We start from the raw sequence: 144179 nt of genomic DNA on the forward strand, positions 1-144179 counted from the left end.
AAGAAAAGACCCAATATCTTAGATATGCTTTTGCATCTTACTACAGTGGAGAGCAGAAAACTAAATAGATCAAAAGGATTTAAATGGGGGAGTTTAGACAAAATATAAATGTTTGAATGAGTCTAGATTTTGTTTACCAGTAAAATTACAAAACTCTAATCCCAACGCTTCAGTGTTCACTCTAATGCCATTAAGCTATCATTACAATACTTGCAAAATATTTTGACGCACATATAACACAAGTCTTAAGCTTTACTGATTAATGAACATCTATCATTAGGAATCCAACTTAGCTCTATTGTCCAAGGGCAGTATAGTTACAGTATCTGGTCGATTGGTTGCAAAATAGGACTACTAGATGTTGTTGCATGGGTCATAACTTTGCCATATGAAATTCAAATGACGTGGGCCCATCATTGGTCTGTATCAAATGTGATGGTTACAATTAACATCGTTAAAATATGATTCTAAAAATATATAAGTTGGATTACATAAACTAGTTTGGCTGTTTGGCCCTTAATTCACTTCATTAATTTATAATATGAGAGGCAAAGAAACATGGGAAAATGAATTTTCCCAAAAAACAAACATGAGAAAATGAATTTTTCCACTATTTTCCCTTGTACAACCAAACGGTGGAAAGTAAAATTTTCACACTTTCTCATCTCATCCCATCACATCCCACCCAAACGTTCCCTTAAACCAAACAGAACTTTATGTCACTTGGTTTTATTTATTTTTTGACTTTATACTATCTTGTTTTGCTCTTTTATATGGAAGTGTTCTATGTAATGTTGGTTCTTGTTGAATGTTGTTGGTTGATAATCAATTTTGAAGAACATTCTTTTATATACCTAATAGTGAACCATGGACTAAAGTATAAATATTGAGTATCATATCAATCAAGTTGGATACGAATATGGATACAAATATGCTTTGGAAGCCATGAATATAGATGAAAAATATGGAAAAGCTTGTTTACAATAGGAAAAATAGCCATAAATAATGCATATATATATATATATATATATATATATATATATACTTGAAAAAAATATATTCAATTATTATAGAAAAATGCATAAATATAAAAAATACATGAATTAAGAGTCCAATACACAAAACATATGGACCTATTATATCTATCCTAATTATTATAGCAATTATTTTCTATTTACATTTTAACATTGACAAAAAGGTTAACCAAATATTAAATTATCATTTAATGATTTATAAAATATATAATTTTTACTCAAAATATATCAAATCTGTTAACTTTTAGAAGATATATATTATATGCAAATTCATAATTTTTAATTACTAAAACAATTATTTCATTATTAAATTTTGAACTTCTATAAATTTTTTGAAACTAAAAATCATTTTTTCATATAAATGTAAATTAGTGGATTTGATAGATTCAATTTAATATTATATTCTTGAATATTTTGTAAACAAATTTTTTATTTTTTTTTGTAAATGATAAATTTAATGTTATTTAATATAGATTAAAATATTAACTAATAATTATAATATATATATGTATATATATCATGCATAAATTTATATATTTTAGGTACTAAGATAATTATTCCATTATTAATATTTTATTTGTATAAATTTCTTGGGAGTAAAATCATCATTTGATGTAAATTTGGATTTGATAGTTTATTTATTTCATTTAGTTATAAAATGTTAATGTTAAATATTATTTGTAATTTTTAGTTGGAATTGTTAATAACAAATATGTGAATATGTATTTTTTTAAATGAACAAAAAAGTTAATAAAACTTATTTATTTCATTAAATAAGACGAAAGGTGAGATGGCTTAGTGGCTTAAAGCAGTGTTAAGAGTTTCAACATTATCATTAATTGATCCGGGTTCAAGTCACACTTTAAGTGTTAATAAACTTTCTTTTAGTAGAAAGCATTAATTAACCTTTCAAATTATGTGAGATGGATCGAGACGAGTTTAACGGGTTTGGGACATGATGGTTTGGGAAATTGAGAGGAAAAGTTAAACGGGTTTGGGATTAGGGGTATATAGGTGGGTTCGAGAATGGGTAGGGTAATTTGCATGGGTACCCCACCCGTTGTCATTCCTAGGCAAAACTAATCTCAAATCTATCGAGGAGGCTGAATTATTTGTTATCTTAGTGTTAATCCAACAAGCTTTACAATTATCAAAACCTCTCATTTTAATCTATTTGGATTCCCAACAAGTCATCATGGTTTTGTAGAATCAATCTTCTCTCCATTAGTCATCCCTTGGGCTTTTGTTAATGACCAAACAAAAGATAGTTTCTTGCCGGTCTGTTGATTTTTGTTTTGTAAATAGACAATCTATGTATTTGGTATGGCTTTCTTTTATTTGATAAATGGTGCCATGTCATTGCCAAATCAGCATTTGTCATCATGTTGATTCATACACATCGTTATTGATAAAGTTTGGTTTTGATTTACATGTGCGCCAACTGTTGAGGGAAGATTTATTTTAACGCTTCCCTCAACGATTAAACGTTTATTTACTGTTCTGTTGATGTGGAGCCTAATGATTCCTAGTGGCATCTAATTGTCAATAAATCTCATAAAAATTATTTATCAACTACTTTTTCTCAATTTTAAAAACAAATCAAATACAAACGTTTATTTAATAACTATATGGAAATAACCAATATAATATTCATGCACACATAATATCCTTGCGCATAGCACTGTTGAGAAAGCTAAATTACATTGACCTTTATTTCGTTTGACACTTAGGCTCGGTTTGTTTAGTGAGAAAGGGATGAGAAAAGAGAATATTCTCGAATGATTCTCCCTTTCTTGTGTTTGTTTGTTGGTAAATAGTGTTATGGTATGAGAAACAAGAGGGATGCGGGATCCCAAAATTAAGTGAGCGGGGTCGCACAGTGTGACCCTGGTGAGAAAAGAAAATGCTAAGAAAATTACTCGGGCTTTGTCAGAGCAAGAAGTCGATCATCTCCTCTCTCTCTCTCTCCACCACTAACCATCTTCTTCCTGTTATCAACACCTCCACCACCGCCACCGATCATCACCACATCCTCCTCCTTTATCCCAACCATAACCTCCTCTTTGTTCGCTCATTCGCCTACAAATCAAACTTCAGAGTTCAGATGGTGTAGTCATCACCTCAATTCCATGGACGACCTTCCTCCGGCTATTGTTCTCGAAATTCTGAATCGACTGAATGATTTCGTCGATTTAGCTCATTGCAGACTTGCTTCCAAGACCTTGAACGTCGTATCTTGTGATGTTCGATCTTTGGAAATCTCTACACATTCGATCGATATCTGAAATCAAAGGTACCCGCAATTGAAAGCTCGATTACTCCCTTCAAAACGATAGTTAAGAATCTTGTCTTGAATTTGAGAAATATTGAATTTGTTACCATTGGCGTTGAAAAACCATTTCGGGGGATACCCAACGCCGACGCCGACGATGAATTCGACGATCTCTACCTCACGACGGTTAATTTTGTGTCTCAATGGTTACCGACTATCTTAGGACAGTTGAAATCCCTAGCAATTTCGGATTTCTAGATCCAATCTTGCTGGCGATGATTCGAAATTCTGTCTCTGATTTCTTCATATTGTGAGTTAACCGAATTTCATTTCATCCCCCCCCCTTTTTTTTGTTCCTGACTCTTTTTTGTCCCTATGGACTATATCTTTGCGCGATCAACAATCTCATGGAATTTATATTCTCTTTGTAAACTCACATTCTGATTCTAGACTACTTGAATAACCAATTTAAAGTTTTGGATTCCAAATGATCCAAATTATGATCACAATTAACAAAAATAGAGAATCAGGAATTTGTTAAGAAACAAAGAGGTGAAGAATTCTTGTTAAGAAACGATTTCAGCAAGCTCCGGACTAATTTTTGTTTTCTTCGTAGGCCACTCCCTTCTCAAATTGGAGGTCAAGAACGCTTGGCTGTCGGTGGAGGGCTTGAAATCAATGTTGGTGCTCACAAGTTTAACACTAGAATTTATAAGACTGGATGATGAAGACCTAGACAAGGTGAATGAGTGGTTCCCCTCACTGCAAGTTCTTAATTTGATCGGCATTGGAGGGCTTAAATACCCTAGAGTTCAAATGCTGCAGCTCAAAAAAATTTTCTTGCAAAATAAACACCAGAAAGTGGATTTTCTCACAAAAATTTTCTCGGCAAATAAACACATTATAAATTTTTTTTCTCATTCCAACATTTCTCATCTCATCCTTTCTCAGTCCAATTTTCTTAGCAATCAAACAGACCTTCATAAAATTTCTTCTACCTAACAGATTTCTTGGTGGAGCCATTGCAATAGATCCAAGGCATGATTTTATGTTTTAACCCTGCGCTACGACGCTACGACAATATCCTAGCAAAAAGTGGCCTCGATACAATCATGGCGTGTTTGGTACCACACTTCCGCCTGGCATCTCATCTCATAGCGCTCAAACTCCGAAAGCGAAAAAGGGAATAATTAGAACTCGAGATGATTTGCTTGGAGAAAAATATGCTTAGACCCTACAAACTACAACTACAAGGCAATTAAAACTTAGAATAATTTCTCAGGAAAAAAAACTTAGAAGTTGGAACAGACCTGATAATGGAGGCTGTATAGACTCGGCCCTGAAGCCATTAATCCACATTCCACACACTTTGCTTCAGAAAGAGCTTGTAGTATGGTACAGGAGTTTCATTTATGGGAGAGATTCTAAGTTCGGGGTTTCTCAGCTATCATGTCTCATCAGGTACTCTCCTTTCCGTGCTTTAGATTTTAGACGTATGGGTTATTCGTTCTCTAGGAGTAAAGGGCTTTAATAGACCGAAGTGGTGTGTTTTCTGAAATCGTTTCTTTTATATTTGAGATCGTTGTTTCTAAGGGATCCCATTGTTTCCTCAGTAAGTTTCAATCTTCGAAAGATCGTGACAAAGGGTATTTCTTTTTCAAAGTTCTTGTTCCCTGATTTGGATTTCTGCTGTTTTTTAGTGGGATGCGAATCTCAGGTTTAGATTTATTTATTTATTTTTAATGCAGTCAGTTAGCTTTACAGAGAATACCGAAGAATTCGTTCTTAATTTGTTTGTCGGATGGGAATCGCAGGTTTAGATTTTCTGTTTATGAAATCTCAACTTGGAGCCACTAGTAAAATTAAAGCAGAAATCATCGACAGAAAACCAAGCATCTGCAACCCACAGACAAGAAAAAACGCCATCTAAGTAAACAGAAGAAGAAATTAAGAACACCAGTTACAGAATATGGAATTTTGCATCCTTGTTTGGTTTCCAATATAATGCAACAATAGCTTCCTCAGAAACGTACGAAAAATTTCTTGAATGTGTCTATTATTGTTAACTACTTAACTGTCTCTAGGAAACAACTGCCTGTTGGCGTATCTACTCTGTCCGTTGTGAAATTCTGAGGCCTTGGTAGCTTTTGATGTGATTTTACTGGGCTGGGAGGATCTCCAATCCTGTTTTGTTACAATCTGTTACTCAATCGAGCCTGTGTATCCCAATTTGTTCTTTTTTTTGATGAATGAATGGTATTTTATTAAATAGAGATAGAAATAGTACAAGCATGAAGCACCCTAAGAGGAGGCACGAGGTGTTACCTCCCCTTAAAGGTGGTTCCAAACCCAAATCTTTTCAGATTGCAGTTACAAATTAGCCAAAAACATATTATCCCTTGAAGCCCCTTGTTTAGCTAAAGAATCTGCCAAAGCATTTGCCGATCTACTAACCCATTGGAAGCTAACTAACATGGTGCTCGTAAGCGATTTGACTTTTTTGATGATGTCCCTATATCCCCAAACAACAGTTTCTGGGTCCGACATCCATCACACTATCACCTTAGAGTCTCCTTCAACTATCAAATTAGTCACTCCAAGTTGGTTGGAAATCTGTAGTCCTTGTACCACAGCTAATATCTTAGCCCTTGTAGAGTCTCCATAACCCATTGGATCTGAGAATAAGGACAGAATGTTGCTACCTTTATTCCTCAAGATCCCTCCTATACCTGACGGTCCTGGATTGCCTTGACTGCTCCATCATAGTTCAACTTCACAACTCCTTCTGGAGGGGGTAACCAAACTGCTTGTGTTCTATTTTTCTTGGATGATGTGGAGGCCACTGCTGCCCAACTCCTTCGAAGGTTATCGCTAGAGTAATTCGCAAAGAGATCAGTAGTTTTTAGCCAAAGGATTGCCCTTGTCAGTATACAATCCTTTATTTCAACAATGCTTCTCTCCTTCTCTTGGAAAATTCTGGCATTTCTTTCCTCCCAAAAGGTCCATAAGAGGGCTGCCCTAATACATTTCCACATTACTTTCCCTCTCTTTGTTGGCCAACTAAAAAAGACGAATCAAAAAGCAGATTTACTTCAAGAGGCAGGTTCCACCTGTACCCAAACAACATAAAAACCTAATTCCAAATATTTACTGTAAAAGAGCAAGAAATCAGTAGGTGATAACAGTCCTCATTCTACACTTTACATAAAATGCACTAATTGGGGGACAAGCATGAACAAGGTCTCTTTTTTTGTACATTATTTTTTTTTTTTGGATCAATAACACTTCCATTAATTCATTAGTAGAAAATTTACAAGTGGAAGACAAACACACTTATCTTCCAAGAGTCACAAAGAATTTCAAGAAAGGAAAGAAGAAAATACAAAGATACAAGGACACTAACATTACAACTTAGCCCAAAACAAGGAATCCCTTTCTGCCCCTTGTTTTGCTGAACCGTCAGCTAGGGAATTAGCTGATCTCTTAATCCAACATGTCTTAATTTCCATCTCCCGCACCAGTCATTTGAATTTTCTCTTCTCATTGTTATACTTCCAAAGATCATTTCATTCTTTGGTCAGCCACCCTATCATCACCTCTGAATCCCCTTCAATTATAAGTTTCTTGATGTTCAATTCCTTAGCTTTCCGTGCTCCTTCCATAACCGCACATATCTCAGCTATAAGGGAGTCACCCACTCCAATTGGGCCTGAGAACATAGCAAAGATGACCCCATTTTCATCTCTAAAAACACCCCCGATCCCTGATTGTCCCGGGTTTCCCCTACTGCATCCATCAAAGTTTAATTTCAAGAATCCATTAGGGGGGGGGGTGGGTCCAAGTCACACTCATTACTGACTTGGTCTGCATGCAACTTGCAATTTCACCCCACTTCCTCAACATGTCATCCACAGTGTAATCTGTGAATATTTCTAGAGATTTCAGCCACTGTACTGCCCTAAACTGTATGATAGCCCTCAAATCTGCTGTCCCTCTTTGAGTTTCTGAGAATATTCTGGAGTTCATTTCTTCCCACAGTGTCCAACATATTGCAGCCCTTAGTCCTCTCCACATTGTCCTTCCCCTTTTTAATCGCCACCTGAAGGAGGGGGCGAAAATGCCCTACATGTCTGATGGGGGATTCCAGCTGCATCCAAATAAGGAGAAAGCCCAATCCCACAATGACCTCGCGAAGTGGCATGACACCATTAGGTGAAAACCAGTCTCTCCATCTGCTTTACACAGAACACACCACTGAGGTGACAAGCAAGTATTGGGTCTCTTCTTTTGGAGTAGATCACCAGTGTTGATTCTTTCCAGATAGGCTTCCCAACAAAAACTACCAACCCTAGGAGGTATAGCTCTGCACCAAACCTCACCAACAGGAAAAGGGGACAAGGTAGGACTGGTGGACTGACTTAAGACTTTGAAGAACGAAGCACAAGAGAAAATGCCATTGGGGTTAGGTGTCCAAATTCTAGAATCCGCCCTAGTGGGGTCTAAGACAACGTTATCAAGAAGTGCAAGAAGGCTCGAAATACAGTTGAAGTCTGAATCCCTCAAATCCCTTCTTAGACCCAAGTTCCACCCAATCCTAGAAGTGGAAGAGGACAGGGTGGTGAAAGACGAGATCGACTCATTTTTCAAATCAGAAAGAGCGTACAAAGACGGAAACTAATCCTTTAGAGGGGCGCTCCCCACCCAGGTTTGTTCCCAAAATTTTATGGAGTTACCGGAATTCAAGTCATACCTGATATTAGGAATGAAAACTGGAAGCAGGTCATGAATGGCTTTCCAAGGAGAGTTGCTTGTGATCCTAGTTCTGATTCCAGCGTCCCATCCGTTGTGCTCTAGCCCATGAATACTTGCCACTATTCTAGCCCATAGCTTCTCCTTCTCCATAGGAAACCTCCACAGCCACTTCCCCAAAAGACTCATATTCCTTCTCCTAATACTCCCAAGCCCCAAACCACCACACGACTTACTCCTGCACACTATTTCCCAGCTAACTCTATGATCCCTCTTCTTTTCTCCCGACTCCCACAGGAAATCTCTCATTAACTTCTTTAATCTGTTAGCAATCTTCACTGAGATTTTAAACACCGATATGAAGAAGATGGGTAAGCTAGCAAGCGTGGCCTTAATTAATGTAATTCTCCCGCCAAGAGAGAGGTAATTCTTTTTCCGGGATACCAATCTTTTTTCAAACCTTTCCATCACCGGGTTCCAGAAGCTCTCTCTCTTGGGATTATCACCTAATGGTAATCCTAAATAGTTCAGAGGCCACCTTGTGACTTCACCCCCCAACACTTCAGCACTCTCCCTGATCTCTCCCTCCTCCAAATTCACCCCCACTACACAGCTTTTCCCAAGGTTAACCTTCAAATTGGACAGTTGCTCAAACAGTTGTATCACCGACTTTAAATTCCTGATAAACCTCACATTACCACCTTCACAAAACAGAATCGTGTCATCAGCAAACTGTAAATGTGTGAGGGGGTTTTCCATCCTCCCAACCCTCCAGCCTCTAATGAGTCCCCTAGAATCTGCTCTGTGAATCAATTTCCCCAAAACCTCCGCAATTAAAATGAACAAGAAAGGAGAAAGGGGGGGTCTCCTTGTCTTATACCCCTACTGGCTGGAAAGAAATCTACCACTGTCCCGTTCACTAGCACTGAATAATGACAATTCCAGACACAACCCATGATCCACTTACACCATCTAGCCCCAAACCCTGAATTTGGTTAAAACTTTCCTCAAGAACTCTCAATCCACCAAGTCATAAGCCTTTTCCAAGTCCAGCTTACAGACCACTCCTTTCTTCTTATCCCTCTTAAAGTTCTCCACACTCTCATTAGCAGTTAAAATCTGGTTTGTAAACAACCCATGTCCCTTCTTCTTTTTTTGTACATTATCCATAGTATTAATTTTACCATAATACACTTCCCAACAAAAACCAGCAATTTTAGGTGGAATTGGCCTTGACTAGATTTCTTTAACTAGGAACAACAAAGGGGAAGGAGTAGAGCAAAGGGACTTAAAGAAGGAAGAACAAGAGAAGGAGCTACTCGAGGTCAAAGACCAAATTCTTCTATCTGGTTTAGGAGGGTCCAAACAAATAGAATCAAGTAAAAGTAAGAGCTCAGAGATAGAAACCTATTCCTCATCCCTCAACCCTCTACGGAACCCAAAATCCCAATTAAGAGACAATGGGAGAATGGGGGGAGAAAGAAACCTCGAAACAGTCTCCTTTTTATAGAGGAAAATAGAAAAAGGGAGGGATAGAGGATGCCAAGAATCGCCTTCCAAGGTGTAATGAGTGTGGCCTGTTGAGATACCCTGGCATCCCAACCATATTTAGAACAACCATGGATACTAGCCACCACCTTATGCCACAATCTATCTCTTTCCAAAGGCCACCTCCATAACCACTTGCCCAAAAGAGCTTCATTCTTATTTACTAGGTTCCCTAGCCCTAAGCCCCCTTGTTCCTTGTTTCGACTCACCACCTCCCATCTAATCAAATGATCCTTTTTCTCTGCACCTGGTTCCCACAAAAAATCCCTCATCAACTTTTCTATCTTCTTGGCTTCCCTAACAGGTATCTTGAAAACAGACAAAAAGTAGATGGGTAAGTTTGCGAGTGTGGCCCTAATCAAAGTAATTCTACCCCCCAGAGAGATATAGTTCTTTTTCCAGGTCACTAGCATTTTTTCAAACTTCTCTACCACTGGGATCCAAAACCTACTTTCCTTTGGATTTTCACCTAGGGGAAGTCCTAGATAGGTCAAGGGCCAAGCAGAAATAGGGCATTTTAAGTAGGCAGCAATAGACTCCAACTCCCTTCCCTCCACATTTAGCCCCACCACACAACTCTTCTCAAGATTTATTTTCAGGTTTGAGACATTCTCAAAGAGGGTTATTAGATTTCTCAGATTCCTTACCCTCAACAAATTTGTTCTTGATCATTTAATTTTGATTCTGTTCTTTAATTGACACAATAATTATTTTGCCTCCATAGTTTTTCCATCTTCCATCGTGGGTTTATGGTAAACCATTTCATTTTCCTATTTCCATCTTTTATCTGCACACTTGCACAGTGAATGATAGAAAGTGTTGTATTTATTTGTATTCATTTACTTGCATTTTTTTTCCAGAATCTGACCTTTTCATTTTTAGTGGTCTTTGGGATATCAATTTCTTCTTTTATTTCTATTTTTGATGTTTAGATTAATTGCTACTTAAGGGTTTCGGTTTGGTTATATATTCTCTCCTTCTTTGATCAATATTCTATTTCAAGTAATTAGAAATTCTTGAAATGTTTTGATGGCAAAAGTGGATTATTTTTTCTGTTGAGGCTATTATATTGAATTGCGGATTATTTTGCTTCCACTAAGATTTTTCTGTTGTCTATTTTGATATTGTTATGCTTGTTAATTGCACCGTTCCACATTTTGTTGAACTCTCAAGGTTTTTACTGCAACTGTCTAATGACAAAAGTGGATTTCCAACATCCAGGTTGAAGGGCAAATTTGTTAATTTCTTTGTTTATCCATTGCGAATAAATTGAAGAGGTATATCATCTTTGGCATTAGATTCATATCCTTGAGACAATGCTTAAGGCTCCAGATTATCAGGTTGCAGGCCATAAAGCTCTAGATGGACAGCTTGGCCCACTTGTAGATGGTTCAGGCCGCTTCTACAAGCCCTTCCAGAAGGATGAGCGTGGGGTCCAAGAAGTTGCCTTTTACACCACTTTTTCATCCAACACCAAAATTCTGGATCACATCCGTAGATTCTTCCCAATCTTCTATGGCACCCAACTTGTAGAAGCTTCTGATGGATCTGGTCTGTGTCCCCACATTGTCCTGCAAGATCTCATCTCAAATCGCATCCATCCATCTATTATGGACATCAAGATTGGCTCTAGAACTTGGTATCCTCAAGCATCCGAGGATTATTTCCAGAAGTGCATTAAGAAAGATAGAGAAACAGCGACCGTACCTCTGGGTTTTAGGATATCTGGCTTGCAGGCATATGAAAGTGAGGAATCAGGGTTCTGGAAGCCTAATAGAAAGCATGTTCTGGGTTTTACCATGAATGATGTTAGGTCAGCTTTGAGGAAATTCGTTTCTTCAAACCCATCTTCAGATGCTGAGCCAGATTGTTCATATGCATCAATTGTTTATGGTGGTTCTACTGGGATTCTGGCACAATTGTTGGAGCTGAAAGCATGGTTTGAAGATCAAACAGTTTTTCATTTCTACTCTTGTTCTGTTCTCATGCTGTATGAGAAACAGGCTGTGTTGGAAGGGAGATCAGATGCGGAAGTCAAGCTTGTTGATTTTTCTCATGTCTTTGATGGTGAAGGTGTCATTGATCATAATTTCTTAGGGGGTCTCTGTTCTTTAATAAAGTTTATCTCAGAGATCCTCACCAGCCCAGTCCAATTCTCAGTCAAAGGTGGATTGCAGGATTCTGAGAATAACTGTTTCTGTTCTGAAAACAGTCTCAAAGAATGACCAGAGTAATCTTAATTGGTGAGCTTTTTTCGTTCTGACTTTTGCGCTTATGTGGCTTGTTCACTCCAGGATTGGAGTTACTTTTGTAGTAGATTTAACTATACTGAGATTGACCACTAAGTGATAACTAGGGAATAAATTCAAACTTCATGGTTGCTGCTTTTATTTACTGAATACAAATAGGATCTCCTCCAGCTAAAGATCTTGATGATCCACAAAAATCATCCAAAATTAGTTCATCTTGAATCAGCCATGCAGAAATTTCTACAATAGTTGCCAAGTGGAAAAATTTATAATGGCTGCATGTGATGTTATAACCATCACACTATCTGATGTATACTATTATTGTCTACTAAATACTGCATCATTTGATACACACCTCATTCCATGTCAATTTTTAAAGTCTATTTACCAAGTGTTAGTGCTTGCTGCCTGTAGAGTATGGATATTCGAACCACACAGACCCATTTTAGTCCATCTCAAATCAGAACCAAGCTAACCTGATCCAATAATCAACTCGGGTCACCAAGCAATAATTAAGAGAAAATTATAGTGGCTGATAGCTGGCCACCTTGGATGGTGGCATGGAAGGTTCCAGAAACCTCTCCACTTAATAAATAGAAAATATAAATATTAGATATTCAGAAATTAAGAAAGAGCTTACTCACTCAACCAACTTTTCCTCCCAAGTCCCTCCTCCACTGGCATTCTCTCTGTTAGACCCTCCGTTTCCTCTCAGTCTCTCTCTTCTTCCTTATAGATACAAGTTTCTCCCTCCTCCTAGATCACCGACTTATAGGGAATTACGATGACCTGATCCCTTGCTAGAGGGTATGTAGTGCAGCCCCTCTGAGTCGGCAACTTTCCATCTTCTCCAACCCATTTTTTCTCAAACTTTTGAAGTCTACTGCCATTACCATATCCATTGGATTACATTGCCTAATTGAACAACTGTGCTTTATGATTGAAAATTTCTTCGCCCCTGTTGGGTACCCAACTTCCCTGACCCAATTGGGTTGGGGGTGAAGATTGCCTTGGTGGGGACAGGGATGGGGAGTGAATTCCCCACCCTGCCCTGACCAGATTATATATATTAAATATATACATATTTTAGAAATTTTCTTTTATTTTAAACATTATTTATATTTTAGAAAATTTCTTTTATTTTAAGTAAATCTTTTTTCCAAAAAACTTTTAATCATTTCAGGGATTTGGGTTCCTGACAAGGAACTTGTCTCTGTTGGGGATTGGGGATGGAGGGTCAATTTTATCCCTGGTGAGGATTGAGGTTGAGGGTTGGGATTTGTTTCAAAGTTGGGTTTGGGGATGGGGAGTATTGTCTCCACCCCATTGCCATTCCTACTATGCTTCCTTCATTTCCTTGAAACTTGTTCAAATTCTACATGGAATTGGTCTTATAAAACTGGAGAAATGTGCTTCCTAGACAATTGAATTTCTCCCAAGTCCTGGAATGAATAATCCTGTGCCACCTGGCCCTGCCTCCATTTCATGGAATTGACGGTATGTTTATTCTTTGTCAATTTCTAGGCTGAAGTTTCTGGTGAAGGTTATCTCAATAAGTTGATTTCTTGAATCCTGTCCATTTGTCATCCCAAAATCTGGTCTAATCCCCCAGTTTGGTGAGAACGATACCCTTTGCTTGAAGTCTTATAGATTGTTTAAACGTCATCTCCATACACTAGAGCCATAATGGAGGTAGGAAAAGAATCACATCCTTGTACTGTTGCACTATATTTGCTTGCAATTACTCTTGTTAAAATGCATCAGCCTCAGCATCAAACCACCAAAGCCATTTTGGACAGGAGAGACTTGTTTAAATTAAAACAAATACACCATCTCAAGGGTGTCCAAGTTACCCTGGAAGAATCCATTCTTCCCAAGACAACCTTTTAAATTCTACACTTGATATTCCGAACTCAGGAATGCATTAATCATCACTTTGGGGGGAGGGGATTTTTAAGGGGTCATTGCTGATCAAAAATAAAGAAATAAGGGCCCATTACTTGGTATGATGGTAAAATATCGGTCTGACCAGCATGAGAATGTATGTCCAAGTCTTAGAGTGGCCACTTGGTGCTAAAAATGCTGGAGATTAGGTCCATATCCAGTTCACCTCTCCCAAGGCCCCGGAGAGCTAGGACAAACATTGGGTAATGACCTTTTTCTATGAGGGATAATTTTTAATAGTGAGTGTTCAAAACAGTGTTAAAACTCAGATCAAACACAAAATCAGAATGCTTTCCGGGTCATGGGTCAAATGGTTTGACCACGATTTGCAAAAAAGTACAAATAATAGATTTTGTAATTTATAATTCAAATGTAGTGACAGATGGATGATGAAGGTGTTATTTTTAACATAAATGACCAGGATTCAAGTCTCAGTAATGTAATTATACAATATATATACTTATATCTATATATGTATGTATTTGCAGGAAGCTTTGGGGTGCAGGATCAAATCTTGGGCCTTCGGCTAGGAGGCAATCCTAAGGCTTCAGGGTTTTGGGACACTGTTGTGGAGACTTGGGACTTGGAAAAGCAATTATATCTCAAAAGGCGGAAGACTTACCCTTATTAGGTCTACACTTTCAAATCTCCCCACCTACTACCTCTCCCTCTTCAGAATCGCGGCCAAGGTAAGAAACCTTTTGGAAAAATTGCAACGGAATTTTTTGTGGGATGGGGGGAGGTGAGAAGAGAGATCACTTGGTGAGCTGGGAAATAGTTTGTAATCCAAAGGAGATAGGAGGTCTTGGGATGGGGCATTTAGATGAAAGGAATCTTGCTCTCCTTGGGAAGAAAAAGCTTCCTCTCCTATCCCAGCTCTAAGAGGTCTTTATCTCTAACCATATTCCAGACAAGCTAATCTGGTCCCTAACCCCAAATGGCACCTTTACCACCAAGTCTTTCTTTCACAAGCTTGTTTCTACCTCCAGCTCCACTACTCCTCCTTTTCGGGCAAATAGGATTTGGCTGTCTTCAGTCCCTCCTAGAGTTTCCTTCGTTTGGGAAGCAGTTTGGGGAAAGCTGAATACTCTTGACATCTTCCAGAGAAAAATAATGGGAGGGTTTGCTTATCTCCTCATGTTTGTACTATGTGTCTAAATGATGGGGAGTCCATTGGCCACCTGTTCATCAACTGCCATGTGGCTAGAAGCTGGTGGCAATTCTTCTTTGACTTGATTTATGAGAGCAGTTACAGCTGGGATCCTCCATATTCTGTTGGTGACTTCATTAATCAGTGGAAGTGCTGTAATTTGGTAAGAGGGGCAGATATTTTAGAGAGCTATTGCTCATGCAGTTTTGTGGGGAATTTGTGAAGAAAGAAATAAAAGAATTTTTGATAATAAAGCCTCCCTTTGGGTGTTCTTAAAAACCATGTGTTGACCTTGCTTACCTCTTAGATGAGTACGAACAAGGTTTTTGCTGGAGTGAATTTTGGTGACCTGCATGGGTGCTGGTTGGATTACTTGCAAACTTTCCTGCTGAGCCCTTTTCTTATAATCTCCCTCCAAGACAGGCGAGTGCTTTCATCCTCCAATTTGATGGAAGCTTCAGGAGAGATCTTAATTCCCATTCAGCTGCAGGCAGTGGTGGTTTAATTTGTAACTCAAATGGGGACTTGTACTGGGTTTTTAGTTGACCCAGTACAGCTGAGTATGCTTCAGGAACTGAAATTTGTGCTCTCTTGCATGGCTTAATAATTGCTAAAGATCTTCAGTTCAGCTCTCTTACTGTGGAAGGTGACTCTAGAAATTCCATTAAATGGGCTACAGATCAGGGTTCTGGAGCTTGGAGACTGTCCATTTTCTTACACAAAATTTAGGAAATCTCCTCTTCCTTGTTTTGCAGTTTCAGATGGATCTCAAGAAATCTCAATCATTTGGCTGATGGGTTTGTGAAGGGACTTTTTGTATAGTGCAAATATTATGCCTTACTGATATAGCCTCTTTCTTTTTGTCTGTTGAGGTCTGTACATCCTCTCATGTACACCCTTCCTCTTTTTGTTTATTGCAACTTCCTCAAAAAAAAAAAAAAAAGTAAAAGTGAAGCATCAGAAAATGGTAGAAAAGAACTTTACCCCCATAGGTGCTGAGGTACACATCCCTTTTAATTACCCTGTTCTTAGATGGAGTGACCTTTTTAAAAAAAGGTCAACTCTCAAATCCCTGTAATACAGTGAGAATCTTCGTGTTTACTTTTCTCTTCCGGTAATCCAATATATGACACTTCTCGCCTAAAGACAAGGATTTAGAGAGCTTCAATGCAAATGTTATGCTTTTGGCGTACCAAAAGGGGGAAAACAAAGTGTTTTTTTTTTTCAAGTTTTAAACTGTAAATGAGAGGTAATGCTTAATAATACCTGTTGTTCTTGGGCCACTTCCAAACTTTGTTCAGATGATTAGATTCCAACAAAAAAAATCTAAAAACTGTATTTGTTTTCACTTCTTTCTCCATAAGTTATATTATGCATCTTCAAGGGTATAATTTCTAAATGAGTTGTATAAAAAGCCAAGTGTGGGTAATAGTTTGTATCTTAACATGGAGGACAGGGTCCTGACTATTTGTAAAGTTCTGTCACTAAGATGAGAATGCCCTTGGGCCCTTTCCACAACTAGGGTTGCAGTCTGTTCTTTGATACTATCCAGCCTGACTTTATAGGTCAAGGTTTAGATCTAAATAGGCTAGATGGCATCTGCAATGGCTTCTTGTTGTTAGAGTATGCAGAGCACCAGGACTGTTTCAACTTATTGGTTGTGCTTCTGGTGTGACTTTTGATCAGTTATTTCATCAAACAACCAATAGTGTGTACCTATTTATTTCATAAAAAGTCATACCAAATTGCTTAGGTGCCCTTGCTCTATGTTGATGTGTTAAACCATCTCTATCCTGCTTGTGATTTCAGAAGAGCACCTCGGTAACTCCATAAAATTTTGGGAACAAACGTGGGTGGGGAGCGCCCCTCTAAAGGATCAGTTTCCGTATTTGTATGCTCTTTCTGATTTGAAAAATGAGCCGATCTCGTCTTTCACCACCCCGTCCTCTTCCACTTCTGGGATTGGGTGGAACTTGGGTATAAGAAGGGATTTGAGGGACTTAGACTTCAATTGTATTTCGAGCCTTCTTGCACTTCTTGATAACGTTGTCTTAGACCCCACTAGGGCGGATACTAGAATTTGGACACCTACCCCTAATGGCATTTTCTCTTGTGCTTCGTTCTTCAAAGTCTCAAGTCAGTCCACCAGTCCTACCTTGTCCCCTTTCCCTGTTGGTGAGGTTTGGTGCAGAGCTATACCTCCTAGGGTTGGTAGTTTTTGTTGGGAAGCCTATCTGGAAAGAATCAACACTGGCGATCTACTCCAAAAGAAGAGACCCAATACTTGCTTGTCACCTCAGTGGTGTGTACTGTGTAAAGCAGATGGGGAGATTGGTTTTCACCTAATGGTGTCTTGCCACTTCGCGAGGTCATTGTGGGATTGGGATTTCTCTTTATTTGGATGTAGCTGGAATCCCCCATCAGACATGCAGGGCCTTTTCTCACCTTCCTTTTTTCAAGTGGCGGTTAAAAAGGGGAAGGACAGTGTGGAGAGGACTAAGGGCTGCAGTATGTTGGACACTGTGGGAAGAAAGAAACTCCATGATATTCTCAGAAACTCAGAGAGGAACAACAGATCTGAGGGCTATCATACATTTTAGGGCGGTACAGTGGCTGAAATCTTTGGAAATACTCACAAATTACACTGTGGATGACATGTTGAGGAAGTGGGGTGAAATTACAAATTGCACGCAGACCAAGTCAGTAATGAGTGTGGCTTGGACCCCCCACCTAGTGGATTCTTGAAATTAAACTTTGATGGATGCAGTAGGGGAAACCCGGGACAATTGGGGATCGGGGGTGCTTTTAGAGATGAAAATGGGGTCATCTCTGCTATGTTCTCAGGCCCAATTGGAGTGGGTGACTCCCTTAGAGCTGAGATATGTGCAGTTATGGAAGGAGCCCGGAAAGCTAAGGATTTGAACATCAAGAAACTTATAATTGAAGGGGATTCAGAGGTGGTGATAGGGTGGCTGACTAAAGATCAAAATGATTTATGGAAGTATAATAATGAGAAGAGGAAATTCAAATGGCTGGTGCGGGAGATGGAAGTTAAGACATATTGGATTAAAAGATCTGCTAATTCCCTAGCTGACGGTTTAGCAAAACAAGGGGCGGAAAGGGATTCTTTGTTTTGGGCTAAGCTGTAACGTTAGTGTCTTTGTATCTTTGTTTTTTCTTTTTTTCATTCTTGAAGTTCTTTGTGACTCTTGGAAGATAAGTGTGTTTGTCTTCCACTTGTAAATTTTCTACTGATGAATTAATCAAAGTGTTATTGATAAAAAAAAAAAATTTCAGAAGAGCACCTTGTTTTCAAAAGGTAAGTTAATCTAGTGTAAATTCATTTAGTGTTCTGTTATACTGTTGGTTGATTCCTTATTTCGGTTTTGGAAGTAAAAGACTTGATGGGAAAACTCTCCCATTATTCCTACCAAGAAATGAGAACAACCATACAAATTAAGAGTTAGAACAAATCATCATCAAAACCTTATCCCAACTTTATGGGGTCTACATGAATCCTGTTTCATCATTCCATTCAGTTTAGTGCCATATCCATTGTTAAATTATGGGCACTTAAATCATTTCTTACTACTTCAACCTATGCCCTTTTGGTCTGCACCTAGCCCTTAGCCCCTTCCACTTGCAATAGATAACTTCTTCTCATGAGCGCTGTAGATGGTCTTCTATGCACGTGACTGAACCATTTTACTCTACTTTCTCTTATTTTATCACGTATTGAACTACTCCTAAGTTCAGTTAGACAAATAATAATAATGATGAAGTTTGTGTTTCTGAGTAGATCAGTTAGCCTTTCTGGGACTGATCTCAGTTTGTATGTGAAGTTTGTGTTTCAATAAATATTACATTACCTATTCAAAAAAAAAAAAATCAATGAATAAATGAACAAATAAAACATGTTTCTAGATTAGTCCTAGTAGTCGATCAAGACTACAATCTGTCTTGGTTTAAAAGGAAACAAATAGTAATTTGAAGAGGAGAAGAAGAGAAGAAGAGAAGTACACGAAGAGAAATTCGGAAAAAGGAGAGGGAGGGTCATCGCCTCTACCGACCCACTTATGATTTATATAAATGCTTGACTAATTGTAAAAGGGCTGAATTGCCCTTATTGCTTACATGGAAAAAAGAATAAAAGAAAACTAATAAAAAACTGAAATAACTACCAACTAATACACTGCCGTAACCAATTGAAATAATTGTGCCATACGGACACAGTGGGGTCCACACCAGTGTTCTCTACACTCCCCCTCAAGTTGGGAATAGATATTTGTCATTCCCAACTTGCATAGGTCTAACTTCTTCCTTGGAACAACTTTGGTGAGAAGATCTGCGAGTTGCATGCTAGAGGTAATATACGGAAGACACACTTCTTGAGATGAAACCCTTTCTCTAACAAAATGTCGGTCTACTTCAATATGCTTAGTTCTGTCATGCTGTACTGGATTATGGGCTATATTAATAGCAGCTTGATTATCACAGTACAACATTAAGGGCTTCTCATAAGCAACACCCAACTCCTCAAATAGTGATTTCAACCATAGGATTTCAGCCACACCATTTGCCATGGACCTATATTTAGCTTTAGCACTGGAACGAGAAGCAAAATTTTGTTTCTTACTCCTCCAAGAGACAAGGTTGCCTTCTACAAAAGCACAATATCTAGAGGTAGACCTTCTATCATCAACACTGCCAGCTCAATCAGCATTTGTGTAAACCTCTATTTTCATGTGATCATTATTTTTGAATAGTATACCTCTACTTGGGCACCTCTTCAAATATGCTAATATCTTCTAAACTGCAAGTAGGTGAGTGGTTCTAGGAGAGTGCATATATTGACTGACAACACTGACTGCATAACTGATGTCCTGTCGTGTGAGATAAAGATAGAGGAGTTTTCCAACCAAACATTGGAACATAGCTTTATTTTCAAGAGGCTCTCCACCCTCTGCATTGATCTTGTGATTCTGTTCAATAGGCGTTTTTGCAAGTTTAACACCTAACTTTCCAGTTTCTTCCAACAGGTCAAGAACATACTTTCTTTGAGAAACAAAAATTCCATGTTTAAACCTAGCTACCTCAATACCCAAGAAGTATCATAGCTTTTCCAGATCTTTTACCTCAAACTCTTGATGAAGGAGTTGTTTAAGAGACTCAATCTCACTGTTATAATTCCCTGTTACTACAATATCATCCACATATACAACAAGCAAGGTCAAGGAAGAATCCACTCTCTTAATGAACAATGTATGGTCTGATTGGGCCTGCACATAACCGAATTTTCCAAGGGCTTGTCTAAATCTATCAAACCAAGCTCTGGGATTGTTTCAGTCCATACAAGGCTTTATTCAACCAACAAACCTTCTTTCTTGTTTTTACATCATAAAATCCAGGAGGCAACTACATGTAGACTTCTTCCTGCAAGTCTCCATTGAGGAAGGCATTTTTAACATCCATCTGAAACAAGGGCCAAGAATAACTAGCTGCAAGGGATACTAAAACTCTAATAGTGGTCTTATTTGCTACTGGAGCAAAAGTCTCCAAGTAGGCTATACCATAAGTCTAAGTAAATTCCTTTGCAACTAATCGGGCCTTATACCTTTCAATGGAACCATCAACATTATGTTTCACATTAAACACCCATCTACATCCAACTGGTTTCTTCCCTTTAGGCTGGCCAATTAGCTCCCAAGTATTATTTTCAAAAGAGCATCCATTTCAACATTCATTGCATCTTTCCGCTCAGGGACTGACAACGCTTCCTGCACTGTTTTGGGGATAGGAATATCAACAATGGATGCAAGAAAGGACCTGTAAGAAGGGGACAAGTGATCATAGGACAAGAACTGGGAAAAGTAGTGAGCTATGGATGTTGTGCAACACTGTTTGCCTTTATGGAGTGCAATGGGGAGGTCAAGGTCATCCAATGGAGGTAAGGGCTCAACAGTGGAAGGTATTTCAGTGGAATCTGGATCTGATAAAGGGACTGTGGTATCTGGATCTAGATCCACAGAAGGAATTGAGGCTGACCTGGACTGCTGATGACCGAAATCAACCTACCTCCACCGCCTGTGATAGACTCTCAAATCCTGGCACCTCTAACAACCCTCCCCATTACATCCCTCATCACTCAATGGAACAGGTAAAGGAACTTCTAATGAGTTAACCCCACACTCACTATTCTCCCCTGAGGAGAAACCCTAGGATAATAGGGTACATCCTCAAAGAAAGTAACATCCATAAAGACAAATCTCCTCCTAGAAGTGGGTTCATAGCAACAATATCCTTTTTGGGTTTGTGCATAATCGAGAAAAATACATTTGGAGGCCTTAAGATCAAATTTGGAATGATGAGGACCAAGAATCTGAACAAAGCAAGTACAACCAAAGGTTTTAAGGGTAACAGTAAACAACTCCTTATCAGGATGAGGTTTCATATCAATGACTCGTGAAGGAACTCGGTTGATGAGATACACTACTGTAAGAATAGCATCTCTCTAGAAACGAATAGGCACATTGGAGTTAAACATGATGCTTCTAGTCACCTCCAATATGTGCCTATTCTTTCTCTCAGCAACCCCATTCTGCTGTGGTGTATGGGGACAAGTACTCTGGTGGATAATCCCATGATCAAGCAAATAAGAGGCTAATGGGTTGGCAAAGTATTCCTTCGCATTATCGGATCTGAAGATTTTTATTTTGACCCCGAATTGGGTTAAAATCATCTGATGAAAGATCTGGGTCAAAGCAGGAACCTCATCTCGAGAATGCATAAGGTAAACCCAAGAGAAACGAGTATAGTCATCAACAAACAATAAGAAATATCTGTATCCCCCCATAACAGTGATATGATAAGGTCCCCAAACATCGGTATGCACAATATCAAAAGGATTACTACTTCTTTTATTACTCAATGAATAAGATGTTCTACAATGCTTTGCAAGTTCACAACTCTCACATCTCAAACTAGACATTTGAATAGACTCAAATAAATTAGGAAACAAACTCTTCAAAGACCGAAAAGATAAATGACCCAACCGATTATGCCAAAACATAACCTGATTAACAGACTGAGAAACAAAAGACATCCTATCTTCACTATCTTCCCAATGAGAACTCTCTCTAAGCAAATAGATCCCATTTGTTTCACAACCAGTCCCAATCACCTTCCTTGTCTCCAAGTCCTGAAAAACACATCAGTAAGGAAAAAAGGTTATTGAACAATTCTGGTGTTTTGTAGTACTATTGACTAAAAGCAAGTTAGTACTAAGTTTAGGAACATGCAAAACAGAAGATAAGGAAATGGTATTAGACAACTTGATGTCTCCCTTGCCAGAAATGGGAACAAGGGAACCATCAGCAATGGACACTTTATCTTTTCTAGAAGATAAGTGATAGGTAGTAAACAGTGATAGCAAGCTAGTCATATGGTTTGATGCACTTGAGTCTATTACCCAACAATGTTCAATGTTACCTGGAGCTGAAGCATGATAAGCTGGGGCCCAAGTACCTGAATGAGCAAAAGCTGATGGCGGCTAAGATGATTGAGCTGAATTGCCAATTTCCTTTTCCAACTGAGTCAGGGCAGCCCGAACAACAGCTAGGGTGTCTAGAGGTGTGCCTTTTGTGCCCGATGAGGTTGCACAATCAGTATTCATAGCCATATTAGCTTTACCCATTTTGTTCTTGAGTTTTGTTGGAATTAGATGAGGATGCAGCTTCCAACAGGTTTCTTTAGTATGCTTAGGTTTCTTGAAATGTTCACATTACCAGATCCCGCTTGTCTTCCTTCTTTATATCCCTCTCCGTATCACCCCCAGACTTAGGTTTAACTGTTGCCAAGGCTGATTGGAAGGGCTGATGCTGCATCATAACCTTTCTCTTAGTCTCTTCACTATGCACTAAGGAGTAGGCTTGTAATAGGATCACACTGTCTCTTGTTAGTAGTTGTTGTCTCACAATATCATATTCAGGATTCAGACCAGCTAGGAAGTCAAAAACCCTTTTAGTTTCAATCTGCTTTCTATGAGTCTGTGCATCCTTCTGACTTTCCCACTCAAGTGTTTTTAGGTGGTCAATTTCATGCTACAAAGATTTCAAGATTGAGAAGTAAACCGAGACTGGTTTCTCTCCTTGCTTAAGGTTGTTAACCTCACAGTTCAGCTCATAGGCCCTAGCAACAATAAGGGGTTGGGAGTAGTTCAGTTTTCCTCTACCCCCAGTGGCCATTATGGCCGATTGAGCCCATTCTAAGTAGTTTGATCCATCAAACTTAACAGTTGTAATCTGAAAGGTATTCTCAGACATGTTACCTGAACTGCCCAAAAACACCTTCTTCTTGATTCTTGAACTCCATTCTTGATCAAGAATTAATAAAAAAACTTCTTTAACTACTGTAATAAGAGAAACACACCCAAACAACTTATAACAGCTGGCCTAGGTCTTCCAGAGAACAAAAAACAAAGTTCTGAATGAAACAAATTCAAATTCTGATATGAAACCAATAGTTCTGAATTTTAGAGCTTTCTCTCAAAACCCTAAAAACACAGGTGAAAAAGTTAAAGATTTTCCAGCCGCACCTCTCAGAATAAACCAAGATGATCTTTTCTAAAGTCGACCCCAGAAAAAAGGCTTACTTTATGAAAAATTTCTGGCCGCCACCTTCTAATTGATGCAAAACCCTAATCTTGAGGGTCGAAAGCTGCTTCTGATTCTTCCTGATCACTGGAACTCTCACAGGCTTCTACAATCTCCTTAGTAGCAGCTGCTTACTGCCAGTAACCTCTAAGAATCAGCCGATCCACCTTCTCTGTTGAAAAACTTCCAAACCTAGGAAGTTCTCATGTAGTTGGCTTAATTAGACTAGCATTAGAGCTCCTAGGTCGGCTCTGATACCATGTAGTCGTTCAAGACTACAATCTTTCTTGGTTTAAAAAGAAACAAATAGTAATTTGAAGAGGGGAAGAAGAGAAGAAGAGAAGAAGAGGAGTACACGAAGAGAAATTCAGAAAAGGAGAGAGAGGGTCATCGCATCTGCCGACCCACTCATATGGTTTATATAAATGCTTAACTAACTGTAAAAGGGCTGAATTGCCCTTATTGCTTACATGGCAAAAAGAATAAAAGAAAACTAATAATAAAAACTGAAATAACTACCAACTAATACACTGTCATCACTAACTGAAATAATTGTGCTATATGAACACAGTGGGGACCACATCAGTGTCCTCTACAGTCCCAACGTCCTCCCTCTCATTCTTTCAATTCTTGCATGTATAATCACTGCATCTGCCCCCGTCCCCCCCAAAAAAATAAATAAAATAAAAAAGATAAGAAGAAAGAAAGAAAATGAACACTATAATCTACATGCATGCATAATCTTTCCTCCTTGGTAACAAGGACATCATAAAGTGGGAGAGCTCCAAATTCAAGTAGCCCTCTCCTAGACTTCAGAGAGATGTGAGAAGCTCGAAGTAGTGAGATTCAGATTGAATCCAAACAGGCAGGGAAACTTGATGAGAGAGTGTAGGTTCTAAATGCAAGTTTGGCTGGAAGGTTTGTTGGATTGGATTTGGAGGAGAAAGTGGCATCTTGGGAAGCATTTGAATGGGGTAAAGAAAGAGTTTTGGGCATAAGAAGGCTGAAAGGGGGCCTGTTTTTGTTCATGTTTCATGGTAAAAAGGAGGCAGAGTGGGTTCTGGGGTTCGAAGGTAAGATGAGTAGGGGATGCAACTTATGGTTATGCTGGTGTTTCCAGCAAGGTTCAAAATATCGATATGCCCGATACACCGGTAGGGGGGGCAAATCGATACCCTTTTTTTTACTTTTTTTACTTTTTTCAAAACAGGTTCAGGGGGGCTGGTTTAGAGCTCCACCCCCTGAACCGGTCAGACCCCCGATACACCCACTGTAGAGGCATATCGGAGAGGTCCTGGAACGATACATATCGGCCAATACGGGCTGATACGTGTCGATACTTTGAACCTTGGTTTCCAGTGGCTGGTCTTATTAAAGAAGGTCGAAAGAGAGCAATATGGATTGGTTCTAGGAATCCCTTGCATGCGTGATGCCTTGTCTCTTTTAAAGCGATTGGGGATTCCTTCAGTAAGTTCCTAAAAGTAGATAATAGGAATAGGAACTGGGAGAAAATTGATTTTGCAAGAATTTTGTGGAGATTGATGAGATTTCTGCCATTCCAAATGTCTTAGTTCTTTCATTTGCAAGAGAAAAATATGATTTAAGGATCTTTGTGGAAGGAGAGGATAACACTTTTTTTAGAGTGGATGTTGAAAGGAGAGGAGGGATGGAAGGGAAATTCGAGAGGGGGTTGGAGTTTCAGGGCTGTTGCTCTCATGAACAAGGGAAGACAAAGGGTTGTTTGGAGGAGGAAGATGATGATGGGGGGGGGGGGGAGACCAAGGGGAAGAAGATGATGGTATTAACTTGGAAACTTGTGTCCTAGAGGGTAGGCAGTTGAGGCTACCAAAGGGTTGCAGCCAGTTAAAGATGTGTTTAGCAGTGGGAGTGGGGACGATGGTCCAATTCCGAGGCTTAGGAGTGTTAAAAGTGGCATTGGGTTTAATAAGATAAAGGCTTTCAAAGGTAGGGTTTTCAAGATTGAGTCGTTTAAAAGGAGAGGAAGAAAAGATACTCTCTATTCTTGAAAAGGTAAGGAAGAGGCATGGGTTTGGGTGGTTGCCAAATATGATAGCTTTGGAAAGAAGAGCATGTGTCTGTAGGATGAGACAATTTGAGCTGGTTCTGAAGAGCATTGGTGCTCTGATATTTGTGAGGTTAAGTTTGATTCAAGAGAGAAGGAAAGGAGTTATGCTTGGGGGTATGACGGGAGGAAATTGTAAGGGGGGGGGGGGGAGGAAGTGCAAAGGAAGATTAGGAGGGGAGGACTTTGAAGGGGGTGAAAACAAGAATTTAGAAGAAAACTGCCTAGTAGAGCCTGCGGTTTAAAAAGGAGAGAGTGGATTGCCAGAAGTTTGTGATGATTATTTAAAATTGGAAGTTTCAGTTGGAAGGCTTGGAGTTGAGGTAGGTGGAAGAAGGAATTTTGTGAGCAAGGAAGGGGACAATGATTCTTTAGAGAGGTTAAAGAAAGTCAGAGGTTCAGGTAAGTTCCATAGTTTTCATGTTTCTAAAGTTTTTTTCAAGATTAAAAGGTGGATTGATTGGTGCTGGCCTTGCAAATAAACTTAATAAAGTATATAAGAAGAGAGGAACAAAGGTCAATGGTTTGAAGAAGGCTGTTGAGGGCCAGTGAGTTGAGTTCCAAGTTTCAAAGGGAGAGGAGACATAGTGGTTGTCTTTTGTTGAGGAAGAATTGGAGACAGGGTCTGGGACAGTGGAAAGGATGCATGAAGGTCGTAGAGATTTTGACAAGAATCTAAATGTGGCTCAGTTAGTGTGGAGGAGAAGGGGGGGAAGTGGAGATGAGAGTTTGGCTGAAAGAGATGTTAGGGTTGGCAAGAGCTTAGGTTTGTTTTATTGGGGAGGAGAGGGGTTTGCTAGAAGGGCTTTCGAAGCATTTGAAAGGAGCAAGAGGGAAGAGAGTTTGAGGAAGACCATAGTAGGGGGAGGTGGAGAGGAGTGGGATGAGGAAGGAGACGGGCAAGATGAAGTGTTTGAAGGAGATGACTACGTTGCTTTTGGCTAGGGAGGTTTCTCTTGTTTTATCTGTGTTTAGTGTCTTTGAAGTGTTGTTGTTTGGTTGCTGGTGTGGGTGCTATCTTATCTTCTTGTCTGTTGTTTGTAATCAGTTCCTTTTTTCCTTTTTAATATATATTTTTCTCTTTACTCTCAAAAAAATTATCAGCATAGAGGGCAAGCCTATAATATCTAGTGCAATGGATTGAGTCAGGTCCGGTTAGGGTAGACCTGCTCCCAATCAGAAATAAATATATTTTTTTTGATAAGTAAAAGAAAAATTCATTAAAAAAAGAAAAACTAAATACATCCTGGAGAGGTGTTAAGGCAACACCAAAAAGCAAAATTAGAACAATAACAATTGAAAATTCAATTCCCTATTTCACAAAATCTTACTCCTAGATCTTTTCTTTTAAGCTAATAGAGAATTCTAGTTTGCAAACAGGTTTGCCAACGTAGCTCCTAGATGTCTAGATTCCAATCATTTTCTTCAAAGATTATTCTAATCCTTACTAACACCCTTTGTCTACAAACTTACAGGCCCCTAACATTCCAAGAAGTTCATCCTCAATTCTGTCTGCCCCTCCTACTATCCTCCTGCCACTTCCACCAACCGCTTTACTCTTTTGCAACACATTCATCTTCCTTTTCTTCTCCTTCCTCCCATACCTCTCATCCCTCCCCAGTTGTTTGCTTCTTGTTTTTTTCTTCTCTTCTACTTCTTTCAAGTTGCTTTATTGCTTTCTTAATCACCCTTTCCCTCCAAAAAGAACAGGCCAAGCGACTTCCCCACTTCCACCTGTCTCTCCACCTGCTTCTCAATCTCTACTCTCTTCTCCCCTCTACTTCCTTCTTTTGGAATTTCCCCCTCCTCGGAACCTGCCTCCACCTTACTCCCCTCTTTTAAACCCACTTCCAAAATTTCCGGCTCTCTTACTTCCTCCATCCCACTCACTCTCCTTTTCTCCTTGACTGCTACCTCTGTTTTTTTTTTTTTTTTTTTTTTTTTTTTTTCTATTGTACACTTTGCTCTGTTGCTCATCACTATCTTCTAAATCTTGACTATTTCTCTTTCTTTTCTTTCCCATTTCTCCCTATTCCTCCACCCCTATTCCCTTCTCTCTTGTGTTGCCATCTTCTTCTGGAATTTTAGATTCACAGAAAGGGACTGAAATTACCTCAGTATTCAAGCAGGCAACAATTTCTAAGACCCTTGAATCAGCCACAACAGACCTATTTCCTATCGTCGTTGATAGCTCCAACTTACCAGTGTTCACTCCCTCTCTCCTGGCTCTGTGCTATTCCCAGAAAAGTATTTTGGCTCGGGGTTGAAAGTTGGGATTGACCTCATGCGATTTCACCTCCTCAACATTCGCATCCTCTTGTCTGTTGGTCACTTGAATGATCCTTCTTCTAACTTTGTAGAGCATCACCATCCTCTATTGTGATAGTCTTCTTCCCTGTGTCATAGCTTGCTGGCAGCCACACCCAATCGTCCAATGAGCTCTCTACAACCAAATCAAAGATTTCTTCCTCTGCTTCCTTTAGATTCGAACAAGGCTAAGATTACCAAATTTACCCCTCATTACTTGCAACTGTTTGTGCCGGTTGGGCTTCTTAAAATGTTTACCGATGTTTTTCAAATGGCAGGCCCCACCACTAATTTCTCTCGATTGATCTCCACCTGACCCCTTTAATTCCTTCTGCTCCACGTGGACCACGTCTACCCTTCCACCTGGATTTGAGTTGGTTATGTAATCACTACTTGAATTCTCCATCGCCACCTCATTCGTTCCTCCTTCCCCTTCTTCCTCATCCCACCTCTTCAACTCCCCTCACCCCTCCCCTGATTTGCTGCTTGAGATCTCTGTTCCCAAACCCATCCCTCCTCCCTCTTCCTTCTTTTCCTTCTCTGCCTTCTATTTTTCCATTAAAAATCCCTTCCTTTCACTGCAAAATGTCCAATCCTCCCCATTATCAACCATAGTTGATACCTCTCACCTGCAAATGTTAAAGTCATACTGTGAGGGATAGCATTTGTATCCTCTACCTTGACTAATAAACGCACCATGTCCAACTTCTCCTAGGATTGATTTCTATCGTCGCATTTCAAAAATCTGCCACACCTATTTCCTATTCTTTCAAAAGTTAAAGTGCTCCATGCATGTAGCGGTATTCCAGCGACCCCAATCCATACTGCCCTTCTTCTACCTCCAACCACTACACCTGCTGCTGGATTCCACCAGTCAAGTTGCATGTCCAAGCTTTTCTTCCGTGTTATCGCACTCCATCACCCACTCTGCCACTTGCCTGCCATGAAACATAAAGAGTAACATCATTCCATTCAGCTTTCTCACTCCCACGACATTCTCTTTCCCCCATTCTAAGACTTCGCAGGCTTTAATTTTCTCGATTTCCAACTCTTCTCCAACTATCCTTCCTACCAGGCTAGCATATAACACTTTCATCCTTTCCTGTAGCTTGCCGACCCTCCTCACGCCGACCTCCACCTCCACCTGTATCTTCCTTCATATAAAATTATAGCCATCTTTAGTTGCTTGTTTCCCAATCTGAAATAAATATGTGGATGGGTCTGACCTAATAAAACCCTATTATAGTTATCATTTCTACTTTTAACCTGTAAAGCAATAAACCTTGACACATTTGAACATGGTAACATGAAAATGTTGTTATGAGTATACCATGAGAAATACAGGTACTATCTCTATAATATGCTAATACATACTTGGTTTGGTACAACCAAAATCAATCCCAACCCAATTATAATCAGGAAATAATATCAAGACCCAAAACTGATTAAATTATGATCATGACAGTAGTGCAGAACCAGATCCTATCTAGTAAGTTTGGATTTGCTAGTCACAAACAATGCTAGGCAATCATAGTATTTGTCACCTATACTTAACACATGGGAGCTTTCAAAAAAATAATATGCAAAGTGCATTTTCTCATGTTCTGAGGACAGGTGACACAACACAATACTGTAATTTGCTCAGAGTTGTTACTAGCAGACCCACATTCCTATATAATAGGGTCAATTCGGTTCAGTTCTATCAGGTCCACCTAACCCATTGACAGCCCTAGTCCAATCCAAATAGGCATCCTGGATTATTTAGTCATCAGATGGTCCAGGACAGGTGTATCTTTTCATATGTTTGATCTGAAAATACCAAAAAATAGAAAAGAGGTCTCTTTATATCGGAGTAGATGGCCTAGAGTGGTCAGTCAGATGTCTCAGAGGACTTCAAAATCTGAAATCATAGTTTAAGTGTAACATCACACTGTATGTTCTATGATACAAGGCATCCCATTTTTGAAGGAATGAGGCTTAGTTTCACTGGTGGATGCAGGGGAAAAAGGAACCTGTAGCTCCTTAAGCTCAAATCAGCTCCCTGGTGTTGCAAGTGCAAGTGCAACCTGGAGCAGCTCTTCAAGTCTGAGGGCAGTGGTAAATATTGTGTCTTCAGTAACTAAGGGTCTGTATGGTACCGATGGTGTTTCAAGTATAAATGTGATATGTCCCAGAAATTTGACACGCAATTCACAGACTCACAGCAGAATCCAAACCACTAGTACTTCAACAGGGAACTGATATTCATTCAGAAGAAAAGAGGATCACTTACAGTAGGTTGGTTCTTCGAGAGACCACCGGCTCTCCCAAGCACTCTTAGAATTCTGTACTCAGCAAAAGCCTGCCTTCTCCATCCCCCAAAGCCCCTTCTTATACACATCTTACAGCCTAACTGCCTTCCATAATAAATGCCCAGCTGGCCGAAATATAAATGCCCCACTCTTCTTATTCCCAACTAACAAGCTATAAATGCTAAATGCCCTATACTCTTCCTATTCTCAACTGACAAGCTATAAATGCTACAAAAACTCTCCTTATTCCCTCCAGCCATAAATTCCCCCATCAACCTTGTCCTCAAGGTTGAAATGAGGGAATTGGTCGCGAAGTAAGTCAAAAGGCTCCCATGAATCTTCAAAATCAGGCAGGTCCTGCCAATGGATAAGCACTTCCGAACCAGTAACTCTAGGCATAGTGGATGGACGCACCCCTCGAACGGCCGCAGGTTCCACCAGCATTTCCATATCAGCTGACAGAGTGGAAGGAATCATGGGAGAAGAGATATGATTGCCAATTGCCTTCTTGAGTTGCGAGACATGAAAAACATGGTGAATCCTTGCCTCTGGAGGAAGTTGAAGTTTATAAGCGACAACACCAATTCTTTCCACAATAGCAAATGGTCCATAAAATCGAGGGGCAAGCTTTTCATTGGCTTGGCGAGCTAGAGACTACTGGCGATAAGGTCGCACTCGTACATACACCGAATCCCCAGCCTCAAAATTAACATCACGGCGGTTCACATCAGCCGAGTCTTTCATCTTTTGTTGTGCCCGCTGTAGATGAGCACACAGCTCCCTGAGTATAGCATCTCGCTAAAGGAGAACAACTTCAACATCAGCATTAGCCGTAGAGCCAAGCTCATAGCGGATTAATGGAGGAGGATCACGCCCATAAACCACCTTGAAAGGTGTCATGCCAGCAGCAGTGTGAAAAGAGGTATTATAGCTGTATTCTGCCCACGATATCCAAGAAGACCAGCGGGAAGGGGAATCAGCCGCAAAGCACCTCAAATAAGTCTCCAAACAGCGATTAGTCACCTTCGACTATCCATCTGTCTGAGGATGGTAAGCTGAGCTACGACACAATTCTGAACCCTGCAGGGTAAAAAGCTCGTGTCAGAAGAAGCTCATAAAGACCTTATCACGATTAGATACAATCGAGTGGGGAATGCCATGTAAACAAACTATCTTGTGCAGGAAGGCCTGAGTAACCATGAGAGCTGAGAAGGGATGACTGAGAGGGATAAAATGGGCATACTTGGAGAAACGATCGACCACCACCATAATTGTATCAAACCTCTTTGATTTAGGAAGAGCCTCAATAAAGTCCATAGCAATATCTTCCCAGATCTGTTCAGGTACGGACAAAGGTTGTAAAAGGCCAACAGGGGACATGGCTTCATATTTTCTACGTTGACACACATCGTAGGCCTGCACAAACTCTTGGACAGAACGCCTTATCCCTCGCCAGTAAAATTCAGCTGCTAAGCGCCCATATGTCCGGCGGATACCCGCGTGTCCTTCCACAACTCCCGAATGAAACTCCTTAAGTAAGAGGGGGATAAATGGGGAAGAAGCTGCCAGAACCAATTTACCATGATAACGTAGGTGTTCTCCAACTAAAGAATAGGCGGGATAGGCAGTCGGATCCTGCTGTATAGTATGCTTGATGTTGGCCAGAAAAGGATCATCATCAACTTGCTCCTTAAGGTCATCACAATCAAGAAAAATAGGTATTGTAAGTGAGTTTAAGTGCATTTCGGCAGGAACTCAGGATAGGGCGTTAGCCACGGTATTATTGGCACTCGGTTTGTACTAAATCTCGAAGTCATAATTCATAAGCTTAAGATGCCACTTATGATGCTCACCTTCGACAATCCGCTGCTCCAACAGATACTTGAGACTCCGCTGGTCGGTCCGAACAATAAAGCGTCTTCCAAGAAGATAGGGGCGCCATTTTTTAATAGCAAAGACAATGGCCATTAATTCCCTCTCGTAGACAGATTTTGACTGTGCCGACGGGCTAAGCTTGTGGCTATAAAAAGCTATAGGCCGATTATTCTGCATTAATACCGCCCCGAGACCTACCCCGGATGCATCTTTCTCGATCAAGAAGGGCTGGGAAAAATCTGGAAGGGCCAACACTGGTACGGTCATCATAGCCTGTTTCAACTCCTGAAATGCATTCTTAGCCTCCGCATTCCATGAGAAAGCATCCTTTTTAAGCTGTTGCGTCAATGGCCATGCTATTTTACTATAGTTACGCACAAAATGGCGATAATAGCCTGTAAATCCCAAAAAATCGCGAAGAGCTTCAAGTGAAGATGGTTGAGGCCAGGCGACCATGGCCTGGATTTTAGAAGGGTCGGCAGAAACACCAACCATGCTAATAATATGACCCAGGTACTCAATGCTAGGCTGAGCAAAGATACATTTCTTTGAGTTGGCAAAGAGACGGTGGGCGCGCAACACAGAGAAGACTTGTCGGAGGTGATCAAAATGGGCAGCTTCGGAAGCACTGTAAACCAGAATATCATCAAAAAATACTAGCACGAAGTGACGGAGGAAATCATGGAATACAGTATTCATTAATGACTGGAAGGTCGAGGGTGCATTGGTGAGACCGAAGGGCATGAAAAGGAATTCGTAATGGCCCTCGTGGGTGCGAAATGTAGTCTTGGGAATGTCCTCACTGCGGACCCGAATCTGGTGGTAGCCCGATTTAAGATCAATTTTGCCGAAAATAGAAGCACCATGGAGCTCATCGAGAAGTTCTTCGATGACCGGAATGGGGAATGTATCCGGAACTGTAGCACGGTTAAGGGCTCTGTAATCCACACAAAAATGCCAACTTCCGTCTTTCTTTTTGACTAAAAGGACCGGGCTCGAGTAGGGGCTTGTACTTGGTTGAATAATACCCGCAGCCAACATCTCAGAGACAAGACGTTCAATCTCACCTTTTTGGAATTGAGGATATTTGTAAGGACGAACAGAGATAGGAGAAGTGCCTTCCTATAAGACAATAGCATGTTCCGTAACCCGTGCAGGGGGTAAGCCCGTAGGCATGTAAAAAATATCTTTGAACTCATCTAGTAAGGTGGAGATTGGCGGGGATGTAGGCAAGACAGAGTTCAGCGGAGGATCCACTATCTGCAATTGTTTTAATTCTATCAAAACCCCTTGTTCCTCATGTTGTAAGTTGCGCATCATGGCATGCAAAGATACCTGAGAGGAACAGAGAGAAGGGTCGCCCTGCAACTTTACCCGAACACCTCCCAAATTGAGCTTCATAGACATGTTGCCCCAATTCATCATTGAGTCCCCGAGGGATGCTAACCAAGGAAAACCAAGAATGACATCCGTAGAACCCAACTTTAAGGAAAAGAAATCAGCAATGACATCCAATTCGGGTAAGTTGAGGCAAACCTGACGGCAGACTCCGGAAGTTCTCACCTCATCACCATTTCCCACTTGAACTCCAAATTTGTGTGTAGGGATGTGGGGTAATTTCAATTCTTCCACTAAAGTTGCGGAGATAAAGTTGTGGGATGCACCCGAGTCTACCAATATGACCACGTCACGTGACAAAATGCGTCCACGCAGCTTAAGGGAATTTTCCGCACACAACCCAACAAGAGACGAGACACAAAGTGCGGCTGATTCTGGAGCCGGAGCAATTTCAGTGTCCCCGGAAGTGCAGTCCCAATTAGACGCATCGGAATCAAGTTCCTCCACGTCATCTTGAATCCATAAAACCTGAAGTGATTTCTGAGCACAACGATGTCCCGGGCTGTATTTCTTGTCGCAACGGAAGCATAGACCCTTCGCTTGTTTCTGCCGCATCTCTTTGTCGGTCATCTTTTTGAAAGCAGGAGGTGGGGCCTTAATAATAGGGACTGATGCAGGAGGAGGGATTGTGGCTCTTGTAGGTCGGGTGACAGCAGAAGTAGTCACTTGCGAAACTCGTGAGTTAAAGTGGGTTCCAGAGAGGGACGTTGTGGGCCCACGAGAATATGAACTGGATTGATAGGCCCATAAGGCCTGATTCTTTTCCTCAATTTTCTGGGCTGCAACCATTTTTCTAATCAGCCCAACGGGTTCCATTTGTCGGAGTTCGGCCTGGATATCTGGGCGCAACCCATTCACAAAGGCTGCTTCAAGGACTGATTCTGGTAGGTCACGTAAGGGGGCAGAAAGCACCTCGAAATGGCGACAATATTCCTTGACAGTAGTGGATTGATGTAATGATAGAAGCTGCTCCTACAAGTTTCCCTCCTGAGTTGATCGGAAACGCTCAAGGAGGAGTTCCTTGAATTCTGCCCAGCTACGAATGGGTCGCCGCCCATCCTCCCAATAATACCACGCTAGTGCATCACCCTCTAAACAGACCACTGCCGCCCGCAGATGTTCCGCCGGAAGCAAGCCATTAATCTCAAAATAGCGCTCCGCACGAAAAAGCCAGCCGTCTGGATTTTCCCCATCAAAAATAGGCAGCTCCAACTTCCGAGGAAGTGAATCAGAAGTATGTTCCGGGACTGTCATTGAAGGGGACGTTGGGAAAGCTGCACCCTTCCCTTTGTCAGCCCCACGACTTGATGTGGATACAGGAGGAACATTGTCAGTTGTAGACAAAGGAGCTGACAAGGATTGTTGCTGCAGCAACAGATCAAAACGCTTTACCAAGTCTTGAACGCCTCCTTCCAGGGATGTGATCTTTGACAGTCCAGCTGTTATCTCATCACACAAGCCATCCACTTCAGAATGCAGAGAAGTCAAGCGTTCTTCGAAGCCCTCCACCTGCGATGCCACTTCCTTAGCTGTCACGATGGCCAAGGAAAGATGCGCTCTTATACCACTGATATGTCCCAGAAATTTGAGACGCAATTCACAGACTCACAGCAGAATCCAAACCACTAGTACTTCAACAGGGAACTGATATTCATTCAGAAGAAAAGAGGATCACTTACAGTAGGTCGGTTCTTCGAGAGACCGCCGGCTCTCCCAAGCACTCTCAGAATTCTGTACTCAGCAAAAGTTGCCTTCTCCATCCCCCAAAGCCCCTTCTTATACACATCTTACAGCCTAACTGCCTTCCATAATAAATGCCCAGCTGGCCGAAATATAAATGCCCCACTCTTCTTATTCCCAACTAACAAGCTATAAATGCTAAATGCCCTATACTCTTCCTATTCTCAACTGACAAGCTATAAATGCTACAAAAACTCTCCTTATTCCCTCCAGCCATAAAATCCCCCATGTTCAATTATTTCCTCCCCCCCCCGGCCGCCAGCTGACCTTTCCCCTTCCTGGTGTATGCAAAATTAATTGGGGGCCTATCAAAATGCTGCCACATTAGCACCACATAGGCGTTTTGAGTTAAAACAGTCAATTTTCTTTTCTTTTGTTTTTTGGTAAGGAGAACAAATTACAGACAAGCGAAACACAAGAACAAACAAAAGAAAAAACAAAGGGACAACCTAGGCACCTCTACTATCTGAGATTTACCAACAAGGTCTTCTTCCAGGGATGACGACAGCTAAACAGGGAGAGAACTCCAAACAGAGGATAGCAAGAATATGAGCTGACCAATTGAGATTCTGGCTAACACAAGCAAGCTTGAGGTTTAAACCTGATAAACTGTAGATACCATTCAAGATAGGCCACACTTCAGGGGGGCAGTTAAAAGATTTGAGATTTCTAATCTTTGCTATTGAGCAAGAGTTACAAAAAATCAGAATATTCTTCACTCCCCAAGAAACAGCTGCTTGACAACATTCTTTTGTAGCAGTCAATTTTTTGTTTGGTTGGAGATGTTGAGTTAAAGCCATAAAACACTCCACATGAAAATTCATGCTAGGGGGTGTTTCAAGAAACATCAATTTTATGTTTCCCACTTTGGGAAGCAATGCCTCAACACCTTGACTGATGTGGTGCTGATTTGGATGAAAACTACGCATTTCTGACGAAACAGGATTCAAGTACAAATAGTGGTGTCTGTGTTTCAAGCATAAACGGTGTTTCAACCCAGTTTCAACTCAAAACATGGCAGGGTGAAATACCAATGCTACCAAACACAGCCTAAATTTCTGAGGTAATGACCTTTTTTACTGAACTCCTATTTATACTTTTATCACGTATCCTTGTTTTATCATATTTTTTTCCAAGAATAAAGAATCTTTGTTTTTTCTTATAGGTAAAGCATAAACTTATAGTATCTTTTTATTTGTTATTATACATTTAAGTATAAAATTTGATTTTTGTCCTAGGAATTTAGGGTCAACAAAACCATAGAAAAGCGGTAAAGATTTATATAGAGGAATTTTATCTTGTAGGGGAGTTATTGTCTGAAAGTAATTAGTCAATGGAAGTCTTGCTATTGGTAATACTTGTGAGATTGGATATCCCAGATATATTGTGGAACAATTTGGGCACACCCCTGGTGAAATGACAAAGAAAATCTTGTTTATAATGGTAAAATTCAATATGTAAAGGTGCTTTTGTCTTTCAAAAACCAGCATTCTTGTGCAATGATATAGGGCGGGCTATACCCCATGTGCCTGTGCCTGAATCATTCTCCTTTTCTGTATTCTCCCTTCTAGATATAGGAAAACTATTGGGGGTACAATGCAAATATTAGGTTTCTTTTTGAGTAATGAATGTGTCTCATTGGGATTTACTCATCCCAATGCAAATTAATCTTAATTTATGCTTCCCATCAAAATCAAAATCAAATTTTATTTTAATCATTTAAACTCCTTTTCCAATAGAACAATAAAGTATATATAGTTAAACCTTGGAAAGAAAGGACAATCTCTTGGACCCACATCATTAAATTTCTTAAATTTCTAGATACAAACCAATTTTAGATTAGAGAATGACTAAAAGTGATGCAGGAAGGTGTACAAGCAAGCCAAGGGTCTGTAACCCAGCTGTTTATGTTGATGTTGTTTCCACTTATCCTCTCTTATCCTCTTCTTTTATTGATCCACAGGAAGAAACTTTTATTGTATGAGGAAATATAAAAAAAAAAAGAAAGAGCAGGGTTATTTATCATACTTATCATCTTGTATTTTTTGAGTGAAAATAATAATTCCTATTTATCAAATATCATGCTTCTCATCTTCATTAGCCACTTTGTTCTTTATCTCGGTATATATACAACCATACATGATACAAAGAAACCAAAAAGATATAAATTCATCCATGGTTTGTTCCTCTCACTTTACTATTCTTTTCTTCTATGATTTTACCGCATGTTGGGTGTTACTTTCCTCTTCTTGTGGCAGAGGAGAGGAAGTAACGTTACCCAAGCTGTAGTGCAGAGCACCACTCATAGAGGACTGAAACTTATTCATGGAATGCTTCATGTGTGGAAGACAAATAGAATTCTCTATATTCCTTCTGAGAAACGAACTACATAGATATAGGGCCATTCTCGGCCAATGTAACTGTCAAAAAGGAAAAAGTAAACAATAATAAAAAAATGATTGTAATGATCAACCTTAATAGAATGGTTGGCGATGATTGCCATGCCATCACTTAGAAGGTTATGCTTGGGCTGCGAGTATTGGGCTGGCATGGTGGGCCCAATAAGCTCTGGGTTTGTAACACTGTCCCCTCCTTAGAAATAGGCAAACAGCCTTGTCCTTGGGGCCCATTGGAGGAACTAGTGAGTTAGCTCATTCCACCCCTCCTGAGTCATAACATCTTTGCTCTTTTAGAGATCACATCTCCACCCCACAAGGGGCCGCCCCACAACGCCCCACAGCACATCCCTGCTGTGTATTGGGAACATCTTCCGATGATATCTCCCCTTGTGGGGCGGAGATGTGAACTCTGATCTTTAGCATTTTGGGCTGTAACATTCCCTCCCCCTTTGAAGCTGCCTTGTCCTCAAGCTAACATTTGAGATCTGCTTGCAGAGCTCCATCTAACATCCCCAAGTTACATTGGTTGGTACTGTGAACTGTCCACTCCCGGTGAATAAGAACCTTAGGATCTGAGTGGCTATTTCGATGGATTGCATTCACCTCATGTAACTCCAGATTTAGAAATGGTGGACATGTGGCCTCTTCTTTAACTTTGTTCACAGATTCTGAATGTTGATATGGTAGAGCACTATACTTAAGGAATCCATTAAAAAAATCAACTAGGAAATAATAGATAAAAGCTGCCACATCATCAAGAGAAACGTAATGTTGCTGTGAAATGGGATCCACTATTACCAATGTAGGAATCTCAGATCCTATAGTCAGGCTTCTAAGCAACTGGTAACCACCATCAGAAAAGAAAGAGCATGCCTACATTTTTTGGTGATGAACTTATTTCTTCCCCAACTTCTCTATCCTTGTGGTACTTTTCACATCAAGCCAACTATTCTCTGTGAAACTAAGTTTGTCCTCCATGATAATTTGGTCGTATTTTGGAGAGAACTCCTTCAATAGTGTTTATCCCCTTATTGTATGGTTGAGAAGGCTTGACATCAGGAGTTACAGCTTGCTCTTTGTTCTCTATTGCAGTTATAATTGCAACGTTCAGCATTTCTGTCTCCAAGTTCATACTATTAATGATCTCTTGCCTAGGTTGTTCTAATGCAACTAGGTAAGGTTGACTTGTTTCAGTCTGTGATGGCACTAAACCTGCAACCTTGATCTCAATATCATCAAACAGAAGATGGAAACTTACCTCCTTGGCAAGAGAATTTAACTTCTCTTCTTCCGAAGCAGATGTGCAAGGACTTCATTGATAGACTTAATCTGTTCATCTGCAACCGTATTACTTAAAGCTACACTTTGTTGAGTTTAATCCTCCTTGATGCCCATAACAACCATGTGGTCGTGGAGCTTGATCATCTTAGTGGCTGGAGTACATTGAATTTTTGAATGGCCAAATGGATAGGCAGTACACGTAAGTTCTTAAAAGTATTAAGGCATCTGTAACAATTATGCCTCAATTTTTAATGAGGGCCTTCAAGCTCTCAAAATCAATGGTGGAAAATTTGGAGAAGAAACAAAGAAATTTCCTTTGGGGAGGAAAGGAAAAAAAGACTATAAATTTAGTAAAATGGGACACAATTTGCAAGTCCAAATTAAATAGAGGATGGGGTCTAAAGAAATTGCATTGGATGAATGTTACAAGTGTTGGTTCGAGTGGTTAAGTGTTGGTGGGCTTAGTTTATCTTTTATGTTTAAGTTCTTTAGTCTGTTATGGGCCTAAACCTATTTTATTTTTCTTCATTATGTCTAGGTTTCCTATCACTAATCAGGGGCATTCTAGTCTATTTATGTAACTTCTTATTGTAAATATATATAATAGCTTCTAGGGCCGGTTGAGATTGTATTGTGCCCATTCTCAAACTTCTTCTCTTTTCTTCTCTTCTCTTCTTTCTCTTCTACTGCTGTACTTCAGCAAACATGGTATCAGAGCTCCATTCGGCATGAGTGATTACAACTAGTTTCTTTCTTCTTTCCTTCTTTCTTTGTTCTATTTTTCTTTTTTCTTATCTCTCTACTGTGAAGAAGCCCTAGGACTGATCGTAGACAATAGAAATGTCTGTGTCTAGGGTTTCCCTTGGCTGTAGGGCCCAAGGGGAGTTTGTCCCAGAAGTTTATGCCCTACTAGTGGTTCTGCAGCAATTAGTAGCCATTCGGCTACTACAGAGATTTGTGTAGAACAGATCTAGGTAGAAGGATTGAGTGGATAGTCCTAGTTGTTGTCTAGGAGATTGAACAGTTCGTAGGGGGTGGTCACAACCCAGGTTTGACTTCTAGAAGTGGTGTTTTTTGACTTTTGAAATTGCTCTCCTTCTTTTGTCCATCTAAATAACCCATAAATTCCCAACAAGTAACGAAAAACTTCGCTGAAACAGACCATTCTCTGAAGTTGTATTCATCTAACAACAGACTGGTGATCTGCAAACTATGCAGATTTGGGTTTTCTTGGTTTAAAGACCTCGCACCAGTCCTATTGTCCTTAGAAGTCACTTCTGCTAATATTGAAGACATATTATTCCTCTTACAATAACCACAGTTATAATCTCCGCATCATCCTCTAGCGTAAGGAAAATGCTACTGTTATGTCCTAGTTGCTTGCCTCAATGACTCCAAGAGTGGCTAGGACTGTGCAACACTTCCCTATTGCCTCTAAGATTTGGGAGGTGTCTAAAACCTATGGACAATGGAAGAACAATGCAAGAATTTATAGGCTAACCCAAGATATTGTTGCATTGAGACAAAGGGATATGTCTGTTGCAACTTTAGAAGGACTATTGGAAAGAACTTGACCGCCACCTTGTACTTGATTGGGAAAATACAAGAGATAAGGAGAGGCATGATAAACAAATTGAAGAAGGTAGAGCTTTTAAGTTCCTGGCTGGCCTAAACCCGATGTATGAGAGCATAAGATCCCAAATTTTGGGAAGGGATGAAATTCCAGATTTACATCATGTTTACTATCTTGTAAGGAATGAAGAGGTTAGAAGGAAAGAGATGCAAGTTGACACCCAAGTGCAGTTTGAGCATTCAACCTTGATTTCTTCAACCCAAAAAGGGGGCAAGCTTTTAGACAAGAGGCATCTCAAGTGCTCTCATTGTGGAGGTGACAAACATTTGAAATAGACTTGTTGGATCTTTATCCTCACTTGAAACCAACTACATTAAGGAAAGACAAGAAGCCTTACAAGAATCAAACAAGTGGGAATGTTGTCATAAGTAACAACGGTGAAAGTCCAAAGAACACACCTACAATTGCACCTCCTCCTATGGGATAGACTACTAATTCCTGCACATTAGGGTCCTTCGATTTCACTGTTAATGAGGTAGAAATCCTTAGTCGAGCCATGGCTCGTCTAAGGAACAATTCCCTTGCCTCCACCTCTCTTGCCAGATCAGGTATTGTCTCTGTTCATAGTGTGACTAGTCCTATAGTGTCTAATTCTTGGATTTTTGACTCCGGTGCTACTGACCAATGACACACATATCTTCTTTATTTTCTTCTTATCATTTGATGTCTGGCCAAGATAAAATGAGAGTTGCTGATGGTTCCCTCTCTACCATCTCTGGGAAAGAGGATGTTGACCTAAGCAAGGATCTCTCTCTTAAATCTATTCTACATGTTCCCAATCTTGCTTCAAACTGCTTATCTGTTTCTAAGCTTACCAAAAATTTAAACTGTGCTATAACATTCTTTCCTACTCATTGTGTCTTTTAGGACAAATTGACGAAGAGAGCGATTGGGAGCGGTTATGAGTTTTGAGGTCTCTATTATTTTGATGCAGACATCAGTTCAGCCTTATAGTCATCTGCTGTTAGTGGTTGGGATATTGAGGAGTCAGTAGCTAGGTTACATTTGTGGCATGCTAGACTAGGGCTGCGTTTGGCAAGTCTTTCCGCGCGGGCTTCGGGTTGTTTAGAAGCCTGGAAGCTTGAATTCTGGGCTTTTCCCGTTTGGCAATAGAAAGATATATTCGAGAAAAGCTCCAGCCCATAAAAGATTCGAAGCCCGAATTTGGGCTTTTTCAGGAAGCTTCAAATGAAGCTTTTACAGTCTTTTAGTGCCCCTTCTTTGAACGTGTAGTAAGATGCATACGCTTGGGAGAAAATGGGTTATCTTTCCACAAAAACTATTTGAATGTGTAAGTGGGACCTACCAATGGTATGTGGGGCCTACCTTGGAAAATGTATGTGGGGCCCACATAAGGTATTACGTGGGGCCCACCTTGTAAAATGTATGTGGGCCCCACATACATGTCCACACATGGACCCTATGTGCATGTCTACCAAGGGTATGCAGGGCCTACCTTGCAAAATATATGCGGGCCTCACATACGTCCACCAATGGTATGTTGGGCTCACCTTGCAAAATGTATGTGGGTCCCACATACATGTCCACACATGGACCTTACATATCCACCAATTGTATGTGGGGCCCACCTTGAAAAATGTAGATGGGCTCCACATACATGTCCACACATGGACCTACATGCATGTCCACCAATGGCATGTGGGGCCCACCTTGTAAAATGAATGTGGGCCTCACATACATGTCCACCCATGGACCCCACATGCATGGCCACCTATGGTATGTCGGGCCCACCTTGTAAAATGTATGTGGGCTCCACATACATGGAGACAAATGAACTCCACATGCATGTCTACCAATGGTATGTGTGGGCCCACCTTGTAAAATGTATGTGGGCCCCACCTACATGTCCACCAATGATGTGGGTCCCACTTTAGAAAATGCATGTGGGTCCCACGTGTTAAATGAAAGGTTTGTTGGCCCACACACAAGACATTCATATATATATATATAACACATTTTCATCACATTACTAAACGGTCTTTTAGCTTTTATGGTCTTTTGTGAGATCTACGTAAAATATTTTAACCAAACAGTCTTTGGTCATCCAAGATCTATTTGCAAAAGCTCACCGTGTCTTTTAATCATCAGATCTTGTAACGAATCTTCTGAAAACGATTTGCCAAATAGGCACTAGGTCATTTACCTTTTTCTTCAATGCAACGATTGTTTCTTGAGTTGTTCAAGTGTGTTTCGAGTCAGAGTTTGTTTTGCGAAGTGTGTCAGTTGTCAAAACAATGTATAACTCTTTATCCAATTTCTATTAATGAAATTCAAGCTCCGTTTGATTTAGTTCATTCTGATGTATGGGGCCCTTCACTTCTTATTTCTATGGATGGCTTTCGTTACTTTATCAGTTTTATTGATCACTATTCATGATGCACATGGATCTACTTGTTAAAAGCGCGTGATGAAGTACCACGGATAACCATGGTATTTTGTAAAATGATATAACCATGGTATTTTGTAAAATGATATAACCATGGTATTTTGTAAAATGATTGAAACTCAGTTTGGCAAGAAAATTAAGCAATTCCATTCAGATAATGTTGCTGAATATTTTGAAAGCTCATTGAATATGTTAATGGAGGATGTAGGTATGCTACATCAGTCATCTTGTTCTAGTACCCCTCAACAAAATGGGGTTGTTGAGCGCAAAAATAGGCATTTATTGGAGACTACTTGAGCCTTATTATTTCAGCACAATGTTCCCAAGCACTATTGGTTTCAAGCAGTCCTTACATCATCGTATCTAATAAGTTGAATGCCATATAGGGTGTTGGGTATGAGAACTCCCTTCTCTGTCTTTTGTCCTAAGCTTCCAGATTTCCTTCTTCCTCCTACAGTCTTTGGCTATGTGTGTTTCGCTCATGTCGAGGATCCTAAGAAGACTAAGTTGGATCCTAGGGCTACAAAATGGGTCTTTCTAGGGTATTCTTCCACACAAAGAGGTTATAAGTGTTATGATCCAGTTACCAAGAAAAAATGTCACTAAGGATGTGGTGTTTTTTGAGTCAATCATATTTTCAGTCCTCTAGGAATCCTCTTCAGGGGGAGACTAGTAAGATGGAAGAAGATTCTTCTTCTCCCTCCTTTGTGCATCTTTTAGCATCGGGTCTTCCATCTTTTCCTCCCGATCTTCATAGTTTTAGCTGCCCAGGTGAATCTAGTAAGACTCCCATTGGACCTGTTATTGCTTCTGACTACCCAGGTGAATCCAATGGGACTCCCACAGAACCTGTTACTACTCTTGATGTTGAGGATGTGACTGATAACACTAATAGGCAGCAAAAAGATATGGGAATTCCCTATAGAAGAAGGAAAAAAAGATCATCCAGCTTATGGCAACAACCAATCGGACTTGGATCAATCTGTCTCAATGGTTCTAGGTAATCCTATCACTCATACTTCTGATTTGGATCTTCCCATTACTCTTCATAAGCATACCTGTTCTTGTACTACCTTACACCCCATTGCTGAATACGCTTTTTATTCATGTTTATCTCCTTGTTATTGTTCATTTGTGTCTGCTCTTTCTTCTGTTCATGTCCTTGCTAGGTACTCAGAGGCAGTGTCTAACCCAAGATGAAGAGCGGCTGTGAATGAGGAAATGTAAGCCTTAATGAAGGCTAGGACTTGGGAATTAGTGGATCTACCAGAAGGGAAGAGCATTGTGGGATGTAAGTGGGTGTTAACTGTGAAGCATAAGGAGGATGGGTCCATTGAAAGATATAAGGTTGGGTTAGTGGCGAAAGGGTTTACTTAGAAGGAATGGATTGACTACAATGATACTTTTGCTCCATTTGCAAAGCTTAATACAATCCAAGTTCTATTGTCATTAGCTGCAAATTTCTCATGGGAGCTACATCAGTTGGACGTGAAGAACACTTTTCTAAATGGTGATCTACATGAGGAGGTATTCATGAATCCTCCACCTGGTTATAATCAAGGTTCAAAGTATCAGAAATGCAAAGTGTATCGGAAAGGTAATTTTAAGAGACGTATCGAGATACGCTTTGGAAACACATAGATACGGATGAAAAATCAATATACGCATGGATACATTAGAAAATCCAAAAATAATCCTTAAAAAATATGAACAACAATAAAAATGAGTTTTATGTGATTATAACTAATTTATTTAAACGTAAAAACCATTCTTTATTGATTTATATAAAGTATCAGGATATAATTAGTAACCGTTGAAAAATAATAGAAGAACCAAAATGTATTTGTGTATATATACTAATATTTATTAGTTAATATTTTTTGAAGTCATTTATTAGTTAATATTTATTATATATAGATTTAGATAATATTTATTATGTATACAAGTTAATATATACCTTAATTTTTAATAAATAAATATAATTTGTATTCATCTTATTGTTATATAAATATTAATAATCAAATTTTAGCATTTGTTGGGAAACATCCACTAAGGCAAGAAATATTACTTTAAGTATAAAAAAACATATTGTTTTAATAAGAAATTAATGTTGTCATAATGGCCAATTAATTATTGTTGTAAGCAAATGACTTCGGTTTGAAACTTGTTACCTTCTGTTTGTGATTTTTAACAAGTTATTTGATTTAAATAACATTTAATGACATTTTAAATGCCCTAATTAAAGGTAACTCAAATGAGCATTTAATTAAATAATATTAGCATTTAGTGACGTTTCAAACTTTAAGACTTAATTAAAATTGATATTAATGAAAGAGAAGAGATAAATTAAATTTAAATTTAAAAATGAGTGGGAAATTAAATTCGACTGATACATAATGCATATTGGCTTGTTTTGGGTTGTATCGGCCGATACATACATGAAACGGTCCGATACAGATCCGTATCAGTCCAATGCAGACAAAAAAAATATGAAACCATCTAATTCTACCTGTTTCATGTATCATAACTCTTCCAAAACGATATGTATCGACCCATATCAGCCGATGCGTTGCGAAATTTAAAACCTTGGTTATGATTTTGATGGGAATGTATGTAGGTTAAGGAAAGCATTATATGGACTTAAGCAATCCCCTCGAGCTTGGTTTGAAAGGCTTTGTGGGGCCATGAAGAAAGTGGGATACACTTAGAGTGGTGCAGATCATACCTTGTTTATAAGGAATTAGGATAGCGGGCTTTCAACACTTATAGTCTATGTTGATGATATGGTGATTGTAGGAGACGATTTGGAAGACATAAAAAGATTGATAGAGTTCTTGGCATATGAGTTTGAGATCAAAATTTATTCTATTTGAGATACTTCATTGGAATTGAAGTTGCAAGGTCACAAGAGGGCATTTATATATGTCAAAGGAAGTATGTCTTTGATCTTCTAGAGGAGACAGGTATGATGGGGAGTAGACCAGCAGATACTCCAATAGAACATAATCATTGTCTCCAGGAATTGGTTGGAGAGAACTACCCTGATAAAGAAATATTCCAAAAGCTGGTGAGAAATTTGATATATCTATCTCTTACTTGACCTGATATAGCTTATGCAATACATGTTGTCAGCCAGTTCATGCACTCTCCAAAGATTCCTCATATGAAAGCAGCGGAAAGGATCCTCAGGTATTTGAAGACATGTTCGGGAAAAGGAATTTTATTCGAAAAGCACAACAAGATTGAAATTGAGGCATGTACTGATGCAATTGGGCTGGACCAATTGGAGATAAGAAGTCTACTTATGGATATTACACATTTGTTGGAGGGGATTTGGCTACTTGACGAAGTAAAAAGCAAAATGTGGTTGGAAGATCTAGTGCAGAAGTTGAATATCGGGCTATGTCACATGATGTTGCAGAATTGTTGTGGCTTAGGACTCTCCTTGGTGAGCTTGCGATGAAGATTGATGGTCCTCTCAAGTTGTATTATGACAACAAGGCTGCCATCAACATTGCAAAAAATCTAGTACAACATGATAGGACTAATCATATTGAGATTGATCGACACTTTGTAAGAGAGAGAATTGTCTCGGGTGAACTTTGCATTCCTTATACACCCCCCGAGATGCAGGTTGTTGATGTTTTGACAAAAAGACTATCTTCAATGAAGTTCCTAGGCTTACTTGGCAAGCTAAACATGATTGGCATCCATCCTTAGCTTGAAGGGGAGTGTTGGTTCAAGTGGTTAAGTGTTGGTGGGCTTAGTTTATCTTTTATGTTTAAATTCGTTAATCTGTTATGGGCCTTTAGTTATTGGGCCTAAACTTGTTTTATTTTACTTCATTATGCCTAGGTGTCCCATCACTAATCAGAGGCATTATAGTCTATTTCTGTAACTTCTTATTGTAAATATATATAATAATTTCTAGGGCCGGCTGAGATTGTATTGCCACCCATTCTCAAACTTCTTCTTTTCTCTTATCTTCTCTTCATCCTCTTCTACTGCTGTATTCCAGCAAACATCAAAGCTAGGATAGAAAATTCTAACCCAACCGGATAACCTATGGGTTAAGTTAGTTAAGAATAAATACGCGAGTAATGGAAATTTTTGACAGGTTACCCCAAAGAAGAATATTTTTTGGACTTGGAGAGGAATTTTAGAAAATAGAGATATCCTAAGGAGTTGGATGGAAATTAAGGAATTCAAATCCATTAGTTTATGGAATGATGTGTGGGTAGGGAACTCCCCCTTATATGGTAATATAGACTCAAGTCAACAAAACCGAAGTTATTTAGTGAGTGACTTCATTAATGACTCAAAGACATGGAACACAGAGAAAATTCTGGAACTACTTCGTTTTTTTTTAATCAGGATGGCCTATAGGCTATTGGAAGAAGATTTTGAGCAAAATAATGTGGATGAGAGACTGATCCAATTATGGAAATTAGTTTTTCCTCAAAAGATTATTTTCTTCCTATACTTGTGCTTAAAAGGGAGGATTTGAACAAATGTGACACTAAAGAATTGGGGATTAAGAACTGATGTTGATTGCCCCTTCTACGGGCAAGAGGAAGATTCAGAACACCTGTTCCTTACTGCTAAGAATCGAGACAAATATGGGAAACTATAGGGGGATGCTTGCCTCACACCTATCCCCAATGAATCTCTAATAAATTGGTGGGATAGGATAAGAGCTAATGTAATTAATGACAAGCATGACCTTGGCCTCGAAAGAGCAAGGTATACTCTTTGGAATATATGGAAGAGGAGAAATGAGAAAATTTCAAAAACAAAAGCTTACCCCCTCATCAAATTGTTGAAAAAATCAGAACTGATTTCTGTGAATATGTCAAGATTTCCTATCCAGATAAAGTAGGAAACAAAAAAAAAAAAAAAAAAGAAAGGCTAATATTCTAGTTGGATGGACTCAACCAGTTGGAGGTGAGGTTAAAATAAATTTCGATGCCTTACGTAGGATGAATGTAAATGTACAATAGGAGTTATTTTGAGGGACGAGAATGGTAAAACCTTATGGACTCTGCAGTGATGTAGGAGAATGTTCGATAGACGAAACTGAGGGTTGGGCTACCATCGAAGCCCACAAGGTTGCATGCAGGTTTCCTCAACTTAAGTTCTTCATTGAAGGAGACTTGAGTCCTATTCTCAATGGTCTCTACGGGTGTTCATATTCTCAATGGCCTCTACAATTAAGAAAGGGTTGTAAGGCAGAAGATTGTAACTCCACATCCGAAATAAATTCTTGCTGTGAACTCTCTATGAAGTTGGTGGTTTGGCCTAAATCCACAAAAATAAATTCGAAACCACTCGGGATTTCCTACTCACTTTTTCTACCCACTCTCTACCCGCTGTGAATTGCTGCCACACATCTATATTATGAATTGAGAGATGTGTGACAGTATTTCACGAGGGGTAGAGAGGGTAGGAAAAGTGAGTAGGAAATCTGGGCTGGTTCCAAACAAATTAATGTTGCACTTTCAGTAATAAACTTAAATTTGTTTAAGGACGACAACTCTCATTTCTCTCTCAAGTAATTTTATTGACCTTTTTCTCATGATACACAACAAACTGAACTTCCAGAATTCAAATTTGAAAAATCTAGCGGATGAAGAAGATGGATCGCCACTTAGGGAGACTTTAAAAGAAGTACTTATTCCATGCTGCAACTTTCCTGAAGGAAAAGAACAAACCTCTGGTGTTTTTGAAAAGAATAAACTCTACAAAATGGATACAGAGTTTACTGAAAGGCACTATCACCGAAGCTCTCCTTGTTTACAACCTGAGATCCTGTGCAACATGGAGAATGTGAAATCGAAGTCCAAACAGGTATTTTTCCAGGGAGAATCAAGTAAAGCTCGGAGATCCCTTTCCTTTTCCTCCTCAAATGAGTCTGATCTCACGCACAATGAGCTGAGGCAGGATATTGTCAAGTTCTCAAACGTGGCAAGGCATGTCAATTTGGATGAGAGGCTGAAATCCCTGAAAGTTGATGAAAAGTGAAGCTTATGCATGTTTGTTTGCCAAATTTTTGGGAGAGCCTGAGCTGATCAAGGCCATCACCAGATAAACGACATTATCAAATGATAGGAGAACGAAATGACAATGATAACGACTATCTGGTTTGAAGAATATTGCAATGACAATGATAACACGATTTGGAAGATGTAAATGAGTTCATTAATGAAGATGATGGTGATGTCGAGGGTGTGATGGTGGATGATTGGGATCGCCAAGTTGGGCAAGAGGATGTGGAAAATCTGAACTTGGAAGACCTGGTCAATGAACAATGCAACAACCACCTCAATGAAGAGATCCAAGACAGTGAGGACAACATGGGTCCAGAGGAAACAAATGTTGTAAAATGAAAACTCTTTGCTGGAATGTTCGAGGGGCTGGAAGGCCCAAATTTTGTTGTCATGTTCTGGACCTTTTGAATCTTCACAAACCTGAAATTTGCTGCTTTCTAGAAACTAGAGTGAATCCTAGTAGAACAAATATATATATCGTTCTCATTTTAATGATCATTTTGTTGTTAATTCGATTGGCTTTTCTGGGGGTTTATGAGTTCTATAGGACAAGAACAAATGTAACATTGACATAATTTTATCTAATGAAAGAATTGTTCACACCCTCATCTCTACAAAGAAGTCACAAATAAAGAGATTTGGGTTGCTTTAAGCTCAATGGGAGATTTAAAAGCCCCAGGCCCAGATAGTCTTAATGTCCTATTTTTTAAGAAATACTGGAACATTATTGGAGAAACGATTTGTAATGTAGTGAAGGCCTTCTTTAATACTAGAAAACTAAATAATATTCTTAATGAGACCTTCATAACTTTAATCCCAAAGGTAAAAAAAACCTAGAAACAGTGAACAACTTTAAACCAATAAGCCTATGCAATGTTATTTACAAGATCATTGCTAGAATTATGGTCAATAGATTAAAGCCAATCCTTGAGTCAATTATCTCCCATTTTTAGAGTGTTTTTGTTCCAAATATGCAAATTAATGATAATATCCTTATCATCCATGAACTATTTCACACTATGAAAAAAAGAAAGGGTAGTTCGTGTGTTGTGTCCTGCAAAGTGGACATGGAGAAGACCTATGATATTAGAATGGCTGTTCATTGAGAAAGTGCTTACTAAATTTGACTTCCAAAAGAAATGGATTGATTGGACAATGACTTGTATTAAATTGGTCTCTTATAAAATTCTAATTAATGGCTCCCCCTCTAGAAAATTCAAACCCTCTAGGGGTATTAGACAGGGTGATCCTCTTTCACCCTATATCTTTGTCTTATGTGCTAAAGCTTTATCCAGAAAACTCATGGACGAAACCAATAACCCCAAGAGCCCCATTGGATTTAGAGCCTCTAAGAGAGGCCCATGCATTCCAATTTTGCAGTTTTCAAATGATTACTTGATCTCTGTAAAAGCAACCATTCTTACCTGTGTGAAAATCAAGGAGATTTTCGCTAATTTTGCTAAAGCCTCAGACCAAAGCCCTAGTTTTGCTAAATCAGCCCTAGAATTCTCAAATAACATCCCTCCAAGATTCTAGAAAATGCTGGCAAGGATGAATAGAATTCCCCTAATGAATAAAGATTACTCATATCTTGGGGTGCTAGTTTTAAATGGAAGTGTCAAAAGACCTTTTTAACAAGCTCAGAGAGAGAGAGAGAGAGAGAGAGAGAGAGAGAGAGAGAGTTAATAATAAACTCTTAGGTTGGAAAAGAAAGAGTAGAGTTACTCTTCTTAACTCTACTATTAGCTCCATGCCTCAATATATCATGAGCTCCTTTAAAATCTCAAACAATGTTATTGATGATATTGACAAAAGCCAAAATAAAAAAAATCTTTAGTCAAAAGACAATGATAAAAAGCCTATTCATTTGTTGAGTTGGGATAAGGTATGTCTCTCTAAAAGTTAGGGTGGTATGGGCCTCAAAAATCTCCATTAGGTCAATGAGGCATTCCTAACTAAGCTTGGTTGGAAAATTTTGAATGAGAAGCAAAACTTGTGGGTACAGGTGGTTTCCTACAAGTACCTTAGAAAAGATTCCCTTTGGAGAGGAATCTTGAGTTCTAGAGACCTTCTTAAGAGGGGCACCATTTGGATTGTTGGAGATGGAAAAAACATCAATTTTTGGAAGGACAATTGGCTTGATTCGAGGCCTCTCGAGGAAGAGATGAATAATAACCCCTCTGTGGATCCAAATGAGCATAGTGATTTGCAATCTAGTTTCCAATCAAATTTGGAATAAAATTAGATCAATTTTCATTCCTGCTAATAACCGAGTGAAGACAAAATGAGTTGGAGATTAAATCCTAAAGGTCTATTTACTATCAAATCTACTTATAAAGAATCTATTATTATTATGCACAGAGGGTGGGTTGGCCCTACGCCGCACCTTAGTAAAATATGGGGTCTTAAGCTGTCCCCCAAAATCAAAGCTTTTGTCTATTTATTGCTAAATTCTAGATTTCCTTGAAAAGATTTTTTAAAGAGGAGGGGTGTCCCCATTGACGATGGGTGTTGTTTCTGCAATGAATTAGAAGATACAGATCATATATTCAAAACTTGCCCACATGTTAAACATATTTGGAGAATGATGGACCCTATTTGCAAAGGGCCAAATGACAATGACTCATTGATTTTGGAATGGTGGACTGATAGGAACAAGCCTTTGGTCCCTTTGGTTCTTGAGAAATGCTGTTTCATTTTATGACATAGTTGGAAAAATAGAAATGACAATGTCTTCAATGACCATTATAGGTAGAACTTTATCTCATTATGCTAGTTTCAATAAGGGAATTAATAACTCCATGAGTGACAATGAACCAAAAACATGAAAACCTATTTTATTGACGCCTCCAAAAATGACAGAGGAGAATGTTCTCTTGGGTGCATTGCTAGAAATCATGTTGGAAATGTTCTTGAGGATAAAGCATACTTTATTGGCTTGTCTACAATCAATGTGGTCAAAGCTCACAAAATTGCCCTTAACTATAGAAATCTTCCCATATGCATTGAAGGAGACTTGCTACCGGTGATTTCGTGCTTAAAAACAAAGTCGACATCCCATGGAGATTGAAAACCATCGTTGGGTCTATTTGAAGCTGGTTGACTGCTTGGATCACGGAGTAACTTACACACCTATAGGGAAGCTAATCAAGCTGTGGATTGGTTGGTGCATCAAGCCCTCTTGTCTTCCCCCAACCCCCTCAACTTTTTTACTTCTTCCCTCCCTAAGGATTCATTGTTCATTTCTTTTAGTGATTCCTGGGGCTGAGCTACCCCCCACCTTGTGTAGTTCCTCCTGCTTATTACCAAAAAAAACAAGGAATTGTACTTATACTTGGATCAAAAGTTTTATTTAACCAAGAAAAGTGGAGTTTAGATGCAAGTACTTGACCCTCTCCAAAGATGAAATCAAATGTTAGCCCTACTAAACAACCCTCCCCATCGATATTGGAAACCAACTAGTTAGACCATTTACACTTTTAATTCAGGGGGTAATGTCCCAAAATCAAAGATGAAAGAACTCATTCATCTATGGGCCCATCTGAACAATATGTTCATATCATTGTCCAAGCATTGGTTTTCTTTTTTTTTTTTCTTCAAAAGGAAAAAAAAGAAGGGAAGGAGATTGGGTAGAACTAACTCCACCCCTATTTAAGCCTTCAATTCGGTTGTGACCCAACCTAATAATTCACATAGTAAACTTGACCCAGTCCTATTTTAACTTGTTAATTGTAAGTTGCAGAAGCAACAAAGCAAATAAAATCTGAAAATAAGCATTCGTGGTGATTAGGTTCTATTCACATCACTTTAAGGGGGCGTTCTTTTTTGAGATTTTGAGAGAGGGGAAAGTTGGTCAATGGGATTTTGGTTCCCATTGACCAATAACCCCATGTTCTTTTTTCATATTTATGTGAGGATCAGGGAAAGTTAGTTTGATACCCTTCCCCTAGGTGGGTAAATAACTTTTCCACCTAGAAGTAAAATTGCCAATACTTGAATGAGACAAAAATGTCACTTTTAATAATGGATTTTTATGGCTAAAATGATCATTGCATTATTTACTTGGGAAATAAAAGAACATGGGTAAATGCACTTATCCTTGTAAATGTTTCCCAGCAAAAATTACCTAGATAATTGCATTTACTCGGATAAATAACTTACCAAAAAACAAACAAGGCCTAACAGTAATAAGAACAAATATATAGAGAACAAAGATATTAAAAATAAAAAATCAAAACTTAAAACACTTTTCTTGATTATTGGTTTCAAAAAATCCAATAAATTAATAAACCTAACTACATTATATAAAGCTCAACCTTGGACTCCTACTTACACCCAACCAGTCATTGAAGAGAGAGAGAGAACAAAAAAAAAAAAAAACATAACAAATAAAGAATGAAGGAAGAGAGGCCACTTCTCTATTTAAGCTTCAAATATGGCACTAATCAACCGACCACAGATGACGAATATGAAAGTATTTCTGCCCATAGCTTCAGTACACAGGTAAGCCTCAGGCAACAAAGCCAAAGTTGGACTCATGGAAAAAAGTATAAGATATCTCACTATTATCCTCAACTTATGTTCCAGAAACTGAATCAGATATTTGAGCTTCAAATATGGCATTGACTGACGAATCTGATCGATCACAGGTGAGTCTTGGTTGGTCATTCTCATGGCTGCCAATGGTCTGTGGAAGTCTAGTCACCGAGGCTGTAACAAATAGCATTTCAGAAATTGAAGTAAACACTATTCCCTAATTCCCCTAATAGACTTGTTATAATGTCTAGGACATCCGTTACATGGAGAACTAGGTTTGAGAGCGATAACAAAATAGAAAATAGAAGGGAATGCTGTGGGATAGTGGGAGAGAATAAAAGGTAAGTATATACGAGGTTTATGATATCTAAGCTATTACATAGAGATTTAAGAGTAGGATCATAAATAAATAGATGAGGTGAGAGATGAATAAAACTTCTTGGCTACTCGTATCCTAAAAAGTCAACAATGCCCCTCAACATTAATAGTGTGGAATCACTCATGTTAGTCTTGAAATCAAGATTAGACCTCATTAGTTAATTGCTGATTGTGTTTTAAATAAATTATTCTTTGAAATTAATTATTTAAAAATATTCTACAGGTCTCCACTTTTGATTTTAAATAGAAAATCATGTATCGTTTAAACATACAACCTTGTCATGTCTTGATGCTTTCATTTTGATAATATTTCTGTTTAATTTATTAGCCATAATCTATTTTTTATTTTTTTTAAGTGATTCATAATCTAAACTTTGTTTAAAAAAACAAATTCATAATCTAAACTAATATCCTTAGGACAAGATTCGAATCCAAATATTAACAATCAAATTTCGATCTCAATCCGATCCGATTCAAGCCCTAAATTCTGCCACCCTTTTTAGGCAAACTAAAGTGTATTTTTGTCTATTAACACATGACAATGGGCCCGGTGCCCAAATTACTTCCTTATAAAGTCATCTAATCCAGGTTTTTAAACCGAGTCAATAATGAACCGGTCATGGGTTTAGTTCTTGGGTCAAATGATCCGATCGTTTAAATTGAATGGATGGCTCATTCTGACAAAAAATAAAAAATTTAAAAAATCGTTTAAACTGTTGAACGGTTCGAACAATTTGACCATCCTAATCAACGGTTTACTGACCAAATCAACGATTTTTGGAAAAATAACGGTTCTGGGTAAAACAGACATAACCGGCTCCGATTTTCTGGACCGACCTTCCGGTCTGGTCCGGTTTTGAAAACCATGATCTTATCATTTACCAAAAAAAAGTCATCTAATCTGATCATACAAAATTCGTGCTGGGCATCTCACGGTTCCAATTGATTCAGAGTGGCTCTTCCCACTTCCCACTCGGTAAAAGAATTTGATTCCATGAGCTGTCTTCTTCATCAAGAGAGCCACATGATCCATCCGATTGGATTAAGCAGTGGCTCCAATATACCACTTAATTCCAATCCGATGGTTGAGATGCTATCAATTTCCCCCCGTGATCATATTCTATTGAAAATTTATGGTCCGTGATGCCACCATGGAGAAGACAGCTGTAGAGGAGCGCCCGCAACTCTGTTGGTAGATCCATCACCTCAAAGAGTCAAGCCAATCCCATCTTCAGCCTGACAGCTGAGAGTTCGGATTTGTTCTTTCTTCCATCAACTACTCCTCCGATTGTTTCAGAGTCATAGTTCTTCTTCTCCATTTGCTTTCGTAGATTGTTTCTTCAGGGAGAGTAGAAACAATGGACGTGTTGCGGAAGCAAGCGAGCAAGCTCAAAGAGCAAGTCGCCAAGCAGCAGCAGGTGCCTATCCTTTCCCGGCTTTTATTTTCTCTTGTTTTCCTTCAGATGTTATCTCTGCAGAAGCACAGATAAAACGCAATTCGATAAACACATTTCGCCGCTTGGATCTTGTTCAATTATCGGCATAATCTGCTATTTTGACTCCTGTGTTGGTAGAGTTCTTATCTGAATTGGAATAAGTGAACTTAGTAGGAAACTCTGCATGGGTGCATGGGAAGTATGCAAACTTAGAATGTGGGTTTATGAATTTGTAATAATAAATCAGCGCTGATATGGGCTTAGGCTGCAGATTGTAGGCACCAAGAACTCAGTAGAATCTTTGTATCAGATCTGTTTGGGAGTCGCTATTTGATTGGTACAATATAGAAGGCTTATTTGAAGAATTGCAATCTGATGATTGCAACGATACCCAATCTAGTGCAACAGGAATCGGTAAACAATGTGGTTGGGAATTGGGAATTTTGAAGTTTGAACAATGTTCAGGCAATTTTTATCAATTTGATAAGCTAAGGGAATCCTTAATCCATCTCTATAGGTGTACTTTCTATTGGGAGTTCTCACAACATCAAGATTTATAAATATCACGAGAGATCTATCAGTTTTAGCATTTCAATTGTAGAATTTGGTAGGTAATTAATTTCTATTAAGCCTATTTCATAATAGAAGAATATGTTGGAATGAATAAATCTGTAATGATAGAATGTCGCTAATAAAGTTTAGTAGTTAGTACTTTCTGTCAAATCTGCAAATATTTCTTATTTGTACACTATCTTTTTAAAATCACCGAAAGATCGTAATTTAATGCTTTATAGTACTAGAAGCATAAGGCATCAAATCGTACCATCTGTAACCATTGAAAGGCTCAAGTCATATTTTCTTGAAAAGAAATTTGCAGATTCTTTGTGTTTAAGTGAATTCATATAACCACCACCATCTATATCAAATAAAAAGATATCACTTGGTCACAAATTTAAGGTTTAAGTTTGTATATTTAATTTGAGTAAATATATTAACTAAACAAAGAAAAGTTACTAATGGAAATCCAAAACTGGAAAAGAATTAAGTAGAAAGGAGCCAGGCTTGGAAAACATGACAATATGTATTATTAGTATCAAGCCAATATGGGCATGACATATACCTGCACTTTCCTGGGCTTTACGGTTATTTTCTGATATAAGCTTGTATTCACGTATTGATATTCTTAGTTGATGTGTGCTTACTAACCACCAAAATATTTACAAATGTGATCACAGTTTCTAGATCCCCTGATTTTTTTTTTCTTTCATTTAATCAAGTGCTGCTTAGATAGTTTTCTTTTGTCATGAAGAGTCACAATGGATGGCAATTTTTGCTGATATATCTTGGTTTTTGAGTTTCAGGCAGTAATAAAGCAATTCAGTGGGACTGGCTATGAACGTTCTGATATAATGGTTACAGATGAGGTTGAAATGCAGAGGCATCAACAACTAGAGAAACTGTATAGATCTACTCGTGCAGGCAGGGTAAAGATGGTTTATTTAATGGTTATGCCTCACTTAATTTGCAAATTTAAAAATTGTTAACTATAAAATAATTGTTTATATTCCCATTTGAAAAATGTTTATATCAAATAGAACAAGATACTGTAATAGTTCATTTTTCAAAAAAGATACTATAATAGTTAGGATATTATGACGGCGGCTTCCAGTTAAACATAATTGTTAGCTCTTGTCCTATGAGATATTTATTATATGTTATATGTTAAACATAACAAGGCCAAAAGAGATTAAAAAAGTTGCAGTGTTAACTAATGGAGATCAGACTTATAAGACCACTATGACTTCGTCTTTTTTAATTTCTTTCTTTTGTTTTTGGGTGGGTGGGTGGGACAAGTAACTGAATATGCATTTTTTTTATGAATAACTGAATATGCATTTTGATAAATAACAAAATTCTGAACAGGCCCATATGACCAAACTTTCAGCTTTCTAGATTTGCTCTACAGAAAATGCAATTGGAACCTAAAAGTCAATCCACTTGCTTTGTACAAAAACAGAGAGAGACACCCTTAAAAACTTTATACTTGAGAGAGAATGCAGTTAAAGTGATGGCAGACCTTAGACAATGGGCCTGTTACTTGAGCTTGTGGTGAATGCCTTCCACATAAATATTTTGGGCATTAACTGCTAACCTAAAATCTATTCCTGAACTCATGCTTGACCACAATCACTCTCTGCTACTAGCTGTCAGGGTGATCAGTGCACCTCCATAGCCACTTAACTAGGAAAGCTTTGTTCATTAGAAGGGCAGCCAACCCACTGATGTCTGTAGGTGCTAAACCTTTGGCCATAAACAGCACCACCAAAAATCTATTTTATCTTTTGTGGCCATTCTACGGAGAGTGTAAAGGAAGTTTGATTGGATTTCCCAAGTTAGAGTTGCTTACCTCTATTTTTTTCCTTCTAACGATAAGGGTTCATTAAAATAAAGAAATGAACATCTCTCTCTCTCTCTCCACCTGCAAAACAAACCCACTGCTATCTTCAATGATCAATCTTTTGTTTAACTAAGTAGTTTCATCCGACAGGAAATCCTTGTTATCATCTACTTGCTCCTCACCTGCCCCAACCTTGTGCTCCATGAGATCTATATCTTCATCATCTACCACTCTTGGATTCTATATGATTGGATGTGTGTTACGTGTCATATTTAGTGGGCTGTATTGGGGCCCACCAGGGTCATATTTGTTGGGTTAGGTAATTTGTCATCACATTGCTAGTTGTTATCCTTATCTTATTAGTAGTCTGTTAGTGTTAATCAATCATTGGGGATTTAGTGGGTTCCATGGCATTTAGGGGATTATGTGGTATTGTTGAAGTAGTCAAGAATGTGGGTCCTTGTTCAATTGGCCATAGTTCATATATTTAAGTTGTATTTTAGGAGTTAAATGAAAATATTGGAACTTATCTCAAATTGGATTCTTGTTAGAGTTTGGAGGTCTAGAATGCTGGGTTTCCTTGAATTAACCTAGCCTACATTCTTCTCTTTTCGAACACTAAGAGAGGAATGTACCAATTACCAAATGGTATCAGAGCTGACAATATAAATATATCCCTGTTTTGAGCACTGACTTGTTCAACTGCAAGGAAAGGTCCAGATATTGGCAATGAACCAAGAGAAGATAGGGGAGAGAATGACCCAAATGTTTGAGTCCATCTCTACTCGTCTCGATCAACTTGAAGCTTCCCAGCCACCATGCAGGTTCTATGGAGATCAACCATAGTGAGAACCATGTGATTGAACCATTAGTTCCCACCTCGCGTCCTCGCCAAGAACAACTTGATGAGTTTCTCTAGTATCTCTAGTTTCTCTCATTCAAAAGTCTCAGTCCCAGTTATGGTGGCTCTTAACTATGATGATCATGGAGAAGAAGATTAGAAGATATGCACAATGGAGAGCCTAGCTAAAGTCTCCATTGCCGTATCCACCAAAGAGACCACCGAAGCCATCTCCGATGAAGTGAAGGAGCATCTCCAGTGGTTCGAGGATCAAAAGGTGGCTTTTGGTGCTGCTGTAGAGACCATAATCAAATTGAAACAACATTTGGACAATGAGGTGACGATAGCAACGTTGAAGCCATTGAGAGTGGTGAGAATGTGACAACGGAAGGGAAGAAATCCAAACCAGGAGGAGCAATGGAAAGAAGGTTGACCTTGGATAAATGGAAGAAGCTTTCATCCATATAGTCCTTAATATGGATCTTCACTCGAAGTAGGTCCAAGATATTCCTCCATTGCAGCAACAATCAGCCACGACTCTGCTACTCTTCCTCGTCCATTAAGTTGAAGTGGATTGTTTTTGGATCTACGGACTTCACCCTCCATTCTACTTGTTATTTGCAAGATACCTCATCCACCTATTTCCCTTATTACAGAATTTCACATCTTGTTTCATACCTGCCATCTTGTTTCATGGCATCATAGAAAATTCTCCAAAAATGTTGAGGGTGAAGAGCATACAGGGAATGATACTTGACTTTGACAACAACTAGGATGATGAAAGTCAAAGCAATCGTGGAGGTTCAGATGCCAACCGTGTCAAACGGGTCGACGGTCCGACCATCTGGGTCAACGGTGGTTCGAAAATGTTGGTGAAGGATAATCTTGGTGAGTGAGAGAGGGTAGTGATAATAAAACTGGTGTTATGATTTCCTCTGGTTACCTAAATGTAAAGATGATCTCCATCAAATTAAGTGGTGAGAATTATGTGCCATGGGCCAAGTTGGTGGAAGTGTTTCTGAGAGACAAGAAGAAGGTAAAACATGTGAAGGAGGAGAAACCCTCATTTGAATCTCATGGGTATAGTGAGTGGGAATAGGAGGATTGGTTGTGGAATAGCATGGAGCCTAGAATTAGTGTGAATTTTATGTTCTTGGATGCAACCAAGGAGATTTGGGACCATGCTAAGAAACTTTATTCAGGCCAAGATAATAATACACCAGGGTATACTAACTTTTTTAGGTGTACTTTAATATGAAGTAGGGAAATCAGAGCCTAGAGGAGTATTATGCTAGTATGCGAAACCTTCATAATGAGCTTAATGTGTATCACCTATTGACTCCAAATGTTAAGATTCAGCAACACAATAGGAACAACTTGATGGGACATGGTTTTTAGTGGGATTGAAATTTGAATACAAACCTGTTAGGGCACAAATACTAGGCAAATATGCTCTGCTCTCTCTTGAGGAGGTGTTTGCCCGACTTTAAAGGATTTCTATTGAACCTTCGGAGCATTCTACCCTCTTTGACAAGTTTGTTTTTGTGGTTGTGAGAGGGGGAGGTCGTGGGAATAGAGGTGGTGGAGGTGGACATGAACTTCTAGGGAACCGAGATGGTCCTATGTTTAATTATACTGGTGGACGAGGTGGAGGTCGTGGTAGAGGACGGAGTATTGGTCCTAGGACATTTACATATTGTGGGTTAGAGGGACATACTGTCAACTTCTATTATGACTTGCATGGCCCAACCAATACTTGGGCCAATCATGTTGTGACTAGTGGTGGTGGTGTAGTTAGTGAGAACCAGTAAGCTGATCAAACACCTTCCACATCTAAAGGTGCTTCTGGGAAGCAAATGGTGAGTGTCCCGCATGATGAGTATGAGAAATTTCTTCAGACTTACTCTCAACACAACACAACTACCCTTGCTCACTTAGGTGTGGTTTGCTTGGCATCCAAACCTTCACATTGGTTTATTGATTCTGGAGCCTCTGATCATATGAATGGAACTACAAGTGCGTTTTCTTCTCTTTTCCAGTCTTCCACATCCCAAACAGTTACCCTAGCTAATGGTTTTACCTCTCTTATTTGTGGTGTCGGTGATGTTGACCTTACATCTTTATCTTTATCCTTTGTTTTATATGTACCCAAATTTCCCTCTAACCTCATGTTTGTTAGTAGATTGACTAAATCTCTTAATTGTTCTATCACATTTTACCCCTCTTCTTGTGTGTTTCAAGATCTCAAGATGGGGATGAAGATTGGTGAAGGGCATGAAGCTAGTGGATTGTATTATCATGATGGTGGTGGTTTGAAAGTAGCACTTCAATCTTCTTACTCCTTTCCAGTGGCACTGTAGACCAATGTTTTAAAACACAGAGGCGTGAAGCGAGGCATTCCACTACCTAGAGGTGTGAGGCATAATTCAGAATGCAAGAGGCGTAAGCCTCCTTAAGAGGAGGGGGGTTAGGAGGAGGAAGGGGAGGAAGATGAAGAGGAAGGAGGGATCTCATTTTTTCTTTATTTTTAATAAAAATCTTTTATATTAAGAGGAATAAAGATGCATAACATTAGTTGAAAGGGGGGATTGTTAGAGTCGAGAGCATAAGGGTAGTTTAGTCTTTTGTAATTTAATTAAAGGTGAGTTGTCTATTCTATCTGTGTTTAAGTTGTGTGTCCCATTTTTAATGAGGGTCATAATTGTCTTTTGTATTCTAATGCACAAACTATAAATAAAAGGTGGGTTGGCTAAGAGAGTGTGATCTTTTTCACTCTGGTCAAATCCTTTATTTCTCTCCTCTCTCCTTTTTCTTCTTCTTCTTCTTCTTCTTCTTCTTCTTCTCTCTTTCTTTCTTACTTCAGACCTAGGACTGAACCGATGTTAATTGAACCATTAACACAAGGCATCTACACTTGACATGAGTTAAAATGTATAGGGCTTTTTGGTGTTCTCATTGCCTAGAACAGAAAGAAATGTGTGGGCGTGAAGCAACAAATCTCTTGGACTACTTTGAATGCTTCCCAAAGGAATACAAGATAGGAACCAAAATGGCCAAGGCATGTTTGGATGTCAAGGTAAGTTTGTTATTGCTGTAGATGACAAAAATGGTGACATTGAAAGGAACCTCATCATGGCATTATCTCTTCCAAATACTCGGGCCATGGCATCTATAGTTAAGCATGAGCTGGGAATTGTATCCATAAGCATGGAAAAGATGATCTGGAGATGCTAAGGCTTCTATTGATGTTGCCAAAAAGCAGAGATGAAGACTCATTTGCCCCAATTCCAAAAGGACATGGGTTTCCCAAACTACTCCCATCAAAGTTCAATTTCTTCCATCCTTCATTCGGGTGAAACCAAAAGGTAGGAGAGGGATGTACCTGATATGGAGTAACAGTAACTCTCAGTGAAGGTTTTCACGCCCAAGGAGAATACCAAAGACTGCTCCCACTGAAGATGCATATGTATAGTTAAGCATGAGCTGGGAATTGTATCCATAAGCATGGAAAAGATGATCTGGAGATGCTAAGGCTTCTATTCCTCCCAAACTGTCCCTTTTCCCCAAAAGTCCTTGTATTCCTTTCCTCCCAAACTGTCCAAATCACAGCTGTCCTTGCACATTTCTACAATTATTTGCCTCTTCTTTTTGTGTTCCTCAGAAAAGGCAAGCTAAAGAGCCTATCCAAACTAACAGGAGGGATAACCTGCAACTAAAGAGAGCAAAACCATTCCCAAATACAGCAAACGAAGGGGCGGGAGATTAAGAGGTGGTAAGCAGTCTCACCATTCAATTAAAATGTTGGAGCTTATCTCAAATAAGTGGACTTTGGTGCAATGGTTGGGTTGCTCTTTGCGACCTGGGTGACCAGGGTTCAAATCTGGGAAACAGCCTCTCTGTACGTGCAGGGTAAGGCTGCATACATCTGTCCCTCAGACCCCACATTGGTGGGAGCCTCGTGCAGTGGGCTGTCTTTTTTTATCTCAAATAATTGGAGCATAGTTCATGTATTTAAGTTGTATTTTGGGAGTTAAATGAAAATATTGGAACTTATCTCAAATTGGACTCTTGTTAGAGTTTGGAGGTCTTGGGTTTCCTTGAATTAACCCAGACTACGTTCTTCTCTTTTCCTGCACCAAGAGAGTAATGTACCAATGTGTTTGATAAACCTTCTCTGAGAAACTGCATCATTTCCAGAACTCAAAATTTTATCCTTACATATACTATTAGCTCCATTATCACTGATTTTATGGATTTTCCTGCTAGGATAAATAGTTGTCCCACTCTTGCCATGTGCACATGTGTGGGAGAGGGGTACAGCTTGATGCAAAATCATTCTCCAGTTAACCACCAGGCAACCTATAACTGAACACACATACATTGCTGGCCTGCTGGGGATATGCATTTCATGCTTATATGACTCAAAGATGAATCTGTGCAGCCAAGAAGGTATTTCAAACATGCCAATAGGCTTGATTTTATGCAGTTTCCATGTAGATTTTGTCAAGTACTGAACTGATAAAAATAATAAATAATAATCTCCAAGCTATCGAAATGGTTGTTGGAGTTTACTCATTTGCAGTTAGTACCCCCATTAACAACTTGCAGTTAGTACAGCCAAGAAGGTATTGACTCATTGTCAAGGAGATAAGATGGATTCTACTCCTCCAGGTTCATTCAGATGCTAGCCAGACAGTGGTCAATGGAAATCCAAATGGGACTTGTCCAGGATTCTTGGTTGGGAGCGATTTGGTTCTTATTTTGCTGATGTTCTGCAAAGATAATTGGACTTTGCAGACTTGCAGTTGCTTGACTGTAAATTTTAAGCGGATGGCTCTTCATGGGTTATGCATCTATTTTTTGTTTTTTCTAATTTAATTATTTTTTGGTAGTCATGTGATGAGATATAGTTATTTTGGTTTTTATTCCCTGGCAGGATGGAGAATATTATCACACTTATTTCTTTTTTAGGGGGGTGGGTTCTATAATTAACTAACAGCAATCTATGCAATAAATATTCCTTGGAAAAGCAAGAGTTAGGAAAAAATAGTTGGTTGTGATGTCATAGAGCAAGTAGATTACATGTTCTTATCCTCATTAGTTTATAAATAGGAAGGTAGATTCTCTTGCTGATGAAAGCTCTCCTGGGCTTTGAAATTTAATTGTAAATATGTACTTTATTGATTGATGGTAAAGAATAAAATTATGTACAGGTTAAAAGTGCAGAGCACCCCAATACTCTAGATTGATCAATATAGATTCATTTATTTTTTATTAGTAAATATAGATGTGATTTCCTAGATAAAAATACTAGTAATGAGCTAATAAAGATTGAAAGTAACATTAATGAAATTTTGTTTATATTTGTTCCAAAAGAAATTTCTATGTTGCAAGTGTCCCTTGAGCCCCCAACCTTTCCTCTAAACATGAAGTTAGGTCTACATACCTTTTGTCTTGGATTTTTATCTTTGGTAGAGCTTGTTTTGTATATTATTTTGATTTAAGAATTTCAAGATCCCCCATCTCTAGCTTGATTCCAAAGTTATATCTTGCTTAAGATTTTCTGTTGTTTCAGGATTTTCAAAAAGATGTTATTCGAGCTGCTGAAACATTTACAGCAATAGGATGTAAGCAAATTGAAGCAGGTGAGGATTCTAGTATATTCTCAGATCATAGTGATATGCTTTTGTTACTAAAAGTCACTGTATACATTGGGTATTTCTTTCCTTTTTACGTAGGGGCCATTTGATAATGGCTGGAGTTTCTGACACCAGAAGATAATGTAATCTAGTTAGAGACTACACTAACACAGCTAAAGGAACTTTACAACATAAACATTTTAGATAATAGGTGCCCAACATGTAGTCCATGTAGACATTTAAGTTCTTAAAGAAAGTAGATCTGAATATTTACTTAATTTTAATGGTTTAACCATCTAACTTAGATATTGTTTTTCTAAGCTATCTATAAATGGTAAAAATGAACAGTTGAAATCATATTTCAAGTTGATCCCACTTTCTAATCCCGTCTGTCTTAATGCTGCAATTGGATCCGCTCGCATCTCTCTCACTCCCAAAGAGGTCGAGGAATTCGCCCCCAAGATTCGACAAGTCATAGATTGTGCAAACCGCAAAGTGTGACGACGGGAAAGTTAAGGAGAAGGGTGACAAGAGGCGACAGGAAGTACGAAGATGAGAATGTCGGCGACGTAGAGGGAGAAATCCACAAGTTGGAAAATGGATTAGATTCTGGTTTCAATAAGATGCGGTTCAGAGGTGATTTAGGTGGCCTGGGTAGGAAGGGAGGCAGATGGGGGGTGGAGAACGGGCACAATCCGAACAAAAGAAGGCGAGGTTTGAAAGGGTTCCTCTCCTATAAAAGTGCGGTAGGTGTAGGGATTTGGCCTGGGTTTGGGGAGACGATCATTCGAAGGGAGGGGAATCAGCAATTTCTGGAAACGAAAAAAAGGGGGGTGGAAGCCAGGACGAAGTTTTTGAAGGGCTGCTTAGTGGGGTGCTTCGAGAGGAAGGTGGGGGTGGTAGAAATAGAATCTTGGGCGGCAAGAAGTTGGGGGGAGGTGATAGGGGTGAGGATCAAAAAATTAATAGAAGACCAATACCTGTTTATCTTTCTCTCTAGGGAGGAGGTGGAATGGGTGTTGTACAATGGACCTTGGAGGCTAAGACAAATTTGACTGGCGATTGATTGGTGGGTAGATTCAGTAGGGTGCCTACCGATAGAGAAGAATAGAGAGATACCTCGACCAAAGGAGACATGGATCAAGGTGTTTGGTCTTCCGTTGCAGCTTTGGTGTCCAAAAATAATAGAGGAAATAGGGAATATATGTGGGGCTTTTTTAGGGATAGACGATTCGGTGGAGGAGTTGAGAACCTGTGAATGGGTTTGCATCAAGGTTAGAACAGATGGAGAGGTGTTGGAAAAGATTAAGATCGTGACAGGTGATTGCACGTTCTAGATCTAGATTTAGGAAGACTGGAAGAGAGAAGACCGGTGGCGGAGGAAAAGAAGAGATTAGAAGGGGAAGAGTACCTAGGGGAACTGAATCCTCTTGGAGAAGCTAGAGAAGAACTGGAGCAAGAGGTAAGCAGAATGGTAGTGCTAGAAGAGGAGGTGGAGGATAGCGGAGATAAGGGGTGGTTATCGGAGGGAAGGAAGAAAGAGGAAAGGAAGAGGGGACATTTGAGATCCGTGCCCGAGACGGGGTCAACTAGGGGGACTGGCTTGGAAAGTTAGCAATCCCTACCCCACCGTGCGATGGAACCGAGTATCAATGGTCAACAGGATAAGGAGATTCAAAATTTAAATAAGGTCTAAGGAGGAGCGGGATTTTCGAAAGAAGCCTTAAAGGAAACTATTTTGGAGTGCTTAAAAGAATTGGAGTGGATGCCAGCAAGGCAAGAACACCAAAGAGGGGGACCATTGAATTTGGCGAGCATAGTAGGAAGGACCTTTGGGGGTGGTTCGGGCAAAAGAGAACCAAGGAAAATTAGTGGGGAGACCAAATCCATCCCAGACGGTCCAAGCAATCAAATTGAAACCGAGACCTAGCTAGTTTCTCCGCAAGCCCTTCTGGGATCTCGGGAGGGTGAGCGATCTTGGCCACAGGGACTGAATTGGTTAGTCTCGACGGAGAAGATCTTCTCGGCAGATAGGGATAACTGTGCTCGATTGAAGACTGGTGTGGAATGGAGATGCTCAAGAGACCTATAAAGGCCTCTTAATAATCAAAAGACGCCTCCTAGAGTCTCCAACACCTAAATGGTGTTGGGGGAGGATGTCCAAGCAGCTGAGGCGACGACGGAGATAGGTTTAGAGGAATCAAATCCAGAAGAAATAACCCCATTGGCCATAATTGAAGTTAGAGAGGAATCTACCCCACAGTTCAATCAGTTGGCCGAAATCCCAATCTATCAGGTGCGCAACACTGTTTTGTTTCAAGGGGGTGAACAAAGAAGGGGAAAGGAGGTGGTTGTGGAGGGGAGAGGGGTGAGGAAGTGAGGGAAGGAAGAAGGTCGATTCTACATTAGCCTGGGTGACCTCAAAGCTGTTGGGGCTGGGGAAATTTTTGGGGGTGTCTATAGAGGGGTGGGAGGAGGAAACAATTAGCTATTTAGAGGGGATAGAGAAGAGGTTGTCAGTGGAAAAGGAAAAATTGAAAGCCAGAAAAGGGGGAAGCTCTTTCAAGAAAAACGGGGAATTGCTAAGCCTTGCCTGGGGTTTGAACGAGAAGGCGGGAAAAGGGGAGGGGCAGGTGAGGGGAGGGGGAAAGAAGAGGTAGAGGAAAGTGATAGGCAGGGACATAAGGGGGGGCGTGTTTCTTTCTGTGTTTTCTTAATGGAGTTAAAAATATTGTCTTGGAATGTGAGGGATTTGGGGTCAGGGAGAAGACGGATGGTGGTGTGTGATTGCCTGAAAAGATGGAGGTTGGAGGTGGTTTTCTTGCAAGAATCCAAATTGGAAGTGGTGCAAGCTGAAACAATCAGAAGTATTTGGGGAGAAGGGGAAATTAGATGGATCTACAAACCAGCTAGAGGAAGTGTAGGAGGGCTAATTACCATGTGGGACAGATCGAGATGTAAGCTGATCAACTCCTATGTTGTGGATTTCTCCATTTCAGTGGAATTAGAATGGGAGGGGGGAGTAAGGGGTTTGTTTACCAATGTCTATGGCCCAACTTTAAATGAAGAGAAGGAAAGACTTTGGGGGGATTTATCGGATTTTTGGAAGACAGAAATGGGGGTAGAAACGGAGCTAGAGACAGAAGGCGTTTTGCAAACTTTGTAAATCAATTTGAACTGATAGATCTCCCACTAAATGGGGCTCAATTGACATGGACAAACAACCAAGAGGAGCCTACCCTAGTAAAACTAGATAGATTTCTGGTGTCCCCGAGATGGGAAGACCTATTCCAAAACCTGAATCAGCAATCTTTGCTAAGGCGTTTTGCAAACTTTGTAAATCAATTTGAACTGATAGATCTCCCACTAAATGGGGCTCAATTTACATGGGCAAACAACCAAGAGGAGCCTACCCTAGTAAAACTGGATAGATTTCTGGTGTCCCCGGGATGGGAAGACCTATTCCAAAACCTGAATCAGCAAGCTTTGCCAATGCCAATTTTAGACCATTCCCCTCTTCAATTGGTATGCGGTGGGCAAATCCGAAGGAAGTCTAGCTTTAAGTTGGAACTCACATGGTTTGAGGAAGAAGACTTTGTGCCTTTTTTAAAAAACACTTGGTTGGAATTTCGGGTGGTGGGTACAAGCTCCTACATTTTAGCAAAAAAATTGGGTGCAATTAAGGAGGCTTTGAAATCTTGGAAGGCAAACATTTGGAATAAATCTGAAAATGAAAAGAGGTGTCTGGAGGAAATTAAAGAGAGAGATTCAGCAGAAGAAAGAGGTCCCATCTCAGAGGAAGAAAAGAAGAGAAGACTGTCAGCAAAATTCTTCCTAGACAAATCTGCTTATAAGGATGAACTGAAATGGAGACAAAGAGCCAAGGTAATGCTCAAGGCTGTTGATAGAAATTTTAGCTTTTTTCATAAAATGGTAAAGGCTAGAAATAGGATAAACAGAATTTAAAAGCTGGGACTGGAGGGGGAGGTAGGGGAATCTTGGCAAGATAAGAAAAGAATGGTTATAAGTTTCTTTACGAAGCTCTTCAAGGAAGATTGGAAAAAAAGACCTATTCCGGAGGGAGTTAATTTCAAAAGAATCTCGAAGGACCAACAGAGTGGTTTGGAAGCTCCTTTCTCGGAAGAGGAAGTTTGGCAGGTGATAAAGAACTTAGATTCAGAAAAGTCCCCGGGGCCGGATGGGCTCACCATTTTATTTTATAAAAGTTGTTGCGATGTGGTGAAAACAGATGTTATGCAGGTTTTCCAGGACTTTCATAGAAATGCTTCTTTGGAAAGAAGCTTAAATGCTACTTTCATATCTTTGATCCCAAAAATTGGAGGAGCCACAAATTTGAAGGATTTCAGACCTATTAGCCTCCTAAACAGCTTCTATAAGATTCTGGCCAAGGTGTTGGCAGAGAGGTTGAAAAAGGTGCTGCCGAGTGTGATCTCCCAAAACCAGTTTGTGTTTGTCCCAGGTCGCCAATTGATGGACAGTGTTTTAGTAGCCAACGAATTAATTGATTCAAGGTTAAGGGAGGGAAATCCGGGTCTTCTTTGCAAACTTGACCTTGAAAAGGCTTATGATAATGTCAACTGGAGATGTTTGGACTGTGTATTGAATAAGATAAATTTTGGGCAGACTTGGAGAAACTGGATTAAAGTTTGTGTCACCTCTCCAATGTTTTCAGCTGGTTTCTTCAAAAACTCAAAGGGTCTTAGGCAGGGAGACCCTCTCTCCCCTCTTTTGTTCATTTGTGTTAGAGTTGGCCGAATAAGGGTAGATTAGTCATCTCACCTTGGTTAAGTTATGAGCTTATGTGGCAGTCTTATTAGAGGTTCTCTGTCCCATACTTAAGCAGGGGCAGTTTAGTCCTTGTACATTTAATTAGAAGCCTAATCACTATTAAGAGGTTGACTGATAGGGTTTAGCTATCAAGTTCGACAGTTCTTTCATCTTCTTCTTCTTCTCTTCTCTTTCCTCTTCTCCTTACTGGTTCGGACTACTGTAGCTACAGTAGCTACAGTAGCTACAGTGAAAACAATTTGTATGATGGAACTACTTACAATCTTCATCCAAAAAGTAGGGGAGGGGGGTGGTGGAAGGGCTTTGAGGTGGTGCCAGGAGGGAAGAAGGTTCAGGTTCTGCAATTCGCAGATGACACCCTTTCTTTTTTGGAAGCCAATGAAGATCATTTAGATCTTTTAGTGGGAGTTCTAAGCTGGTTCAAGTGGTGACAGGTCTGAAAGTCAATTGGAGTAAGAGCAGTTTAGTCCCAGTGGGAAAAGTGGAAAATGTAGAGGACTTGGCAGAGAGATTAGCATGTCAGGTGGGATTCCTTCCTTCAAAATATCTGGGACTTCCCCTAGGAGCAAAATGCACTTCAGCTCTGATCTGGGAACCAGTTTTAGAGCAGCTAGAAAAGAATTTGGCATCTTGGAAAGCGAGATACTTGTCCTTGGGGGGCAGAATCACTTCTCTCTCTCTTTATTCCCAATCCCAAGTAAAGTGGCCAAAAGGATTGAGAGGCTGCAAAGGGACTTTTTGTGGAAAGGATGGGAGGAGGATAGGAAGAAAACTCACTTGGTGAGTTGGGACAAGGTGTGCTCTCTGAAAAGTAAAGGAGGGCTGGATATAATAAAAATGAGGACCTTTAATAAGGCTCTTCTTGGAAAATAGATCTGGAGGTTTGGGTTTGAAAGAAATCACTGGTGGAGGAGGTTAATGGCATCAAAATACAACATAGACAGAGGAGATTGGATTACTACTTCTTCTGCCCCATCTCTAGGCTGTGCAGTTTGGAGAAAAATAATGGACATTCTACCTATTTTAAGTAGAGGCTTAAGCCCCATTCTTGGGAAGGGTAATAGGCTGTCCTTTTGGAAAGATCCCTGGTGTGGAAATACTGCTCTTTCAGAGAGATTTCCACATCTATTCCAGGTAGCTGATCATCAAGATGCAGTGGTTGCTGATTGTTTTGAGGTGGTGGGAAACTCAGTAGTCTGGTGCCCTTCTTTCAGAAGAAAATTTCAGGATTGGGAAATCCCTGCATTGGCTGAACTATTAGATCTGCTCTCTCTTCAACCCTTAAACCTGCTCAGAGAAGGCCATCTGGATATGCCTGCTCAGTCAAGTCATTTGCCAATCACATAACACTGAGTACTGCTGAAGATATGCCTGCTTCTAAAATCTGGAATCCAGCCGCTCCCTCAAAAATCAATGCCCTAGTGTGGGCTACAGCTCTAGCAGGTGTTTAACTAAAGTACACCTATGTAAAAGAGGGTTTCTTGTCCAGGACCAGAGGTGTGTGTTATGTGGTCAAGGAGTGGAAGATAGCAGCCATCTGTTTCTACATTGCTCAATTTCTGGTAGATTATGGAATCATTTTCTTAGTTCAGTGGGTCTTGCCTGGTCAATGCCAGGTTCGGTGAAGGAGATGTTGTGGAGCTGGGGTTTAATGGGTTTGCCAAAGCTTGCTTCAGCTGTGTGGATGTCCATTCCGGCTGCATTAATCATCACTATTTGGGCAGAAAGGAACCGGTAGATCTGATTTCTATCTCTGTTGGAAAGCTGATTTCTTGGATTTCAGTCTCGAAGGGTATCCAGGCTGCTGAACTGGGGGCTAGACTGAATTCTAGGAGCTTATGGAATTTGTAATGTTGTTATGTAGGGGTTTTTTCCCCATCTAAGTGTTTAGTTGGGGGGCCTTTGTACTTTGTTCAAGTTTTTTCTATCAATAAAGTTTACATTACCTTTTCTCAAAAAAAAAGTGGATTTGATAGATTAAAAATCATTTTTTGATATAAATGTGGATTTGATAGATCATTTATTCCTTTAGTTTATAAAATATCAATTTTGAATATTAATCTTTTTAATTTTTAGTTAGAGTTGTTGAACATAAACATATATATTTGTTTGGATTGCATGTGGACACAAAAGTTAAGGGATGCACCCTTGTTTGTAGCATATCTCATATCATCATGCACCAATACCTGTACGGTATGCCCCGTATTGAGTGTATCATATGGATATTTCTATCCTCGTTTAGATCCTTTGTTAGAAGGGCTATACATCCCAACTGGAAGTAATGGCAAACAACCAAATGCTTTCACCCAAAACTAACCCCTGAACAACTATCATGAACTACAAATAGAAAACCAGATCTCTGAGGCTGCAGTCACATAAATATGATGGATAATCCCCAATATTATTCTAGCAATCATCGTATAAAGTACAATCATGCAATTTAGACCAAGAGCTCATAATTTAACAATGGATATGTCGCTAAATAGGATGGAACGGTGAAACAAGATTCTTGTAGCTGACTCCATATAGTTAGGATAAGGCTTAGATGAAGATGATAACGATGCAATTCAGATCCACCCTATGTTCCCTACCCACCAATCCCACTCTATCTTTCTATTACACCACAAATTTTAATCTTTTTCTATATTTTTTACTTTGATTAGTCATGATGAGTTTTGATGTGATGATGCCCTTAATCTGTTTTTCCCTTGCATTATTCAGGGACCAAGCTAAGTGAGGACTGTTGCAAATATGGAAGTGAAAATAGCCATGACAACATTCTAGCCAAGGCTGCATCTCTCTATGGTGAGGCTCGTGTTCATATCGAAAAAGAGCAAGAAGACTTGAATAAGCTGTTAGGCTCACAGGTCGGTTGTCTTTTTTATGTTGCTGCTTTGTTAATTTCATTATATGGGATAAGTACATGCTAGCATCTATTATCTGTCTTGAAAGGTACACACTATTAACTTATTCCAGAGAATTAAGACTTTAAGAGGATCTATTTGATTCTCCATGACTTTGAACTTCTAAGAATTTATGGAGTTCAATCAATCAGATTTTGGGGCCAGCTTTTGGGAGACCATTGAAAGTTCAAATATTATATGCTAAATATTTATAGTTGATTTGTATTCAGGTGCTATCTCCTTACCCTTGTCTAGAAGTGTATCTTCTCTTTTTTCTATGAATAAGATTTTTATTCTACTATCCACAAAAAAGAAATCCTAAGAATTTGTGTGTTTTTTATCTGTCATTTATATTGCAACTTCCAGTTCAATTTTTTTTTTTTCTAATTGATGTTTATTCATTCTAGTTAGAAAAAAAAAAAAAAGAAAGACAGAAATTGTCAACTCCAACATTAAGTCATAGGCTGGATTTTGATATACAATACAGGTGTATGTCAAATTAATTCCGTTCCCACTCAAGGGGCCATTTGGTAATTGATGAAGTGGCTAAATGAATGACTTATTGTTTTGTCTTTATGTGAATAAAATAAACAAATAATAAAATATTCAACTGTATAATAATCAGCCCAGCTTCAATTACACAAAAAGACATAACAATAAGCAATTCAATTCATCTAGTTCAGCTGTTATCAAGTGGCTCACTGGATCTTATATCGCAAGTCAATGTGGTATTTGCTTGATGTTTGTAGTTTTGACAATTGGAATGGAATGAAGTTATGGGTAAGAAAAATGAAAATCAAATAAGAGGTGTTTGAAAGATGAAAAAGGCCTGAAGCTGCTTCAACGTGAAGTTACACAAAAGGGTATATGACAAACTGTGTGACCAGTTTGTGGTTAGTCTAAGACTTGAGAACCTGTTGGAGAACTTTGTGGTTACCCTAAGCTCTAAAGAGTTGAAAATAGGTTATGTGGCATCTGTTTCGCTCACTTGTCCTTTTCAACCTCAGACAGTGATGGTCAATCAATCACTCATACAGTTGCTCATCAAATTCGTACTTTTGCCTCACAGTCATATGATATGATGATGTGTTCTTTAATTACAATTTACAGTCTGTTTAAGCTTTCCGGCCATTTAATTTGTCATTAATAAAAATGGCGTTTAAAGTGTTCTATGAAGTAGAACATGAATGATAACTTACTATATTTGATGATCATGTTCTGTTTCTATTGAGTGGTTATCAAATTGCACACTTGGATTTTCTTCTTTTTTTTTTTTTGATTTTATTTCATTTACCTCCTTTTTTTTTGGGGGGGGGGGTTGTGGAGGGTGGTTTGGAATAGAGGACGAATATCCATGCACTATTATAAATGATCTACCATTACCAATGTTCAGCATAATGTTATTACTTTTTTTGTACACATCTCTACTATCTGAAATCATCAAGACAGTTGATTTGGGTTAGTTTTTTTAATGATATTTAAAAGATCATTAGGGTCATTGAATTTCAATGTTTTTATATTTAGTTTATTTTGCAAGCTCTCAGTGTCACTAATTTACCTTGAACGCCCTTCTATAATAATTAGGTATGAACCTATTTCTATTTGAATTTTCTTAGTCACTATTGTGCAGTTCTTAGTAGTTTATAATGCATAATTTCAATTATATTTATACATATCTATATGTTTCCAGATTTTGGAACCCTTGAGAGCAATGAGCATTGGTGCCCCTCTAGAAGATGCTCGCCATCTTGCTCAACGATATAGTCGAATGAGACATGAAGCAGAGATGCAGGTAACCAGACAATTGGACTCTCCACAACAATACTATCATTAGGTGCTATATGTTTGAACCCTTTAAACGTTCTATTCTATGTGTTAGGCTTGTCATTATTTTATCTTTTTTAATTGATCATACAGGCAGCAGAAATTTCTAGAAGGCAAGCAAAAGTAAGGGAAGTTCCTAGTATTGAGAACAATGCAAAGCTACATGCAGCTGAATCTAAAATGCAGGAACTGAAGGCAAACATGGCAGTTTTGGGCAAAGAAGCAGCAGCTGCATTAGCTGCAGTTGAAGCACAACAGCAAAGGCTGACGTTCCAGAGGCTTGTAGCAATGGTATGCATTTTACAAAGAATTGTTCTGTGATCTCTGTTATTACTAGAACCATAAAGGATTTGGGTGGGTTTACATGGTTGATTATGGTGCTTTGAAGGTTGAAGGAGAAAGGACTTATCATCAGAGAGTAGCTGCAATCCTAAATGAGATTGAAGCTGAGGTGATTTCCGCCTTTTTTATTTTTTTTTTCTATCAAGAGAACTATCTTTGTGTGTTGCAATTGAAACTCATATCATGGAATCTGCTGCTGGTAGATGGTCTCAGAGAAACAGCGGAAAGAATCTGCCCCTCCTGAAATTTCATCAGGTGGACGTTCGGAGAAGACAACATACTTCCTAGCAGAAGTATATTCCAAATATCCCAAAATTCTAGATATAAATTTATTACCTTGAATGTTGGAAAACTCACATGTTTTTTATTTGTTGCAGGCAGTGCATGCTTTTAATGCTTCATCAGAGAAGGAGCTGAGCTTGGCAGTGGGTGACTATGTTGTTGTCCGGAAGGTTATCTTGTCTCCCTTCATCTGGTCATGTTTTGAATTTCCTTTAATCTTAAATTAATCCAGGAAACTATTCCATGGGTGGAAGTAACAAGACATGAATTAAGCATCCTTAGTTAATGATGGATATGGCACTGAACAGAACAGAATGGCAAAACAGGATTCATGTAGGAAAACCCATATAGTTGGTACAAGGCTTAGATGATTATGATGATGATGATTCCTTGGAAAATCAGATCTTTGTATCTGATAAATTTCACTTGTTTTTTTTTTTGGTTGGTATAAATTTTCACTTGGTCAATATACTTTAACTATGTTTTGTTGATTCAGGTATCTCCATCAGGCTGGTCAGAAGGAGAATGCAGAGGTAAATCAGGATGGTTTCCAACAGCATATGTGGAAAAACGCCAAAGGATTCCCACCAACAAGGTGGCTGCTGAAGTCTTTTAGTCTTCCTGTGTGAAATATTCAATTAGTTTATTTTGGTAAATAAATGTCAATTAGTTGGAACCTTAACTTTTATGAAGAGAAAGCTTCTAGACAGCTTGATCGTTACAGGACAATATGATTATTTAATATAGTTTCTGTGCAGGTTGCCATTTATTCTTTTGTTAGTTTGTTCATCTCTCTCTCTCTCTCATAGAATTATTCTTGAAGGCTACATGAAAATCAACCATTTCTGAGTCTTAAATAGAAATTCGACAAATTTCTCTTCTCCTTGCAGCCTTGACCCTCTCCATAACCATCCATAGCTTAGTCACATATGCCTCACCACCTCTCACTTACAAACCATTTATCTCCAATAAAGAAGGTTCTAAACATAAAAAGAAAAGTATTAAATAAAATTTCAAAGAAAAATATATAGTATTCATATTAGTTTGTTCATCTAAAATTTCAAAAGAATATTGTGTAATAAAAAGGAAATTAGCTGCAGGAAATGAGTTTACTCAAATTTTTTTTTATCATTGAATACTGTTTCTGAACTATTTCTATCTATCAACAACCATAATAGATTGTGAATCTATTTTTGATAAACATAATAGCTTGTGAATATGTGGAATCAAATACAATGGGAAGTAACAGTCCGAACGTTTTATTCCATGTATTTCCTCAAACTGCCCCTTTCGTAACTTATTGGTCATTGCTTGGAATGATGATGTTGAAGTCGCTGACAGTCCACTCTGCAACTTCGTTATCACTAATGTATATCTCAGTTCCGAGATCAATTGATGGTCAGTGTCTCTCTACTGGCTTAGTACCTGGATCCTGTAAAACCAATTCAAGAAGAGATATGTTATATGATACTAACAGGTCATGAATGAAGACATTAAAGTAGTAAAACTAGAAGCTCAGACCTGGTAAAAGTAAAGTGCCTGAGACAATCTTCCCACGTCCAGCTCCCAAGTTCTGGCATCTCCAATCCAACCCTCTCTTTTCTTTGTGGGGTACCCATAATCTCCCCAGGCTCGGTGTGGCAATATCTGCAATATCTCCTGAGGTTGAGGATTGCTGTATGCATCACATAAGTTGTATGGTTCCTCTAGATGTTCTGCATTCCCAGGAGCACAATACATATGGTAAGCCTCATAAGGGTATTTTGCTGTGTCTGTGCGATGGATTCGAGTTCCATTAGGGAGGGTATGATAAGGGAGGGTATGATAAGGGAGGCATGACTGTGCTTGGGTTGATCATCTCACTGTATCTGGTGACATCACTAGTGACATCTCCATCACAAGGCTGACCATTGTTCTTCCAGCAGCTTCCCATGTCCATCAGATAGAATTGGCTTCTTGGCCGCCTCCTTTCTTTATGTCCAGTGTGAACCTCACTTTGAAATTGGGTGATTTTGGAATCTGTAATCATTTAATATACATGTTCTTAGAAAGTAGTGAAAGCTTAATTTGAACTAGAACCATCAATCCAATGAAGTGCTTTTGCTCAATTTGTATGCCTATTTCCTAAATATGTATGTTATTTATCATTAAATGGACAAGAAAAATAAGAAGTAGAGCTTACAATCTTTGACATTCCTCTTGTTTGGTAATGATATCCCCCAGATAATCCTTTAGTAGCATCTGACCTTAAGTAAAGCATTAGCCATGGATACTTGTGTGAAGTCTGCAACACATCATGGATGACCCAACTTCCTTTTCCAACTTCCTTTTCCCATGTCACAGAGTAGTAAGAGGTGTTAACAATAGGCCCTTTTGTAACATCAGCATCCAAGTCCCATGTGCCATAGAAACTTCCCCTTAGTGTAGTAGCAGCTCCATCTGATCCCTGTTGCAAACTGGTATAGTTGTGGAAAACGTAGGGCATGTTCATGCACCCTTTGCCAAAGCATGGGAACCTTGACTCCTGTGGAAATGGTTTGGACTTTTTTCCATTCTCTGGGCACATAGCAGCTAAAGTGTCCATGTTGCCACTCTTGAGCATGAGCATCCAAAATTGCCATGGCCCTGGTTCATCTTCCACCTGGCATTTGTTGCCCAAGTATATCTCTTTTAGGGCAGCCAAACGGTCTACATTGTGGATGCGCCGGCCGATGTAGGAGTTTACTGCACCAAGCTTGTTCTCTTTCTCATGAACCTTGTGGATTAATCTTACTTCAAAATAAGAGAAGGCAAATTGGAGTTAGAAAAGAATCATTTGGTATTTGGGGGGGGGGGGGGGTGAGAGGTTGATGCTAACCCTATAACCAGCTACTAGCTGTGGAATTTGTTATCGCCCTATAACCAGCCCTTGGTTACTCAGTCTAAGCTTTCAATTTACTAAGACACCCTAAATATGATGGTAAAGTATTATAACTAAACACCTAAAAAGAGAAATCGATATATTATTTAAACACATAGAACATTAATCCATTTGCCATTACAAATAAATATAATAACTACTAAATAATATATTAAAGTGTTCTATTGAAATCCAAAAATTCATGGCAACCTAATCTTGCCATATAATGGTTACATATATAGTCTTAATTTCAAAAATATATTAGACCCATATGAGAACGAAAGAAGAAGAAGAAGATCCATCAATAACTAAGTGACAGATCATATATAATCAGCTAATAAGGTGGTTTTTGGGACCAATGCCGATTTATCAGAAATCGGTAAATCAATCAGAAATCAATTATTAATAAAATTGGGTTGAAAATAGGAATCGCCATTTTCTTTCCTCTTTTCATGAAGTTCTGATTTTTTTTCAATGGTGTGGCAGCTCACGTGGATACGGGAGATAATTCACATTAAAGGAAAATCACTGGCTAATAATCACTATCAAACAAACACATAGCCGGCTGGCATGGCAGCAATGGTACCAAACAAACAATTTCTTTGAATTTTCTCAGTGATCTTAGAAATCAGTGATTTATGAGAAATCTCATCAGATTTCACAAAGAGAACTGAATAATGGATGAAAAAAAAAAAAAGAAGAATGAAATTTCTCAAAGGAAGAAAGAAAGACTAACGTGGGACTGAAGAATTGTCTATGTCGAAGCAATCAGCCACTCTGGGACTTCCCATAAAGGGAGCTTCATATCCAACCCCATTGCATTGATTCCAAGCTTCAATGGCCACTCTCAGCCCGTCTCTTCTCATCCCAGGATCACCCACTGCTGATACATAATTCTGAGCGGAAGCAAAGCCCGATATGTCGCAGAGAAAGAGAAGAGCAAACAGAAAGAGAGTGTGGAGCTCCATTAACGTGAACTTCTGCGTTACAGCAATGAAGCAATCGACCAGAGAATGAAGAATATATATTTGTGTCCATGTTAAGATAAGAGCAAGTCTTGTCCTCACCTGTATTCCAGCTAACAATCGAACTCTAAAGGTTTATCTCTTCTTATCGTTTGTATAGTTTAAGTGTATTCGAACTCAACGTAACGTTGTAGAAGTTCATACAAATACAGAAACTCACTGAATTCACCTGGTGAGATTATCACAAATCTCTCTCTCTCTCTCTGATTCGAGGTTTTTCCCATTGACGTGGATGGCAGCAACTCTTCGTCTGTACCTTTCGGACTGAATTTTGCACCAGTTATTGCTGTCAAAGTGGATGGACTGAACTATCACGGAGGTCGCAATTTCCTCCTCTTCTGAGAGGTAGAAAGCTGATATGCAGCAATAATAGTTCAACTTCTTCTTCTGCAACTGAAAACCCAGAGTACACTTCTTACTGTTGTTGTTTAGACCAACTGTAGAAAGCTGTAACACTACATATGAACTCTGGACGAGGACGAAGCTAGAAACTCTTTATGAGTTCCTGCTGTTTCCTGAAGTGTAAAATAATTGCTGATAAGCTTGATGTGACTGGACTGGACATCCTGGTTCTGAACTGTTTCCTGATTGGGAAGCATTTACTCCTGAAATTACTACACGTGCTGGTTCCCTCACTTTTCATGAACTTCAGCCTTTATAGTGTTACGTGTACTTGGTCCAATCCGATCCACTCCAATTTGAGTCCATCCAATACAATTCAATGGATGTTTTTGATCAATTTGGATCGGTCCAATTCAATGTTTGGATCGTTCAATTTATTCAAATTCATTTTGATTTAAATTGATTTTAATCCAAATCCGGTCCATTGACACATATTCTTATCTTGTATCAATGGACCATGAGTTTAAGAGGCAGTTTTAAAGTTGTCAATGGTAACAATCTATTGTGTTCAATTATGCGTTCATGAATTCTTTGACTATATAGGGACTAGGGAGTCGGTAAATTACAACATATGGGCCTATCTATAATGACATTTATCAATGTCTTCAATTCATCTGCTCTGGCTCGCTCGCCTCCGCTTCTATAACACTCTCTTTCAACTAGTGTTATTCATCTTCGTTCTTTTTAATATAAAATATTTTTATTAAAATCCTTGTGTTTGGGAGGATTGTGCCTTTTATGTTTTGAACTACACCTCACACCTCTAGGGAGTGGAATGCCTCACACCATGTTTCCGCATTTTAAAACATTGATTGAAAGTGGCACCTAAGAGCCTATTGAGGGGTTATGAGTCCATTATATCATCTCACTTGAATGACTTGATAGTTAGGGTCATGATAGATTGCAACTTTAACTTATTTTGTTTGGATTTTTATTTTCTTTCTTTGATTTTCTTTAGCATTCATTAGGAGATTTTTTCAAGACTAAACTTTTTTTCTCATGACCATGTTGCTCGTAATTTGGATGGAGGTTGGTGAGTATTCCTCAAAAGGACCATGAGGAAGGTGAATGTAAAAAGGAAAAAAATTTTGGATTTTTTTTGTTTTTCTTTTATTTTTTTTAAATTGAGGTTTTAGAAAAGAAAGGCTAGGTCTAAGGTGGCTTGTAGGGGATTAAGATGTGATTATGGGTGGCTCAACGTAAGTGTTGGGCTAAAGATGGCCTCCCCTTTTGCTGATCCTTCCGGGCTTTCGTTGCTCCTTACCTAAGACATAGGAGGTTAACTCAAAGAATCCTTGTCTCACTTAAATTTATTTTTTTGGATTTTTTATGTTGTTTAAAGAAATTGAGAATGTGAGTATCCACGTTAGGAAAGAGTTTAGGGGTCAGATTTCAAGGTTCATGAAGGAAGGGCTTAGGTCCATTCATGGGTTGCAAATGGTGAATGTGTAAACATAGGTGGCTCAATAGGGTAACAATCGGCCAAAGGTGGCTTGCCTTTTGGGGAACCTTAATCAACTACTTTTCAACTAGTCTTAGATGATTTGGGAAGGAATGTAATGGACATTTTCTATTTTTTTCTATTTTTTTCTCTTTTATTTATTTTATTTTATTTTTTCTAGGCACTTTGAGCTTAGGAAGTCCATTTACACCTGAATTGATAACACGCTTGGCACTTGCTAGATATGGCTCTATTGAGATGTCATGCTGAGGAGTTGCACTAAGAGTTGATAGGCTGACTTGTCATGTTGAGGATATCACGATGTTGATCTATCATTGTCTTGGCATGATGCGGATCAAGGTGCCTTGTCATGCTAGTGACTTGCCATATTGTGGATTCAAGTGATCATTAATGATATGCCAAGTGTTGATCAGATGATGAGTGTGTTAATGGTGGTCGATGATGATGCGCTTTTGTTCTTGCTATCATTCCAACTTTCCATGGTAGAGAGTCATAGACTCCAACATTTCTAGGATCCATTTGATTTTTAGTGTGTAGTTAGCTTCACATGGCAATAAGTTGAATCCTTCTCAATGTACTTTAGTGCCAATGCATTCCTTTGCTTGAACCTTTCTTCTCAAGACAATGAAATCCTAATTTTTTTTTGAAAATAAATGCATGAATAAAAACTCCTTTTGGATTTTTGAAGTTTTTGCTTTTTTTCTTGTTTTTGAGGATTTCTTTTAATTCTTTTGGATTTTGAAAATTTTTTATTTTTTATTTTTTGCATTATGAAACTTTTTGATTTTTTTTTTTTGTTTTTAAGAAAATATTTGAATTTTTTTTTTGTTTTCGTTTTGAAAAACAAACTAATGCTAATAAAAGCTATCCCTTTTCTAAAGATGGTAACCACCTGGATTGAAGATTAAAATAAAGAACCCCAAAGGGGGTGTTTAAGTAAATTTAAACACTTGAAATCAAGAAAATAGTCTCTTGTATTGAAGATAAATGTACTTGGAGGAATAGTTGACTCATTACACCCAACGAGGGATCCAAATTGACTTAAGTGCATAGGGAATAAATAAATGCAAAAACAATATGAAAAATGAAACTTGCTGACTAGGCCATGTAAGGGAGTAAAGGTAAAAATGAGAAACAACCACTAGAAAAAAAGGATCATGCATGATTTTGTATTTTGCTTGATTGAGAATGTTGAAAGTTTTGTATTGTGTGAAGTCAATTGAATTGAGTCATGATATCCTTTTTGGTTGAAAGTCAAAATGACCCCGATTAGACGATTGGAATCGGTTTTATCTTCGGGTCTTAAGATGAAGGGGTAAACGGTGTCAGGTTCAGGTGATCGTTATGTCGTTGGATTTGGATTTTTGGGCTTTATATACCTATGGTCTTAGATTTATGATTTGACGTGAGATGATGTGTCAAATTTGGGTGATCTTGGTGTTGTTGGATTTGGATTTTTGGACTCTACGTACCGATGGTCTCAGATTTTTAATTTGACGTGAGATGAGGTTCATGATCAAAATGACCCCAGTTAGACGATCCGAATCGGTTTTGGCTTCAAGTCTTAAGATGAAGTGGTAAACGGTGTTGGATTTGGGTGATGTTGATGTCATCAAATTGTCTTGCATTTCTGATTTGACGTGAGATGAGGTTCAAGATCAAAATGACCCCGATCGGAATCAGTTCTAGCTTCAGGTGTTAAGATGAAAACCATATTTGGATGGTTTTAGCATCCTCTCGATTTAAATTTTTGGGCTCTATGTACCTAATTTGTTGATTTCTAGAATTCAAACTATTGTAAAATTTCAAAAATACCTCTAATCTACTGAGAGATTAGTTGAAGCATGCCACCATTCAACAAATTCCTCTCAAGTAAATCAACACAACAGTAATCTAGGTCTGAGAAGCACATATCATTGTAACTAACTATGCAAGAAATAACTAAAATAATGGAATAGAGTAGGGGCATAATTAAGGAGAGTTAGCTATATTCAAGAGCTTATGTTCCTTACCCTATTTTATCAAAATTCAATGACTCAACCCTTTTTAAAAGTATCTAGGAACATTCTTTGTAGCTGACTTTATAATCATCATGTGAATGCCTATAAATAGTGTTAGAGCCAATAAAATGGCATAGATTTCAAGGTTTCAAGGGTTGTATCCTTAGAGGCATACAAAAGGCATTTGAGGTATATGCCTCATATGCCCAAGGCATATGCTTAGAGGCATCAACACCAACAGCATATGCCTCAAGTTGTTTTGAGTGAGCCTCACCTAGAGGCACCTTCAGGTGTATGCCTCTCTACACCTTTAAAAATACATTCATTTTCTATTTGGAATCAATATATACTATTTTTTTTGCAAGGATGTTCTTGTAAGACAAGGAATTGGTCCTTGTACTTCTATAAGTATGTTTTATTGGTTATATTTATCAAGATGAAAACATTAGATTTGTTCACCGAGATGTGACTTGTGAGGAACTTTGGTTTATCCGTCAATCTATAGTAGCATTTTAGGTGCTACTTGACATTGGTCAACCCAAAACTTGACCAACCAATTCCTGGCAAGTACCTAGAATGAAGTAGCCATAGATTGTAGTGAAAACAAAAAAAAAAATGATCTCTAACCTTGGTAATAGTAGATCTAATGATCTAATGGATTCTTACAACATATTTTTCTTTTTGTTCAAAAGAAACAATGGTTCCAATAGTAAAAAAAGAAAGGGGGCTAGAGAAACACTCAAGGGGAAATTCTCTTTTTGGATTTTGAGAAGAGGGAAGTTGGTCAATAGGATTTTGATTCCCATTGATCAAGAAAACCATGTTCTTTTTTCAGATTTATGAGGAGATTAGGGAAAGATTATCTTCCTGGGTATCACTGTAAGTAACTTTCCCACCTTGGGGGAAACTTGCAAACAATTTGAATGGGACAAAAATACCCATTTTAATAATGGATTTTTATGGATAAAATGGTCATTGCCATATTTAAATGGGAAATAAATGAGCATGGGTAAATGCACTTACCCAGGTAAGTCTTACCTGGGAAACACTTACTTGGGTAAGTGCATTTACCACTTATTGAAAAGCGAACAGGGGCCTCAATATAATTTATATGATACTATCTTGCTTTTGGTTATGTGAAAATGATAGATTTTCATAAATGTTATGCACTTAATATAACTTTTGTATCTTATTTCATTTCTGTTTATTTACTCTTCATGTAATAGAGAAAATGTGAATAAATCTCACATCAATAGTGAGTGGAGAATACATAGAAGGGGTTGTTAATTTTCTTAAATTTGCATTTGAGAGGTTATATAAAGATGAAAAAATCTTATATACCCTTGTGCAAAATGTGCCAAGACATATTGGCAAAGCAAGGGAAGGGTGAGAAGATGGGACTTGCCAACATTTCTAGTTCACTCTTGTAGGCATTCCCTCTTCACCTCTTCCATTACTTTTGCCATTTTGCCTTCAATTTGTTGGTTTTGCCTGTCCTTTGTACTCTTTTTCTCCTTCAATGAATCCTCTAGCCAACTATTAAAATGTTTAGAGAAGTAAATTCATAAATATTATTCACACGGAATTCTTGAGGTATACCAAATAGGTTTTCATATTTTCCATAGAGTCAAAAACATGTAATCTGGAAGAATGTTCAATTGATTCCATGGTTGATTCTAGGTGTCTGTAATGAAAGAAAATATTCAGAAAACTACCTGAAATCTTTCAATATTCTATCATTTTATTGATAATTTTGTATTGCTACTCTCTATATCACACTACAAAGAGTATAGAAGCTTTGATGGTTGTGAAACTTGCAGGATAAGAATGGTGGTTAGTGTTGGATGAAGAAGTATATTGTTGGTAAAACCTAGACCATTCAGGTTGTTTTTCAATTTGGGATTGACGGGAAGTGATCCCGTAATTTTCTGAGCACTGTGTGATTTTTGGGAGATTTTTTTCTCCTTCTATTTTGCCGCGAACCTAGTTTTTTTTTTGCCTTTCTTTGGTTCTTAATTGTGTGGTAACCTGGTTTTTGGGTCTGGAACATCGGTTAAAGTGTTGTAGATCCTTTCTAGTTGGTAAAACTAAGGATTTTCAGATGGTTCCCAGCATGCTCCTTGGAACTGTAGATATTTCCAATGGTACGATAGCTACTGTTTAAACTAGATGGAACTAATTTTTTAAAGTGGTCTTAGTTTGCTAAACTTTTCATTACTGGGAGGGGTAAACTGGGATTCATAACAGGAAGGGAAGTGAAGCCGAGTCCTGAAGACCCAAAATTTGCAAGGTGGGAACATGACACAACTCCCTTGTTATGTCATGGATGATTTGCTCAATGCAACCCCATATTAACCGAAATTACATGTTTCTTCCATCTGCCAAGGATATCTGGGATAGGGTGGTAGCTACTTATTCCCAAGTTAACAATACTACTAGAGTGTATCAGCTTTGGAGGGAAGCTTGCAATATGCGTCAAGGGGAGAGATCTATTGCTATGTATTTCTCTTGTCTACAGTCTGTCTGGGAAGAAATGGATCACTTGAAATCTCTAGTTTGGAAGGACCCTGAAGATGGCAAGTAGTGTCAGAAGTACATAGAGGAGAATAAAGTCTTTGATTTTTTGGTAGGCTTAAACCCAGAGTTTGATTTCACCAAGCAACACATTCTTAGGGCAGGCATTGTCTCTCTTGCTACTTACTCTCTTGTACAAAGGGAAGAAAGTCGAAGAACCGCCATGATGCAATCCTCTGTGAGTGATCATTTTGCCTTTATGTCATCACAACCCAAGCAAAATACTAGAAAACATCCCATTACAGAGAAGGTCAAGGATGTTATTTTTGAGTACTACAAGAAGCCAAGACACACTAAAGAAAGGTGCTAAAAGCTCAATCCTCATCTAAAGTCGGAGAAATACAAAATCGGGAAGAAGGGGCAATGCTTACTTGGCTACAATTGGTAATGATGCTCAACCCTTGGATGTGCTTAACTCCTCTTATGTGATAGACAAACTCAGGAATATATTGTTGCAACTAGAGAAGGGTGGTACATCCTCCTCATTTGGTTATGGACTTAGTAATCTATCTAGTTCATATGCCAAGATAGGTTCTGCACTTGCTTGTTCCACCTCCTTTAGCCCATGGATTGTAGACTCTAGGGTCAGTGCCCATATGACTGTTATGCCTTCACATTTCACCTCATATAAGTTAACCCCTGAGAAGGGCAAGATTACTGTTGCTGATGGATCTCATACCCCAATCTCGAGTCAAAGTGAAGTCAGAATCACTAATAACCTTTCTCTTGACTCTATTCTACATGTGCCCTAGCTATAAAAAAATTATTGTCTGTTAGTTCTTTAACAAAATTCCACAATTGCTTAGTGACTTTTTTCCCAACTATTGTGTTTTTCAGGACCTGAGCACGGGGAAGATGATTGGAAGTGGGCATGAAATGGATGGAGTCTACCTCCTGAATGGACCTTCAGAGCATGGATTGTCAAGCCAGACTGAGTCTTGTTCCAATGAGAAAATGAGTCTTTTGAAATTATATCATTGTTGCCTTGATCATATGTCTGCCAATTCTATCAAGCTTTTGTTTCCAAACTTGTTTGATTCTGTGTCCAAATTGAATTTTGAATGTGAAGTTTGCCATTTATCCAAACAATGTAGAAACACGTATTTTGCAAACAGTAAAAGAAGTAATGTTGCTTTCCACTAGATCCATACTGATGTTTGGGGCCCATATGTTGTCCCCTGTATGGGGGTACAAATACTCCATTCTTTTCATTGATGACTATAGTCGGTATACATGGCTTTATTTGATGAAAAGTAGAGATGAAGTTCCTATGATTATTCAAAACTTCATGAATATGGTCGAGACACAATTTGAGAAAAGAGTTAAAATAATAAGATCTGACAATGCTAAGGAATACTTTAAACATCACTTGCATAGATTTCTTGAAGATAGGGGCACTATTCACCAAAGTTCATGTAGTCATACTCCATAACAAAATGGGGTGGATGAAAGAAAAAGTAGGCATGTGGTTGAAGTTGCTCGAGGCTTATTGTTCCAAACTCATGTTCCAACTCGTTTCTGGGGCGATGCTGTTGAGACAGTTGTATATCTCTTTAAAAGACTCCCATCAAGGGTCCTTAACCTTCATTCTCCTCATCAACTACTCTTCCCTGATAACCTCCTTTTAATCTACCCCTTAAGGTCTTTGGTTGTGTTTGTTTTGTTCATGATATGAGTCCTTCCTGGCGTAAGTTTGATCCTAAATCAGTTAAGTGTGTATTCCTTGGTTATTCTCAGTCCAAAAAGGCTATAGATGCTTTGAAGTTCTCTCTAGCAAGAGATATGTCTCTAAGGATGTTACCTTTTTGGAATTATCTTCCTTTATCGAGTCACATAGACCTTCTCTTCGGGGGGAGAATGCAAGTGAATATTGGACTTCCTTCTGCCTTCCTGTTCCTACCTCTATTCTTTCCTCTCTTCCTACTTCTATTCCTTATCCTCCTCCTCCTCCTCCTCCTCCTGTGTATCGACCTCGTTCCTGGCAGTAGTTTTTCAACAGGTGTAGTAAGAGGGTGGCACTGGAGCATAATGCCCATCACAATCTAATTCCTCGCACTTAGTAATCTTGAACCTCCTAACAATCCTATTATTGATTCTAACATTGATCTTCCTATTGCCATTCGAAAAGAGAAGAGGACATGTAGAAAGTATCATATCACTAACTATGTGTCTTATAATGCTCTTTCACCTTCCTATTGTGCCTATATTTCTGTTATCTCTTCTGTTTCCATCCCTCGCAGTGTTACAGAGGCAATGCAATGCCCCCACTGGAAGGAAGCTATGAACCAAGAAATGGAGGCCCTAATAAAGAACCTGACTTGGGAGGTTGTTCTTTTCCCTAAAGATAAGATTCTTGTTGGGTGTAAGTGGGTTTATACTGTCAAGCACAAGGCAGATGGGTCAATTGAAAGATACAAAGCTCGGCTTATAGCCAAATGATACACTCAGATTTATGGCATTGATTATATGGAAACCTTTGCTCCAATTGCTAAAAACTCTATTCGTGTGATCATGTCTCTTGCCGCCCATACTCGTGGACTTTATATCAAATGGATGTAAATAATACATTCCTTAATGGGGACTTACAAGATGAAGTGTATATGGACTTACCACTTGGGGTAAGTTTTCCTAATGGAAAAGTGTGTCGCTTGAAGAAATCTTTGTATGGGATAAAACAATCTCCAATATCATGGTTTGACAGGTTTAGGAATGCCCTCTTAAAGATTGGTTTTTCTCAATCTCATGTTGACCACACCTTATTTATTAGAAGAGTTGATGGTATAGTAACAATGTTGATAGTATATGTTGATGACATTGTTGTGATAGGTGATGATATCACAGGTATCTCTCAGTTAAAGTCATTCCTTGCTTCTTAATTTGAGATTAAAGACCTTGGTGATCTCTGATACTTTCTTGGCATTGAAGTTGCAAGATCTAAGAAGGGGATTTTTTTTGTCACAAAGGAAATATGTACTTGATTTGCTTCATGAGGTTGGAAAATTAGGGTGTAAGCCTGTAGAAACTCCAATTGATCCCAACCACGAGTTGAACTTTACCGAAGGGGAAGTTCTTCCAGACAGGGGGTATATCAGATATTGGTGAGACGCCTTCTATATCTTTGTTTGGCTAAACCTGACATTTCCTATGCTGTTGGAGTGGTTAGCCAATATATGTATGAACCCAGGACATTTCATATGCAAGCAATTAATAGAATTTTAGCCTCCCTGAAAGGATGCCCTAACAAAGGGATGTTGTATTCCAACTATGACTATCTAAAGATTAAGGCTTACACAAATGCTGATTGGGCAGGGTCCATCAATGATAGAAGATCTACATCTGGTTATTGTGCTTTAGTTTGAGGCAATGTGATTTCCTAGAGAAGTAAGAAAATAATTTGTGGTTGCTCGTTCTAGTGCTAATGCAGAGTACAGGGTAATGGCTCATGGAGTGTCTGAACTACTATGGTTGAGGACCTTATTGACTGAGATGGGCATCAAAGCAGATGTTCTAATGATGTTATATTGTGACAATCAAGCAGCCATAAATATTGCTCATAATCCTCTCCAACATGATCATAAAAAGCATATTGAGGTGGATAAGCACTTTATTAGAGAAAGAATTGCTAGCAGAGAGATTTGCCTTTCTTTTGTAAGGTCAAAAGACCAATTAACTGATTGCCTCACTAATGGTGTTCACCATCCAAAGTTTGCTAAGAACCTTGCCAAGTTGGGCATGATTGACATATATGCTCATCTTGAGGGTGTGAATAGTGAATATACACACCTCTCGACACTTGCTCTCTTCTTCCCCTTCTTCTTCTTCTCTTCTCTTCTCTTCTTCCTCTCTCTTGAAACCCTAGTTTCTACATAGATCTCTCATTCTCATGGGTTTTCCCGGTTGTTGTAGGAGCACACTTTCCTGCCACTTCCATCCTCTTGGAAGTGTTGAAGGTAATGACATTTATGTTATAGTAGTTGCTTGTATTATGAAAAATAAAACTATAATATTAAAGGCAGTATTTCTATGTTTTTGGTTCTTTCTTGTAGACAATAAGAACATGTATATTTGTTGTGTCAATGATTATTTATTTGTTTTTGTAATCTGCATGTATATGGACACACACACATGAGTAAATTAAGGTTCTTTCCTAGGCAGCTTAGTCATTTGGGGGATGATGTTACTACTACAAACCATCCATCACAAACAGAGATATTCTGAGTTAGCCATGTGTTTATGTTAAATACACCAACCAACCTATGGCAGATTTTATGCAGATATTTTCCCTAAGTAATCTTAGCAATCCAAGGTTTTTTAAGTTTTAAGTAGAAGAACTACCCATATATACCATATTGCCATGTTGAAGAATCCTGCGTTGTGTTCCTTTTTTAATTCTCTTCATACTAGGAGCTTCTTTGTGATGGTTAGAAAGGCTTGCGTTGTATGTTGCTTTCAGGTCTACCTTTTTTCTTTTTGATGCTTTTAGTTGTCTCATTATATGTCTTGGTCTCTCCTCCTTATGGAATGGGAATTTTATTCTTCTATCCCTTTTGATCCTTAATATATTTTGGTACTGATCCTTGTTGGGGAATGAAAAAATAGTTTTTTTGCATTGTTTATTTACTTTCTACCATAATGACAGATAGGTGGGAGGAGGTATTCAAAGCCTGTTTTTTTCTGTGATGCTGGTGGAACTTTAGAATGTTTAAATCAGAACTTATTGATTGGTTCTAGTTTCCTTATTCTTATCTACTATGTTTGTCCTATAATATCACTCCTTACTTAGATGTTAGATTTCTTCATGCAAAGTCAGAACCTTGAATTCTCAACTGGTATCTGTATGGGTGAGATGCTTGTTGGACTGAGTAAAATGTCTGATCTTGTGTCTTTGTTGTTTGATTACCAATACTTTCAGATCTTGTGCATCTTTTTTCTTTATTACTGCTCTGCTTATGATGCTTGATAGTCATATGGAAAACCTTCTGCAAATAATCTCTGCAAGACTCAAAGAATGCAAGAACAGATGCATCAACAAAGATCATGTTGCAGTTTTGTGGCAGGCATTGCAATATGCTTCATGATCATTGTTGCCTGAAATCTGCTATATTGCAACAAAGGTCTCGGTTCTGTGTGGCAACTGGCAGATATGCTTCATGCCTGAAATTGGTTCCGTTTTTTCTCTTGTTCAAAAATACAAAAGAAAAAACAGGTAACCAATTCTTGTAGTCTTGTTCCTTACATGTTTTTGAACACAACCACTGCATGTAAGCATGTTCAACTCTTTATCTTGTTCAAAATTATCTCTCACTTAGGATTCCTGAGAACTATGATCACCGAATCTCCATAGAGAAACATCTTGCTGGTGAATCAATCCTTGTTAACTGGATGGACTTTTTTCTTGCCTTTTCCTGTCTTGGGAACCTCAACTTCATCTTACATCCCCCTAACATTTTCAATAACCATATTGCAATGCCGGTCAAAGGCTCTAACATGGTCAAGAAGTTTCTTGTTGTTCCTTTTCAGCTGGGTTATTGTAATCGGGTCCATTGGATCAGGCCCAATTGTCCCCACTCCCAAGAACCAATCGGTTCGGTTCTGGGTCTAAAATTATAGACCCTATAGGGTCTGGTTCGGTACCAGGTCAGTACAATTACTTGTCGCTTGGTTTGGGACTGGTTCTGCTTTGTCCTGACCCAGACCCAACCCGTTGATAGCCCTAAGCCTAATATAGGTTAGGACCATTCATTAAAAGCAAAGCTGCAACAGTAGCATCGCCCTTCCCCAGTTATGTCAAAGTATATATTTACCTGTTTTTTTTTTTCTGATTTTGGTCCACAGCTACATTAGTGAACCGCCCAACAAGAGAAGAAGAAGCACCGGTAAGAAATTGCCAAGCCTTGAATTCCTCATTATACAACTTTATTTTTCAGAAAGCTTGGTTGGAGATAGCTATATATATTCCCTCAAAAATGGCTCTGTTTTGACCAGTTGCTCCATGTCTAAAATCTTGGATGCCTTCCTCATTCGTAGTGCTGGGCAGTGAAAGTCGCTTGATCCAATATCCCCTGAAATGCATCTATTTTTATACCCATACAGCTTAATCATATAATTCAAGCAACATGGGAAGTGATAAAGATCCTCCACAATTGTCACACGGGGTAGTCTCTTTATGAATGTCAAGCCTTCTCATAAGGAGCTCCAAATGAAGTAAGGGTTTTGATGTTTTGTTTCCAGAAAAACATTGAACTTTCAAAAGTAGTTTTCAATTAAACATCAGTTCCTTTGTGATTCAGATAATCTATGGAGAAGTGAAGATTTTTTAGTGAGTATTGCTTCACTGCAAATCATTTTATAATTCCTAGGATCAACAAGGACAGATACTGGGACAGAAAAACTTGTACCCCATATTGTCTTCTGCTTTAAATGCATGTTGAAACTTCTTTCTTCCTTTCATTTTTATTTTCACATTTTTTATTGAAGACGAAAAGATACATATCTATAGGAACGAAAATACATCTATTCACATTTTTGCTCACTGAAAAAAGAAAGAGCAAGGGTAAAACCCTTCAAAAGAAGATAGAATAAGCCTTCTCATCCAAGGAACCCATTGGCCACCAAGAAGCTCTGAGACGCAATAGGCTACAGGCCTACAGAAAACTCTTGTTTCCTATTTTTTCTACGTTGAGGAGCTCATGTGAAGTGCTACTAGAGAAGCGTAGGCACCATCTTGTATCATCATGAGCACCTCATGTGTCCCCTTCTCAGCAATGACACCGTTCTTCACAACTGCAATTATATCAGCCCCCTTGATTGTAGAGAGACGGTGAGCAACAACAACAGTTGTTCTATTCACCATTACTCTATCTAATGCTTCTTGCACCACACGCTCTGATTCTGCATCCAGTGCGCTTGTAGCCTCATCGAGCAAAAGGATCTTTGGGTCCTTCAGTATTGCTCTAGCAATGGCTATCCTTTGCTTCTGTCCACCAGACAATTGTACTCCTCTCTCCCCAACAGAGGTATCATAGCCTTCTGGAAGTCCTGCTATGAAGTTGTGAGCATTTGCTGCTTTTGCAGCAGCAATGATCTCATCTTCAGATGTGCCTCCTTGCTTTCCATAAGCAATGTTGTTACGAATTGTTTCATTGAATAGTATTGGTTCTTGGCTTACCAATCCCATTTGTTGCCTTAGCCAACTTAGCTTGAACTTCTGAGTTTCTATTCCATCCAACAATATCTGGCCTGAATCAGGATCATAGAATCTTTCTAGCAAGCTGATAACAGTTGATTTCCCACTACCACTCTCTCCAACCAAGGCAACCGTCTACCAACAGTAAAGAATGTTAGTATCAATATGAGAAGAAACTTCAAGACACGTTTACTGTTAGAGAATATCAACCTATTCAAGGACCTCACCTAACAGCTTAAGCTTTTAGGTTGAATGGTTCTTTGAATGGTATCAGAGCCATTTAGACCAAGTGGTCTAGTGTTCATTCTCGTTACCCCCATTAGAATTAAATAAGTTTCAGCACAAGGTATGGGTGGGCCTGTGCTTGTTCATGCTTCAAGCCTAATGGGCTTTCGTGTAAAGGGGCATGTTAGAGAATATCAACCTATTCAAGGACCTCACCTAACAGCTTAAGATTTTAGGTTGAATGGTTCTTTGAGATTTACAATGATAATACAGGTGAGGGGGGTGGTAAATACCTTTCCAGAGGGGATGCTTAGACACAAGTCTCTGAAGATCTGCACATCTGGACGTGTTGGGTATCTAAAGCTAACATGTTTGAGGCCAATGTCACCTTTGACACTAGCTAGGGTCATACCTTCTTCACTGCTTGAATCGATCTTTGGTTTGCTGTCTAGAATGTCAAAAATAGAAGCAGTTGAATCTTTAGCCTTGTTGGAATCTGGAGCCATTGCACTAGTTTGTGAAATTCCAACTGCTGATACTGTCAAGGCAAAGAAAACCTGCAACAGTCAAGCCATTAGAAATCAAAACAAGACTACTTTGAAATGGAACAAGAAAACAAATAATTGTAGTACCGTACCTTGAAAACTTGTCCAAATGTTGCTTGCCCATGTTGCACAAGAATAGCTCCAAAGTAGAAACACGCAGCGTTAGTGCAATAAAGTGCAAGGAAGGAGAAGCCAAATCCTCCACCGCTTGCAAGTCCTAGCCGGATTCCATGTTTCATTGGAGCATCACATTTTTTCTGGTATAGATCCATTACCTTTTGTTCTGCACAAAATGAAGCAACTGTTCTAATGCTACCTACTGCATCATTTGCAACTTGACTTGCTTCCTCATACATTACCTGCAAGAGGTTCTATAATTTTCTTAGGAGCCCAGTAATTTTCATAATGTATATTGTTTGATAAACATTAATTTCATCCATTGCTGCTAAAATCTATAATTAGTGTTAATTGAAAATTTTGTGTCTGTGTTTTGAACCCCCATAATCCAAATTCCTTGGTTCCTTCAATGTATCAATTTATACAGTAGAATAAGGGATCTAACCTTGGCATCTGCACTAAATCCCTTCAGAAACTTAATTTGAGCATATCCTTGCAGACCCACCAATGGTACCAAAACCAAAACTATAAGTGCCAATCTCCAATTAGCCATAAATGCTATAATAAGCCCTGCTGTGAGTGTTGATAAGTTCTGAACCATCAAGGCCAAGGCATCGCCTACAAGACTCCGCACGTTTGAAGCATCAGCAGATAACCTTGCACCAATAGCCCCACTGAAATGGAACCAGAAATTTTACAATCAATTAATATACTAGAGAATTTTATGCACATTTGTGTATAGAGAGGTTGGAGCATTAGCTAGAAATTGATTAATTTACCTTGAATTCGCAGGTTCATCAAACCAACTGATTTCTTGGTGGACCACCTTCTCAAATGTCATGGATCGAATACGCTGTATCAATTTACCTCCGGCAACACCAAATAAATATTGTTGCACTGGTACAGAAATTAGAGCAATGCAACCTAGACCTACATACATCAAGGCCCAAAACTTGGAATCTTTCCGAAGTTCATGAGCAGGTTCATAGAAGATTTTGATGGCTGTTGAAAACAGTAGTCCAAAAACAGGAAAGATTATGCCATGTACAGCTGCAGCAATGGATCCTAACAGCAGAACTGGCACCTCTGGCTTATTCAGGTAGGCTAAACGTTTAATGGACACTTTGTGACGTGCTTCTTCTTTCTCATCATCATAATCATCTTGGTCATTAATGTCTTCCCCTCCAATTTCAGTCTCATGAAGGCCTATGGGACCTGGGACACCAAATGTAAGTGAGAAGGAACGCCTACCACTAGAAGAACCTCTAGAACCTCTGCTTGTGGATCTCCTCATAGCTAACTTCTGGCTATGAGATCTGGTCATTGAAGCATCAAGAATCTGATCTGCTTTGTCTGGGTCAGCATATAGCGAAACTTCAGTTTGTTGAGTCCCCTCCTGTAGATGAATGAGCTGCGAATAAGCCCCATCAGGATCCTGGGTCAACTCTGAGTGAGTACCTAGTGAACAAAAGAGGTGATCAGCATTTCATAATATAGTAAAGACATTAAAATGATAAAAATGCAACTTGGTTACCTTGCTCTACAATTTTCCCTTGATGTACAACAGCTATGATGTCTGCATTCCTAATGGTGGTTAACCGATGTGCTACAACTATAGTTGTCCTGTTTGACATTATTCTTACTAAGGCCTCCTGCACTATGCGCTCAGACTCTGCATCCAATGCACTTGTTGCTTCATCAAGAAGTAGGATCTTTGGATTCTTCAGGATAGCCCTTGCAATTGCAATCCTCTGTTTCTGTCCTCCAGACAATTGTGTTCCATGCTCACCTACCATTGTATCAAGCCCCTATTTTCACAGTATGGTACAATCATGTGATGGTTGCACAACATTTTTTTTTTTTTTTGTTTTTTTTTTTGAGATTACACAAGGAGAATGCACTATTTCAAAAGGAAGATGCAGCTATACCTGAGGAAGCTTATCAATGAACCTTGCAGCATTTGCAAGCTCAATTGCTGTTCTAATCTCTTCATGTGTTGCATCATCTTTCCCATATAAGATATTCTCTTTGATGGTGGTTGCAAACAAGATGGGTTCCTGGCTAACAAGCCCAATTTTGCTTCTTATCCATCTCAGCTGCAGCTTCTTCAAGTTGACACCATCAATGAGCACTTCACCAGCCTGGGGATCATAGAACCTCTCCACCAAGCTGATAACTGTCGATTTCCCACTTCCACTCTGTCCAACTAAAGCTGTAGTGGCGCCACTCGGAATGCACAGTGAAAATCCAGAAAATATCTGAACATTAGGTCTTGCTGGGTAGCTGAAGTAGACATCTTTCAGTTCCACATCGCCCTTGATGTCTTCCAAGACGATACCACTTGTGTCATATGCATCAATCAAAGGTTTTCTTTTGATCGTCTCAAACATCTTATATGCTGCAGCTTGTCCTGCTGCAAAGGCATTCAAGCATGGAGATGCCTGGCCTAGGGACCTGGTTCAAGAGACCAGTGAAATATGGAATTAATAGTTACAGAGAAAAGACATCTCTCTGTTCAATAATTGATTATATTACTTACATTCCACCAGTCATGAGTGATATTATAACGTTAATGACTTGTCCACCATTGTAGCCTTTCTCAATGATCAGCTTGGATCCATACCATACGGCTAGCCCATAACTGCTGAATATGATCACTAAAACTGTACCAAGTCCCATGCCGGACACAGAACCCTGTTCAACAGAGGAGACATATGCCCTTTGTATTGCTGCATTGTATTTGTTGAAGGCTTGTTTCTCCCCAGTGAAGGACGCAACCTGGAACATCCCAGTGGAAGAAAATCATGGATCACTGTACTGAAAAGCAATTGTATTTATCCGAGTTGCAGAGTTTCTATCTTTATTAACTCTCTATGGGCATTCCTTACCGTTCTAATGGCTCCAACTGTTTGCTCTACAATATTTCCAGCTTCAGTATAGGCAATTTGTTCACGGCTCGAAATTTTTGAGATGAAGATAGACATGACGCCACCAGCAACAACAAGGAGAGGAATGCATGTAAGCATCACCAATGCTAGAAGCCAACCTTTTGCAAATGCAATTGCGAAGCCCCCGATGAAGGTTGAAATGAGTTGGATGAACTTTCCGACCTAACAGAAGAATTTGAAATGTTTCATCAACTCTACCAATTCCTAGTTGAGCTAGCTAGTCCCCATTTTGACTTGGTTTTGTAGGTAGAAAATCCAGATTTTTATGTACCTTTTCACCCATGGCATCTTGAATGAGAATGGTATCCCCAGACATCCTCCCAATGACTTCTCCAGTTGTTGTTTCTGTGTCAAAGAATGTGATGTCTTGCCTTAGAATGGTTTTCAGGTATAATCCCCGAATTCGAGCTGCCTGTCTCTCTCCGGTCACCATCCAGCTAGCCACCTCTGGGATGAGAAAGTAGCACCAACTCAGTATTGACAAAGTATAAGTTTTCACTGTAAATTTGCCAAACTCTTAAGTGTTTAATTTGTAGAAACACGATGCTTCTTCAAAATTTGTAATTTGGTGCCAAACTGACCACATTAACGTATTGTATCATATCATAATTTGGAAATTGAAATTTTCAGTGGGAACATCTTCCCATTCATGAATGGTAACATGTAAATACGGAAGATGTTCCCAGTGTGTCCTGTGGGTAGGATGAGCAGATGCACAGTGAAATTGCTTGACAGAGGATAATAGTTATCAAGCCTCAAATCTGAGGACGAGACTGAGCTTTAATATCATCATACTAGTCCAATGCCATGTATGAAGGCAGAAAAGGGTTCCACTGCCTGCACTTACGTAAGAATGAAGCAAGCCCTGAACCAATAGCCAAATATATGAATTTCAGAGACACCTGAAACCAAAGAATGGAGCTCAAATAAGATCCTAGGAAATCACCCACAGATACAGTGATAGAAATGATGAGGCCATGGTCTGATAATTCCTTCAACCCCAATGTGGGTTGAGACATAATCATAAATCTCCACCAAATTTCCCATAATTGCTTTTTTGGGAAGGCTTTCACACAACACTCTAAAGCAAAGCTTAGGCTATGTTTGGTATTAAGTCCCCATTTGGGAGGGCTTTCACACAGCAGCTTCTAGCAAGAAACTGAAAAGTCGTGAAACCCTGTTTCATAAAAATCCAAAGAGCCAAAAATAGGCTTACACGAGCTCAAAAATCGGCTCTCTGGTGTAGTTTATCAGAAGGGGCTCTGTCAATCATTGCAAAAGCCCTCCCAAATGGGCTCTAATTCTAAGAAAGAAAACAGAAAGTTCTTCACAAAATTAAAAATTTGTTAAATTCTTTTAAGAACTTTCCCTCAACTTTCTTTCTCTTGTTTTTTATCAAACCAAACACGGCCTTAACTATCCACCATGAGAAACCAAATATGATACGGCATATGCATTTTGAGGGTTATTTTATGCTGTTTCACATGGGCATTTTATTTAAAATAAGAAATAAACATAGGCACTAAAAAACAGAGATTTTGAGCAATAATTCAACACAAGGGTCCCATATATTTTGTTTAGAATTTGGTGAAGACGGACATCTGGAGGATCATGTCCCTTCCGCCATTGGATGTGGCCCATTTAGTTCTAAATCATTTGGATTGGGCCCATAATGCCATTTACTACCCATTAAGCGTGGCCCATCCTAGGACCTAGGCCATTCTCTACTGTGCAAGTGCAAACCAATTGTCCTAACTCCTATCCCTACTTCCCTTCTAGCTTGGAGGTCCCTACAACATTCATACTTGAGAAATTCTCTCCATGCCAACCATTACTTTTGGCACCTTCCCTGCAAGTGGGAGTTTTCTTACTATGATCCAAAGGGCATCCTTCCAAAGGGGAATTATATAATCAAATGGGCCAAGCAAATCACATCGGCATCAAGTCGCCCGACCGTCGTCCGGCCGGCCGCTTTGCCGGGGATAGCTCTGAACTAAATGATCTGCTTCCACCTTAGTCACATTGCTCTACACCTCCTTTGCAATTAATTAAGAACAAAGAAAAGAAACACCCTAATTAGGCCAGCTCAATTCAGAACACATGCTCTCACCTAAATCCGGCCAGGCGGGCACCGATCAGTCCACGCCGGCGGTTGTTGCCATGTTTGCAGGTTGAAATTAATGGAGGTTCTGATCACTTAGTAGAGTTTCTAGTTAACTTTACTGTGAGTGCATATATACCTTGGACACGGCGGCCACCACATGTGAACGATTCGAAGCGCCAAAAGTGTTGATGAGCTCGCCAAAGATGAGAGTCATGAGCGGCATGGACAGCCCATTCCCAATTGCACTTATCGTGCCGACGGCCATCAGCGCCACATCGCGTCTATCTGCAAAGGTAAAGAGCTTGTAGAAGGGAACCTTCTGCTGGTCTTCTCCTTTCGCTTGCTCCCCATCTCCGCTCGTCGACACTTCCTTGTCAGATTTTTCCGTCATCCCTCCTTGGATCTCTTTATCTTCTCAAGACAGAAGAGATCTTCCACGGAGAGGAAGATAAGACTCACCTAGACGCATGAAATTAAAGACCCAGCAGAAAGAAATGTCACGAAAGGGATCTGTTAGATGCTATTATAAGAAGAAATCTGATTTTTACGTAAAACAAAAGCAATATCACAGACCCAAACCAGAACCAAGGAAATATATATGGAACAAAAGAAAGTGCAACCAAGGTTTCAAGAGATAGCCATACCTTCACAGAGAGAGAGAGAGAGAGAGAGATGAGTTTCTCTCTTGTCTCTCTGAATTGGGTCTCTCCTTCCAAATGTCTCCTACAGTTTTTCATCAAGTAAACATGACTGCACTTAATGTTATAGTCCACGGGAGTCTTGTCATTCAATCTGTAGCTTTACAAACTCGTGTATGGTCTTGTATTGTGTATTTTGTATCGCTTCACGGAGAAGAGATATATGTGTAAGTTGATTTGGCATCTTCCCTATTTCAAATTGATTGATTGATGACATCTCTACTTCCTTCTAGAAGGGCAAGTTGATGATCTGGCTTTGTGCCTGTTACATCTCTGCTTTTGCAAGCGAAAAGAAAAAATTACTTATGGGTCTCCTACGTACGTCCTAATTGATTTAATCTGATACCCACTAAGAGGAGCGGTTGAGATGAGATTGGAATTCTATCATCTGATTGATGCTGATTTAATTTCTTCTATGTGTAGACAGTACTCTAGGTTTACTCTAGGTTGGACCTATATACATGGAGTTCTAAGTTGTAGGGGAAATTTTCTTTAATTAGATTGCACTGCTAAGGTAGGCTGCTTAGATTCTTTATGGGATTTTCCCCAATTAAAATCTTCTGCTTATAAGTCTTCCAGTTAACCTGACCATGGTTTAATTTAGAAAATTTGACTAACCTACCTTTCATTGTCATCTAGTCTTGTGTTTTTTTCTCTTTATATATCGTACCCTCTGTACTAATCCACCATAGTGTTTTTGATCCACATGCAGTTGATATGGCTGGTTGGACCGGTGGCTCACTCATAACCCTGGTTTGGGTCAACCTTTAACCTGTCGATCCGGATTGTTGAATCATTGACCCATTGATGATATCGTTGGCTGACCCATTGATCAAATGGTTGAACCACTGACCCATTGAGCACTAACCTGATGTTTTGCATGCATGGTATGGCTAATGTTTCATGACTGGCGTTGCACGAACTTCCCATGTAAGCAATTATGCAGAAGTGGCCATGAAACCCACATAGTAATTCTCATCTATATTTATACAAATGTTAAAGTGGGAATGAAATTTAGATTTGGATTTTTTAGTGTTCCTATTTTTTAATTTCATTCATATTCTAAGGGTAAAAGAAAAGCGTAACTTGAGCTATTAATTTTAAATCCATTCTATTCCCTCTGTGGATTGGCCACGATATATTCAGTTTCAGATCCACACCACCTCTATGTCATGCGTTCGGTTGGCTGTGGCGTGGACTGATCCACGTTATCTCATGGATTGGTTCACACCACAATCCATTTTCTCATCCACAGGTTTATCTTGTGGAAGCATCTATACTACGTCGTTTTGCATATGGAATAACGATTACATACTTTGCATGGATGTTTAGCCCTAATATAAGACCTATTTTCTTTTCATCGTTGCAACACTTTTTTGTGAGCTCGCCGTTGTTATTCCTCTATACTCGTCATTGCTACTCTTCTCTATTTGAACTATGGTTGTAATTGGATCGGACTCAGATTGGATGCAACAAAACCTACATTCAATCTAATTATTGAGAACGTACATCAGAACTTGATCAGCTTGGATTCGAATTTGAATCCTAATGGGCTCAGATCATATTCGGATTTAATCCAACTCCGCTATAAATTTTCAAATACCAGAAAAATAAAATTTATTTATTTTTTAACTTTAATATATAATAAATTAATATAAATATAACATACTAAACTATTATATATAAATTCATATATAATATAATATAGAATATATTTTTTATAATTTTAAATATAATTGTATAAAATTTATATATTAAAATTAATAAATATTATAATAATTGGTTTCATATTTTATTTGGATTGGATGGGCTCAAATCCGAATCAAATCTGATTATTAATTGGATGTAGATTATAACATCCGATCCGATTACCATCTATCTTTATACTACTATTAAACTAGGTTGACAAACCTAGTTTGAACCACTCACCACTCTTCTTTCGACCACTGTTGTATCAGATCGTCGATGGTAACTGGTAAGTATTCATCCTTCGTTTATTCTCATGCTATATTACTCTTCTTTGTTTGAACCACTTACCACTGCTACTCATGTTTATTAATTAATACTAATATTATTTTATTAATTATTAAGTTTTAAATGTTACTTTATTAATATTAATAATTAATATTAAATGTTATTGATATTATTAAATATTACTAAAATTATTCTTAATATTATCAATTATCACTAATATTACTACTCGTTTTTAATTAATATTAATATATATTTTTATTTAATATTATTAATTATTACTAATATTATTTTTATTAATTATTAAAATTCTTAAAAACTTACTAGTATTTTTCTATTATGTATATTACAAAAAATAACATATTGTTTTTTGAATGATTAACAACATAGATTATCTCAAATGTTGTAGTTGAGATGCATGGGATCAAATACAATGTGCAAATTGAAATATGCCACACCTTGTAGAATGTCCATAGGTGTGGTGTGGATCAGTCCACACATTTTTCTCCATGGTGTAGATGAAAACAAATTACCCAATTTCTCATCTATGCTATAGAACACCCCCTAAATCTTATTTTTAAGGCATATAAAATAAATAAATTTTGTGAACTTTTTTTTAACTAAAATACCCCCAATTTCTATTTTGACCCCTCTTTAAATGTGAAATAAAAAAAATCAATTGAAGTATTGTTTATCTTTCATTTATTTCCCTCTCATTAGCTCCTATATTTAAAGAAAACTTTAGATATGAACCTCGACATGACATGTCTCCTATATGTTAATATTGTATTAATGAATTGTCTCGTTAATAACACAATTAGTAAATTCTATCTTTCTCTCATCCCCATAAAGTCCCCCTCTGTGGTTTGAAATTAAAACCAAAAGCGAAGCTTAATGGGGAGTGGGTGCGTTGCCTTAAACCCACCCGACACCGGGGGATGGGCTAGAGAAAACTCAAGGATTCTCCATCATTAATGAAGAATGGGTGCCTTACACTAAACTCACTTGACATTGAGGACGAGGCGAGGAAATTCGATGATACCCCTTCTCTAATGGGGAGTAAGTGCCTTGCCCTCAACCTGCTTGACACTAAGGACAAGGTGGGGATGGGGTAATGTCTTGACTACAAGGTGGGGACAGGGATGGGATGACCCACCCTGTTGCCATTCCTATATAATTGTTAATTATTAGTGAAATTCATAAAAACGCTCGCTTTTGTAATTATTTTTATTTATTTAAAGTCAACCAAAATTTAATTTAAAAATAATAAAAATAATAACAGTTATAAAAGTTACTACAAATGATTAATAAAATTAAATTTATTTAAATCTTTTTGTTCATACTAAATTAAAAATAATTATTTTTTGTAAATCAACATTAAATGAAAATACAATTATTAAAATTTTAAATATGAGGGCCGGGCTCGAGCCCAAGTTGTAGGCCCAATGGTCAGCCCGGGCTCGGGCTTGGGCCTTAAAAAATTTGTTAATACATAGTAAAAGCCCGGCCCGAGCCTGGCCCGGCCTATGAACAGGTCTACTCCCCATGATATATATAAATGTATATATGTATAAAAATATGTCTATATGCATTTATTGATGAAATGTACACATATTTTAGGGTTCGAATATAATACGAGAAAGACATGATATCGAAAAAACTTAATGACAATCAAATGGTGTCACGAAAGAGATGATCAATCTGGTGGTATTCATTAAAATTTCATGGGGGGTGCTTTGATTGGTCAAAGCTTTTCTGGTATCATAGATTTTTCCATTTTCTTTTTATCCATTCTACTTCTAAATTGGATTTGAAGTTCAATAAAGATGATTCTATAAAAATATAATCATAAAATATTTTAAACCCAACCAGGCCCTGACCCGACCCAACCCAAGTTGTGTTGGGTCACGCTTAAGTTCAACCTAGGTTGGTAAACTCAGGCTTGACCTTGGGTTGGGCTAGCCCCAAGCCGAAAGTTTGTATCTTAGGGTAATTGACCCCCAACTCTCCCTAGTTTCATCCCTACCTATAACAAATAGGGGTAATTGTTCAATTTCAAAGGCTAATGAAATTTGTCATGACATTCTTCTCCTACTCACCCTTAGAACCCTAGAAACAGAGGATATTCAAGGGGTTTTGGGTTGCATTGGAATTCACCTTGTTGTTCTTTTAAAAGACAACTCCCATGTGAATTTAATTGTAGCCATATCAATAGTTTCCCCTTAAAGTTGTAAAAGAAATGAGGTCTAACTAATGCAAATATGAATCCTGTTTCCCTAGGTCCAAGATAGGTCTGTAAATGGACTGGATATTGGTTCAATCCGATCCGATCTAATATAAGTCCACTACAGATGGACCAGGTCCAATCCAATCCGATGAATACATCAGGCCATTCTGGACTGATTCAGTTCAATGTCTAGACTGTAAAATCTATTAAAACTGGTCTTAATTTAGATTGGGTCCAACCCAAACCAGTCTATTGACACCCATACTCTTGTCTTCTATCAATGGAATGGATATTGGTTCAGTCTATTGACACCCACTCCAATATAATTCCATTACAGATGGATCAGGTCCAATCTAATTCAATAAATACTTTGGACCATTAAGTTTGGCAAGGTCCAATTCAATATGCCCTATTTGTCCATCCAAACCGTTAAATTGATTTTGATTCGGATGGGTTCAAACCAAACCCAGTCAATTAAAACCCCTAGTCCAAGACTCTCCTTTTTGTTGGTAGAAATGGGAATCCAAGCCATATATCTGTTAGCCATGATGTGACGCACCCCTAGTCCAAGACTCTTCTCTAATTAGCTCTTGATATACACTTTATAATCTCTCTCTCTTGTAAACAAAGTTCTACAGATATCAATAGCATCTCAGAATCTACCCTCCTCAATTTCTCACTACCTCCTCCAGTGATCGTGTTATCAATCTTGAGTTCGCTACCTAGCAAAAATAAGATTGGATGTTGGCCTCATGTTGTTGGAAGTAAAACCTCTTACCAAGTCCGGTCTACACTAAAGAAGCTCTAATCCATGAAGCCAAGCTCATACAGTCGGCCTTCGAAATCAACTTGCAATTGATTTCATACACTCTCAATGGCCTCAATATATAGTGACTAGCTATAACACCTTTGCCATAACTGTTATGGCCAAATCTGATATTATATCACTTTTGATGATCTTTGAAGGAAGTTCTTTACTCATGAAATGTGTCTACAGTGCAACAAATCTGCTATTAATGTTGTGATGCTCACCAATGTGGCAAATAGTGTAACGTTTTTACGTTACATTTGCACCAGTTAATGTAACAATTTTATGATAAAAAACATTATATAAATGTGGTGCAAATAATGGCAATAATGGGAAATTTATTTTCAGTTTCTTCTTTCTAAAGCCGTTTTGATGGTAGACGGCTATATAAGTCCATTGTTTTGGTCCTCTCACTACTCTCTTTTGCTCATTAACACCATTTAAAATTGAGAAAAAAAGTTATCTTGCCAAGCAACAAAGACAATGGCCGGAGGTAAGTCATATTTTTGCGTTGTGTTTCGAATGTTTAGAAACATGTCTTGAGAATTTATTTTATACTTTCATTTGGTATCAGAGCCTTGCTATTGCCTCTGCCTTGTCATGTTAGATTGGCTCACATGTAAACAAAATTGTTACAGTTTCAGTGCCTATATATTTTGAATATGGGTTCTTTGATTTTGAATTTTTTTAGTGCAAAATATCATTAGGAATCATTTTTTGTACTGGGATTTCTATGAATTTTGTGATTGGTTTCATGGAGAACGGTGCATAAAATGATGATTATGAACCAAGATTTATTGGGTTAGAAAATAGGGCAAAAATGACCCGGATAAAGGTAGGAGACGACACCAAATGGTGTGGGTCCATGTTTTAGGTGCTGATCGTATTTGACTCCCTGATGAGCTAAATTAAAGACATGTTGTTTGCTTTGGGGATTAAAAAAAATTATTAAAACGTTTGTAGTATGCACCTTGTTTATATGCTAACAACTATATTCTGTGCATGTATAATTTTAATTTTTCATTATGCATGCTATTAAATATTTTTAGTGCATAAATAATTTTAGTTTTGGGCTATAATATGTTAGTAGTTTCCTGAAAATAACACTTTTAGTGTTTAGTTTTATATATATGTGCCTATATTTTGTGAATATGTATGTATAATTTTATTTTATGCATGCAATTTTAGTTTAAGCTATTTCAGCACATAAGCAATTATTTTTTTGGATATGTTTATCATATTGCTCAAATTAAGTTTATGCATGAATTATGTGATTATTCTTGGTAAATGCTTATCACATTAGGAATAATAGTTCTTAGGCATTAAGTAGAGCCGGGAACACTATAAAAAAAATTGTCTAGTGATCAATATAAATTTTGATTAATTGGAGAGTAGCCACAACATCTTCAATTAATTAAAAATTATATATTAAGTTAATATCACATAAATTATGATTAATTACACTTGATATAATAAAATTTATCCCACAGGAATTTTTTTTTATATTTATATAATTAATTTGGACAAAATACCAGATTAATTTCATAATTTATCCACAGGGATTATGAACTGGAATATAGTTTGGTAGTTTTATCATTGAGAATAGAAAATCAAATTATTTCATAAAGTACTCGGAAAGTAAATAATTTGACATTTCTATTGTAAAGACATATTGATCTATTTGAATAAAAAATTAGACCACAAGCAATTTTTATGTCATTAGATTTAATTTTGTGCATGTTTTACATTGGTAACACATGCAATTAAGTTTTGAAAGCCTCAAATTCTGACATAAGCATTTGGACCTTTTACAGTATCTCAACCTACTACTTACTTTGATATGCGTCTTGACATTCCTAAACTTCGGGGTGACAACTATAAGATATGGAAGGAAATGATCCTCTTTCATTTAGGGTCGATGAAGGTCATTGGCTGTAAATGGGTCTTTAAGACCAAAAGAGATTCATTAGGCAACATTGAGAGCTACAAAGCGAGACTCGTTGCTAAGGGGTTCACTCAGAAAGAAGAAATCGATTACACGAAAAACTTTTCTCCTATATCTAAGAATGATTCTCTTCGTATCATTTTGGCATTAGTTGCACATTTCGACTTTGAGTTGCATCAAATGGATGTGGAAACAACATTTCTTAATAGTGATCTAGAAAATGAGGTTTACATGAAACAACATGAAGGTTTCTTTTCTAGTGGTGGCGAGCATTTGGTTTGTAAGCTTAAGAAATCCATATATGATTTAAAACAAACTTCTCATCAGTGGTATTTCAAATTCCATGAAGTAATTTCTTCATTTGGTTTGGTTGAAAACCCCATGGATCAATGTATATACCAGAAGGTCAGTGGGAATAAAATTTGTTTTCTCATTTTATGTTGATGATATTTTGCTTGCAACTAATGACAAGGGTATGCTGCATGAGGTGAAACAATTCCTCTCTAAAAACTTTGATATGAAAGTTTTGGGTGAGACATCTTATGCCATTGGCATCAAGATCCATAGAGATAGATCTCACGGTGTTCTAGGTCTATCAAGTGTTACTCCCATTGTAAAGGGCAACAAGTTGAGTTTGAATCAATGCTCGAAGAATGACTTTGAGAGAGAATCCATGAAAAATATTCCATATGTTTCTGCAGTTGGGAGCCTTATGTATGCTCAAGTTTGTACAAGACCTAACATTGCGTATGCAGTTGGGATGTTAGGGCGATATCAAAGTAATCCAGGTATAGGCCGCTGGAGAGCTGCAAAAAAAATCATGAGGTATCTCCAAGGAACTAAAAAGTACATGCTTATGTATTGACAGACGGACAACTTGGATATGGTTGACTATTCTGATGTAGACTTTGTTGGCTATGTTGATTCTCGTAAATCAACATTTGAGTATAATTTTATTATGGCCGGTGGAGCTATCTCATGGAGAAGTGTTAAGCAAACTTTGACTACCCCTTCTACAATGGAAGCCAAGTTCGTCTCCTATTTTGATGCTACTTCGCATGGTGTATGGCTTAAGAGTTTTATTTATGGGCTTAAAATAGTGGGTTCTATTTCTAGGCCATTAATGATTTTTTGTGACAACTCAGTTGTTGTGTTTTTTGCTAAAAATAATAAGAGTGGGAGTCGAAGCAAATATATCGACATTAAGTACTTAGCCATTATAGAATATGTTAAAGAAAAGAAAGTTGTCATTGAGCATATCAGCAGTGAGTTGATGATTGCTGATCCTTTGACTAAGGGCATGCAACCATTGAAATTCAAGGATCATGTAGAAAGAATGGGACTTGATTCTACTTTGTAATTGTATATATACATTCAGATTATTAATTAAGCTCTTATATATGCAGATGTTTTATCATATTTGTGTGTACTTTAATTTATTTGATAAAATGTGCTTTATTCTGGACATAGAATAAACATAAGGTTTATTCATTAAGTGCTTTTACCACATGAGGAACTTGGGAAGTAAAATGCATTGTAATACATAGTTGATATTACTCACATTTAGAGGACCTATCACTATGATTCGTGTATTTTGTTTTCTCAAGAAGGTTATCAATTAACATTTGCACCAAGTGGGAGAATGTAACATTTTTACGTTACATTTGCACCAGTTAATGTAACGTTTTTATGATAAAAAACATTATATAATTGTGGTGCAACATGTAACATTTTTACGTTAAAAACGTTATATAATTGTGGTGCAAATAATGGCAATAATGGGAAATTTATTTTCAATTTCTTCTTTCTAAAGCCATTTTGATGATAGGCAGCTATATAAGCCCATTGTTTTGGTCCTCTCACTACTCTCTTTTGCTCACTAACACTACCTAAAATTGAGAGAAAAGTAAAAGAAAAGTTATTTTGCCAAGCAAAGACAATGGTCGGAGGTAAGTCATATTTTTGTTTTGTGTTTCGAATGTTTAGAAACATGTCTTGGGAATCTATTTTATACTTTCAAATAGATCCTACAACAAGCCTGAGGTATCTCAAACACCACTCATTCTGAGTCTCCACTACACAAACCTTCTAAGTATGCCAAGAAGGTACTGCGGTGGTAAGAATCATTCTATGAAATATTATAGGAAACTCTTTTCTATTATTCATTTCCTCAAAAATTAGAATTTCAAATCTTATGTTTATCAGGCAAATAGCTAGTCTGATAAATCTACAAAGGTGTAGTATCCTAACTCTAGTGCTATGGATCTCTTGAAAAATGAGCTTCAAAATGTCCAGGTGCACTCTAATTTCAATGGTAGAAATCAAATTAATGTTCGTGATGGGACAAATTTACATATCAAACACATTGGTTCCTTGGTGCTTCCCACATTATCTAAACCCTCTTGTCTTGAAGAATATTTTGCACATTCTTGATATTAAGTTAAATCTACTTTCAGTATCTCGTTTACATCTTATAACAATGTTTATATGAAATTTCACCAATCATATTTTCTTGTGAAGGATTGTATGATGAGGGACTTTTTGCTACATGGGGAGAGTAGCAATAGCCTTTACAAGCTTCCTTTTCTATGACCATTACACTTTGTGCTCATGGGGGTTAAAACTTCTCTTGATACATGGCATCTTCGACTTGCACATCCATTCACTTGTACCAATCATTTCTTTCAACATAAATATAGTTTACCTTGTTCCTGCAATTCTTTTACTTTTTATTCTTCTTGCCCTCTTAGCAAGAGTCATCGTTTACCATTTATTTCTTTTAGTTCTGTTGTAAATAAGGCATTGGGATTAGTTGCAATGGACATTTGGGGTCCCTCCCCTATTTGTTTTATTCATGGTTATAGTAATCAATCAAAGATAACCCATGTAAGAAGGAAGAAATAGGAAGAGAAGAGGAAAAAATAGAAAAGGAGACAACGGGATGTAAAGAGCGAATCTATTCATATCAAAGAGTGAACCCCTTTGATCCCTTGTATATTAATAAAAATAAATATTATATAAAGGCTCTACACCTAAAACTAACAATAAAAACACCTTACAATACTCCCCCTTAAGTTGGAAAGTAGATATCATACATACCCAACTTGTTACATAGCTCTTCTACCATAGGGAAGTCAAACACTTCGTAAACACATCAGCCACTTACTCACTAGACTCAATGAATGGCATACAAATTTCACCCCTTTCAATTCTTTCATAGATAAAGTGCTTATTAATCTTAATATGTTTAGTTCTCTCATGTAGAACTATATTGTGAGCAATGTTGATTCTAGCCTTGTTGGCACAATATATATAATGATATAAGATTTAAAAACCACACACCCAGCTCAATAAGCAAATTTTATTAACCGTAATAGTTCTACAACTCCTTGGGACATAATAACCCTACACTACACTTTTGAAGGTGCATTAATCGGTGGTGGATCATCTATTATTAACAAAACCATCCCAATTAGCATTAGTATAACCTTCCGCCTTAGTATGTCCTTGTTTATTGAAGAGAAGACCCTTAGCAAGATGCCTTTTTAGGTAGGATAGAACTTTTTTGGCAACCTTAAATTGGGATGGTATAGGTGAGTGCATAAATTGACAGGATTTTCAACTAGTTGATATAGTCTCAACTTCCTAATGTCTTTTAATAGGTCAATGATATACTTCCTTTGAGAAATAAAACAAACATTGTTAGATAAAACAACTTAAATGCCAAGTATTTTAGAGGACCAAAATCCTTTACTTCAAACTATGATGTAAGAAATTCATTTAATTCTTGAATTACTTCTTTTCATTTTCTTGTTATCACAATATCATTGACATACACAATTGAAATAGAAACCGACTCACCTTTTTTCTCTATAAACAATGTGTGATTAGATTGGCACTACACAAAACCAACTTGTTGAATAATACTATTCAACCTCTCAAATCATGCCTTCGAAGACTGTTGCAAACCATATAGGGACTTCTTCAAGCGACAACCTTATCCTTGATGTCTTGTACTTGAAATCTTGGGGGCTAAACTATATATACTTTCTCATCAAGGTCACTATTCAAAAAAGCAATCTTTACATCTAACTGATAAAGCGGCCATGAGAAATTAACTGCTAAAGATAACAGGACACAAATAGAATTTATCTTGACAACAGGAATGATAGTCTCATTATAATACATACCATATATTTGAGAGAAACCACTTGCCACCAATCTTGACTTATACCATTCAATAGGCCTTGATGCTTTACTGTAAATACCCACTTACAACCTACTATTTTCTCACTTTAAAAGATCAATAAGGTCCTATGTGTGATTTTTATGAAGGGCATAATTTCCTCATACATAGTTGTTTTTCATTTAGGTAAATCTGATGCCTTTGTAGCAATTTTATGGAATAAAAACACTATAAATAACAAAGATAAAAGCACTATAAATAGGAGATGAAAAAAAGTAATGGAAGTGAAGCAAGCAATAGGATGTTTAGTGTAAGTCTTCACACCCTTAAGAAGAGAAATAGGAAGACCAATATCACAAGAAGTAAACTCAAAGTACCTAAAGGATGATTGATGTGAGGATTTGCCTCATGAGAGTCTAGCAAAAAAAGCTATAAAACAACTAGCTCCATGCTTGTATTTAGTAGTTGATCTAACAATGCACCCTTATAATGCTACTTGGTATAATGAGAAAAAGTACAATGACGTGGAGGAGGTGGCAAAGATGATGTAAATTGTTATTAAAACAGTTAGGGCTATAGAGAAGAAGGAAAGAAAAGAATGTCTCACCTCACCGCTACTCTCCCCTTGATGTGAAACAAGCAAAAAAGGACAGGATTCAAAGAATGTGACAACCATAGAGATCAAGACTTTATGAGACAGGATCAAAAAACCTATATCCTTATAAGTAGTAGGATAACCAAGAATCACACAAGGAATAGTACAAGGGTCTAGCTTTGATGTAGGAAAAAGAAACTTATGTGGGGCCTAAAACTGTAACAGACGTGATGGCATGCAATTAATCAAGTATGTAGTAGTAAGAATAGCATCAGCCCAAAAACTCTTTAGAACACTCATCTAGAGAAATAAACCATAAGCCACTTTTAACAAATGTTTATTCTCCCACTCAGCATCACCATTTTGTTGTGGTGTTTTAAGGCAACAACATTGACGCAATATACCATTATTCAGAAGATAAGCATTGACATCCTTATTAAAGTACTCTTTTGCATTGTCTAAATGAAGAATCTAAGTATCAATATGGAATTAAGTATATATATTATGATGGAAATTTTTTATTTTAGGGACTTTAACACAAGAATACAATAAATATATCCATGTGTAGTGCAAGTAATCATCAATTAAACTAACGAAATATTGATGTCTACCTTCAACAACAATAGCAAAAGGGCCCCGTACATTAGAACGCACAATGTGAAAAGGAGAATAAGTTCTTTCATTCATAAGATTATATGAGCTTTTACAATGTTTGCTTAAACTTACTAGTAAAACATTCTAAAGATGATAAAGACACTGACTTGAATAAGTCTAGAAACAAACACTTTAAGGAAGCAAAACACAAATGATTAAGTCGATAGTAACCTAGATAAATCTCATCTTTATTATACTGACTCTTTTGTAGAATCAACTAACTCAATAAACTGGTGCTTTTAGGAGAAACATACACAACTGAATCCAGAATGTAAAGTAATCCATCTATCATACATCCCCTACCAATTATTCTCCTCCAAAGTCAAATACTAAAACACACAAAAATCAAGAAGAAAAGTTACAGAACAATTTAATGATTTAGTAAAACAGCTGATAGAAGGAAGATTAATATGTAGTTTCGGAACATGATAAACATTAGACAAGTTTAGACCAATAGGAAGGGATACAACTCCCTATTTGAAAGTGAAAGAGCCATCAACAAGCTTAACTTTATCTTTTCCAAACAAAACATGATACAAAGAAAAAAGATAAAACTGACCAATCATATGATTTATACCCCCTAAATCAATGATCTAGGGAGATTGTGAAGGAATTGATGAAATATGAAAAGCATAAGCATAGGTACTTGAATTTGATGCATATGAAATAGAGGGAGTAAGAAGTTTCTTCCAACTTTCTAAGAACATACCCAAAATGTTCAAATTGATCATGCATGGTACCTATAAGACCTTCCTTAGGTATAGATCTTATAAACTAAAATAGTGGAGGAACCACCATTACATGATTGTTGTTGGGTTCCTTGATTTGGTGCAATTGAAGCAATATTGACTGCATTAAGTTTCTTATTATGCTTCTCTTAAAACTTAGGCTTTTCATGTAAATCCCAACAAAAATCCTTAGTGTGTAGATATTTTATAGTGGGTACACTATAATATATCCTTATCAAAATCATCTCTCTTGTTTTCACCCTTAGTCGGCACAACAACTTGTTCCCTCTGAATCAATGTAATTCAAACCTACTAAAACAACAAATAACCTTTCTTGAGAAAATAATTTTCTATAGGAAGAAGCATTATAATCATTTTTCAGTCAATAATCCAATAGTGATCCAACTCCTTCCACATAGACATGAGAAAAGAAAAATAGGTTGTAAGAGACTTGCTCCATTGCTTATAGATTAATGATCCAACTTGCAATTGATAGATTCTAGAAAATAAGTTGATTTTGCTTAGTCCAAATGTTCTTATCTGTTCCAGCACACATGAAGTTTTTTCTAAGTGATGGTTGAACAAAAGAAACAAGCAAGGACATGATCAAATAGTTCTCTTGTTCCCACTTGCTCTTCTCATTGAGATACCAAACTTCCACTTGGCTTAAATAAACAATTTTTTTACTTTTAGACCACTTCAAGTAGTTTAATCCATGTTGCTATTAACACTACTTTGCCCTCTAAAAGGATTAGATGTGACTAAAGTATCAATTGACGTTGATGAATAAATAATTAACAATGTAAGCTTCAGGAAACTCCTGACTAGCTCAAAGGAATGGAGTCACCACCCATTTTTAGAGGAAATGGGCTCTCATTTTTATATTTGAATACTGATTTACATGTTTTGATAGTGATCTCGTTCTTTACCAAGAAATGTGCCTAACAGAGAGATTTTGGTATTTTTTCCTCCAAAAGGATTAGATGTGACTAAAGTATCAATTGATGTGGTTAAATAAACTATTAACAGTGTGAGCTCCAGGAAACTCATGTTTGGCTCAAAAGAATGGAGATGTCACCCATTTTCAAAGGTAATGGACCCCATTTTTAGATTCAAATACCAATTTACATGCTTTGATAGTAACACCATTCTTTACCAGGAAAGGCACCTAACCGAGAGGTTTCGAGTCCTAAGGATTAGGAGAGAAAAGGTGTTAGGCACCCATATCTCCAAGCTACCATAACAACCCAATACGAGAATAGTCTAGAGTTTATTTCTAACAAAAAAATAATAGAAAATGTTGCTAGAATTTTTAAAATCTAGAGAAACATGCAATCAACATTTCTTGATATTGATTTTGAAGTGATGTTATCGGATCTTAACTACTAATTTCCCTAAGATCCTTGCCTCTCTACCTCTATTCTAGGTCTAAAAGTTGGAGAACCAACGTCTCAAAACTTCAAGCAACCCAGAAGAAACAAATCCAAACTATAGATGGGGTGAAAGACTTACATCTCATATGTAACCTTGTCAACGACATTCCAATAATCGAATTGATCAAAAGAGTGGTTGAATGAGCTCAATAGATGTTTGGTATGGTTGAATGCTTAGAGATTTTGTGAAATTTTCATATTTGAAACACAATGGATGAATTTGGAGTTTTACGAAGGTAGAACTAAGAATGAGAATTTTATAGTTGTTAGGGAATGCTTTTGAGGTTTTTCTCCTCTATTTTTCCCCTCTTCAAATCCACACCAAAAGTCCTCTCTCAAGCCCCCTTCAGGTTAAGCTTTCTTCTTTGGTGAAAGGTTTTCTTCGATTTAGTGGTGGTTTTAATGGGTTTTGTGCATCCAATGGGAGATTGGGACATGCATGTCATGGCAATCTCGTATTTGGAGTTATTAGTGGTAGAAAATGTAAATTTGACCCACTTACAAAAGCTATTTTGTCTTTTCTTAGTCTTAAGGGGGGGTATCTTTGGGTTTTGGGGTTTTTTTAGTATATTGCATCTAATTTCATTGGTCCAAGTGTTTGAACAAGTCAAGAATGGATGCGACATTAACCATCACCCTTTTAAGGTTTCGGGTTGGGATAGATAAGGTGGCGATTTAATCTAGTGTGCCAAAATGTCATTTTCCTAATTTAATGGTTAATTGGGTGAATTAGGTCATGAAATTTGACGTATCAGGGTTTTTTTAGGTCTCTAAACACAATGGTGATGTCTGATTGGCCAAATAAGGTCAAGATGATAGAGATATATGCCTAACAAGTTCATATTAATGAGATTTGCTTAAATAGAATCTTTACTTGATGAATGATCAAACGCTGGAATTTTGGGATGAAGTTTGTTGGTATGTACAGATTAAGGGGATGAGTCAAGTGATCTAAGAAAGAAATTGTTAAGTGTGGTATCTACTTCTAGTTGTGTAGAGTTATCAAAATGGAATCTTGACACTTTTGAGGTTGATCATTGTAGACTTGCGATGTGATTCACTAGTTGATTGTATCTTAATGATCTTGAGGCAATGGTTTGTTGGACCAGGGCCATTAGAAAGGAAGTTGGTGTGATGAATGGTGGATGTGTGACTAATTTATAGTTTCTTAAATCTAAGGGTGATATCTGATTGGATGTCAATGTTGATCTCAACATTTCCTTTGCCCATGGATTATAGAATTTTGGCTTGGTAAAGTCTTAATTTGATTTGGTTTTGATTCCGAGTTTTGAAGTCTAAAAGGATGGCATGAAGAGATAGGGTAAAGGGACTAAGCAGAAATTGGATGTTGATAAACAATACACCTTTAGGTCATAAATCTACTTAGACAACTAACACACTTGTAGGAAACACACCAAGCTCAAATAGCCACAAACAACTCAGGGAAACATCTAGTACCAAGGAAACATTTAGTTGAATGGTTGGAGGGCAAAAAACATACCAGATTTCAAACCTATTTTCTACATAAACTTGAACTATTTTTACTCTTTGCATAGTTATTAAACACCTAAAAATTCTTCCTTCGAAGGTCACACAACCTTCCTACATGTGTTGAAAGGTGAAACAATACCCACAAATAAGAAATAATTGGTTCTATGACTAAAAAAGGAAATAAAAAAGAATTGAATAGATGAGAGCCAATCAGTCTAAGGAGATTATAGTGCTACCCCTTTTAGGAAATCAAATTGTTGTAGAAGATGAGAAGAGAAAGAAGGGTTTTCTATGACATCTAATACCATGTAATATATAAAAAATAACACATGTGAGAAGAAAGAAATAAGAAGAGAAGAAAAAAGGAGATAACAAAATGTGAAGAGTGAATCTATTCGTATAAGAGAAGACCCCTATGACCCCTTGTATATTAATAAAAATAAATATTACAAAGAGCTTCTTGAGAACAAAAAGAATTCTAGGAAGACCCCCTATGCCTAAAAAAACAATAAAAACACCTTATAAAAATTACTTAAATTACTTAGTCTTTAGAGATCAATTTAGTCAGTTTTGTTGTATCCCTTTCATACTAAGTCTAAGGCACTTAAAACATTTATTGAGTTTAAAACATGGTTGAACACCTATTTCAAACTAAATTACTTAGGCTTCACCCGATTGAATTGTTGAGTTCAAGATATTCAAGATATTTTCCTCTTATCTCATTATCGAAGTCATACTCCATCAGTTCAGCTACCCCAACATACAAACACAAAATGGCTTTGCTGAATAGCATCATCATCCTCTCATTGTACATAGCCTTCACTCCCCACTCATGCCTTTGTCTCCAAATCATACTAGTGGGAAACAATTTTTATTGTTTCATACCTTTACAAACGCTTACCATGCAAATCCTTTTAAAACAAATTGCCATTTGAAGTACTCTATGACAAGGTGTGCAATTACTCTCTTCTTCGAGTGTTTGGTTGTGAATGTTATTCTCATCTCAAACTATACAACTCTTACAAGCTCCAATTCAAATCCAAACCATGTGTTTTTGTGGTATATAGTTCTCAGCACAAAAGTTACAAATGCTTGGACATTTCCTTTGGTTGGCTCTATACATTACGTGATGTTGTCTTCTTAAGAAATCGCTCTATGAGATCAAGCAAGATTTAAGAGCGTGGTTCCATAAGTTGAAACATTTTCTCATACCTACCAACTTCTCTACCTCTCATTTTCTCTCTTCATCAAGTCTATGGGTGATGTGCCAATTTATGTTTTAGTCTATGTCGATGACATCATTATTATTGATTCTTCCCCTCTAGTAGTTCATGCACTCATTTCCTCCATGAGCTCTCAGTTTGTAGTAATTAAAAAGGCCCCGGTTCACTCTCTTAACTCTTAGGCATTAAGGTAGTTCAAACCCCTTCTAGTTTGTTCCTCAATCATCGCAAATACATCACTAATCTCCATACTAAGATGGACCATCAAATCAGTTTCTACACTTGATGCTCCTAGTACTCAAGTTTCTCTTTGTCTAGGGAACCTTTATCTAATGCCACTCTCTATCGCTAGATTGTCAATGCTTTACAATATATGTCCTTTACCCACCCTGACCTCTCTTACTCTATGAGAAAGGTTTTCCAATATATGCACTCCCCCACTTTAGATCACTGGGCAGCTATCAAACATATTTTGCATTGTCTTAAGCTCACAATCAATTATGACTTATGTATCATTCGCTCTTCAACTTCAAGCTTTTGTTAATGTAGATTAGGCTAGGTGCTCAGATGATAGAAAATCCAGAGTGGCTACTATACTGACATAGGTGATAACATCATCTCTTGGTATTCAAAGAAATAGCCAATTGTCTCCCATTTGAGCATTGATGTGCCCATGCATGTCTCTCTCTTCTCTAGTTTATCTCTTGAACTTGTTGTACTTTTATATATATATATCTTGCAATCTCTTTCTCTCTTGTAAATAAAATTGTATAGATATCAAACCTTATAAACACCTCATTATAAATATAGTTTTGGTTCATTTCCACTCTTCATTGAATTAAATATAGTTATGACCATAATACCTATTAAAAGCAATAATAATTTATCACTATAAAATTATTTTTTTCATGTATCAATTCATTGAACTCAGGCTTGCCTTCCATAAGCGCTCCCCACAACACATTGCAACCTAGAACATCTCTCCATGAATGACAACAGGGTTCATTACTTGTTGTCTCTTTTCGACCTGAGCTAGGAATGTCCATGACAAATCCAACCAACCGGTCCTGTTGTGCCCTACACACATACCCTAGTACCAATTAGTAGGGTGGCTTTGACGGTGTGAAAAAAAAATAAATGAAAAATAATCTGTCTAGCTCCCATTCGAACCTAATTATGAGTCCAGAGTTTTTGATCACCTAGTCCGTCTAACATACATTATATATCTAGTTTCTCTATTTCAGTATTTTCAACCCATGGTTGACTCAGACAATCCGATTCTGACTGTTAATCTAGTGGGTCCACCTCTAGTCCATCTATATATAATAAAATTGGACGGTCCATATCAGCATGTCTCTCATTTGAGAGAAACTATTTATCTATTTTCTTCATTTTTTTGCATTTTCTTATTTTCTTTTGTTTTAAAAAATATTAAACAACAATCATTTCTTAATTATCTTGATTAGATTAATAAAGTTGCACACTATTAGAGAGAAACCTTTGACTTTTTCAAGGCCTCTTATTTTAATGCATGTTATTATTACATTTAAAAAAGACATTTCAAAGAGAGAGACCTTTGGATTTTCCAAGGGCTCTTATTTTAATGCATGTTATTATTACATTTAAGAGAGAGAGAGAGAGAGAGAGAGAGAGAGAGAGTGAGTGAGTGAATGAGAGAATAGTAATAATACAAACTAGCGGGGACCCGTGCGATGCACAGACTTTATTGAGTGAAAATAAAATAATGGAAATACAAAATAGTAAACATGCATTAAAATAAGAGGTCTTGGAAAACCCAAATGTTTCTCTCTAATAGTATGCATCTTTATTAATCTAATGAAGATAAGCAATGATTACTCTTTTTTTATTTTTAAAAATAAAAGAAAATAAGAAAAGTACAAAAAAAAAAAGAAAATAGGTAAATAGCTTCTCTCAAAAAGTAAGTTTAATGGTTATATTTATTAATTTTTGGTAATTTATCATATTTATTGGAAGCCATGATAATCCATTTTTTCTTATTTTCTTCAACAATTTATGTTCATTAAATGTAATTTTCTGCTATTTATAGCTTAAGTTATATTTAAAAATAATTACTTTCAATTACTATTTAAACATAATTTAAATATAATTTAAATAATCTTTAAAATACAATATAAATTATAACTTACATTAATTAACAATTTTAAAATATTAATATTGTACAATATGGTTAATAAATAATGTTAGTAAATAATATGAATACTATAAAATACAATATTTTAATAAACACTGTTAATTATTAAAAATCTTTTAATTATTACTAATATTGTAAATTTTAAAATAACATTACTATTACTACTCTCTCTCTCTCTTAAATGTCTTTCTTTAAATATAATAATAACATGCAATAAAATAAGAGTCCTTGGAAAACCCAAGGTCTCTCTCTAATAGTGTGCAACTTTATTAATCTAATCAAGATAAGCAATGATTAATTTTCTATATTTTAAGACAAAAAAATAGAAAAAATGCAAAAAATGGAGAAAATAGATAAATAGCTTCTCTCAAAGGAGAGGCATGCTGACGTGGACCATCCAATTTTATTAATTAAACAATCAAAAAATTATTAATTAAAAAATCCACTAAACTTTCACTAAAAATAAATATTAACAAAACTTAGTAAATATTATAAATATGTTTAATTCCACTTAATAAATGCTAACAAAAATAAGAAATTTAAATATAAAAAATATTAATTGATAGTTTTAATAATATTATTAAATACCTTTATTATGCATAATGAACTCATTAAAAATGATAAAAATTAATGAAATTTTAAAATGTAGAACCCATTTTATTAATAGTATTAATAGTATTTTATAATTTTTTTAAATGGACCTCTCGAGCTTGGCTCGGTCTACTGCCTCGCCTGGCCTAAAGCTCGGCCCATGGACTAGCATAGCCCACGACACTACATGGGCTCGTGCGGGCTTGGGTTGTGGGTCGTGCCAAACCGACCCCCCAAATTATCCTAGGGGAGGGAGGCATGACCCGGGATGCCTCATGGGCCAAGTGCGGGTCATGTTATGCCAACCTAGCATGACTTGATTTACACCTTTACTTGAACCTGCCCAATACTAGGGACAGGGCGGGAAAATTCGAGGATTCCCCATCCTTGATGAGGAATGGAGTGTCTTGCCCCTAAACTCGCCCGACATTGAGGAGTGGTTGCCTTGCCTCTAAACTCATCCGACATTGAGGAGTGGTTGCCTTGCCCTGAACCCGCTTGACACTGGGGACAGGACAGAGATGGGATGCCCCGCCCTGAACCCACCCCGTTGTCATTCCTATATAATTGTTAATTATTAGTGAAATTAACAAAAATATTAGCTTTTGTAATTATTTTTATTTATTTAAAGGTAATCAAATTTTCATTTAAAAATAATAACAATAATAACATTTATTAAAATTACTACAAATTATTAATAAAACTAAATTTATTAAAAAATATTTATTCATATTAAATTAACAATAATTATTTTCTGTAAATCAACATTAAATAAAAAATACAATTATTAAAATTTTAGATATTAAATATAATTTTAAATACTTTTAATTAATTAACAACAAATTTTGATTATTAATTTAATACTAATTAATAATAAATAAAATTATTAAATTTTTCAGATTTTTCGATGCCCTACTAATAATATTATAAAAAATCGTCAATTTGGCATTGACACATTCACCCACATGATTGAACTGTCGATTCATCCTATCTATTTAACTGGATTGATCCATTTATCCGGTTATTTAACCTTGTTGCTTCAACCTCCGAACTGGATTTAACTTACTTTCGCCATCTGGAGAGAATAAAATTTGAATCTTAGTTATTCCTTTACGGGGATGTTTGATGTTTGTTTACCAATCATTTGATCGGTTCCATCAAGATTTTAGGACCATCCGTTATGTCATATCAGGCGGGCCCAGCCCTGGTGCAGCAAAACCTGAAACCAATCAAAAGGTCCTGTGGCCACATGGACCCAACCTCAATCTCGATGGTCCATTGGTCTGTCTCTATAACAGAAAAACAGCAAAGGGATGTATTAACCAAAAGTTTTTATATATGTATCGGCTATTAATGTCAATCATAAAATTCTTTTATTGTTTATTCCTTACGAATCATCCAACACTAACACCATCACTCATATTAAGAATTTTGGCTGTCCATATTCTAACAGCTAGGGCTGTAATACAGATCGGATTTAGCTACATCTACATTTGCATCCAATTATTAAATCTTGGGTCTGAATTCAATTCTATTATTGGATTGTTTCAATTGGATTCAGATTTAATTCATATTCATCTTATTATGTTTAAAATGATAAAAAAAATTAAAGAAAAAAAGAAAAAAGTTCTGCATGTATTATATATATATATAATTAATTTAATTATCAGTTATAATTTTATATAATATAACATCTCCATGAATATGCATATATATATATATATAATAACTTTTACGGATTGAGATTTTAATTGAATTGGATGGATTTAATTCTGCATCCGATCCAATTATTAATCGAATGCAAGTTTTAAGTTTTAATATCCAAATCTAAGATAATCAAATTTGAAGTCCAATGGGGTATTGGACTTTCAGAGTCCATTGATAGCCCTAATCGGCGATAGAACTCCCTCTCTAACATTTTTAGTGACATACTTCTTGTACTGGTGTTGTATGCATTGCATATTTGCAATGCATGGGAGAGCCCTATTAACAGCCAAAATTTTCTCTGCTTATGCAACAGTATCATTTGAGGGACTCTTCTGTCTATAGGACTCTCTCCATGTGATACGCTGGTCCATACAGTCATGAGTTCAGCTTTGGTCAATGCAAAGTTCATTGGAATAGTCTTTACAGCCTTGCATTGAGAATATTTTCGTACTTATATGCCTTATTTCATGGGAAGATATTCTCAATGCAAGATTACAAGAGACTCTTTGAACGGTGTGAGCATGGGTTTTCACGGACTAGAGCCAAACTATGCAGTCATACCTTCAGCACTGATATATTATATTAAGTTATTCTTATGTGGCAAACAGCAAAAACCCGATAGACATTAGAGGCTGTCCAATGAATGTAGACAGCCAAGAATTTTTCATAAGTGGATATTATGACTATAAGTCTGGATCTGCTAATAACAAAACATCGCTAGGCACATCACAGTTTTACAACACCTGCCCTAAACGCTAAGCACCCTCCGTATTAATTAGCATTCTATTTTTCAATTTGTGGCCAATGAGATGTGAGTGATTAACAAGAAGAGGGGGTTGGATCCCCTATCAAAGGGCTTCACAATTAATGCCGTAGTTTGTGTTTGGTTTGTAGGAAAAGGTAGGAAAATTTATACAAGGTTTGTAAAGATTTTCCTACCTTTTCCTTCAAACCAAACACAACCTAAGAGAGAAACAGAAATAAGTTGAGGAAAAATCTTTAGAAACTTTTGTGAAATTTCTTAAAAACTTTTCCCCCACCCTTCTATTTCTCTCTTATTTTCTTCCAAACCAGACATAGCCTAAGGCACACCGTGTTTAACTTATAAGGGGTTTGATTATGACACCGGAAAAAGACATGAGATCAAAACAACGCATAACCAATCAACCAGTATCATAAAAGTGGTATGGTTATTTATCAAATTCAAGGGAGGTTTTGATTGGGCAAACCTCATCTTATACCATACCTTTCCACCCGCAACTCAGAATGACCTCCTCCATTATATTTTAGTTTTGAGAGAAGAAGCAAGAAGAGAAGAATGATCTAAAAGCAGAATGAGAGAGAATTGGTTGTTGTCAATGGGACCCGTGATAATAACTAATAAGTGTTTAAGAATGTAATGAGAAAAAAGCCCTTGTCTTTTTCTCCTCTCTTTCTTTGACTTGATATTGTAATTATGAAAGATGTGGAAAAGTTTTGATAATTTGCTTAAGAATTTTCCCACAAATTTCTTTTTTTACTAATTTTCTGTTGAAATGATAGTGAGAAAAAAAAACTAATTTTCCAAACAACCAAAAAGAGCCTATATGTTTTCTATAGTATGAAGATTTATGCATTGAATTCCAAGGCAAATTATATCTCTGTTAGGAAATTACCTATTTTTGGAAAGTTATTGATAAAAAAAAAATTAACTCTTTGCAAAGTAATATAACTATATCTTGATTTCTCTTGTGCTAGATATGTAGAGGCTTTTGGGATATTTTTGCAATAAGAAACTTCAGGTACTATATTATAACTTGTAGAAATTGTTGTTACTGGAAGGTGATGAGTTTTCTTTTTTGCTCTTATTGGATTTGATATCTTCTTACTAGGGTTGCTCATTACCCGGGCCCGTATTGCCCGGCCCCGGCCAGTGGATTGATTGTCTTCTCCCATAAAGTTAGGCAGTGGCTGATGACCTAGTAGTTGAGATGATCATTAGGCACCCTCTAAAAAAGGTGGGCTCAAATCCGCAGAATTGCAGGCTCTCTGTGGAATGGTCAGTGGGCCTCACATGCATGTTGCTATCTCCATTAAAAAGGGGCAGCCCAGTGTACGAATTCTCGCGAATTGAGAGTCTGAGGAGGACAGGTGTAGGCAACCTTACCCTTATACATACAAAGAGACTGTCTTTAAGATTTGAACCTTCATCACCCAGGTCACAATTTCTCAAATGATGCAACATTAAATGACATCATTTGAGAAGTGGCATGGCAATGGACAGTGATCTCAATTTGGATTCTATTGACTATAATATAATTCAGAGATTAAAATGGTTTCTGTCTTCTTGTAGGTTGATGTACGACTTAACACCTATTTTGAGGTAACACCAAGCTCTTTTTTCCTTCATACAATCTCTAACCTTGCTTAGAACCAACCAAAGCCTTTCTTAATAAATGACCACACCCTGTAATTTGAAGTCACATCTATTAATAGTTTGATCAATTTCATTGGATATGTTGTCAGTTGATATGGATTACTGGATTTTCAGTCTTTTAGAACTGTTTATGATAATTGTTTTACCAATTCATCGAAATTAAGCATTTTCATAGTTTCATCAATCTGGTTAGGATTTTACATTGGTGATAATTTTGCAGGCAAAGTGCCTTGTTATTGGAGTTACATACCTCAACAATATGCCCAAAGCTTCCTGACTGATGCAAAATGGAAAAACATTTAGGGCCACAAAATACAACTTCACTCCACAGCCAACATTTGGTATGGCTCTCACCCTAAGGAACAAATAAAGTTGGTTCATTAATTATCCTACTGGTTCAAATGTAAGGTGCTGATTGAAAATGTTTCCTAAATGATTTAGACAATTGCCCATTTTTACCTATAAAATTTTTCTATTAGGAATAATTTTGTCTCATAATGTTTTGACAAATTTTTCTTTTAGTGAGAAAGTTATTTAACCACCAGGAGGATAAATGATATATATGGGAAAAACAATTTACTGTGAGGATGGGGCCGAAGTAGCCTTCTCTACAACTTTCACACTTTTCCAGGTACCCCTCTCCTAAGCGCCTATTTCCATGATTTGAATCCAGGACTTCAAGATGGATTTTGATACTAAGGCAGAATTTAGTTTGATAGAAAATAAGGTAGAAAGAGAAATTTAATTTAAGGGAAGTACTTAACAAATTTTGTGAAATTCCTCATCAATTTTCTGTTTCCCTCTTACTTTCTATCAAACCAAACATAGCATAGAACGGATAGGCCAAAAACCCTAGGACATATTTTATGATTTAGGACTATAACAGCTCTACTTTCATGCCAAGTCCTACTAATATGAAGGATTAGGATCCATCACTTGCAGACCCCACACACCAACTAGCACCAATTTTCAGTATGACTAGGTAAGTTCTAGGTATTTGATTTAAACATGAATTCAGAACTTTATAATTACATCATTTTCACTGTACAAATATTCATAGTAGGAACACAAACTTGCAATTATGTTTCATGTTGTTTTCTGGTGGCACCAAAAGTGTAGAACTGATATGTCCCATACTAAATAAATATGAGAAATGCAGAAAGTTGAGGGGCCTTAGACAGGTTCATATCAGTATAATATCACCAAAGCAAAAGCATTAGCTTTTAGAAGATGAATGCCCATCTTTTCATATCTCTCTGTGATTTAAATAGGAATACTGTTAATGCAAATAAATGCTTGACCTCAGGAAAAAAACAAACAAGAAAATACAAACTCCACACTATTAAAGCTAATTTTTATATGCCAGAAAGGTCCAATAAAAAAAACCCTAAAAGCTAAGTATTAACCACTACAAGATTTAAAAAATAATTGAGTGAAATTGTAAGCATGTTACAGAGTGTATATTCACATAACCTGTAGAGGATATGCAAATCTGACCTATAGAAATTAGTAGATCAGGAATTTTATACTTGTTGGGGTAGGTGCATAGTCTTTACTTTAAGATATATAAGAGGTATGAAATGACTCCTGTAGTTGTGACAAGCTTGACTTTCTGCAAATTTTTTATCTTCACCAATATCTATCTTAGTCATTTTGTAAAGGCTGTTCTATGTTATTATTGTTGTTGTTGTATGTGTGAGCAGGCCATGTATTCAACAGTCCTATCAAGTATCAGATCATTTGGTTGGTGGGTCGAATCAAATCATCTAATCATCTTTTTCAGTCACAGAAATTGACAAACCTTTTGGTGATTTTCTGGTGAGGAGTCTCAACATGGGTCTCATGCCTCCTTAAGTGGCCCTACCAGGTTCAGGGTCTAGAGTTATTGCATTCAAAGCTTGAAATTAATCGAGCAGTCAAAGTACTCCTCAGACGGCTACATACCCATTTTCTTGCTCATGCAGTACAGTTGGAGACCAGACCTACAAGCTTCTACCTGTCTTTTTTTTCCTCTGGAAATTAATTTTATATTACATCAGAAGACTGGTGAAGCTTCAATTTTCAAGGTAGCCAAATTTCTCCAAGGGGAAAAGGAAGAAAAGAAAATTTGCAGAGGTTTGATTTCATTTTTCACAGAACTGAAAAGGTCTTATGATATTAGCTACTATTGGGCCCAAGACAACATGTAAAAAATGAGTATGAATTAGAATTAATCCTTTACTCCATGGAACAAAAGGCCAAATAGACTTAGTTTCTTTTCTGCAAATGAAGGGAAGCTGTCTAATATAATGGAGCCATCATCAGAGGCGAACTAGTCACTTACTCACTCTTGAGTTAGTTGCAGCTCTTGTTCCAAAAGTGAACAAGCGGGAAAGGGAGGGAAGAAACGTCATAGTCCGGATTTGACAATATGCCCAGGGCCCTTTGGGCAACTCAACTGTCTAATCATGTATTTATTAACTTAGTTGGTGCTGTTGATCAATGAAATGTGAGATTAAGGTCCCTTTTGATACTTATTAAAGCAATCCCCCCATGGACAATATACAACCGGACCAAACAATACCCTTCTTCCTCCACAAAGAAACCAGTCCATGGCATGGACATGGTTCAAAATATCGAAACAGGCCGGTACTGTTTTTTATGTTTTTTTTTTATATTTTTTTGAAAATTGGTTCATAGGGGCCGGTTTAAGGCTGGTTTATCCTCTGAGCCACTTGCCAACCTGAAACACTCCGGGTAGGGGCGTATCGGAAAGGCTCCAATATGATACATATTGGCCAATACAAATTAATACATGACAAAATTTTGATCCTTGGACATGAAGATTTTACTCTTCATTTACAGTCTTCCATGATCACTTTTACAATGGACCTAACCAGAAAAGGTTGGTCAGTGGTCATACATCCTTCGAAGGCTTAAAGTCTGGAACAAATTCTTTCAGGTCTACTGGGATTGGGGTCGTGTAATAGCAGCTGACAATGCGGAACTGAAAAGTTATTGCTTTGTCTTGTAGAGAATATGGTTTTAAGAATGGCTGATGCTGAAGTTGGGTAGATAACTATACCCTTGAAAATTTTACTATTTATTTATTTTAATGATTAAAAGACTAAAGCAATTAAGTCTTTCAGTTCAGAAACTTCGGCCACTGTCAAATGGTTATACTGATTGGGCTGAAAATAATAAATTCGGGGTCCAGCCAAAGCCCAGACCAACCCTTTGGATGCCCAGCCCAGTGCACGAGCAGGATTTGGGGAGGGACAGATGCACACAGCAGAGAGGCTGGCTGTTCCCGAAAGACAACGCTTCAATGGTTCAACATGGAGGCTCTACCATTTTTGCTTCCAGGTTGTTGGTCAATGGTTCAACATTCAAGCTTGACAGGTCAGACCATGATACTATTAGGGTGCAAGTTGTGCGGGTTATGCTGAGTTTGTGTTCAACATAAGCCTAACCTTATGCAATGGGCTTAAAGTTCGAGCCCAAGGTCATGCTTGATTTATCCAAATTAAGACCAGCCTACAATGAGATTTGATACATTTAAGTTGGGCTCGGGTTTGGATTGGTCAATATATGCAAACATATGTGCATATAAGTATGTATGTTTGTATGTACGCACGTGTAGTCAAGCCAGGCTCGAACTACATAAGGCTAAGCCTAGACATAGTTTGAAAATTAGAAAAGCCCAAACTTTTTGGCCTAGACCACCTAGCCCAACGACTGAAAATCCAAGCTAGTTTGTCTAAAATTGTTAGCTGAGTTGGTCCAAGCTTAGATTGAGACCACCTAATTTGCATTCATATGGGTCATTAACCAGCAATTAGATGCAAAAATAGAATTCTTTTTTAGTGTAAATTTTTATTCTGTTTCCATCATTAAAAAAAAAAAAACTCTTATTTGTCACACTTGTTTTGGTTTAATATGATCAAATATATGATATTAAAGATGTACCTAAATGTCTTTTTTTTTAATTTTTTGTATTTAATAATTGTTGTCCCTATTTTTTTAAATTTTTGTTAGTTAATTATGACAACGTGGTTTGATCGATTTGACCTAAAAGGTGAAACTATTTGACCCACTGCTTGAACAAGAAAATGGTTTCATTTCTGAGGTATGCATAATTTTTGTTTAACAATGTGGGTTTATCATACTTATTTTTGTTTAACATGACAAATATATAATTTTAGAGGTATGCATAATTTTTTTTGTAATTTATTATTTTTATTTATTTTTACTTTTATTACTTTGCTATGAGACCATTGGTTGATCCATTCAACTCAGATAGTTTCACTACATACCCACCACATGGACAAACGGACAGTTCAATTTTTCATGTTGGGTTTGAACACATAGGTTTTGTCTTGTTAAAATTATTGCATGTATATTTACTTAGTATAATTTATTTGTGAAAAAAAAAATGCTTTAAATAAGGATCTAAAGTTAACACCTTAATGAGAGGGAATTGAATGAAGTAAAAAGTAATATTTTAAATTACATGTTTGCTCTCATAGTTAGAGAAGGACCAAATCAAGAGTAGGAGTGTTTTAGTCAAGAAAAAAAAAAGTCCTCAAAACCCATTTATTTAATATACAATAAATATAGGATTTAATGAGAAAAAACGGAAGTTAATGCCTTAAATATAGGAATTAACAAGAGGAAATTGAATGCATTTAATATAAATAGTGGTTCAAATTATGTTTTTTTTTTCTCTTATAATAAAGAGGGACCAAATTCAACGATAGGGGTATTTTAGTTAAAAAAAATCTAGAATCTAGACCTCATTCTCACTTTTAATAGTATCTATCTATACATACATACTTACATATATATGTACATATATATATATATATATATATAATTAAATTCTACATGTAATATATGTATTATTTTTATGTCTAACTTATTTGACAAAAATAGTGGGGCATGATGCCTTGGAACATGCAGATCTCAAAAATTACCTAAAATAATAAAAAAATATCACCCCAATAATACAGTTAATTGCAAAGTTTTGAATTTTCAATATATTTTGAGTTGTAACCCATGACCCACTGACCAGGTCAGGTAGATCAGGTTGAAAACATTGCAATGAAGCTAGGAGTTGCCAATACATATGAATCGGGACTAATACTTGAGGACAAATTTGGAACTTGGACTCCAAATATGCAGCCCATGGGTCATTAAAGCCAAGTAATCCAACTATGGTTGATTTCTACAAAACTAGATAGCTAGCTGGGGTCCATGTAATCTCTATACTACAAATAAAATGAAATAAAATAAGATGATATTCTGATCACACAATCATACATCTCATCAAGCTCGATAAAAGGGATTGATTGACATAAAAGATAATAAGGACGGAAACAAAACCCCACCTATCACACCAGGCAACGGGCCTTTCAGTGTGTGGGAGATCTTCTTGGGTAATCAAGCCCACAAAGCCTCCTCCAAAGAAATTAAGCCCAGTTTTTTCACCAATCAATTGTCAAGCCCAGGCTCAGCTAGAGGAAGAGAAAATAAGCTGCTAAAAGTGGTCCTTTCTCCTTCTAGGAGAAGATTTACTTCTCTGCAGATGAGAAAATCCTAGTGAAGATAGAAAGATGCATCAGCTTTTCAAGCCTAAACTAGGAGAAGGATCCCGCCAAACCTATACAAGTACTCATCATTATGAGCTATTAGGGCAGAGAAGATTTTCTGGACATGTCTACCCTATTCAACACCACTATACCCTATCACCCTTCACTTCGTCAATGGGCTTTTTTTTGAGGCACAAGTTCAAACCCATGAAAGGGCAGGATCCCAGGCCCATTAGTAGTCATCGCTGCCACCACTAACCCTAATAATCCCACTAACAGAACGAGATCTGTTGTGAAAATGGCGTCTGAACCAAGCCACGTGGCCATTTATAAGTGAATACACCAGTGTTTCATGCATGTGTTGGCAACAGATCCTGACACCCCACTATAGGTCTGTCGTATAGCACAGAAGAACTCGGCTTCAGTCAGTGCAAGGCCCATTCGAACAGCCTTTATGGTCTTGCATTGGGAATGGGGGTATTCAAACCGATCAAACCAGCCCGACCCAACTTGAGTTGGTCGGTTTCGGTTTGTATGAGAAAATAAACCGACAACTCGGTAAAACCAAACCAAACCAAATTGATGCTATATGTTTAAGTGTTTAAGTAATTATTAATTAGTCCCTATTAAAGGTTGATATATTTTATTTGTGTTTGTTTGAATTTTGAAAAAAAAATGGTTATTTATGATAAAAACTAAAAATGTAAAACCAATACAAATATAATTCAATGATACACTATTTAATTCAGTTTTGTATAAACTTAAATATATATTGACAAACAAAAATCAGTTTTGCATAAAAAAGTAATCGATTTAAATTTATATTTTGATTTTGAATAAAAATAAAAATAAGTTAAATATAAATAGATATTTTAGTTTAAAATATATATATAAAAACTAACTAAACTGATAAACCAACCCAAACCGACCCTTCATGTTTGGGTCAGTTTTGCTTCAGGGTTGGTCAGTTTCAATTTAATCAATAAGTAAACTGACTAGGTCAGGTCAGTTAAAGAAAATGACTCAAACCAACCCAACCTGACCCGTGAACACCCCAATTTGAGAATATCTCCTCATAAAATAAAGTACATAAATATGAAAATATTCCCAATGCAATGCTGTAAAGACTGTTCGAACATCGAACGGGCCTTGCACTTACTGAAGCCAATCTCAGCACACAACCCTTGTGGATGCCAAAGAGGCATCATACGCATCAAGACAAACCTCAAAACATGAGGCCGAGACTGAAGGAGTCATCTACCATAGCCAGAAAGCTGGCAAGTCCCGATTGGATGGAGACCCACACATTATGCATACTAAACATGATAGGTTGCCCAGCCCACTGTGCATGATTTTGTCTCGACTCTCGAATCCTCCATCCAATCCCAAGGTTGGCTGCTTTGCATAAGCAATTCTTAAGCCACGACCTCTCCAAGCCCATCTAGTCCATTCATGTTATTTATCAATTTGTTTATTTGTTTTATTTTTTAATTTTAGCTACTTTTAGTTTTTATCGAGATTTTTTGAAATTGAAAATTCTCACAACTATAATTTTCTCAAAAACCAAATGCAGCCTTGCATTTTGGAAATAAATATAAACATCCATGTCGGATGTATTTACTTATAATAGGCCTCCTTCCATCATAAAGGCTAGCTAATAGAATATCATCATATCACTTTTATAAATAATTATAAGTTCAAACTTCCCCTCTCTTCATTTGTGTCTCTCAGTTTTCTTTGAACAAAGTTCAATTTTGAGAATTCCTTAAGAATGATTTGCGTTTAGAATGGTTATTTTCATTACTATGACATTGTTGTTGCAGCCCGTAGAATGTTGAAGGATGATAGTGGGTCAGGAGGCAAAATGCTACAATCTAAGAGTTCAGGGGGTCTTTGTCACAAAACAGAGTAGGGTGGTTATCTCTAGTTTAAATAAAACAGACTTAGAGTTAGAGTTTAAATAAAAACCATTCTTCACATTTTCAGGTTTGAAGAGAGGCTAGTGAGATAGATGCTCGGGTCTTAGATGTGATGATCTTTTACATTTGGAACTTAAAATAAATTGTATAGAAGCATCTTCTGATTTTTTTTAAATGGGAAAGGTTTTTTTGCTAGGGCAAATGCTAGAATGTGGAAAACAATGTAGACTTTTATACTGAGAGTGGACTTTTTATGCATGAAGTTTTCTTATACCCTATGATTTTGCATGAGTGAATGCATTAATGTGAGAGGAGGAACGAACAATGCATAAGCCATAGTTAATCATATTCTTGAGATATTGAAGAATATGCTTGACAACAATCCAATGGGCTTGAGTTGGAAAGTGCATAAATTAATAGACTTTAGCAAAAAAATAACAAACATCTGACTGTGTAAAAGGAAGGCACTAAAAGGCACCAATTGTATGCTTATGGAGTTGAGGATTAAAGAAGTGTCCTTCATTGGCCATAGAGAGAGATATGTCAACCTAAATGGGTGTGGAAGAAGGATTGGCATCAGCCATTTTGGTATTGTCTAATAAATCAACAATGTATTTTCTTTGAGAGAGATATAACCTTAATGCCAAGGAAGTAATAAAGAAACCTAAGGCCTTTGCCTGCAAAATGAGTAGTAGCTAGGCGAAAATGTAATAAAGAGGAGTCATTAATGATAATATTGTTGACATAATTAAAAATATAAATGCATGAATCAACACATTACTTAATAAAGATAGAGTTGTCCGAGTGATAACCTATGGAAACCACTAGAGAGTAAGTATGAACATAGCTTATGAAACCAAGAGTGCAATGCTTGTTTAAGTCCATAGAAAGATATTTCGATGTAGCAAACATAATCTAGATATTCTAAATAAAAAAAAAGCTAGATGGTTGATGCATATAAACCTCTTCATCTAGATCACATTGCAGAAATGCATTATGTACTTCTAGTTGATGTAGATGTCTCACTATAGTCAATACTAGTCAGTTGATTGCATCCTTTAACAACTAGCCTAGCTTTGAACCCATCAACTGAACCACTGATTTTCCTTTAAAAAAAAAAAAAAACCATTTACACCTTATGACATGTTTTATTGGGTGGTTTGGGGTGAGAATCCATGTGCCATTCTTCATTAGAACATTGATTTCATCGGCAATCGTGGATCTCCAATAAGGGTTAGGTTGAGCTTGAGAATAACAAGACGGCTCAAATGGAAAAGGCACAAGAAGATATTTAGAGATAACATTGGCATGACAAGAACTTAAATGTTTAAGCCACTTCCAACTCGACTTAGAGATCCTAGACTTCAACCAAGTGGCCATAATATGTGAGTTCACAGGAGTAGTGATATTAAGAGCTACAGAAGGAGCAAGCAACTCAGATGGCACATCAATAGTTGGTAACGAACAAACATATGCAACACAAGGTTCCTTACAGATTATATTAGTAGTAACAACATCTGAATCAGGTTGGTGTCTAAACTAATGGAGGGAGAAAATAAAAAAGTGGTGGTGCACCCACTATTGAATCACACGTCTAAATGGCTTGTTAGCATTTCTAGTAGATGGAGTAGCAAATGGAAACACCAATTTATTGAAAACGGCAATAAAAATGATAGGCTTTAGGGGCAACTAAATGGGTGAGAATAGCTAAGCCATTATAATACCTTACCACCAAACCATTTTGGGCTTGAGTATGAGGGCAACTAAATTGATGGAAAATTTCTTCTTTTGTGTGGCAGGAAGAGAAGTAATCATATTGCAATGTTTATATTTTTAAGTTGCAATTTCAATTTAGTACTAAACACTTGAATTAAATGAAAACAAAGAGAACATCAAATTTATTTTGTAAGGGAGAAATCCGAGTATATTTGTAAAGCAATCAACAAAAAACATAAAATAATGAAAACCATGAATTGAAGATATCCTCCAAACACCCATAGAAATTAATTGTAATGATTATGTAGTAGAGGAAGAGTGAGACAAGAAAGGAAGTCTATAATTAAAATGAAAAGGACAGAAAAAGGAAGAAGAACGTAGAGTACTTCTAACAACAAAATGTTGATGGAAAGAAACAAATCTACAAGAAATTAAAGGAAATGGATGGCCAAGACGTAGATGCTAAACACTACCACCAATATGAGCACCAAGCTAAATTAGTTGATCCTTCACAATAAAATAAGGGGTTACACTCCATAATAACACCATTATCAATAGTAAAATTAGATACCGGAGGTAGATTCAATTTAATGTCAATAACATGCAAGACATTCTTTAATGAAAAAGACTAAGGGTGCATTTGGTTCGCCGACAGGACCAGAATCAGAATCGGAACCCCCAAGAATTGGAACCGGAATCACCTATTCCCAACATCTGTCTGGTTCTGTTTGGTTTAATTAGAAGCTAGAATCGGAATCAGCCAAAATTTCCAATTCTGCCCCTGTTAAAAGAACCTTAAAGATTCGTAGTACATCTTTTGCATATATAAGCTTTGCCATCTCTTGTGCTTCATCTGGACTTTCAGTTTTCGTGACAATGTTGCAAATAATAGCAAAAGTACACTCAAGATCTGCAACCAAAAAATAAAGTTTTTTGTATGAAATATCAACCTTTAATCAAATTTTTATGGAGAGTTAGGATCCACTGTTAACCAATTCAGAAAGGATTAAAATTCCCTAGGAAAGTGCAATTCTAGAGTCATAAAAATTATCCACAAGATGTGGATAAAACAATGTAATATCGTTCTGAAAAAAAAAATCAAGATGAGGAAGACCTTTCACTACCTTGTTCATCATTTCCCTTTGGCCATTTAGTTTGGTAAATGTAAGAAACAATTCAGGAGAGAAGAGAACAACTTTACAGAGATTTGATCATAATACCCCTTCTTAGCTTTAGTCCATATGACTTGCAGTTTTTATGTACTATTAAACCTCTGCACCATAACAAAACATTGTGATATAGCATATAACAAAATAACTTATGTTTGGCTGACAAGAGCTTTTCCAATACCAGGAAATTTCCATCTTACAATTTGTAATGCATCTATCAATATATAGGAGCACTTTTTGACCCCTTTAATCCCCCCCCCTCCCAGAAAAAATATCAAGTTTACCTTTAACCAATTTAAAACTAAAATAAGTTAAACTTTCTTTTACACTCTTGAAAATATCAAGTCAGCAGAAGTTAGCATAAGAGATGCCAAATCCAACCATCTACCCTTCACAAGAAAAACACAATACAATTATAACTAAGGCATATGCAAGATACCTATATTAGAAAATTGTATGGGAAAACAGTTAACAAGAATATCACTGGCAGTAACTTGTGTATTCACTCTCTGATGTGGAAAAACCCCTAGTAATTGTTTTGTTTGGGAAGAAAGGCCAAAAGGAACTGAACATTCAAATCCCATCCCAAAAAAAGAAGTTGCACATCAGTAAAGTCCTTTGACTTGTAAAATAACATAACCATGGTTTCATTCTTTTGAAGAAGAAAATTGGGAGAGGTTATTTTGAAGTTGCAAGTACAAAAGTACTATAAAAATCAGGTTAGCTCAACAGAATTACTTAACACGGATGTACTAATAATCAATAAAAACTAGTTTCACTCCAGCTCTCAATGTGTTCTAAACAAGGAGGAGCCTACTTTGAACAATGGTGGGGTAATTGCTTCTTTTCTAATGGATATCATGGTAATTACTTATGCAACTTCAATCGGATGGTTACCGAGCTTTGTAAAGCGGGCATGTGTTGCTAAACAGGGGGGCTAACCTCATTTTGGAAGAGTTACGAATAGATTCAAAGAATCCTTTAAGCTCTAATTCCTAAGGATGAAATGGGATCTTGATCAAACTAGGAGGGAGGAATTAGATGATTTTCTGGTTTCATCTTTTTGCAAAATGTGATGAAATCAACATGTTCCTGATAGCACCCCTAGTGCACCTCAATGACAGTGTTTTAAAATGCAGAGGCATGACACGGGGCGTGAGGCGTAGTTCAAAATACAAGAGGCATAAACCTCCTTAAGTGGAGGGGGGTTAGGAGGAGGATGAAGAGGAAGGGGGGTTCTTATTTTTTCTTTATTTTTAATAAAAATCTTTTATATGAAGAATAAAAAAGATGCATAACATTAATTAAAAGGGGGGGTCTAGGGGACAAACCACTTTCTTTCCCCTTATCTTTTCTTCCCTTCCCTTTCCTTTCCTTTTCTTTCATTTCCTCTTTTTTTCTTCTCTTTCTTTTTCTTTCCCTTCCTTTTCTTTTCCTTTTTTTTTATTTTCTTTATTTTTTGTCTTTTTATATCAAATGTGCATGAGGTTTGCACCTGAAGTGTACACCTCAAAGGTGTCAACGCCTCTGGCATACGCCTTAGGGTGTTTTGGGAGCGCCTCCAGGCGTACGCCTCCCATGCCTTGCTCAATGATTTGTTGACAAGTATGTAGATGTGTATACTTGTGATACAAGGTTATAGTAAAAAGACTGGAAACTTACACACTTTTAACCCTCTCCATAATAAAATCATTATTTCAAGGAAACTCAATTTCCTTATTCCTATGAAGTGTTTTGGTTAGTAAGCTAGTCTTTTTCTTTCTTTTTTTTTTTTTGCAAAGTTTCCAAGTTTTATAATATCCAAGGGTGGACAAACCCTTCATCCAAAGTAGAAATTGAACATAGAGTAAACTTCGAGGCTGAAAGAAAGTCATTTGTCTTTTAAAATAGAATGAAGTACTAGGATATATAAGAAATGTATGGCAACACAATTAAATTGGATGATGGAATATTAAGACACATTGCTAGAATTCCAGTTCAAGTTATATTAGAATCCAATCTCATATAAGCATATTCTACTGCACTAAAAGACTATCTTTCTTCCACCAAGGCTTCCATTGTCTTCTCCAGAATGGCTAAATTAAAGACAAACTAGTTTAATACATGAGTCCATATCAAATGTATATTTCACTTAAATGGGACAAGGTTCATTGCACAGTATTAATAAGAGAGAGATAGAGCGAGGACTACTTCATTTATATTGTTTTTCTACATACCTTGAATCCTCTATGGGGTATAAATAAAGCTTAAAATAGAGAAATTTTATTTAAATTTCTACTCAACTATGTTGCTATTGCTATACAACTTTCCCTAGTTTCTGAATATTTATTGAAATCTCCCTCACTAAATGATATGGCATTACTAGGACTCCCCTTTCCATTAGTCATCTGTTAAATGTTGTTCTTATTAGAATTCATCCAACATTAAAATTAATTGCAAAGAACCCAAAATTACATTGATTCCTCCTAATAGGTTAAGCAAAAGATCATATTTGAAATTCCCATTAAGAAGGTGAATAATAGATTCTAATAAATATATGCATTCTGCTTCTATCAAAATCCATCTACTATATAAATTCTAATACCTTAGGAAACAGACATGTGAGATTCAGGTTAAGAGAGAAAGAAGATCCGAAAAAGAAAAAGAAAGAAAATCATACAAGAGACGGAATCCAAATACAAGGTTTAGATATACTTTTACCTTGTTGTGGTCTGGTCAAATCTGCAACGAAAAAACTAGGGAGTAATGAGGAGAGAGTGTGAAATCTAATAGCAAAAAGAAATCACCGTGATCTGGTCTGGTCTGCAATAGAAAGATAGGGGAGAAATGAAAAAGTGTGAGAGAGAGGAGAGGAAGAAGAAGAATAGGAGAGGAGAGAGAGCAAAATCGATGATGACTTACCTTGTTGTCACCGGAGCTTCAATCCAAATCTGTTCTTCTTCACCTACAAGGAGAGAGAGAGAGAGACGAAAGATGGGTGAGAAAGGGGTTTGGAAATGGGTAGTGAAAAGGGTTTGAGGGATTTAAATTAGTTTTGTTTTTTATTATTTTAAGAAATGGGAATGCGATTCCGATTCTTGGGGGGTGGGTCGGGAATGGCCATTCCCTCAAATGGGGGATTTCCATTCCACTCGAAATGGGAATCGGATTCCAATTCCACCCAACCAAACACCTAGAATCGAAATGATCTATTCCGATTCTGATTCTGGACCCCTATTCCTGCAAACGAAACAGACCCTAAATGGAATATTGATATTGTTGACCCTATGTATTTTGATGATAACAAATTCACTTAGAGTACTAATGAATGTACTAAGTGTGCAATTGTAACTATTGAGCTAAACTGCTTAACTAAATTACTATGTTACTCTCCAAAGAAGAAGATTGCAACTAAGAGCTGAAAGTAACATCGAAGTCCAATGTTCTACATTGTGTGTTATATTTAAGAACTCGATGTAAATCATATGCATGGGATGGGATGCACTTTATGGGTTTAAAGTTGACCAAACTTGGTTAACCTAAAAAATTAATTAATCTAAGCAAGGTTCAAGTTTAGTTGACACCCAAAAGTTCAACTAGTTCAAGTCTTATAGGCACCCATAAGTTCTATTAATTATAAGGTTTAACTAACAATTATAAATTTAGTTGATTTTAGTGAAATTCTCAAGAAGTTGCTTAAGGAAAGGACATAGGCCTGAGTTTGGTTAAATCTCTATAAAAAACTCTAGTATGCTTTACTCTTTATAGTCATTTACTCATTCATATTTTTTTGATTGATTTATTATCCGTTGCATATTGCATAGCACACACATACAACCTTTCATTCCATTGAATTTGTATTCATTGCCTTAGAAGTCCTTAGTTTGTGATAATCTCTTTAGTACCTGATTCACCCCCTTTTGGGTTAGGTTATTTGGGCAATAGATAAAAGTAGAACTAATTGTAATTTGACTATTACCATGATAATCAAAGTAAGTTTAAAGATTGCAATGATCATTAGTTAAATGACAAGTAGCGCCCAAATTTGGAAACCAAGAGTTAGTCATGGCATTTAGAGAGTGAGAAGTAATTATTATACAATGTATACCCTTAATTCCAATCAAAATGATGTACACAGACATTTATGTATGAATCATATAAGTACATTAATGTTTTTTATTTAGATTGGTGTATTTCTATAAATTGTTCTTTAAACCGAACACTTATAAGACTTGTGTCAATTTAGAATGTTCTCAACCATTGAATAAACATTGGGAGTTTATCCTGACATGGCTACAATGATGTGCTTTTGAATTAGTGGTGCAACTTGTCTAAGATGCTAGGGTTTGATCCCAAGTACAGTTAGTGGGTGTTTGTGAAAAACATTAAAATTGGACCAAATTCTAGTTATGCCCTAGACCTTGGAGATGGATGAATAAAATTAGAAAGTTTTAGTTAATCCCAAATTTGGTTATGATACTACATTGGGTTTTAGATTGAACTATTTTTGATATGCCAACTAGTGAGATCTAACTAGGATCAAATATCTAGGTATGTAGGAATAGTTTAGGATATTATTTGAGTGGGTGATCATAGTGATAGGATCAACCCCGTTATCAAAAAGTGAATATCAACATTTACACTCTATGATGGAAACTTAAAACTGTAGGTAATAAATTTTAATTGTATTTGAAATCATATTTAGAAAATGTATTTATACATATATTATATTTTTTTCTAAAAAAGGTTTTCAAAAGGTTTTAATCCTGAAAAAGATATATTTTTTGTGAGGGTTGATAATCTATGAGCTTTATATTACATTAATCCATTATCCTTGGTTTTCATAGGATGACTGAACCCAAGAATCACTTAAATTTAAGTGTTAATAAAATTTAATTGTATTTGAAATCATATTTAGAAAATGTACTTATACATACATTATATTTTTTTCTGAAAAAGGTTTACAAAAGGTTTTAATCCCAAAAAAGACATATTTTTTGTGAGGGATGATAATCTGATGAGCTTTATCTTACATTAGTCTATTATCCTTGGTTTTCATAGGATGACTGAACCCAAGAATCACTTAAATTTAAGTGTTCGGTTCAAATTGAACCCAACTTATTTGACTTCGGGGTTTACTACCCTTGGGCAATGAATTTGGCATATCTCTTTCTAGAATTGGGCTAAACCCATGTGAACTTTTGTGAGACCTTTATGGGTCCCACACCATACAATAATCAATCCTATAAGCTATGTGATGCTTATGTATGTGAATTATTAAAGAAATGGGTCGTAGTCCCACTACTAGTATGATTAGTTAAAGAGGTTACACGACAACTTAAATTGTCATGTGACATGGATCTTATATGGGTATGAAGATCCATCTAATAGACATTAAGTTCTCATCCAACTAAGAAAGAGTTCTATAAGTAGGAGTAAAGGAAGGGAGCAAACCATTCAATCTTTCAATTGTCTAATGAGGATTATAATCAATCAAATTCCTAATGTAAATTTAATAAGAAATATAATAGAAAATAGAAGAGAAAAGAATAGAGAGAAGATAAGTGGGTCAACTAGAAGTTGTTGCCCCACTCAACTTTTTATATTAGTAACATAAATAACATAGCAGTTATACTAAGGTCCCTATTGCTTACATAAACAAACAGATTGAAATAACTAACATAACTAACATCACTAACAACTAATATAAAACATAAAACAAGCGTGTAGCAGTGGAGACCATAATAAATAAACTAACAATATGACACATTAATGCTTTACATCTCTACACTCCCCCCTCAAATTGGAAATATATATTAATCATTTCCAACTTGCATAAATTTGTTTTCAACTTGGTCTTTGTAATTGCTTTAATGAAGAGGTCAACAAGCTACATAATAAAGGTAATATATGAAAGACACACTTCTTGAGAAGCAACTCTCTCTATAATAAAGTATTGATCTACTTCAATATGCTTAGTTCTATCATGTTGTATTAGATTATGGGCAATATTAATAGTAGCCTAATTATTACAATACAACATCAAGGGATTCTCATAAGCAATGCCCAATTCCTCAAATAAGGACCTCAACCATAACAGTAGCCATACCATGTGTCATGGATTTGTATTCTGCTTTAGCATTGGAATGAGCAACAACATTTTGTTTCTTACTTTTTTAAGAGATAATGTTTCCTCCTACAAAAGAACAATACCCAGAAGTAAATCTATCATCAACACACACTAGCCCAATCAACATCTTTGTAAACTTCTATCTTCTTGTGACCATTATTTTTAAAGAGTATGCATTTGCTTGGACATCTCTTCAAATAAGTATACTTTTCCACTACAACAAGGTGAGTGGTTCTAGGGGAACGCTTATACTGGCTAACAATACTGACCGCATAAGAAATGTTTGGTCGTGTGAAGAAAAGATAAAAAAATTTTCTAGTCAACTATTGAAACATAACCTTGTCTTCAAGGGGCTCTCCACCTTCAACACTTATCTTATGATTTTGTTCAATAAGTGTGTTAGCAAATTTAATACTTAGCATTCGAGTTTCTTTAAAAAGATTAAGAATATACTTCCTTTGCAAGACAAAAATCTCATGTTTGGACTAGGTTATTCAATGCTTAAAAAATAATGTAGTTCTCACAAATCTTTGATTTCAAACTCTTGGTGAAGCAATTGATTAAGAGAATTAACCTTACGGGTATCACTCCCTGTCACTACAATGTCATCCACATACACAACAAGTTGAGTCAAGGAGAAAATCATTTTGTTAATGAAAATGGTGTTATCTGATTGAGTTTAGATATAGACAAATTTTTCAAGAAGCGATTTAAATTCTATTAAACTAGGATCTTGGAGATGGTTTTAGTCTATATAATGCTTTATTCAATCGGTAGGCCTTCCTTTTTGCTTTTGTACTATAAAATTCAAGAGGTACTCCATGTACACCTCCTCTTGCAAATCATTATTAATGAAGGCATTGTTAGCATCTATTTAGAATAATGTCCATGAGAAATTTGTTGTAATAGATAGTAAAATTATAATAGTGTTTATCTTTGCTACTAGTGCAAAAGTCTACAAATAGTCTATGTCATAAGTCTATGTAAACCCTTTTGCAACTAATTTGGCCTCATACCTCTCAATAAAGCCATCAATATTGTGTTTCATTGTAAACATTCATTTACACCCAACTAATTTCTTCCCTTTAGGTTGATCAATTAATTCTCATGTATTGTTTTTTAGAAGGCTATCCATTTCTACCTTCATTATATCCTTCCAGTCAGGTAACGACAAGGCTTCTTATAGTTTCATGGGAATGGGAATAGTAAAAATAGATGACAAAAAAGACTTATAGGAAAGAGACAAATGATCATATGTCAAAAACTGACAAATATAATGTATTGTAGATGAATTACAATGACGCTTCCCTTTGCAGAGTATAATTGGAAGATTAATTGTAGTGATTAGGACAAGTAATTATGATATATGAGAACCCATCTCACTACTCACCCTTAAGAAGAAATTCTATGATAGTAGGGTACATCCTCAAATTATGTGACATCAATAAAATTAAAACGTTTCCCAGAATAGTTTCATAATAGCAATATCCCTTTTGATTTTGTGCATACCCAAGAAAAATACATTTATAAACTTTAGGATTAAACTTGGAGTGATGATGCCCAAAAATCTAAACAAAGCAAGTATGTTCAAAGGTCTTAATGGGGAATAGTGAACAAGTTCTTTTCGAGATATAAAAAGTTAAATAGAATTTTCATGTCTACAACCCGTGAAGGAACTATGCTGATGAGATACATAGTTGTATGGATTGCACCCCCTAAAACGTATAGGAACATTGGAGTTTAGCATAATAATTCTAGCTACATCCAATATATGCCTATTCTTCGTCTTAACAACTCCATTTTGCTAAGGTGTATGGGGATAAGTATTTTGATGAATAATCCCATGGTCAAAGAAATATGAAACCAAAGGTTTTGTAAAATACTCTGGCATTATTAGATATGAAAATTTTAATTTTGACTTCATATTAGGTCTAAACCATCTAATGGAAATTCTTAGTTAGGTTAAGATTCTCATCTCGAGAGTGCACAAGATAAACCTATGAGAAACAAGTACAGTCATCAATAAAAACAAAAAATATATATATCCCTCCATAGTAGTGCTGTGATATGGTTCCTAAACATCAGTATGCACAATTTCAAAAAGAATAGTACTTTTATTTCTCAAAGAATAGGTTATTCTACAATGCTTTGCAAATTCACAACTCTTACATTTTAAACTAAACATCTGGACTGACTCAAATTAACTAGGAAATAAACTCCTTAAAGACTTAAAAAACAAATGATCTAACCAATTATGCCAAAGTATAACCTAACTCACATTGAGAAATAAAAGACATCCCAACTTCTTTATCTTCACCATGTGGTTGCTTTCTAATAAGGTAGATTTCATTCATCTCATGGCTAATCCCAATCACCTTCCTTATATCCAGATATTAAAAAACACACCTATCAGGGAAAAACAATGAACAATTTTGATTTTTAATGATGTTACTAACTAAAAGCATGTTAATACGAAGTTTAGAAACATGCAAAACTAAGGACAAGGAGATGACATCAGATTGTCTAATGTCTCATTCCCAAAGATGGGAATAAGGGAGTCATCAACAATGGATACTTTATCTATGCCAAAGGATAAGCAATAAGTAGTAAATAGAGAATGTAAACTTGTCATATGGTCAAAAGCACTTGAATATATGACCTAACAAGGTCCATTGTTACTTGGGGCTAAAACATGTTATGTTGATGCCCTTGTACCTGAATGAGCAAATTTTGAAGTAGGAGTAACAGAAATAACTGATGGCTAAGGTTAGAGCAAGGTTCAAAGTATCGGAAATGCAAGGTATATCAGAAAGACAATTTTAAGAGACGTATCAGGATACGTTTTGGATATGCATGGATACAGATGAAAAATCAAAATGCACATAAATATGTTAAGAAATTCAAATAAATCATAAAAAATATATTATTAACAATAATAATTAGTATCCGTTTAAATGTAAATAAGTTTTATATGATCGTAAATAAGTCATTTAAATGTAAAAAACCATAATTTAATTTTTATATAAAATGTAACATATCGAGATATAATTAGTAACCGTTGAAAAATGATGGAATAATTAAAATGTGAAAAAAAAACAAAAAAAAATGAATGTATGTACATCAATTTTAAAATAACCAATATAATTATCTTAATATTTATTGATATATAAATTTTAATAATAAATTTTAGTATTTATTAAGAAGTAGCACTAAGAAAAGAAAATAATGACTTAAAACTAAAAATGCATATAATTACAACAAACAAATCAGAGTGGTTTAGTGGCGAAATTATGTGCATTAAAATCTAGTAACCAGGGTTTAAGTCTTGCTATTGTTAATATTTATAGTTTTTACACTCTGAAACAGCTCGATATGAGCCTGTATCAACCGATACATATGAAAAAAATAGAACACATGATTTTTACATGTATTGATTTCTTATTGAAACGATATGCATCGACTGATACATTGCGGTATTTTAAACCTTGGGTGAGAGTACTAAGGTGCCAACTTCACTTTCTGACTAAGTCAAAGCAACTTGAACAATAGCTAAAGTGTCTAGGGATGTGGTTTTGTGCTAGATAAGGATGCACCATTAGTAGTGATAGCATTCCCCTTTTGTTTCTAAGGTCACATACTCTATGGTGAGAAGTAATTGTCTCATAATATCATATTCTGAATTCAAATCAGCTAGGAATTCAAAAACCCTATTGGTTTTGACTTGTTTTTTGTAAATTTTTGCATCTTTCTAACTTTCCCATTCAATGGTTTTTAGGTGATCAAATTTCATGCCATAAAGATTTATATGTAAAGAAGTAAACTAAAATTAGTTTTTCTCCTTGATTGATATTATTTACTTCACATTTCAATTCGTAGGCCCAGCAACATTAAGTGGTTGAGAGTAGCTTCCCTTCATGACTTCCAAAATCTCCTTAGCTATTTTTGCCCACAAGTAATTTCAACTAACATGAGGTTGCACAGAGTTACATAGCTAAGTCATGACCAAATAATTATCCTAAACCCATTTGGTATATGATGGGTCTTCCTTGATTGGTTTCTTTACATCCCCATTCACATAGCCTAATTTCCCTCTAACCCCAATAGCCTTTATAGCTGACTGAACTAAAGCCCATTCCAAATAATTAGAACCATCAAATTTAATAGTGGTGATTTGAAAAATGTTTTTAGCCATGTTTCTAACCCCCAAAACACCTTTCCCTTAAGCCTTTAGCTTAGTTCTTGCCATTTCTATAAGTTTATCACAAGACACCAGTTCTCTGCAAGAAACCCCGCAAAATAAAACTTTTTATGCAGGAACAAATCTAGTAATCACCTAGAAGTTGTTGTATTCCCCTAGAAAAGACTAATAGTCAGTTTAGAATGCTGAAACTGGTTTAGAATTCACCCATAAAAATTGTTAACAGCCAAAAACTTAAACTGAGAACATATAACTAATCATAGGGTTAAGAAAAACCCATGAAAAAAAACTAAGAAATAAAAAAAACTTTTAGCCTCTCCTTTTAGATAGGTTTGATTATCTCTAATTGGTGTCGATCTCAAGGGAAAAGGAAAACTTACCCAGAAAAAATTGATCACCATTTCCAATCCTAGACTAAACCCTAATCTTGAACTTTCTCATTCTTCTCTGATTCTCCCTAATTCCCAAACACTCGCTAAGACTCTACAAGCCCTTAGACAACTATTGGACCTTTTCAATAACCTCAAAGAACCAATTGATGGATAAATCTAGCTAAACATCTAGCCTTTGGAAGTTCTCATGCAGTCAACTAGATTAGACACGCATAAGAAACCCTAGATTGGCTCTAATACCAAGTTGTCTAATGACAACTATAATCAGTCCAATTTCTTATGTAAATTTGTTAAGAAAGATAGCAAAAAACAGAAGGAGAAGAGAAG

At 37.3% G+C, this 144179-nt stretch overlaps 4 protein-coding genes and 2 pseudogenes across 10 annotated transcripts; 3 read left to right on the forward strand and 3 right to left on the reverse strand.

Moving 5' to 3' along the window:
- Positions 1-3163: 3163 nt before the first annotated feature.
- LOC148867029 (F-box/LRR-repeat protein At4g29420-like) lies at positions 3164-4350 on the forward strand (annotated as a pseudogene).
- Positions 4293-49562, forward strand: LOC148867030 (inositol polyphosphate multikinase beta-like). 5 transcript variants are annotated; one of them, XM_088974984.1, is made up of 3 exons: positions 4381-4767; positions 10825-11846; positions 48613-49562. In XM_088974984.1, the coding sequence occupies exon 2, from the start codon at positions 10920-10922 to the stop codon at positions 11826-11828; it is 909 nt and encodes a 302-aa protein (XP_088831110.1). In that variant the 5' UTR covers positions 4381-4767; positions 10825-10919; the 3' UTR covers positions 11829-11846; positions 48613-49562. The 5 variants fall into 5 exon arrangements, with proteins under 5 accessions (XP_088831108.1, XP_088831110.1, XP_088831111.1 ...); XM_088974985.1 differs by lacking the exon at positions 48613-49562 and adding an exon at positions 38783-39067; XM_088974983.1 differs by lacking the exon at positions 48613-49562 and adding an exon at positions 14285-15819.
- On the reverse strand, positions 30522-32021 carry LOC148867031 (uncharacterized). Its single transcript, XM_088976451.1, has 3 exons — positions 31401-32021; positions 30964-31076; positions 30522-30864 (listed from the first exon to the last, which is right to left on the reverse strand). Exons 1-3 carry the CDS (start codon positions 32019-32021, stop codon positions 30522-30524), a joined length of 1077 nt encoding a protein of 358 aa, XP_088832577.1.
- A 5535-nt stretch (positions 49563-55097) lies between the features above and the next one.
- LOC148867032 (SH3 domain-containing protein) lies at positions 55098-75215 on the forward strand. Its single transcript, XM_088974987.1, has 10 exons — positions 55098-55390; positions 56770-56892; positions 64223-64292; positions 71817-71962; positions 73689-73790; positions 73916-74113; positions 74211-74273; positions 74368-74457; positions 74542-74616; positions 74943-75215. Exons 1-10 carry the CDS (start codon positions 55331-55333, stop codon positions 75060-75062), a joined length of 1047 nt encoding a protein of 348 aa, XP_088831113.1. The 5' UTR covers positions 55098-55330; the 3' UTR covers positions 75063-75215.
- A 342-nt stretch (positions 75216-75557) lies between these two features.
- On the reverse strand, positions 75558-78446 carry LOC148867033 (uncharacterized; annotated as a pseudogene). Its single transcript, XR_016109132.1, has 4 exons — positions 78082-78446; positions 76629-77218; positions 75968-76465; positions 75558-75878 (listed from the first exon to the last, which is right to left on the reverse strand). The product of XR_016109132.1 is annotated as an uncharacterized LOC148867033 (transcript).
- Positions 78447-91212: 12766 nt separating this feature from the next.
- Positions 91213-98813, reverse strand: LOC148867034 (ABC transporter B family member 9-like). 2 transcript variants are annotated; one of them, XM_088974989.1, is made up of 13 exons: positions 98578-98813; positions 98070-98392; positions 96677-96731; positions 96101-96276; positions 95770-95991; positions 95421-95659; positions 94810-95335; positions 94416-94689; positions 93661-94339; positions 93327-93555; positions 92857-93123; positions 92513-92776; positions 91213-92129 (listed from the first exon to the last, which is right to left on the reverse strand). In XM_088974989.1, exons 2-13 carry the CDS (start codon positions 98322-98324, stop codon positions 91482-91484), a joined length of 3834 nt encoding a protein of 1277 aa, XP_088831115.1. In that variant the 5' UTR covers positions 98325-98392; positions 98578-98813; the 3' UTR covers positions 91213-91481. The 2 variants fall into 2 exon arrangements, with proteins under 2 accessions (XP_088831115.1, XP_088831114.1); XM_088974988.1 differs by having other exon boundaries at positions 92857-93135.
- Positions 98814-144179: the final 45366 nt, after the last annotated feature.

The sequence above is a fragment of the Nelumbo lutea genome, chromosome 3, assembly GCF_056320005.1.
Source record: "Nelumbo lutea isolate HS-2025 chromosome 3, American lotus-T2T, whole genome shotgun sequence".
NCBI classification, from domain to species: Eukaryota; Viridiplantae; Streptophyta; class Magnoliopsida; order Proteales; family Nelumbonaceae; genus Nelumbo; species Nelumbo lutea.

What these genes read in the sequence shown, in the direction of transcription:
- LOC148867030 (XM_088974982.1), top strand. Translation starts at nt 10,920, where the DNA reads ATGCTTAAGGCTCCAGATTATCAGGTTGCAGGCCATAAAGCTCTAGAT.
- LOC148867032 (XM_088974987.1), top strand. Translation starts at nt 55,331, where the DNA reads ATGGACGTGTTGCGGAAGCAAGCGAGCAAGCTCAAAGAGCAAGTCGCC. An exon ending in GATCTACTCGTGCAGGCAGG is followed by an intron (nt 56,893 to 64,222) that starts GTAAAGATGGTT and finishes CTGTTGTTTCAG; the next exon opens with GATTTTCAAAAAGATGTTAT. An exon ending in GACATGAAGCAGAGATGCAG is followed by an intron (nt 73,791 to 73,915) that starts GTAACCAGACAA and finishes TTGATCATACAG; the next exon opens with GCAGCAGAAATTTCTAGAAG.
- LOC148867031 (XM_088976451.1), bottom strand. Translation starts at nt 32,021, where the DNA reads ATGCACTTAAACTCACTTACAATACCTATTTTTCTTGATTGTGATGAC. An exon ending in TTGTATCTAATCGTGATAAG is followed by an intron (nt 31,077 to 31,400) that starts GTCTTTATGAGC and finishes GTTCTCCTTTAG; the next exon opens with CGAGATGCTATACTCAGGGA. An exon ending in TTTGAGGCTGGGGATTCGGT is followed by an intron (nt 30,865 to 30,963) that starts GTATGTACGAGT and finishes TATTGTGGAAAG; the next exon opens with AATTGGTGTTGTCGCTTATA.
- LOC148867034 (XM_088974988.1), bottom strand. Translation starts at nt 98,324, where the DNA reads ATGACGGAAAAATCTGACAAGGAAGTGTCGACGAGCGGAGATGGGGAG. An exon ending in AAGATGCCATGGGTGAAAAG is followed by an intron (nt 95,992 to 96,100) that starts GTACATAAAAAT and finishes TTCTTCTGTTAG; the next exon opens with GTCGGAAAGTTCATCCAACT. An exon ending in GATGAACCTGCGAATTCAAG is followed by an intron (nt 93,556 to 93,660) that starts GTAAATTAATCA and finishes GTTCCATTTCAG; the next exon opens with TGGGGCTATTGGTGCAAGGT.